This window comes from Pelecanus crispus, chromosome 13 (genome assembly GCF_030463565.1).
Source record: "Pelecanus crispus isolate bPelCri1 chromosome 13, bPelCri1.pri, whole genome shotgun sequence".
NCBI classification, from domain to species: domain Eukaryota; kingdom Metazoa; phylum Chordata; class Aves; order Pelecaniformes; family Pelecanidae; genus Pelecanus; species Pelecanus crispus.
This window is the reverse complement of record NC_134655.1, coordinates 9,079,524-9,201,419: the sequence shown is the minus strand read 5'-3', so window position 1 is coordinate 9,201,419 and position 121,896 is coordinate 9,079,524. Positions and strand designations below refer to the sequence as shown.

General features: G+C 46.5%; 2 protein-coding genes across 4 annotated transcripts; one reads left to right on the top strand and one right to left on the bottom strand.

Annotated features, from left to right (window-relative positions):
• The first annotated feature begins 249 nt into the window (after nt 1–249).
• Nucleotides 250–80,339, top strand: MTMR1 (myotubularin related protein 1). Of its 3 annotated transcripts, XM_075720532.1 has the most exons (15): nt 250–355; nt 3,062–3,085; nt 6,727–6,802; nt 7,714–7,808; nt 8,025–8,132; nt 8,547–8,648; nt 9,368–9,451; nt 10,038–10,187; nt 10,946–11,134; nt 11,620–11,805; nt 14,937–15,143; nt 15,948–16,040; nt 20,831–20,944; nt 22,355–22,531; nt 35,555–36,714. In XM_075720532.1, exons 3-15 carry the CDS (start codon nt 6,757–6,759, stop codon nt 35,717–35,719), a joined length of 1,716 nt encoding a protein of 571 aa, XP_075576647.1. In that variant the 5' UTR covers nt 250–355; nt 3,062–3,085; nt 6,727–6,756; the 3' UTR covers nt 35,720–36,714. The 3 variants fall into 3 exon arrangements, with proteins under 3 accessions (XP_075576647.1, XP_075576649.1, XP_075576648.1); XM_075720534.1 differs by lacking the exon at nt 3,062–3,085; XM_075720533.1 differs by lacking the exons at nt 250–355; nt 3,062–3,085; nt 35,555–36,714 and adding an exon at nt 80,280–80,339.
• Nucleotides 43,135–53,444, bottom strand: CD99L2 (CD99 molecule like 2). Its single transcript, XM_075720769.1, is given in 10 exon segments — nt 43,135–43,217; nt 43,671–43,736; nt 46,423–46,542; nt 46,999–47,003; nt 47,396–47,416; nt 47,781–47,850; nt 49,921–50,010; nt 50,964–51,044; nt 51,821–51,916; nt 53,363–53,444. Coding segments are annotated over 10 exon segments (714 nt in total).
• Nucleotides 80,340–121,896: the final 41,557 nt, after the last annotated feature.

Sequence of the window (121,896 nt, the reverse complement as noted above, 5' to 3'; positions counted from 1 at the left end):
TTCTAAGTTCCTTGGACCCTAACCTCGTTTTAACTTACTGACAGCTCTACCTCTCTGATAAGATCTAGTAAAATCCTTTTCCCTAATTTGATCAGTGAAACAGTTGCATTCTGCCCACAAAGCAAGCTAATCTTTGTTATGTTAGTCATCGTTTATGGTCTCGTTTTCTGGATGTGCTCAGTGGCTGTGCTGTTCTCAATATACATTTTGAATTACTGCTAAATAATTTGAAATACTTTGTTTTTGTAGCCCGACTGGATCCCATGTGGAATGGTGTAAACAGCTGATAGCTGCAACCATTTCTAGTCAGATTTCAGGCTCTGTCCCATCAGAAGGCGTGTCCAGAGACTACAGGGTAAGTGACTTGAGGAATGCGTTGGTTTGTTTAAGATAAAAGAGTGAATGATCAGGAAAGTCTTAATAATCAGTGCTACCTTGATTATCAGGTGGCAAGTGCTTAAGTGATCGCTGAATGTCTCAGAACTAGAAACATCTCATTATGCGTAGGAGTCTTTTGAATCTGCTTTGTGTTTTCCTCCGTATTTAGAATAGTGGCATTGAAGTCTATGGAATAAAAATTAAGAGAGAGGTGAAAGGAAAATTAAAAGTCAATGTTTTGAATAAAATGCCAGAAGTGAGTTGTCTTTTCTTTTGATTACTACATAAAAAAAAATTTGGTAAAGTAGATCAGTAGTTACAGGCTGATAGCATGTGTCATTCAGAGTACGGAACTGAGCTCTCCATATCTCACAAAAAAGAAATGCATATGTCTTTGTTACTGTGCAAAGAACATAAATGACTTACCATTTTTCATAGGGTTTTACCAGAGACAGAGAACTTAACATCAAACAAACAAACAAAAAAATCACCTTTTTCATTCCCTTCCAGTAACACTTTTCTCATTAAGGTAATGATTGCACAGTATGGTTTACCTGATAGGTTCCATTATGCTTTTTTACCCCTGTTCTTGCATGCTTATTTGCCATTTTCTATATGTAGCCAGCCAACTGAACTGTCAAGAGTGGAGCATGTGCAGTTTTCCTTCTCTTACAAATTGACAAAAGTCACCTGTGTTTTCAGGTACCTTTAAGAAACCCAGGCTGCTGCTGCTATCTAGATCCTTTTTTCTTTGAAACAGTTTCACGATCTTCATGCAAAATGGCCAGATGAAGATTTTATCTTTTCTTGGTTTTAACTGGATTTTAACGTATTTTCTAATATGCTCTGTGATGAAAAAGTTTGTTGTCCAGAAACAGTGTATTTTAGATTCTGTGACAGCAGGTCAGATTCAGCCCAAGCCTGAAGATGAATCCACAAAATGTTTTTGACCGTAGTCTACTTAAAAATTCACCTCACAGAGTTTCACACTATTGGCACAGTCAGCAGCTTATACTCATAAAAAAGTGTAGCTCTTCCAAACTATGGCAGCTGAATTGCAAATGCTTACTTCAGGTCAAGGCTAACATCTTTGATAAAACATTGTGGGAGACCTTGCATTACAGCTGTCGATGTTGTATTTGCCCTGTAGATCAAGGACTTCATTTTAGTAAAATCCAAGTGTGTAAGCTTTGTGTTCAGTTTATCTCTGAGTTAGAACACATTCCTCTGGAATGAAGAGCACTTTTTAATTCTAAATAACCTCCTTCTCTGTACCCAGCTCGTCTTGGATATTATTTAACAGCAGTAAGTGTTTTAAGGCATAATTAAAACTCTCCTTCCTTCTCTGTTTCTTAGAAATGAAAGAAAAAAATTTAAGCCTGGTGGTATTCAGGATTTTTGTGTATAAATTGTATTTGGCATCATTGCATTGCTATGATTTTTTTAAAATCCCGTATTTGTGTATAACGTCATGGAATTTTTTATCCTAGAATGTCTTTAGTTATGTTCAGGACCAGTATCTTGTGAAGAGGTGTCTATGCTTTAGGAGAGGGTTTCCTTTGCACTTAGCTTCTGCAGAAGTTCAGTGGTAAGGTTAGTTGCTTAGTCAGTACCGCTAACAGGCTGGGTTTATTCATTATTACTATGGAATTCACATGTAAAAAGATAACACCCATTTATAACTCAGTTTTCCTTTGAGACATCTTTCCCTTTTGATGCACGCTGATCAGTTTTCTGGGTCTTCGTTACCTTTGGTTACCTTGAATTGCTGCATTTAGAGACTATCTTACAACAACTCGGAACCTTCAGGGAGGGCCAGATGTGTGTGTGTGCTTCTGGAACTGGTCAGGCAGTTCTGTTGCCTTCTGCTGGATTTACCGGGAACTCACGGCTTTATTCTTTCTTCCATCCTTTTTTTAATATTTCAGTCATTATGTTTGCAAAAACAGGTAAATATATCGATTCTTGTGTCTAATGGTGTTACTCATGTTTCTCTGTGTAACTTACCAGAATGTAATTGGGGGCGGGGGTCAAACGGAAGCAAAGGGGCTGCAAGTGAATTATCAAAACTAGAGAGCGCTGAGCGAGCTCTTGCTTGCTAAACCCTACAGCAACATGATATCGCTCTGAGTTTGAACTCTGCTGCGTATGTCTTCTCTGACTTGCTCTCTGCCTGGAGAGTGTTCTTGAATGAGGGGTTCATATAAATGAAAATTGCCTAGATTATAGTAGCTGAATACAGACACCTTCAGAAATAAGTTGAGAAGAGTTGCCGCTATCCTTGTTTTGCCATTTGAATCCAAAAGATATGGTGGTTATACTTCATGGCTGTTATTGCAGGCTTATTGTCTTCCACCTAGAAGGATTACCAAGTTCGTTCTTCTCTTTTCACAATAGCACATTGTAGCTGGATAAAAGGGTGATTAGGAATTAATGTTTCAAAAGAGCTTGGCATTTGTTACATCACTAAAATGAAGTGGCTAGATTGGTTTTAGACCAAAACAATTCTGCAAATGAGAGCTACTAGATCTGCATAATTTTGTTAAGTTCTTTCAAAATCTGGCTATAATTAAAATGTTTGGAAGTAGAGTTCTTCTGAAAATCTGATGAAGTAAGATATAGTATCTTTAACAAATCAAATCTGTGTGTTTTGTTGGATAACATTTTATATTTTAACTAACAGGTGTACAGGAGGCCTGTTATACCGGTAAGATTACCTTTGGCTAGCAGTAAAACGGCCTCCTACCTGTTTGTCTTTTGTGCTGTGTGAGATCTTGGTGTGTCAAGCGTTCTTCTTTACCTCATTAATGGTTTTTATGAACCAGTCAGACCATTTTGCTATGCAGTGCAACAGCTTCTTTGCCATAGAAATGCTTTTTATATGTTACAATGTTTTCATGAGCAATAAAAGTCGATGTGTAAGAGAGCAGTATTTTTAAATTATGTTATGAATGTGCAATACTAACTTCAGTTTTATTACATTAATTTTGACAAAATGGATGCTTGCAACTGAGGCTTACATGCTTCAGACTACAGAGTACTATATTAGCAGCTCTAACGTGCTATCTATGCTGAAGAATATTAGTGGTAAAAGCGTTACGTCTTTGTCTATCCTGTTTAAATAAGATACCAATTCATGCTTGCCTTTGTACATGTTTTACCTTAATTGTTACCACCCTGTAGTAGCATTGAAGGTTAGGTCTGAAGTTAGGCACTAGTGCAATGACCTGCATCTTTTTAATGATAGTTTTGAGACTAGGTCTTGCCCATTGTTCATTGGAGATATAAAAAGGGCATGCCTTGTTTTCTGTCCCTCTCTCTCTGAGTAACATTTATGGAGTGAGAAATGATCTGGACAGTGTTCTGACATTGTTCATGAAATGTGTCTAACACTTTTATTCAAACAAAGACCTCTTGTTCCATCTCAAACCAAGAGATGAAGTCTGAATGATTTCTTTTTCTCATCTGTTGTTTACATATTTGAAAATGATGTGTTTAGTCCAAGCATACAAATCCACAAGTTGATCTTTTTTTTTTTTTTTTTAATAGATAGCTCTTGAAATAATTGGTCTGGGTTGAGTAACAAAAATTGTTTGTTTTCATTCAGTTTTTCATAGTTCTTTGTAAAGGCTTTGGTCTTTGACTGGTCTGCTGTGCTTCTCTCTCATTCATTTATTTAAAATCTTTTGGTGTATTTGCTGGTTGTCCTGGTTTTCTTCCAGAGATCACAATATCTGCTTTGCTTTAATTTCAGAAACAACATTTTTATGGTCTGAAATTTAAGTAATTTCTATTTAACATAATTCCACCAATACATAAACATTAGGAGTCCTTTATAATTTGAAAGGGTTTTTTAATTAATTATAACTTTTTAAACTCTTGTAGTGTTCAAATTATCTGAAGATATCTGAAGTCCTTCTTCTAAGTTTTTTTTTTTTTGAGGGTTCTTTAGAAATATTATAAAGAGAAAAATTGACTTTAGTGAACATTTGTAAATTTAGACTGAGGATGGTTTTACAGTCTATCAAGTGAGAAGTTCTTTGCACGTGAACTGGGAATAATAGACTGTCATGAGCACAACTTCTCTCCAGTTAATAAAGAAAGAAGATGGAAGAACAATTTAGGCTGAACGTATTAAAACAATGACTTCATATGACCCTATGACATTTGTGCTTCTCTCTGAAGTGCATAGGGACCTTATGTTTATTAAAGACATTTAATTAATGTTCAGGATTTGCTGCCAATATGATGCAAAAATAAATTAACATAAAAATGTGAATTGTTTGCATATTTTGCTGTAAGGAGTAATTTTAGGTTCTGTAAAGTTACTGACTAGGTTTCCAACACAGGAGTTGCTGGAAAAATATGTGAAGCCATAAAACTGAAAGTTCAATTAAAACATGTTTTACACAGTAAAGCATTTTCAAAAATTGTCTAGATACTTCTATTTGATGTCGACCTATTTTTTCCTTGAAAGACTGCATGAGTTTTCCCCTAATACTACCATTGCAAGCTGTACTCAATTTCTTCTATTGATAAGCATGTGGCATACTTTGAATTAATTTTCTTCACTATAAGGTTGTTTGTCTTAAAAAGACAGTACATACTTTTATGTTCTTATCTACCAGTGCTGACTCTTTTGTGAAAAAGGGATTACATTTTTCATTTTGTGTTGTGCCAAATAACATTAAAAGCATTGTGCTAATAGCTTGGATTCCTTTCTGTGGAAAGTAGTTTGTACCAGGAGTGGAAGATTTTGAATAGCTAAACTGGAGTTAAAGTATATGCTGTCTTTTTAAGGAAAGAAGAAAAAAAAAAAAGGGAAACAGAAAAGAAAAGATTCTGTCCTTTCACTTGTTGTCTGCATGTTTTTTTCCTGTTACTTCTCTCTTGCCCTACTGCTGCCTCATGCAATGCAGGAGATTCAGGATGGACACAATGGCTATCATTCTGAAGCAGAACCTGATCAGGTGGCAAGTTTTACTCATCTTTCATTCATTAACTGTGTAGCAAGGTACAAAATATTAGTACTTGTACACTACATACAAATCTTATATTTCTCATGCAAGAGAATCCGTAGAAAGCATTTAGTGTGCTAACCAGTTATGCGCTAGGTAGGGTTTTTGTGTAATGTCATGTAGTCTAAAATGTCATACTGCACGTAAGCCCCTATCTGACAGAGCATATCCATCCTTCTAAGCTTGTAAGTATTGGCTAATTCTCTACACATCATCTTTTGTGATTGGGTGCTGAATATAAAATTCTGTTAGTTTTCAAGAAAATCTAAAGCAAGAGATCAATTTAAATATCTCTAGAAATTATTTATTAATTAGGGCTTGGGGTAGTTTCTTTGGAGGCAAACAAATCCTACCAATTATTTGTATGTGGATCAGAGCTGTAATACAAGGGAAGGGTTATTTGTTTACTGTAATATAGCCCATTATATTTATTCTTACTTCAGGATGTAAAAAATTGAAACCTTAATATCTCATCATGTTGACATGAAAGAGATCACTTTCTTACATGGCCCTTAAAAGTCCCACAAACCCTTTTATTCTTAATTAAAATCTTTAGTACGTTGTAAATCTTAGCCGCCAACAAAGGACCCAAAGGATCAATCTTGTATCATTCAGGAATGAAGCCATTGACCTAAATGAAAATTTATGGAACTGGCCCTTATTTTAAAATTGCTAATTGTTCTTCTATATTTCATTATTACTTCATTCTTAATCTGATCTTCCGGATCCAAAATTCCTATAATGGACCTCTTCCATAACCTGTGGCACTCTCAGTAGGATATTGATTGAAATAGAGCATCCTGGGGTGCTTCTGACTTCTTGCTATCAAAAATACGAAATTAAAATGTTATATAAATAAGGCTTCTGCCGTATAATTCTCTCAGATGAAAATACTCAAACATTAAATAAACAACATTAAGAATAGCAAAAAAAATTAATATGAGCTTTAAAATGTTCTCAAGTAGATAACATACCCAAAACAGTACCTGCATTTAGCAAAAGACTAACAAATTATTAATTACAAATTTTGGCTGATCTTGTTGTTCATATTTTTGTATGCTATATGTAGCTAGCATGTGAAACTAATCGTTGCATAAATGCTTTATTACTGATATGTTACTAACATGTATGTCTGTGTAAATAATACCGAGTTTTGTGTGCGTGTTGTTTTTTTTTTAACTCTGGTACTGTTTAATACAGTTGTGCCTTGTAAAAAAAGATACACTTCTTGTGTTCCAGTAATCTGGTAGTAAAAGCACTTTGCATCAAAATGTATCGATGTAGTACAGATGGAAAGTGAGATTTACTCATGGTTTTGGATTTCTGCCAGGCGCTGCGGGATGGAAACAAACTAGCACAGATGGAAGAGGCTCCACTTTTTCCTGGAGAATCAATCAAAGTTATTGGTAAGCATACTGTTGAGTACTACACTGAATCCTATTAAATCACTAGTTTATTTATTTAAAAACAGAATATTATTTCCTTTTGACTTTTGTTGTTTTAATTTAATACCACTTTAAATTAGCTGATTTGATGTGTATTTCTTTTCTTTGTCTTTTAAATCCAAATGTAGGAAGGAGAAATCAGTTCCAGAGGTTGTCTTGCTCCATATAGATGAATCTTTTTTTTTTTTTTCAAGGGTTAGTTTATTCCGTATAGGTGTATAGGTTGTATTTCTGCTTGGGGATGCCAAGAATACTCCATAGATTCAAAAGCTTCAAAATTGCGATAGCAAAGAAGATGAAGTTACGGAAAACTTAGTTTCCAGTTCTTAATGAGATTTATTTCACTCTGGCCTGTGATGGCAAGCTCTGTATTAGCAGTCCAGTACTTGGCTAGAAAAGAATACTAGCTGTTTCAAATAAAAGTGAAAACAAAGATACGGGCATATAACTGAATTACTTGGAGGTCAGTTGCGTGCACATCAGTAATTGCCCACCTGGATGCTCTCTCTCTGAGGTGAGTGTGGGTGCTTCACACCTCAGGGCAGGGACCAGAGCCACCTGCAGCTAAGAATACCAGCAGGGTGCTTTATTACTTGCCTGCCCTCACTGCAGCCCATGCTAGCTGAGCCCAGCCTCAGTTGCTCAGTAGTTGCTGAGCAGCAGTGGGACTGAGGAATTTGATTGTTTTCATCGTTGAGATAAAGAGAGCTCTTTCAGTCCTGACAGCATCTGAAGAGTAGGCTTTCCTATAGAGGTCAAGGATCAAAATCTTCTGGAACTGCAAAAATCGTGCTATTTTTAAATGGAAATAGATTTTGATGGAACCAATGTCTGTAATAGTAAAACAAAGCTTTAATTGGTCTGTTTTCCAGCTAAAGATGTTATGTATATCTGTCCATTTATGGGAGCAGTCAGTGGTACACTAACAGTGACGGACTTCAGAATGTATATCAAAAGTGTTGAAAGGGTAAGACTTCACTATCTATCTGCATATTGTTTCAGATAGGAATGTTGCTGAAGAGGATTTCAGAAAGTGACAAATTTGGTGTAAGTGAAGTATGATGTTCCACAGCAGACTATTAAACAGGAATTACAGTTGTCTCTAATGAAACATACATGAATAATATTAGTTTGTGTTCCTCCTAATGTAACAAAATTCATTTGGTTTATATACAAATTTCAGGATCCACCTTTTGTTGTTGATGTTCCCCTTGGAGTCATAAGTAGAGTTGAAAAAATTGGAGTGCAGAGCCATGGAGACAACTCATGTGGTATAGAAATAGTTTGCAAGGTATGGCATGGTAGAGATTTATTCATATTCAAGTATTTTAATTTCATTTTTCTGTAAGAGAATCTGCATGCACATGTGGTGGTTTTCTGTCTGATCACTTCCCCATATTTGAACCCCGCTTCATTTACATAATGTATTTCAATTCCTCTTGTGTTACTTGCAGTCTTAAGCACTTCTGCCTTTTGTCTCAAGAGTGAATTCAAAGAAAAATGGCTATTTTTATGATACCTAGCAACTCTAATGACGATCCTAGTCATCTGATACGGACACTTACAGTGCTCTGTTCGAATGTGGGTTAGATGATGTCAGTGACTTAGTGCTACATATATGCCTGCCTTCAATCAAATTTCTTATAACTGCTTTTTTTTTTTTTAGTTTATCATAGAGTAAAATAGTGTAACTTATTTTTGACAGGATATGAGAAATTTGCGGCTGGCCTATAAACAGGAAGAGCAGAACAGATTGGAGATTTTTGAAAACCTTGTAACACGCGCATTTCCTGTTTCTAATGGGCTGGTAAGTCTTAAGGTGTACAGAAGGCTGTCACTGGCCCTCCTCTTTTTGTGAAGTGTAGGTGGGGAAATACAAGGGCTGTATAACAAACATTGAAATGTTGATTCATAAAATCTGTTACAGAGCAGACAAGCTACTCTGACCCTGTTTCCTTTTTGCATTAATTTGTAAAACATTATGCTATGTCCTGCTATCGGTGAAGTTAGTTAATTTGTACATAACCCTTGAGATCTAGGTTTGCCTAATGTTGCTGGTTAAAAATATGTATGTATTGACTCTTATTTTCTGCAGTAGATAATTCAGTCTAGAAGTTCTGTCTAAAAACAACAAATAGGTACAATTAGTCTTATTATTAGTTAACTGCAAAACGCTATTTCATTTGCTTGTATGGGTAAGGAACTGGTTGGGAGGTAGAAGACCAATTTCCTCATCCTGGCATTGCCATTGATGTGTTGTATGATCACAGGCAAGTAGCTTCAACTCTCTCTGACTGTTTCCTATCTTGATCTTGTTAATTATATAGCATGTTCTTGAAGGATGAAACTGTCTTTCATTTTCTTTCTAGCACAGTGTTGTCCAGTCTTGACTGAAGGTTTTATTGTCTGCTGTTAAAGAGTTGTAGAAGTGTTACATTTTAAATATTAGAAGGTTCACTGTTTTGGAGCTTATTGTGCATACAGTCCATCAGACAGTAATTTATGCCTTTGCTTTGTTGTCTTTAGCCTCTTTTTGCATTCAGTTATAAAGAAAAGTTTGCTGTTAATGGCTGGAAAGTGTATGATCCAATGGCAGAATATAAGAGGCAGGTGAGTTACATAAGTACTTTGTGTAGTCTCTGTGTGTTACTCAAAATTTTCAGCTCTAGGTGCACATACAGAGGCTGTCTAGATCACATGTTTAGATAATAAAATACAAGTGGCCTGACTTCGAGAGTGCTGAGTGCCCGCTAAAGTTGATGGAGATAACGGGTGCTGAGTACTTGAGCAAACTGGTCTATCTTAACATGCATTCTTAAATCCCCATTTTTCAAGTACTGTTTCTAGAAGATATAGGCTTTATAAAAATTTGCTTTTGAATAAGCAGCATTAAACAGAAGAGTAACTGTAGTTTGTCATTGTAAATCTACAGTTTCCTAGTTGCAAAACTATTTTTATTTCACTATATGATCACTTTTTACCTGAGTGTGCAGCCTATTCAAATGGTTATTTTGCATATCAGTTTTAAAGATAATAAATAAGAAAGACTTTCAGTGTTTTGGTTTATGTGAAGATCTAAAGTTTATAGCTTATTTAAAAGAAAAAAGTACGTAGCATATAAAAGTTTTCATCGCCCCAATCTCAGATATGTAAAGGTCTAACCTGAAAAATACAAAAATGTTTTGCTTTCATACAGGGCTTGCCCAATGAGAGTTGGAAAATATCCAAAGTTAACAGCACCTATGAGCTTTGTGATACGTATCCTGCTATTCTTGTTGTGCCAACCAGTGTAAAGGATGATGACCTCTCAAAGGTGGCAGCGTTTAGAGCAAAAGGCAGAGTTCCAGTAAGTGAAACTTTTACAAGGAGATAAAAGTGCTCTACAAATTTGTAGTTTATAAGAAATGGTCAGAGTTCTTTTAGGCTTTTTTTTAAATAACAGTGGGCCGGCTTCCTTCCTGGGAAGGGGAGGCAAAGAAAGAAGAATTAGGCTTGGTGGGTTTAGAACTGAAGAGAGCAACTCAAATGTCAGTCTGATTGCTTGGTTATTGTGCCATGTAATACATTTTTGCTTGGAGTTAACACTTCTAAGCCACAATGGTATCTGATGCTAATTCACATATTAGCTTGTGTTCTGATTTGGTCTGGAATGTCCTACAGCTGTAGTGGTTTTCTTGAGAATGGACAGGTTTTGCAGGTAGCATAATCCCCATATTTAATCCCTTTAAATATGTTGGATGGTGACGGTTTTCGTGCTGTAGATCTGCTTAGCAAGGAGGTGTACAGGTCCATAGACTTCCACATGGAAGTTTTTCTTCCTCCATTGATCTTTTTTTTTCTAATTAGGAAGATGCAGTAGCAGGCTTAGTTTTCATTAGAAATAAAAGCTAAGATGTTTAGAATCACTTTGTATTTCAAGCTCAGATTTGGGATGAGCAGTGCTAGTGTGCTGTCAATATTGTTTTGCACCAGCTTGTCCTTAAACTTGCATTTGTTGATTTGCCAGGAAATAATGCCTTGTAGGCAGTGTGATTGTCTAATTGCACTCTGGCCTGCTGCTTTTATAGTAGTGTAGTAAACTAAAATAATTTTCTTTTATTCCAGGTGTTATCCTGGATTCATCCTGAGAGCCAAGCAACAATAACACGATGCAGTCAGCCGTCGGTAGGCCCAAATGATAAGCGCTGCAAAGAAGATGAAAAATATTTGCAGACAATAATGGATGCCAATGCTCAGTCACATAAACTTATCATCTTTGATGCCAGACAGAATAGTGTTGCAGATACAAACAAGGTAGGTTGGTATCATAACTAGCACTAGTAGTTCTATATTACAAGGCTGAAGATTGAGTAGGAGATGAGGTGAGAAGAAGTTCATGTTGAAAAGAGATAAAGAAGGGTCTCTAAAGAGGGCATGGGAAGAAAGGTGGGTTGCTTGTAGCGTTTTGGAAAGGCTGGCAGGAATTGAAGGCAGCATGAAGACATAGCTGAGAAATGATGCAGTAAAGCCCACAGAAGACCAAAGGTTACGTTAGTAAAAAGGGGCAGGTATATGAATGTATTATCAAATGTAGCCTATTACAATTAGAATTTTTCACCTAAAAAAAATACCTTAGTGCTTCTTAGAAAAAAAAAAAGCCAAAAATATGTTTTTATTAGTGCTAAAATAATCCTTTCTCTCAGAAAATCCTGAAACGTGATCAAAATAACTCTCTTAACCTCATACTGAAGTCCTGTACATGTTCTTTTTTTCGTTTGTTTTTACTTTTTGAATGACAGGCAAAAGGTGGAGGATATGAAAGTGAAAGTGCCTACCCAAATGCAGAGTTGGTCTTCCTGGAAATTCATAATATACACGTAATGAGAGAATCCCTGCGTAAACTTAAAGAAATAGTTTATCCTACTATTGATGAGGCTCGGTGGCTATCAAATGTGGACTCCACACATTGGCTGGAATATATAAGGGTAAAATACTTTTGATGTTTCAAAAAATCAGTTGTTGTTTTAAACCATGTCTTTAACTTGCATCTCTGAAAATATTACTAAAATAATGTCTAGATTTAAGCATATTGCTTTGATCAGAATAATCTTGTAAAAAAGCTTGATTTTTAAATGGTCACTTAGAACATAGCATTTTAAGCATTCCATAATAATTTTGTATTTCCAGTTTTATGTATTGGTAGGTAATGGGTTAATTCCTGATAGCACAGTATCGTATTTGGTGATGGACAATGTTTTATTTTCTTGAGAGGGAATGTTTGTGAGCAGTCCAAGGTTATCCCTGCTTTTTGGAAGAATGCCCTGGGAACTTCAGATTATATTTGAATAACTGCCAAAAGGACTTGACACTAAATGCTGCAGTCTTTCTCATCCTTCCCTCCTTCAATGCAACATTAGTGTTTATGTGTTGGGCACCTACATTTTCATGGGCTGTTTATAGCCAGTGCTCTACGGGGTTATAATCTGCTCTATTATTTAACATAATATTAAAATAAATCACTACCATACTCAGTTTTACAGTCTGTTTCACTAACCTCTGAAATGCTTTTAGAATAGATTATTTCATTACACATTCACTCCCCTGTTTATGATGAATATGGATGGAGTGGAATTTGTTTTATTAGCAACTGGCTCAAATGTCACTCATGCAAAACCTGTTTGGGATTGTTCATTAGTTTTACTCTTCTATTAACTAGTGCTTGCTAACTGCTGCAGGAGAACCAGTAGAGGGAGCAAACACTTAAATTCAGAATGAAACAAATTTAATGATCTTTTGGGAACAGTTTAATTTTCTTGTTCTCTTGAAGTTGGACTATTTCAAACAGCTTTGGGAATCTGAGTATCTGGAAGCCTTTTCTTATCAGCCTGGCCTTAAATACAGTAGTCTAGTTTTAAAAGTGGAGTTGTTTGGGCCAGTGGTCACCTTTCATTGACGTTGACTTCAGTGGGGTTGCTGGGCTTAGAAGGTGTCAGAAGTGGACCTTGATACCACTGTTGCACAGATGACAATAGCATAGCAATATGAAATTTCATTTAAATTATTTTAAAAAGTTGACACACATGTAGCATTCTTCATGAATCTGTCCCTTAGGTGATACTTCATGTTATGGTATTGACAGCACAAACTGCAGCCTGATTTCTTAAAAGCTGCCATAACAGTGTTGCTAGTATCTCCCTGTGTCTTCATCCAGGAGTTGCTCACCTTCCTTGCCTATCCCATTTGGCTTGTAATAGCAGATAACAAATCCACAGCTTTACTCTAACACATCTTTTGTTTTCCGGGCCCAGACCAGCGCGATTGTGTCCCAGTTTAATGTGATGCATTACTGGAAATTCACCTTCCTAGCACTGGGCACCCACAGCACTTTGAAGATGGTCCAGGGGTGTCTGGGGAGGCACCAATAATGTTCTGTGCATGTGAAGACAGTAGTAACAACAGGAGTAGAGTCACTTCATGCTTTTTGCACACCCAGGGTGTTTCCTCATGTCCTCCAGGGTATTTTCTGACTTTCAGGGTAGAACTTGTGCTATTAATTATTTTTAAACCAATCCTCATTTTCTAAACCAATCCAAAGCCAGTTATTCATTAGGAGCCCTAACTGAAATACTGGGATGGTTGCTAAGTTTTGAAACATCTATAAAGAATAATAATAGTTTGTGGAGGAAGCTGTTTTCTAAAGGCTTTTGTCCAAAGTAGAAAAAAATGCTTCACCTACTCCATAGATATTTACTGCATTAATAGTAACTATGTTTTCTGTCTCCCATTCTCTGCTTATTGCCCGTATCTGTTCCATCCTTTTATTTTCAGCTGTACTCCTTCAGAGGCATCTGTGTTCTCTTTAGGACAATTTAGAGCAAGCTATTGCATACCTGTATGTTATATAGATTAGTTTTCTGCTTTTATTGAAGACCAAACTGTTTTAATATTTGCACTTTTTTAGTGCAATGGAGTTTTGTAACTGAAGTAATTGGCAATTAACTAGCTCTGACCACAAGCTCTATTATCCCATAGAAGCTTTTGTATTGTTTCCTGATATTTCCATCCTGGCATCCTTCAGTTTTACCATAAAAGATACAATCAATGCAAGATACAATCAATGAAAATTGTCTCTGAAGCATGGTTCTTGAAATAGCTTTGAAGACTGGTCTTGTGCACAGCTTCTCCAGTGGGCGCTGGCTTTCCTACTTCCCAGAAGATGTTTTTACATGCTTGGGAAGGGAAAAATGCAAGTATTTTGCAAGATTCCGTTTTCTGATGTTGGAATGCAGAATAGGAATTTCTCCTGTGGTCCTGTTCTAGTGGTTGGTTTTTTTCACATATTTTACAGTGCCATGATAGATCGTGTTACAGAGACAAGTCTTCACAGGAGAGAGATTATTCAAGTTTTTAAAAAACTACAGAGCAGCATAAGAGAACAAGAGAGGGTTTTTTGGGGGGGAGAAGAATAACAAGTTCACACGGGTGATCTCAGTCCTGTGCCATCTCTATCCTTTACTCTCCAGCATGCTTCTGAATCCACACTATTAATGGTCTGCTCATGGGTTGAATACAACATATACTTACTTCATGCACCAACAAATCAGCACAGGCTCCCAGCCAGCGATTTCTGGGTTGTTTTGGGTTGTGTTTTGATTTAGATTAGCTGGATAGTTTGTCCCTTTCTCTAAGCTTGGTAGTTGAGAATTGAAAGCTGAGGAAGTAAGTGATTGATTACTGTGAAAATGAACTTTGAAAACATTGCACCTTCAGCCTTTGGAATAGGTTACACAGTATTTGTGTCTTTTCATCATGATACAGAATTTCATATTTAATTTAGAGAAGGGATTCCCAGGTTCTTTTGCTATGTGCTACTAATAATGGACAGCTGGTAAGAACTCTCTCCTGGACAACAGAGTGCACACAGTTTTTGTACCTCTAGGATTATGTATGCCACCATTTGGAAATCTCTAATTTAGAGCAATGTCATCCAGATGATTATGTAATTAATCTGAAATTTTAAAATATATTAACCGTAAGAGTATAAAACGATAACTCTTTTTGGTAGAGTTTTGGTTAGTATTTAATACGCTTGTTTGTTTATTTTTGTTTATTTAAGATGCTTCTTGCTGGAGCAGTAAGAATTGCGGATAAAATTGAATCTGGTAAAACATCTGTAGTGGTACATTGCAGTGATGGCTGGGATCGAACTGCACAGCTTACTGCACTAGCTATGCTTATGCTGGACAGCTATTACAGAACTATCAAGGGGTTTGAAGTTCTTATAGAGAAAGAATGGATAAGTTTTGGACACCGATTTGCAATGGTAAGCTGAAAGATTTAGCATGCAGTTTGTCACCTTCAAGGCTTTTATTTTGAATAGCATGCTTTCTCGCAGTACTCTGCTGCATTTTAGTTATTATCTCTGGTGTCCTTTTAATGGTGTGAGTGTGTCAGAGAATTGTGACCTGTTCATTTTTAACAGTAAATCTGTGTGTGAGGTATATTATAAAGTAAATAAGAATGAAGTGGCTTGAATGTCATGGTTAAAAAAAAAATCACATGCTTTTTTTAAGAGGAAGAGGGGTTGTAACACATTGCTCCATCTTATGAATGGAGAAACAAGGAAAACAATTAAGGTGTCTAGAAGGTAAAATTGCTGGAACCATTACTCTGATTTAGGGTTGAAGTGTTTGTTTATTTAACACATGGGCTAGTGGGGAATTAGGACATAAATTATTATGACATTTTGTGGGCTCTGATTTAGGAGAAATGCCATGTAGTTATGGCAGGTGCATATGGAATAATTGTTGTTTCAGTACAGTCTTAGTAAATACCTACCAGTTTGACCCACTGGTAGAAATACATGGCTGTGCAGTGAAAGATGGGGAAACAGCTGGCACAGTTTTGTTGACAAAGTGTCTTTCCAGCTCTGCTCAATAGCAAAGGCATGTCCATAAGTGAATACTGGGATGCATTTTTAGGAGTTGAAAAATACAGGTTAGCATTATGGAAGATTTGCTTGTCTTGTTCACCATTGGAACATATTTAAGAGTTACTCAGCTTTAAAGTGTCGGGATGGTACTGTAAATACACTAGACTGAAATGAAAAGTTTGTTTTGACTTTCAGCGAGTAGGACATGGAGATGATGATCATGCTGATGCAGACAGATCTCCTATTTTCCTTCAGTTCATCGACTGTGTTTGGCAAATGACAAAGCAGGTAAGATGCTTAAGAGTGTATTTCTATGAGGTCTCAGGCTTTATCTTGGAAATGTAATTCATGTAGGAGAACACATCCCTTTGCAGAGCAGTAGCATGTTTTCCTGAAGTTGGTTGTGCTGTGGCTGCACCATGCATGCATAGTGAAACTTTTTGCTCAAAGTGAGGTACAGGGAGCTAGAATAGAAGTATTGATGTGAAACCAAAGTACCAGGAATCCTTTTTGTTTAAAATAGGCTTTCAAAGGATTCTCTGATTACATAAATGAGGGTTATTGATGAGATAAATTATTTGCATTGTATATTCACTGGTGGAATAAATGTTTGTATGGATTTATTTTGTCCTTAAGAAACAGAAGAATTCCAGGCTGATTGTGAACTGAGGGGAGGAGAGGGTTCTATGTATGTCTCAAGTGTGAAGTATAAATTAATGTTGGCATCATTATGCATACAGGACAGCATTTCTAACATACAAGTCTATTCTCAGATAAGTTTTCTTACTTCCAACACTGCTTTTACCTCTGGATCAGGGGAGATATTTGAAATTAGTGATATTTAAGATATCAAAAGATTAAAATTCTCAATTTTTCTTCTGAATATGTTAAATTACAGACTGGCTTTAGCCTTCATTTTCCTTATTTGTACCTCCATGAGCATAAACTTAAGATTTTTCCGAGCTTTTATATTGCTGTTCTTTAATGGGGTTACTGAAATAGTTTGTCTGCATGAAGGCTTTATTTCCAAGTAAATTAGAAGTGCTTGACTCCTTTTTTTCTTTTTTTTCCTCTTTCTTTTTTTTTTTTTTCCTACTTGAAGCCTAACATAGATCTGTGCTGTTATGGTAAAAGCTTATACTGAAGTCTCCATAGTATGTGATTTGCTCTGAAGAGAGGAGGGTAACAGTCTGGTTCCATATGATGCTAGCACTCCCAGATCTCTTCTCTTCTTGTTCTGAACATGGTTCTCAAAAAGTTGCATCATAGTTTCCAAAACTTGTAATCAAAACGGTCGTCTTCGTTGCTTTATGGAAGTTCCCTGCTGTAATACTGGGCCCTTTTCCAGCGTCCCTTGAAGACTTTCTGTGATCTATATTTCAGCATTAATGTGCTGTTTAGTATGGCTGGAGAAAATAAATGAAAAATTCTGCCCCTCTCTCAGGGGAAACCTAATAACAACAGCAAAGAGAAGCAGTTCTAAACACCTGGTAGGAACAAAAGTCCTCTGGGGAGATCCTTAATTGAGAGCAGCCTCTTCTATTTTTGTGATCTCCCTTGCTGCCTCCTATTTCTTGCTATAAACAGTTTAGTTCCCTCTAGTTTAAAAAAAAAGGGATGGGGGGTGGGGGGGAATCTGTGAAACATTTTGCCAATACCACATCTGTTCAAAACCTGGATCCAGAAACTGTTCTGAAATTCATGAACAGCAGTGGCATTGAAAAATCCTTAATGTTTCAGCAGGAAAAAAAATGAAAATGTCATTCTTGGAGAGTTCTTGCCCACTGATTTTTATTTTTTAATTGACTTCAACACCTAGAGAATAGATGGGTAGATTGTGATTACCTTGACATGGACCTATGGAAACCAGGATTCTATTTTATCCTTGTGTAGATCACTTGCTCGTAAAACAGTGCTAGTTTCATGCTTTAGAATCCATGGTAAACATATGTGAAATGTTCCAAAGCTCAAATAAGTGTTAATGATGGGATGGGGTGGGGGTGCAAGGGCTCGGGTTTGGGCACGGGCTCAAAGCAAGCCAATTTTCTCTTTCAGGTTCTGAGAATTACATTCTTAAAACAGTCAACTTAATACAGTGAGAGAATCTCTAACTTCCCACTAAGATACAAATTTCCTGATAGCTTCAGACAATGAAACTTAATCCTTGACAGCATTATATTTTCCCTTGTTTTTTATGGTCTTCATGACACTCAAATATGGTAATAGAGAACTTGAGAGAAGTGCATTGATATCAGATTTTAATAAAAAACATATGGTGAAGTGATTGCCCTCCTCTGTTAGTGAATTCTGGTGATTTTGAATAGCAGATGTCAAATTGGAAAGGCCACATGTGATCTGATGAAATACTGATGCCCTGTTAAAAATGAAATAAAACTGTAAAATTTGCATGTAGCATTACAGCTCAAGTAGTAGCTTTCTACCTTTCATCCATAGTACCCACATAGGAAGAAGGTACGTTTAAAGTTGGTAGAAAGTTGCATCCTGTTTGTAACTGGATGTCATCTGTTGCCAGAGATTCATTTTTCACTAGTTTCAGTAGTGTACTCTGTTATGATATCTAGTGTTCAGTCAACCTGATTCAGTCCAATTCCACAATCATAAGAACTGTTCCGCAAAGTGTTTCAACCTTAGATGTTACTGTAGTACAGAACAAGTTCATTGATTAAAAAGCAAGTTTATTCTGAATGTGTCTGAATCAGATGCCACTTGGCATCATTAGACTTTTGAACAAGAGAATTCTTCTTTTAAATACCTCTTTTACAAAAACCCCAACAACTCCAGCAGCATCAAGTGGGAGATTTTAATGACCCATGTCTTCTCTCACAATTAGTGGATTTGACAAGAAGTAAATTTTCATTTGGGGAATTTTCCACCTGAATCTTCAAACAGACGCTAATGGGCTTGGAACTACAGAGGAAAGCATTTTTAGGTCAGTGATTTTTCAGCAGCAGTAATAGGAGCTTTACAGTCTTGATACATCAGCTCCAACAGTACAAGTCTTGTATCCAAAGACATAGTTTCAATAAAGTGCTATCACTTATTAATAAATTAGTTGGAGTGCAACCACTGATGTATGGAATTTTGAATATGCTTCACTGGATTGGAACAGCGGCCATGTCGGCATCCATCTGATTAGTATGGACCCGTCACAACGCAGAACCCTAATGTGACAAGGCTCATTAAGTGCTTTCAGTTAAAGAGAGTCCCTGTAGGAAAGGCTTTGTCTTCAAAGTTATTTCCAAATATCATTTTGATCCTTTGCAGATTATTTTTGCTCTCTGTATCTGATTGCTGCTTTGGGCTGAGTGCAGGAGATTGAGGTCTGAGACCCACTGAATTTTCTCCTGACTTCGTTCGGCAAACCTGCTTATCAAGTTCTCTTCATACCTTAACATTATAGCTGTGTTGTTAACATCATTGTATTGTAATTGAGTTTCGGCATGATTTCCTAGAGAGAAGGAAGTGCTGCAAGTGATAACTTTCGAACATGACTGAGAAAGATAATTTGATAATCTTAAGTTCCTATATGTTTTATGAAAACAAATGGCTAGGTAATTGAAAACAAACCAGTGATTTGAGAGAGAAGCCCTAGTGTGAGCATGCCATGCTGTTGAACAGTACGTAATCCGTAGCAGTCAGAAGAAGGAAGGCTCCCGTTCATTTTGTGAGCCATGATATTGATAATTTTCTTACTCAAAATTTTCAGTTGAAAGTTGGTATATTTTAGCTTGAGAAGTCTTGGAAAGAGAATGTTTTTGCAATGTTTGACTTAAATCAATGTTCTTTTAAAATAGCATTGCTTAGAACTTAGATCTTTCTGGATTTACTACAAGCATACCCACTGTGTGTTATTCAACTCTTTACTTTCAACATGAATAAACATTTGCCCTTCATAAATCACAGATGACACTGAAGAGGAATTTCTGGATCAGCTAATTCATCTGCAGTCCCAACTGCTGCGTTATTCCTCCTAGTTATACTTGTCTTTTTTTTTTTTTTTTTTTTTTTTTTTTGTAAGTAGTTCTTGGGTCACTTATGCCATGGTGTTCAGTATTATTCAGTGGCACATAACAGAAACCAGTCTGCTGCTTTCTTCAGATCTGAAATATTGACTTGAGATTTCTCCATATAGCAGGAAATTCTTCCTTATGAATCTGTAACTTTGCATTTTAGACTTCTGTAAAGATTTACTCCTTTTGTGGGAATGAACAAAATTTGTTTCATTTGTCCTGAAAATTAGTCTCTTACAACATTTTCTTTCGTGGTAATTGAGAAATGCTACTTCTTAAATTTTCCTTAAGTCTTCTAAATTTTTTTTTCTCCTAAATGTTTATCATTCCATATCTGTGTTTGAGACCGTTGTCATACTGAATGCAAAGTTATTTTGACACATAAGCAGTTGCCATATGTAGTCCTATCATAAAATTCGATTGAAAAAGGACGTTTTCCATCTGATTAGGTAGCAGCCCATGCAGTTTGCATTAATTTCTTCCTTTATGATTTTAGAGCACTACAGATTAAGATGTATCTTAAACATTTTGAGTGTTTTCAAATTTCTAACTCTTTTTCCTAGAATGTATCAGTAACCTCTGCTTGTGAATAAAATACCTAGTGGTGCTCAATGGAATAAGAGTTCTTTAATTTCAGATGTACAGGATTTACTTTCCAATATAAAAGAAGAGGGATTAAAAGCTTGTGGTACATAGCTGATGGTAAACTCAAGGGGTGAAATGAAGAAAAGTAACTTACTTGGGTAGAAAGTGAAAGAAATGTTTTCAGTATATGTTAAACACATTGTTCACGCAGTAGTCTTTATTATCCAATTCATTGCATGTTAGAATAGGAAATAAAACTCTTAAATGTCATTATTGGTTTTTGGGTCGTCCACCCCCTGAATGATTTATTGTCCTGTAACAGGAGAAATAAAGCATACGTTGAATAGAGTTTGGGGTGGATTAGAACAGAATACTGTTTGCTTGTTTCTTATGTCTGAGTTTCTTCCTTTCTACACTGCTTAAAATAAAGTTTAAAGTAATTTTACAATTTTTTTTTTTCAGTTTCCTGCAGCCTTTGAATTCAATGAGTTATTTTTGATTACCATTCTGGATCACCTTTACAGTTGTCTCTTTGGGACTTTCTTATGCAACTGTGAAAAAGAGAGAGTAAAAGAGGTAAATAATTAGTGTGATACACATTCTTAATTTGTTGATTTTATATGAAAATGCGTAGAATACAAGACCTAAGAATATCTGGGCTGTGTTTTTGGATACATTTGTCACATAGTCTTAAAAGACAACGTGGACATGAAATTTCATGGTATGAGAAATATATACTGAATGCCCTGCTATTAAATGAGGTGGCACTTATTTTTCTTTGGTTATTATCTCTTCAGGGGTTTGAGGGTTTTAGAAAGTCCTCTTTCAGATATTTCTAGCCAACACAGACAATTTTAAATAATCATTATAAAATTATGTTAGCATTTCTTTCACTGTTTCCAAAGGAACTCGTATGGATGACTTTGCAGGTCACTTTAGGACATAATTAGATGGAACTTAGGGTTGAACACTACAGAAATTTAAAATATCTAATTCAATGAAGTTAGGACCCAATGAAATACTTCAAGTTTGGAAAAAAAATGTTAAAAGTTTGTTAATATTCCAAGTATGCTTTTGCTTACTTTTGGCTTTGTTGTTTTTAATACTTCATATTCTTTAAAGCAAGTAACAATTCCTTGCCATATTTAGCTTTGCTATTTTTTTTTTTTTGTTTGTCTCTGCTGCTTCTGTAGGGAAAAAGTTGCATGTAAATACCACAAGATGGAGCTGAATAACATGCTCTCAGCAAATGCAGGGTTTCTAGACAGCTTGCTTTCATAAATGAATAGTCAGATGCAATTCTCAATAAAGAAATGCAATTTAAGACACAGCGGTAGTAGAAACACATGCTTTACAACACTGAAAGCGTGTAAAATTGTGAAATGAATCTGATATAAGTTCAGATTTCCAATCTTTGATCTAACCATGATTATGCTGATTACCTTTAGAATAATACAACTTTCAGAAGTGCAAATAAAGATAAAATAGGTATTTTAAAGCATAATATCAATTGATAGGAGCAAATAGTGTGAGTGGGAGAATTGAATAATTATTTTTCACAGATGCTGTTTTGGATCTTCCAAACTACGTATCTCTTCACTGATTTTCTTTTCAAAGCTAATTTAATCTTTTCTTTTTAGTTGGTCAGTGTATAACCATATATATATATATATATGTAGTAGCTGTAAACGTTGCTGTAAATTACGAGCAGTAGAGCTTTCTTTTGCTCAACTAGACCTTAGTGTCTCTGAAAATAATGTGCCTGAATCTCCTTTCGCGGTTAGCCTTGGACCAGAATAAGTGTTCAAATGTTTTACTAAAGTTGTAAGGCTGTTTAATGATCAGCTACTGGAAGTGTTCTCAGAGTGCTTGCAATTTTCTAGTAGATAAGGTAAATTTCACAGAAAAAATTACTGATATGTAGATATTAACCTCATATTTTAAGGTTTTGCAATCCATATAATTAATTTTTTTTTTTTCAATCAGGAGGTAAGCACAAAGACTACATCGCTGTGGTCCTATATAAACAGCCAGTTAGATGAGTTCACAAATCCTTTCTACGTAAACTATGAAAACCATGTCCTGTATCCTGTTGCCAGTCTGAACCATTTGGAACTATGGGTGAACTACTATGTCAGATGGAACCCAAGGATGCGGCCTCAGGTATGAGCTTTCACGTGACTTTTGTGTTTTAGTGAAGAGCACAGAGATTAAAAAGAAGTTGTTATTTTTCATAGTGTCAAATGCAGCATTTAATTTCAAAAGTGCTCATGTGTTGCATGTATTTCAGCTGATAGGGAAAAGGTGATTTTCTCACAGAAGATGTGGGATGTGTTCAAACTTGGTAAAATGATGTTTTCATTAAAGTCACGCATAGAATAGGGAGTTACAGTATCACTTTATTGGCTTGTGAAAGGTAACAGATTAACAGTCTTTTTTGTCAGAAAATCACTGTTATAACACTTCTCTAATACTTCGTTACACTTCTTAATACTTGTATTGCTTAACCTTCTTGTAGAGTTTAGTGTATCTTTGTTTTAATCATGTTTTGCCCTTTACCAACAATGATATAAAATATAGCAGCAGTTTCTGAAAGAATTGGACTACGTACCGACTCATTTTGTAGGCTCTCTAAACTTAGCATCACATAGATGCTTGTTTTCAATTGACCTTTATGGTTTCAAGCTGGCATGCTAAAGATTAAAAACTCCCTATACATGCTCCTTGATTCATCCAGTATTTGTTCTTATTGTAATGTCTGCTATTCAGATAAATCTCTAAATCTTGTCAGACTAATACTCCATATGCTCTCATGCTTAGAACTCTGAAGAAAGAACATTCAGTTTGTGTCACAACCATAATATATCTGAGGGTGCTACACCATCTTTATTAAGGTAACATTCCAAGGTACCCCCAAGCATATTATGATAAATTATCTGTATTAAGTGACTGCTCGAAAGCTGCTTTCATCTTTTAGCAGTTAGAATGAGACATGAGTTTCAAATTTATTAGACACCCACAAGTCAGAGGCTGTTGTAAAAGATGGTGTTGCAAGGTAAGTTTCAAGGACAGTGCGCTGGTAGAAGTCCAGGCATCTGAGAAATACCTTTTAAGGTCCTGGAAAAGTCTGGATTGCTTGCTTTCTCACTGAGATGTTGCCTCTGAGCTGCCTTGTTTCCCTTACTTGTTCTATTTTGGTTGATGTAATCCTATGACTGTTAGGTACCTGTTAGGTGTTAGCATGTGTTAAAACTTGAAAGATGGTGTATTTTAATCTTTATGGTTTTAAAGTAAAATTGTCGACTGCTTTTTAGCAAAGTATCATGTTTCCCTTAGCCTATTTGCTGGAAAACATTTGCGTGGTTTATGCACGTTTTAGGATAATTGACCTGCAGCAGTGTCAGTTTATTACTTGTACTTAATTGAGATCTATAGGCCCTGAAGGCGAGCAGGCTTTGTACACGCACGTGAAAGCTGGTCCCGGTCCAAAAGAGATGAGGGTGGGGAAGAGATGACGTAATGAGAAAATACCAGAACTGTCATATACTTAGTGGCAAGCTCTGCTCACTGCCTCTCTGTTGGAGAGTGCTCTGCCCACTTCTGTTGGAGAGCACTCAGGCACTCTAGCACATGTGAATCATAGATCTTCGTTGGTCTTTGAGAACAGGTCCCTCAAATCAGCAGGCTGAAGGTAACAAAATTTGATGATCCTGGCAACTGCCTTAACTTTACTACCACCTTCTTTTCTTGAAGAACTAATACAACTGTTTTGACTTTTTCAATCTACCACATCAGCTTTGTCTTGTGAAGATACATCATGCCTTTCCTCTTGTCTCTGGCCTGAATTTATGTGATACTGCGTGATAAATATTCGGAAGTGTTTCACATCTACTTGGATAAATTTGCTGCAGAAATTACAGTTTTTTGTTGCAGAATTGTGTTCTCCAATCTAATTATGAAAGCAGAAACTCATGCAAACAAGTGAATTGTAATCACAACATACTGAGTTTGCTTTCTTCTGTATTTGCATTGCCTAGTTTCACACCCTGTTAGCTGATTCAGTAACATTCAGACCCATTCAGTAACAGCAAAAAAGACAATCACGATTGCGATGCCCAGCAGGTCTTCACTTACCTTCAGTGAAAAGATTTCTTAAACAATCAGTGGACTTATTAAAAGAATGGGCATCTCCGCCTACTGAGAAGAGGTGTTTTTGTTGAATAACTTTTAATGTGGTTCTTTTGTTTTTCCACTGGAATAAGAGAAAGGTAAACATTTAATGTTAATGAAGAGCTCTCTGATGAACAGCAATTCAAGGCAACCTCACCTACTGCTTTATCAGCTGCAAAAACTTCTTTAGGGAACTAGAAAATATTGTTTTCTAGGAGCTCACCAAAAAGGAGAAATGCCTAATTACATGAGTTTAAGGGAAGATGAAGTCCTTTAATGTAGTCAGAATGGATGTTTGATACCCATTATCAACCATCTTTATATTATGGGAGAGGAAACTCGCAAGAGCAAAAGGGCAGTTTTTTGTTTGAGGCAATATTTTAGGTTTTCTAATTTCAGCTTTATTAGTGAGAGAGGCTTGAATTTTTAAATGGACTGAGAGAAGTTAATCATTGCACTTCATTGACCTTTCTATTGGAAATGAGCATACATCACCTTTAATTTTCTTAATTTGAAAATTACTGAATACTAACTGGATATAAGCATTTATTTTTGCTTTGTTGTACTCTGTCTTCAAATATCTGTGTCTCATCAGATCTCTAAGTATAGCAAGGTCTGATCATAGTTGTCATTGCACTAGGACATACAGAGTTCAGAGTTATTCTTATGTTCTGTAAAGAAAAGATTGCTTATAATGATATATCTTCAGTTCTATCTAAGTTTTGTGAAAGACTGAATGGGTGGTTTTGATGGTGTTTATTTGCATCAAGAACCTCATTTTAGGATTACCTCTGTATTGCAATAGATGCTGTGCAATTAGGTGACACACAGTCTCCTTCCATAGGGTTCAAAGCTCAAGTGCCTGAGAAATTAACAACATGGAAAATTCTAGGTTAAGTGTGGACATCTCTTGTAGATTCCCTTTGTGCTAAACTGTGCTTCAACAAGGTCATTCTAATTCTTAAGTGAAATAAAATATTCCTTGGTTTCAGTTTGGAGGTGTTACATCATTATTGACTTCTTGTCCCAAGAAAATTAGATAGGTTTTAGTCCTATCTTATTTGAGTTCATTGATTGAGAAGAGGGTTTTTTTCCAGATTTGCCCTTTCCTTGGCTTGGAGAAATGTGTATTTGTATGTGACGTGTGGAAGATGAGCTCTTTCATACAGAAGTGTGTGCTCTGTGGATACCTGCTACTGGACTCACTAGTAGTAAGTCCAGTATCTGTCTGCAGTAGATAAGATTGTATGATGCTTTTGAATATTTTCAGTTGATATCATCTATTTCTCTTTCCTTCCCTATGTAGTCATTCAGACCTCTGCTTTACACTGGTTTGAGGAGTTCTGGGTGCCAGATGTCAGTTAGTTATCTGCTTGGGCAACTCTAGAAGGTGGGGAGAGCACAACAAATTATTTTCCTGAATATGACTTCTGCAGGGGCAGTATTTCTGAACTAATATACTCTTTATCATTCATACATGCAGAGCATGAGTAAAAGTTCTGGTCCTTTCAATCCAGGCTGTGCCTTCGTGTGTGAGAGGCAAGGAAAAGAATGTATTTTAGTCACAAAATTTACATAGTCCATTAGGATATGTTTAGTTGTTTTTATGCCTTCTGAGAAATGACATTTTAACCCTTGGAGTGCAGGGCTTAAACTTCTTTTGTTTAATTGTTTGTTTGTTTGTTTGTTTGTTTAAATTTTTCTATGCCTGCTAATTTTTCTTCAAGCTCTGTTCTGGCAGTTTGGCCACTGTGCTAGAGATAATATCATAGGAACCCCTATAAGTTTTTCCAATTCATTCTTTTCTTTGTGTGTGTGGACTTTCATCCAGAATATAAGGCTAGCACCATCTATAACCTAGAAGTTCCATTCAGCTACTGGAATGGGATCATCTGCTGAAGGCAGTCTTCAGAGCTTCCATGAAGAGGCAAGGAAAGTCTGTTCATAGTCTATACAGAAATGATCTGAAAAGCATATAAATAGGTTACCACGATTGCTGCTTCTTTTTTTATGCTGTGTATAGAACTGTAGAAGGATTTGATGTGTTGAACAGTTGAGCGATTAAATGTCAGGTAAGCTTCAGTGTCAATAAACACAAAATACTGCATATTTAAAAGAACAAATAAGATGCTAAGCGTTACTGGAAAAATTGTTGAGAATAAACTGGAAAACATAATTATTGAGATGCTTTATCCTGTACATAACAGGATAGGACTTACTGTCTGGCACATGGGGTGTTCATATTATTTATACCTGCCTTCAGTCAAGTTGCCCAACATTTTCCTCTCTGAGCATGTTGACATTGGTTGTAATATTTTCAAAGTTCATACGTATGATTTAACACCATTTTGTGGCAGGACAAAGCCGTTGTATGGCTCTGGAAATGTTTGGCATTGCTGGTCCGCGATCCATGGTCTTGAGTCCATCTTTTTGCATGAAAGAATGAGGCAGAAGATGTCAGGAGAAGGAACCGCCTTGTGGGTTAGTGTTGTGGTTTAACCCCAGCGAGTAACCAAGCACCACGCAGCCACTCACTCACTCCCCCTGCCCCGGTGGGATGGGGAGAGAATCGGAGAAGTAAGAGTGAGAAAACTCCTGGGTTGAGAGAAGAACAGTTGAATAATTGAAATAAAGTAAAATAGTAATGATAATAATAATAATATAATAATAATAGTAATAGTAATATACAAAACAAGTGATGCACAATGCAATTGCTCACCACCTGCTGACCGATACCCAGCCCGTTCCTGAGCAGCGATCGCTGCCCCCTGGCCAACTCCCCCCAGTTTCTATACGGAGCATGACGCCATATGGTATGGAATAGCCCTTTGGGCAGTTTGGATCAACTATTCTGGCTGTGCCCCCTCCCAGCTTCTCGTGCACCTGGCAGAGCATGGGAAGCTGCAAAGTCCTTGACTAGCATGAGCACTACTTAGCAACATGTAAAACATCAGTGTGTTATCAGCGTTATTCTCATCCTAAATCCAAAACACAGCACTATGCCTGCTACTAGGAAGAAAATTAACTCTATCCCAGCCGGAACCAGGACAGTTAGGTAGCGGAGTGTTGCCCTAGCTAAGGAGATTTCATCCCTGCATTTACTGCAGAGTTTCTTGTGAGACAAGGCAAGTTTCTTACAGTACCTGATAGTTTCTCTCCATCTGGGTGTCTAAGTCTAGATTTCCAGAGTCTGATTTACTGCAAGTAACTTACATCTGCAGATAAAACTCCCAGCACTGAGTTGATATGGAATAAAATAAAGGCTAGCTGCTTATCCTGTGTGCTGAAAGAGTCTGTAGTTATTTAAGAAAAAGAAAAATTGGTATCCTGCAATGAGCACAGCATCAGAACATGCACGGAAAGGGAGAAGTTAGTACTGTACAAATAATCTTCATTTTTGTGAGTTTCTAACGTATTTTGAAGAGCAAGCACTCAATCTAATCTATCAGATGTCTAAATCTAAATGGGTTGTAGGTTTTAACAAGCGATGTCATCAGCTTGTAGTGTGTAGAGTTTCCTGAGTCTGGAGATCTAGGCAGTTGTTTGCAAAGCTCTGTTCCAGTTCCCACATGGTAGGTTTCATAATTTCTGTTTGCTAGTCATTGCTTTTCCAGAAGGCCAGGGGGTTTTGCTTGGCTTCCCAGGAGCATAGCTCTACAAGTGTGGAAATATTGATTATTATTGAAAACCGCTGTTTTCATCATTTGAGATCGCCTTTTTCTGTGAGTGTACTGTTAACTAGGTTTTAAAAGCAAGTCTGTCAGAGTTCCAGCTCTTCATGAAGAGGAACAAAAAGCTCAAGTGCAAGATATTGTTGTCTTTCCAATGCACAGAGTAGGTTTTTGAAAAACCGACAGTCTTAAGTCAAGCAATGAATTTAAAATAACCATTTTCCTCTGCAGCCTTTCTTCCCTGTTGCTAAAATAGATAAAGTATACTCGCTGAACAAGACAAAATGCATTCACTGTTGAACAATTTTCATGTGAATGACTGTCCTTGAGCTAGTACAGTAATACACAGTAGATATCCATCCAATTAAGCCTTGGCGGTACTATAAGTGAGTAGCTATTATAATTTCTTTTAAACCTATCCTTGTGTTGACAAATTTTGCTATCCAAAAGCACTCCAGAATCCTGAAGGATTACTTGGGAATGAAAACCTGAAAATCAATACTGAAAGTGAACTGTAGTAATTCTGTGAAGAGGAAGGTTTGAATTTTTTAGGAAATGAAGCTGTCTTACGTCTAGATGTTTTTAATGTGTTATAGTATGTATATTGTATAGCATAATTGTAGTGGGGGTATAATTAAAAAACCCAGCTTTATCTTTCCTCAAGTCCTTACCCAGCAGGAATAATTTATTATAACTGTGGAGTGTTCTGAGAGTTACAGTACACCAGGTTCTGCTTTCAATGTGCATGTGGATAATTCAGTTTAAAAAATGGTTTCATGTCAATGATATTTTGAGCAATAAAGAATGTTTCTTTAGCAGTGTTCTAAGTACTTTTCAGCTCATTATAGGCAGTAGGTACCTTATCTTTAAAGTGTAGGAAAAGTATCTGCTTTTGAATTAAATTAGCAGCAAAGCTGGCTAATCAGGAGAATAAAACCCTACCCATTTTAACTGGTTAATTTGCAGGAACCTACAAGCAGTTCTCTCTGAGTGAAGAATGCTACATGACTCACTCAATTTTGCACCGTTTTGCTGGTTTTTACTGGTTGGGTGCAGGGTTTCAAGTATCGCAAGTATCACTAGCAGTGGGAGAATCCTATCAAGTCTTATAGCGGAAAGAGACTGCTCACACCAGAGAGAAGAAACTGTCTGGAGAGATGGGGCAACCGGCAATATCATAGATAAGGAAGGGAAGGGAGAAGCAGCAAGTAGCAGGAAAGAAGTGCAAAAGTAGAAGGTAGATATAGGTGAATAGATTGTATGAGGAGGGGGATCAGGTCCTAAGTTTAATCATGGCTTGATGCAGAAAAGTTGGACTGGAAACTTAAAAGAATGTTGAAATGTGCAAAAATGTGAATTGTTAAAAGGCTAGAGAAACCTAAAAACTTTGCTAAATAAAATTGCCTGATGAGTTGATTTTTTTTTAATTTATTTACAAAAAAATTAGTTCCTTAAGATAATTTGGTGAGAGAGGGGTAATGGAATAAAAATAGGGATTTGAATGGGAAAGGACTGCAAAACTTGGTGAGAGCTTAAAATCAAACAAAAAGATGCTAGAATCATGGACAACTGGGATAAGTCTTTAAAGCTTATATTTAGTGCTAAGGGTGTTGCTCAGGATGGGTAAAAGGACTGGGGACACAGGGTTTGGGTAAGTGGCTGGAAAAAGTTGCTTATGAGTTAGGGAGGGGAACAACATGCAGTCTCAGTCATATTCTTCTTAGTTTCTGAGTCAATATTACCATAGCAATTAAAAGGGGAAGAAAAAAAAAACCCACTGAAAAATCTTCTCTAGATGTTGCAGGTAAATTCTTCGCCAGCTTTTTGGTTAATGCCTGGAGCAAGGTCAGACTTCCCAAGGATCCAGGCCCTTATCCCCACTACTTTGTCCTGCTGGCCAACTCCTTACTCTTGTCCCTGCTTGGATTGTATTGCTAGCTATATAAGATGTAAATGCCAATTTTGTTTTGGATTGAATTACTTCTAATCTGATTTTAGTAAATTCTATGTGGTTAGAGAAATTTAATTTTATTTCTTATAAATAGTCAAATGACAGAATCTTTCGATGAGGTTAACCCACCAAAATCTGTTGAAATGTGGTATATTCACCTTTATGTTTCTACTTTATTTTTTACTGGAATATTTTATTAAATAACGGAAAAAAAATTTACTGGTTTTCAGCACATTGAGGTAATAGTTTAAATAACACGTGAAAAACATCCTGAAGACCTAATGAGCAATGGCCCAGCCAGTTTTCCAGCCCAGCAAAACCGCAGGTGCGCTGCTGGGTGAGGTTTCATCTGTGTAGGCTCCTCTTGTGCAGCAAAAGTAGGTCTTTGCTTTTCCCTGGAGTATGGGCAGAAATGATGGGGACCTGGCTGTAGTGGCTGGGTGTTGCCTAGCAGCGTTACTGCGGCAACACACTGGGAAGGTGGTGTTACAAGAGAAAGGATGCACGCTCTTCTGAAAATCTGGTATTGATACAGTGGAGTAGAGCAGCAAAAAATAACTCAAATGCGACTGGGTGGTGGGGCCAGAGTCATCTTTTGAGCTTCCACTCCTAATTTGAGAGGTGGGATGAGAGAGTAGAAAACACTACATGTGCTGTCAGACTCCCAACAAATTCATCTCAGTCAAATCAATTATATGATTTCTTAACAAGACTGTAATAAAAGCTTGCCGTGGAGACGCTACTTGTGCTGTGCAAGTATACACTTCTAGGGTTAAGGTGGTAACAAGATCTTTTAATAAACGATCTTCTCCAAACTTCTTGTTCCTTACAGAATCTGTCACTCTTCCACCTCCTTTTATTCTAAACAGTGGCAAAGTAAAGGAGAACCTCGTTCACAGTAAGCCATTACAGGTGTCATTGTGCAGGTTGTTGGACCCATTCTTTTCTGAAGAAGGCTTTGTTTGAGAGAGGAGTTGCATGCTGAAATATAATGGTGTGTGAAGTGACAAAAATGGAGATAGTTATCTGTAAGAATTTGCACAGGATTGTGTGAGGAAGCACTGGCAGCAACAGGTCTTTAGGAAATGTGGAAATGAAATAAACTTCTTGCATTATTTTCATGGGTTTTGTGAAGGAATTAATTTGAAGATGTTTCGTCCTCTTACTCTTTCTCCTCTCCTCCTTCCAAGATAGTAGGAAGCTGCATGATTCCAGTTCAGTTTGGTTCTCTTAACAGTCTCATAAAAAAAAAAAAAAAAAAATACACTTGACTTGAGATTAAGGCTTTGTTTTGGGCATTTTCCCCCTTTTTCCCTCTAGCACCATTGTCTGTCTTTTCATTTTTTCCACATTTAAATTTGCTGCTTTTCTCAAAAAAGGCAAGTTACAGTAGAAGAATTTAAGACATCTGGGAAAATACAGCTCCTTATGCCTTGCTGCTTTCTTTGTATAAGAACTTCTATAATATTCTTTCAGCTGCCTATACCACCTTTTTCTTAGCCCATGAGTATGTAATTCTAACATGCACCTTTATCATTAATAAATCAGTTATTGTCAGCTGCTTGAAAATACTCTGAAAGTGCTAAAAATTTCTCTAGACTGAGTTTGACATGTTATTTCATGAAATTAAAGTATGTATTGGAAGTTTAGTATGTGAAATCTATTTTTGGAATTTTATTGTTTTACATCAATGCGCATCTACGCGAAGCTGTGTTAAATGGCACGCAACAAGTATCTTTTCCTGGGAAAGACTTGACATTAGAAAAGCATTCATGTTTACACTACCATATGAAATGGCATGATGATATTTATGTAGAATTGTCTTGCAGTGTTTACATCTAACATGCACTTATTAAAAGATGGCTACATTTTAAAGGTGACCCTTTTTTTTTTCCCCCCCCATTATAAGACCTTACTCTGCCTTGCTTACAGCTTTTCCGGATGCTAATGAATTGTATTGAGTCACCAAGTATGTGTGTCTGACTGAATTGTTTTGTAAAACTTCGTCCAAGAAGGCTCAGTTGCTTATGAGAATGTGACTAAGAAAAATGATGAAAATATTGATATTGTAGACTTCTTTTGTTGGGGTGAGGGGCTGTTTTTCTGTAAATGTTCCATCTCTAGAGCAAACGTGAGGTTTTAGTAAGAGCGATTATGTTTCAGAGATGTGCCTGCTCATATCCTGGAAGAAATTCATCCAATTTGGAGGTCTCAGGCTGGAACAGTCTCAGTGAATTCTCAAGGACTGAGAATAAGTGAGAGTGAAAGGACTGCGAGGTGGATTTGATACAGAGTCTATGAGAGAGTTGTGACGAAGTGGGAATAGGAACGAGGAGTGAATAATGCTCCAAGTGTTGGAGGTCTTTGCTTTCCGTTCAACCCATGGATTATAATCTGGAAAAGCAGGCTGGAGGGGGCATGCATGCAGACAGAGAAAAAGTTGTCCCCACAGGATTCCTCTGTTGTAAGGGAGATACCTGGAGCAGAATGGTCACCACGTGTGTGCTCCTTATTTACTGCTTATCCTGCTTGATACCCTCAAGGCCAAACTGCAGAATTCCTAAGTTCTCTGTTAAACCAGTTTGAGATCCAAGGTATGCAAACTTAGGAGGTGCTTGGTTCAGATCCTTGTCTGTAAAAGTGGAGTGTTAGTACTCCCATACCTCACTAGGGTGCTGGCAGAAATAAATTTGTTTCTTGACATGAAAGGAAAGTAAAGGAAACCTAAACATTTTAAGTTCAGAAGAATAAATAATGGATGAGGTCAGATGCTGCAAAGAAGACTAAATATTGAATAACTGCTCACTAATTGAGTAGCATCAAACCGTGCACTGAACAAATGAGCAGTACAGGGGGGAGCTAGTATTTTAATGTTTAGTTAACCAGCAATTCTATACAGATGTACAGGAAGGCTGAATTGAGTTTGGAGAAGTAATCTTCATTCTGACACCTCCTAACTTTTTGAGGGCGTAATTTTGCAACCTTAATGCTGAAGAGTTGTTTGTGTGACTTGAATATACACAGACTTTTAAAATGTCATTATTGTTATTTAGCTAATTTATTTAAAGACAGTCCTGTTCTTTGAGATGAACACATGGGGAGAACAGCACTTGTGTCCAAGTTTGAGCATGTGTCTTGTTGAATTAGGTTCTGGGGGAATGCAGAAGAAGGATTGAGAAGTGCAGCCACGCTTTTCCTCCTTGAAGCATTTTACACAGCGTGCCAAGTTCTGCAGCAGCTTTTGTGTAGTGTATTCTGAAAGGATTTGTAGTGGGTTCCCCAAAAACCAGTTCCATGGAACTGCTTTTTATGAGTGTTTGAGCGTTGTGCAGTGGAACACACCAGCTAATGCCCGTGTGAAAGGTGTCTAAGAGAAATCAGCCTGTTATGCTGAATCATGATTAAGCTATGCAGAAATCAGGTGTACAAATCTCCCGTGACCCAGGGCTTGCATGACTAATGATACCAATGGTAGATCACTCTGTTACAGACCTAAGTGTTTCAGGAAGATGTCTTCATAAAGAAGAAATCTGAAGTGGGAGTGTATGAGGAAGGGATCTTTTACTTGAGGAAAGGAGGAAAAAAAAAAAAAGAGAAGGGGAGTGCTAATTCCAGAAAATCTTGGTCTTCAGTGAAATTTGAATTTTCCGTAGTGGGTAGTACAGCATCTTGGAGAAACTTCATCACCAGACTCAGGTTTGCTATGTTTTTAGGTGTACACATTTTCTGTAGACTACCTCAGAAAAATGAGATTGGCTTTCTGGAGGGTGTTTTGTGTTTGATTAGTGAGGAGGCTGCTGTCTGTAGACTTGTGCCCTCTCTGGCTAAAGAATTTGTGTGGTGGATGCATGAGAAGACTGTAAGACAAGAACGAATTCATTGCATAGCAAAGGCAGAACTCTGAGGTCGTTGGGAGCTTGGTGGTGTGCAGCGATTGTTCTGCTGAAGACTCAAAAAGTGGTGCTTTAAAATTGCTGTAGGTGGCATGCTGGATGAATTGATGACTCCCAGGGTACTGGAAGCAGCGCTTTGTGAATACACTGACATTTCGGTTCATGGGCTAATCCACGAACAAGAAGAAAGCATATGGCCAAAAAGATGTTGACCTAAACCAGACTGTTTGATGCTGTTTTATTTTTTTAAGTTAGAAATGCAATGGTATTTTCCTGTTTCAGAAACATGAGTGTTAGATTTTGAAAATGTCAAAATCAAATGCATGGATTTTTGATGAACTTTCTTTAAAAAGCCTGAATTCACAAAAACATAAATTGTGTCTGAGTTGTGTGTTGATGGCAAGAAAAGAAACCCTTTCTGGGTTTTGATATCTTCTTCACATAGCACCGTCAGAGAATTTCATGCTCAGGTGTGCATCCCAGCCCTGTAATCACTTTGAAGCAGTAGGAAGCGATCGTGGGTGAATGCAGTTCCCTGGAGCCTGGCATTCCAGAATCCCAGGGTATAAATTACTTACAATGTCTAGCAATCCACAGGTTTCCCATTGCTGCCGTTCCCCATGATTGTCTCGCCAGCCCAATTAAATTATTTTCTCATCTTTCTCTTTCCAAAAGCTGTAAACCATTACAGTTTATACAGGATAAAAGAAATGAAAAGCAATTTACAGTCAAACTTTTTTGGCCTTTCTGTGGCATTTGGAAGAAGGGGAGGTCTCTTTGTGCTTGCCTGAGATAACACACCCAGCTGCAAAAAACAGTGTGGCTTGCATCTTCCTTTGCATATGATATAGTTGAATGTTCCAGATGAGCGTGAAAAATGCCTAGAAGTCTGATGCAGAGTGGTGCATCTCTGGTGTTTTCTGGGCACTGTCAGAAGTAGAGGCAGAAACCTGATCCATTTCTACGAAAGGTTTATCAGAGTGTGACTCCGGGAGGTCCACCACAAGCACAATTCACTTGGCTGCTGCACTTTTCTCACTGACAAGCTGGAAGGGGTCAGACTCTTGGAAAGATGCCTGGTTAGAAGAGTAACAAGATGCTCCATATGGAGGCAGCTTTGTGAACTCTGCTCTCTCTACAAAATGAGTTCTGTCCCAACAGGCAGGGGAAATAGTTACTGGAAAAGGCATTTTAAGTTCAACCGCAAGTGGTATTGGTAAGGTATAGGGATACGTTTATTGGAGTATGTTTGGTATCCCATCAAGACCATTTGCAAACAGTCTTTTGAATAGGTTTCCTGCCACCTGTGGTGTTAGAAAGGGACAGTTTGCTGAAATGTTTCATTTCGAATGACTAAAGAAACACTGTCCCTAAATATCGATATGCTGAAATGCATAGGTGTTGGATTCATTGTGTTACTGAAGGAAACAGTGGAAGCGTTGCTTGAGAAGATAACTCACTATGAGAGTCAAAGTAAGCCTTTTCTTTCTTCACCTGGCAGGTTCCAATCCATCAAAATCTTAAAGAGCTCCTCGCCATCCGGACAGAGCTTCAGAAGAAGGTTGAAGATTTGCAGCGGGAAGCTGCTACACGCTCCATTTCTTCCTCCTCTGACAGAGGTTCATCTCCTTCCCATTCAGCCACACCGGTGCACACCTCTGTGTGATGTGTAACAAAAGCCATGTGAAAAAAATTGTGTCAGGTAATACAGAGAGGAGGGTGAAATGCTTTTCCCATCACAGAGGGATTGTGAGTGACTTGTAATTGCTGTGATCTACATGCCTTACTCTGTGTCTGATATTATCATGATGAGGCCAAAAAGAGCTTCAATAGATGGGATGTATTTCCTTGTTGGCAGTTCCCCCATGTGTTTTGACATCTCTAGCTAAATCACCAATTGTGAAATTAAACTTTGTTTTGAGCAGCTAACAATTTACCCATCCTAAAAAGGAATCCATCTGCCAAGCAGACAGAAAAATGCCTCTCACACTGCCTAGGGTACCATGCCTGGCTGAGAGAATCAGATTAAATGCCACATGATGCTTACACAGAACACAGATCATTTTTCTGAATGAGAGCTCCTTATTTCACTCCGTAATAAATATATTTTTCTTTTGGCTAGAGCAATTTATATTTTTTAGGTAATTAATGTACTTGGAAATTGATTTTAAAAGAAATGTTTTCCAGTGTAGTCAGTTTTACATTTCGAGTAAATATGCCATTAAAAGTGGATGAAGTTAAGCTGGATTTATCAAGTATACCACACTGACTTGTATGATGTAATATATTTGGTAAAGCATTTAGGTTTTTTAATGCCTTTTGTACAAGTTGAAATAAAGTCTTTTGACTGTTTAGCTTATTGTTCAGTTTCAGCCTCCTGAGCCAGGGGTGTAAACTTATTCATGTCAAAGTCTTGTACAAAGTAAAAGTTTGTTTTCTAGCAAATGGTAGTGTTTGGGGTTGGAATGACACCCAGCTGTGTAAATTGTATAGTCTGTATAGCTCCACATTTTGTTAAGCGTGTTTTGTTTTGAAGTGTACACACAAAATGCAAAGCTGTGTCCATTTATACACATGTGTACGTGATGTTAAACATATGCAGAATCCCATGGTTTTAAGCTACAAGTTCAGAAAATGGATAAACTGCCTGTCCAAACTCTTTTGAAGACCTTAACTTGTAACGACTTTGTTTGACAAAGTTTTTAAATAATATGATCTTAATTGGTTTTCTTGAAATAAAGCCTCTTGGCTTTTTGTTTTTTAAATTGCTGCTAGCATTTTTTTCTGTAAAGTGAATAATTTAATGGTGTGTTCATATAAAATATACTTTCCCAACTTTCTTTCATCTCCCCCCTGCAAATAGTCCTATCAGAGAGATTTGATTACTGTATCATCCAACCTTTCAAAAAATTACTCGGTGGCCTTCTTGGAAGGCCCAGAAATGGTGCATGCTGAAAATTTTCCCTGGATTGTTTTCCTTGCTGTGTTTCATGAGAATCTGGTTCTTCTCATTAGGGTACTTAAATACTGCAGCTCTGCTTTTTGACTTGTGCTTGTACTGCTCCAAGTTCTGCTGGTGGGAATTAAGCCCCATTCTTACGAGCCAATTGATTCTATATGCTGATTGTGGTTTTTACTGTCTGTGAGTATTCGTTTATTACTGCGCATTTGTTCTTAATATGCGACGGCGCTTTCCTGTTTCTGTGCATTCGTATATGTAGCATATAGTTAATGAGTAAGGTGAGCTGCTGAGCACTTTTGCAACTTCAACTGGAAAGGCTAATGTGCTGTATCCAGTCTTACAAGTTTACTGTGCAGTGCAGGGTATTTCAACATGTCGTTTTTATTATAGTGAATGCTTTTTATAATAGATACTCACCTACAAGAACAAAGTTGAGGAAGCCTTGCAGTGTTGCATCTCTTAATCAACCTCAGGCTTTTTATAAATAGATGAAAGATGTTTTCCTGTAATAATGGTTCTGCTGAACAGTTACACCAGCAGTGAATTTTACATTGCCAAAATATGTTGAGCTGGTATTGAATTAAACTCTTCCATACTTCGGATTTCCTTGACATTTTAACTGTATATTAAAGTAAAGCACATTATCTCTAAAATGCAGTGCTAAAGAAAATCTTTTGAAGTTTTCCTCTTTATTGCTGCTAATAATCACAACATTTTCTCTATAATTATTGTAAAAGTGATGACTGGATTAGCTTGGGCATTCTGAGATTTTTAAAGCTTAGATTCCTAGAGCTAAAATCTGAGAATTTGGTTTTGCATAGAAGAATACCAGTTATTTCAACTGACTGGCTGTTTATCCACAAGTTTGAGCATAGCTCAGTGAGTCTTCTCTGATCTGAAGGGAGAGCACTGGGGGAGGAGTCCTGCTGTAATACGTGTAGGCACAATGGAGGGTTTTGTATGTACTTAGCATGGAAATTTTCAAAGGTATTACATAGCTTGTATATGCTAGTTAAAACATAGTTTTATATTGAAGAGGTGACTGTCTTTGTACTCAGCCTGATTCCTGATAATCAGACTTTTTCCTATTAACAACTAATTCTGTCATTTTTTATTTTTTAATAAGGCAGTATTGAACTGGTTGAGGAAAGAGCAGAACCCTGTTCCCTGTCTGCACCTTGGACAGAACTATTAACTTCTGATTCAAAAGCTGGACCTTCTTTTGCTTTGGTTTTGACTCTGCTGAGTATAAAGAGAATGTGCAAAGACAGCAAGCAGTTAAATTTGACCTGTAGGATTTTCCTATTGTCCCAGAATGGGCTGAAGCCTTGGTAACCAACTGAAACATTTTTTGATTATAAAGTAAGTTAAGTGAATCATCAGCATCAGACACTTTGCCATTTTAGTCCTGTTTCAGAGCTGAATTACACTGTTTCCTCCTTTGGAAATGAAAGTAATTTTTTTTGTTGTTTCATTAAAATGGAAGGCGGCTTTTAAAGCTGGTAAACACTCTTATCTGCCTGGTTTTGTTCCCTGCCTAGGCAGCCTTCCTCTCAAGAAGTTAAAGCTTTAAACAAGAAGTGTTTGATTTTTCTCTTAGTTTCCGAGAAAAGCTGTACTAATTCATATGCTGTATGTAGTAACACCAAGAATGGCTGGTTCTCTAACAGCTGGAAATAAGGGATCAACAACTCCCATTCATTGAGCCCCACAGCAGAGGACAAAGTAAAATGGGCAATTTATGAGTATTCCCCATGCGAAGCATTTGTGTTAAAAAGCAAAAAGGAATGTCCGTTTGCTGAGAGATCACATCTGCTGAACTAAGTGGGTATCACATTAGAGATCTTTTTACTGCCAGATCTTGTGCAGTTGGGAAGAAAGAATTTTATTTCTACAAGCAGTATGAGTCAGAACTAGCTAGTTTGAAACATAAACCACCTTTTTTGACTGTGAGACCAAGCCCTGCATCATTATACGAAGGTCAAAAGCTTAGTTCGCACTGCGTGGGAGATTCCTCTACAGGATGTGAAAATCCAAAGAAAACTGCAGGCAACGCAGGGCAGCGCAAAGGACCAAAAAGCAGTCGTGCCGAGTCCAGCCAGGGACACAGGGCACTACCTAGTTTAGTGGCTGGGTGACCTGAGGGGAGCATGCGTGTGTGTGTGCAAATACTTCATTTTTACCATTGAAGTTTTCATAATGATACTTGTTTTCTCACAAAGTCCGGTTTGTTTTGTTTTTTTAAATAAAGTCGTTAGTGTAGCTGTGGAAGGGGTGATGTCCAATAAGGATATAGCCCACCATTTGCAGTTTACTTCCAGCATGAAAAAACCCACAAAAAATCAAGTTAAAACGTCTGGTTAGTCAACTTGCTTTATTTGGTGTTTTCCAATGGTAGTCAAATTCTGATTTTTACCCCCACAATCCTTACATGCACATTAGCAAAGTGGATCTTATTTTCTTACAGCGTAACATTCAACCTTCATTTGGTATAGATCGCTTCTGCATTAGCAAACAATATGCCTTGCTTTTAAGTAAGGACTTCACTCAAAAGAAAGGATTCTTTAATTTCACGATACCGCTGTTTCTGAACTTCATTTGTTCCTGAACCTCCTTTCTTGCAGAAGCAGATTTTTAAAGCCTTAGCCTGTCGGCTCCTCTTACTTTTTCAGAATTTGAAATGGTATTACGGACTAATTCCACTTTTATCACAACAAATTATTAGTTCAGAATGACAATATAGCACTTGTAAGGGTTCATTAGTGGGGTTGCATGAAAATTACTGTTTATAGTGCCAAAATATCTGAAATTCATGTCAGAGTATTCTCAACTGAAGAATCTAAAACAAAGAAACTACTACAGTATTGCCAAATCTCAAATGAAGAAACTACTACAGTACTGCCAAAGGAAAATGCAAGTAATTGATAGAATAAACACCAGGAAAAGAGCTAGTTAAAGTCTTTCAATTCTCTGCTTTCTCTGTAATTGAGAAACCTTTTCTGAATAATTTTTAATAAAAATAGCTTTAGTTAAGCTGAAGAAGTGAGGTGTGGTAAGAACTCACAGCACAGGTAGTATGTAAACTCTCAGGGCAGCTGTATATATAGTTTTTGGACTCATGGGAAAAAAAAAAATCCTAGTTTTCCAGTGTTTTATGGCCTTTTTTAATAAAGGATGAGAAAGTTCATACCATGTATACAGAACCTAAAGTGCAGGATTTTTTAAAAATTCCATATCCAGATTTAAAGAGAATAGATACTAATTAAAGGAAAGAAGTTAGGTCAGTGCTGGGTGAGTTGCTTCAGAACTTGGATCACTACTAAGACAATACAGAGGAATCCTCTCAGTTGCTAGAATGCCTAAAATAATGACAGATGATGTATAAACTCCCTATTTCTCAGAGACTGGTCAGGCAGTTCAGATGGAGAAGGAGACAGACTGCAATAAAAAGCAATTCAAGCCTTTACTGACACTTAGTACATTAAGACTTTGCCTTTTGTCCAGTTTTGAAGAGAAGACCAAGTTTAATTTCTTTACTGCGGTATTTGTCAATATTTTCCTATTTGAAATCCTAGAGAAAGAGATCTTGAATTCTGATACTGTAAATTTTTGAAAAAGTGCTCCATTTCACTGTACTTTTATGGTTTTCCACATACCTAGAAATTACACTAAGGAGTAAGTATTCACTAAAGTCATAGAAAAGGCCTTGGGAAAAGGAGCAACTTCTGAGTTCTCAAAAATGGGTGGGTTTTTTTCACTGAAACAGCTTTTTTTTTTTTTTAAACTGCAGTATTTGTGAATTAGACACGTTTCTCCTATCTTCTAGTGTCAGAGTTTCCCAAAGGAAGGGTAGGTGTTTAAGCAATGCTGGACACTCCATTGCCCTGTCCGCTAGACAAGCAGGGAGGGCACGGTACAGAAATGCAATAAAACCGATGATCCGCATCTACAGAAAACACGGTTATCGGTGAGAGGAGAAATGCAATTACGATCACTTGATATAAGCTAGGAAGATGGCTCGTAGTTATCACCAGTGCCGACTTGTAACTCTTCATCTACAATAACTTTCTAAAAACACTTTTCATGCTACAGCTTTCAAATGTGTTTGGCTAAGAAAGAAAAACAGCGATGGTGTTTGGGAATGGAGATACACAAACTCCGCTGCGTGGCTTCGTCGGCATCTGAGGTGCTGCACGTGATCCGAATCCTGCAGACCACGCTTCGTCCATGAAAAGCCGCCTCTGGGAGTAAGTTAACACAGAGTGCATCCCACCTCTACTTCCTCTGCTTCCACTCTCTGAGCAGCCAATAATTAAATATTTTTGTTTTCTAATCCAAACACATTCATAAACCAAAGCAGCAGTAGTTAGTAGCAGTATTGTAGCCTAAGTGTTCTCGCGTGAGGCACCATATATCCCTAGAACTCGTCTCCCTTATAAAACATTGTAGCTGTTCTGCTAGAGCTAGTGTAAGGCTTTAAAAACGCAAGTGTTAAAAAGATCATAAAGAATTGTGCAGCTATTGCAAAATACTTAACCACGTTACTAGGCAATTTCCTTTCCAATGGAGCTGTTAGGCAGCAACGCTCCTAGGCTCATTCACCTCCTGGCAAGGCCTTCTGGAAGTCGTGTCTACCTGAAAGCTGTGAATTCGTACATCAAACTGAAAAGGCTTTTTTTAAATAAGCATTCACAAAATACGGGATTTGCAAAACAGTACAAAATGCACACATTTCGGGATTATATGTAAATAGTGAGTACCTCTTCCGTCACATAAAGGGAATTTTCCTTCACTTGAGAGCATGCTTTTTCAGCAATCATTGACTTGGTAAGTGTATCAGAAAGTGGTGGTATCCACGTTTTAGCAGCGATAAAAAAGGGTTGGGGAGGGATTAGAAATATAAACACAAATTCTTGCAACATAGTGAAGGTCAGGTCTTGACACCAGAGCCACAACACTGAAGAGGGTTGCGTGAGCACCCGCGTGGGATCGGGGTGCTGCCGTGGTGGTGCTTCCCAGGACGCTGCAGGAACCCCATGCAGGACGGTGATGGAGGACCCGTCCTCTCAGGAGATTCTGCCTTTTTTAAAGGTTAGTTGGTGACACAAAGGACAAAGCTTTACATCCTCTTTCTGCCTCGGGTGCCAGGGAGCGCTCTCAGTAGTTGCGTTAATGACTGGAGGAGAAGGTGGGGGGACTGCGTCTCGCTAAGCTTGCCTTCCCTTGTGGCAGTGCGTGTTACAGGTCTTAACGGACACCTACTTTATTTTCTTCTGGGTTAAATCTGTAATTTGTTCTAGTGTGACTGAGATCTGAACTTGCCCTTGAAGCATCCAAACACAGAGTTGTCATTTCAGTGACAATGTCGGTATCTCATGTCACGCAGACAAACTGTGTCGCTTGGCAGCTTCAGCTCCGTTCTGATCCCTAGCACAGCCAAGCATTCAAATGGTATTTGCTAAAAGCGAACACTGCACCCACTGCTATTACCTGTATTTATGAGTTGGTGTGAAAATCGGGTCCCTTTATGCGGTTAGAAGCCCAGCGCTACGTGGTGGTGAAGCATCAACTCCTGGCTTCGGAGCAGGGAGCCACCTGCCTCAGCCCAAGGGCCCACCTGAGGACCTACCCATAGGCACTTTATTTTTAGGTGTAGCTACGCTAAGGACCGCAATCTACCCTCAGGAAATGTGCAGTTTTCATCACCACCGGTGGAAGTGACATGCCCATAGCTGATGGTAGAAGCTGGCTGGAGGTGCTTGAGAGGGGCTTTCCATGCTTTGCTTTGGATTGCTGTTTACAGGCACTTCACTGTCCTCGTACCTGTAAGCTCTTCTGCTCTTGAAAAAGACCTTGTCCCTTAATTGAAAATTGACCACTACTGAAGCACCTTCTGTTGGTTTGCGTACAACTGGACATCAAACCTACAACATTACTTTGATGTAAACATATACCTCTTTACAAAAAATAAACACATACTACCACTCTAACCCTAAAGCCTGGAGCAATAAGAAGCCAGTTCAAGCCAAAGTACACATTAAATAGCTTTGGAGTCAAATTAAATAAAAAGCTAAATTACAAGCACATAAGATCGCCGTTTGCTGCTGACTGATTCTTTTCTAGCCCTGGGTCACGCTTTACATCTTCGCACTGTCTTGTTTTGGTGGTTCTGCTGACTGTGTTTCCAGTACTGAGTATTTAACTATGGAGAAAGGAAAAAAAAAAAAAAAAAAAACCATGAGTACAATAGCACACGATGGAACCAGAGCGCAAGCAGTGGGTGCCCAGTACTGGCTGGTTGTATGTGACATTGGAAAAGCCTTTGCAGCAGCCTTGATTATCTGTCACTGAAAGAAGGATCGTGCTTTTCTTGTATAAGACACTTTCAATGGCTGAAAACATGAAAGCTAAATATTAACTGCCACCATTTGCAACACAAGCTCCTTGGTCTCTTACCATGGCTTTCCTTTGTGTGCAATAAAGGGGGAAAAACACTGTGGCGGGTGTTTGACAAAAAGCTGCAGCATCACCTACGCGGTGTCTTCATCAAAGAGACACGGCAGCTCGGTACAGCACGAGGGACTTTAAGAAATTCCCTCAGTAAAGCCGCTTTTGTGGCCAGACGCAGACAGGGTAAGGAATGCAAGGTTCTCACCTTGGGGTTCCTCGCTTACGACAGCTTCCATGTTTTCTCCTTTCACATATTCCGCGTTAAGTCCCTCTGAGAAGTAACAATAAAGACAGTGAGATGGGAGGGTAGAAAGTAAAAATGCATTGCTTTGACATCTTAAAAACTCCGGCAATGGGCCTATCTGCTGTAAAAGCTAAACTGCCTTTTTGCAACCTCCTCTGCATTAAGGGCAGTATAGAATCATCGGTAAACCATAAACAGCGCTGAGAAAGCGTTGCTGGATTTTAAAGTGACCGCAGAGGCGTGCCTAGAAGGCACAGCTTCTAGCAGCAGCGCTTTTTTCCGAGTCTCTTGCTTCATCTTTATCAGGCGAGGCAGCAAGGCTAATTACTGTGCTAAGGCGCTCAGGAGCAGTGCATGGAGTAGGTACGTCTTCCGGACGGGACTGCTGTGCAGCGGGGCTGCGTCTAAGCGTAGCTAGATGGTATCGTTCTCATTAAAAGCTAAGTTATGCAGAGCTGCAAGAAGCAGTTTAGAGCAGGGCCGTGACGATGAAGCAGGATCCCAGTGGGGTGTCAAATCCCAAATAAGCTCCTTATTTAAATGCAAAGGAGTTTCCAGCGTTCGCAACAAGTGCAGCCCAGGCCAAGGGGCAAGGCTGGGCGCTGCCGGGCGGGCGGGTGGCTGCGAGGTGCGGCAAGAGAGGGGGCAGCGGGTGGCACCGCTCGCTGTGGTCCAGCTCCGAGCTGCAGAAGATGAAGACTGTCTGGGGCGTGCCACGGACCTCAGTCATCCTCTACAGCTCCGCTAAAGGACCTCTTCGGAGAGAGGCAGAGACGGGAGAGCTGTGCTGACCGCCACGGCCCGTCACGGAGGGACCAGGGAAGGGGAGGGGGCCGTGCCGGTTTGCAAAGGAAGGCTGAGGCAAATCCACGCTGCGGCCATGCAACACACAATTTTTAGGCCTCTAAACTTTGTATGCATCTAAATGCGGTGCGAAGTGTGGCGGGGACCTGCTCTGCCTCACCACCAGATTTTATTGGGGCTCATTCATACCTCACGGGGAAGGAGGAAGGCAGGGAACGGTGCCGGAGCCGCGGCAAAGCAGCACGATGGGGGCCCTCCCGCAGCGATGGGGCAGCCGCAGCCTCCAAGATATGTGAGAGAAGAAAAGTTCCTGCAACTGGCTAAAAAAGCCCCATAAAACCCCAAGCCAGCACAGACTCTGCAGACGGGGTGCAGCGAGCGGCTCGGGGCGGAGGGACGCGGAGAGGCTGAGCCACAGCCCAGGGCACGGCCAGCGAGCGGGAGCCGCGGTGTAAGAAAACAAAGTGGGCTAAAGAATATTAGGCAGCGCTGCACACGTCCTCGAGAGGAATCAGCCGATGCTCGTCAGAAGAGGCTCAAACGCGAGAAATGGAGCCGCAGCCTCGCCACCGCAGAAGGTCGGCTGGGCAAGGAAAAAAGCGGAGCCTGCTCCTCCGTGCTTCAAGCAAGTGGCCATTACACACCACCACTGCCTCCCCCAAGACATGTGTTTTGCTGGGATAACACCAAATGCAATTTATGTTTTTCAATAAAAAGCCACTTTTGCAGTGGCTGACGGCTCTTAGATTTCTGTCATGCATTGCAATGCATCTAAGGCCTGACATTAGCCCAGCATGCCATGTCTGATGGTTTAAATTAATCCTCCTTTATAATTAACTTTAATTTCCTGCCGCCTTTCTGGGGCTTTGTGTCTCTCAGCTTCCCCCTCATCAAAGCCTTTACTCTTTTTTTTTTAATTATTTATTCTTGCCAAAATATCATTTAAGTGGGGGGAATATACAAGGGTGTTTCATTCCATCACATTCATTTGACTTTTCCTGCTGATCTAATTTACCAAAATGCTCCTGTTTGTTTCAGGCACAACTGGGAAAATAGCACAATTCCAGCAGAAATTTCCAACCCCGAACACCTTTCCCCCAGAGCAAAGGAAACTCGCAGGAGATTTCATTTGATTAATTTAAAAAGAGCTATTTCCAGCTGTTTGCAACCGCCCCGTAACAGGCCACGGGAGCCCGCCGTGGCCAGGCTGGTGCCGTGGGGCGAGGCTGTCGGGACGCCGCCTGCAATGTCGGGACGCCTCCTGCAATGTCGGGACGCCTCCTGCAATGCTTACACCGAGCAACTTTATGGGGCAGCTCGTGCAAAAGGCGCGCTTTCTGGGCATAGGAAGCTTTGCTGCTTAACTTGCACTTAACTGCAGTGATTGCTGCACACCTGCGGGAGGGCAGGCTGGGCTGGGCTGGGCTGGGCTGGGCTGGATCCCCCATGGCTGTGGCTGCTCATGGCCCCGCAGCCACGGTTGCAGATGCCTGCTGTGCTTCCCTCGCTGCTGCCTGGTGAGTTTTTACCTCTTGCTGAGATTTTTTTGGTTGGTTTCTTTTGCGGCGTGGTGGTTTTTTTCTGCATTTACCCTGCTCGGTGCCTGCGTTTTGGTCTTTGGCTGTGACTGCCAGCGGGTGCGTGCGAGGGGCTGCGTGCTCCAGGACGGCAGCGGGTCCTGGGGCTGTCGCTGCTGGGGGGTTCCCGCCTGCGCAACGCTGGACGGGGCGGGGGGCTCAGTAACCCGTGGTTGGGGCTGGCGGGGAGGGAAGGGCTTTGCTCTGCCAGCTCTGGGTCACCGGGTGCCTGACACCCGCTCCTGTCTCTGGGCTGGAAAATCGCAGCCGGGTTCAGGGAGCGAAGAGGGGAGCGCGTCCTCTGCGCCCCTGAGGCGGTCGGGGGGACTTACGCTGGATGCTGAAGCAGAACTTCTTCTGCTGGTAGGAGATGTAGCTGGAGACGGCCCCGATGAGCGCCATGGCCAGGGCGCTGGCGACGCCGGCGATCGTCCCCGTCTCCGCCAGTTTGCCTGTGGGCGCAGAGAGCGCGGGGTGCTGTGCGGCTGGGGCACACGCACCACCCATCCCACCCCACCCCATCCCATCCCGCTATCCCGCTGCCGGCCCCGCAGCCCCAGCGCCTGTAGCCAGTCAGTGCTGCCTCGGGCCCTGCAAGAGACGCGAGCCCGCCGGTGGCCCCGCGCCCCTCTGCTCCCCCGCTGCCATGCTGGGCAGCCCGGGAGGGAGCGGGGGTGCAGGGAGGGGCGGCAGCGCAGCCCCGGGGATGCCCCTGGGCCGGGGGGCGAGCGTATGCCCCGCGGGGTGCAGCGTCTCCGCCGCCCCACGCCTCCGCCCGGCTGCCCGGGGCGGCTCCTCGTTGCTTCTCGGAGGGGTCTGAAGCTGCTCCCCTCTGCCACCATGCGTGCTTGGGGGGGGGCGTTGGGGAGAGCCTCCGCGGGGACACCTCCACCTGCACAACAGTCAACCTCGCCTCCGCCCCACGCCGCGCTCGCTGTAACGAGCGGGTAAATGAAACGTCGTCAGAGAGTCACGCAGCGTACTTGTGCCGTCACGGGGAGGTGACTGGCTAAGCTCCCCAATGTCAGGGAATCTTCGTGTGGCTTGAAGTCTATTTTAGCATCACCTTCCCTGGAGAAACTGGGCTGGGAGGAGAAGCCGCTCCTGCTGGAAGCCGCAGTCCTTCCCGAGTCACTTGCCTCCTGAATTTATGGAAGCAGGTCAGCATTGTATTAATGCCTCTGATGTGGTTCGTCCTTGGCGCAGGGATTCGTTAAATGTTGATTGGGCTTGTGGTGTTCATCTCTTTACTCGACTGCTTTTAATATTTAATGCTGCGGATCCTCGCAGATGTGCAGGCTGAACCGATTGTTGCTGGTTTTCCTCCTCGTTTCCACCATCGGTGGCCACGTGGCGGAGGGCGAACAAAGGCTTGTGCCCCCTCCCGGCGCAGGGGCGGGCGCCTGCTCTCCAAGTGGCAGGGGAGATGCGGGTCCCACCTGCCCTGGTGGCAGCGAGAGCTGCGGAGCCCCCGCGGGACCAGAAATCAGCAGCTCCAACCGGTGGCACAAGGCCTGACGGCGGAGGCCAAGAACCGTGCGTTCCCCCGAGACACCCCCTCCCCCTGCACGCGCACCCCCATCGAGAAGGCGAGCGGCGCTCCGCACGAGGCAGTTCCTCGGAGGTCGGCTGATGCGGTGGCTATTGCCCCGGACGCGGCTGCTAAAGCAAACGAACGTGCGTAGGTCACCGCTTACCTTTGTTCTCGTCTGGGCTGTAGCCGCCATCCACGATGCTGGCCAGGTCGTCGTCTGAAAATGCTTTAAAGATAACGAGAACAAACGGTGGTTGGCACCCGAAGGGAGATGCGGCCCCGCCGGGAGGTAGCGGCCACGGGCTTCCCTGGGGGAGAGCTGGCACGGGCTGCACGCGTGCTCCGTGGCAGCAGGGGAGCTCGCCCTCTCAACCTGCAAAAGCCAAATTCACCCAGCAGAACACCAAAGCCGCCTTCTTGGGAGGCAGAATGCAGCCAGAGCTGCCTAGAAAACAACATAACAGGAAGGAGAAAGAGCGTGTGGCTTGCTTGGGATGAGAGGGATGCCCCAAACCGAGTGCCTTTGGATGGGCAGGGCGTGGGAACAGGACTTTTGGGGGATTCTGGGCGGGGGTCACCTGCGAACATCACGCACCCAGGGTGGGACTGGCCTCCTGCAAACCCCTGCTCCTGTTTCTCTGCCGGGCAGGCAGAGGCTGCTCTATTCATTTGAGTATTTTCTCTGAAACTCTCTGTTTTGAAGAGCCGTGCGGGGCTTTCTGTGCAGCAGGACCCAGAGCAGGGGTTTGCACGCCCACCTAAACCAGTGGCTCCCAGTCAGCCGGCTACTCCATTCCCAGTGAGAATGGGGACCTGTTAATAAGCAGTTCTGCTTCTCTTGCAATTACCAAACATTAACAAAACATTTAACCCCAAATTATTTTAAGCTCATAAAAGAGGTAATAATTGACTTTAAGTCTAGCTTGAAAGAAATACCCCTGAATCAAGGCTTAAATACTACTTTTTTTTTTTTCTTTTTAAACAAAATGACTGACATATTTACAAGTTCATGACACATTTTGGCTGCTCAGCAGCAGCTGGCAGAGGAGGAGGGAGGAAGAAGCAGTTTGTGCGTGCAGTGGCCACGCTGCTTCCGGCGAGCCCCGGCAGCGCCAGCCTGGCCCAGGGTCCTGCAGGCAGGGAGCCGACTCGCCTCCTTCCCGAGGGACAGAGCAGCCCCAGCGGACGGACTGAGCACGGGCACGGCTCGGTACAGGTGAAAAAGTTCTCTCGGACACGGTTGGAGTGGGAATGTTTAATCTGAGCAGGACAGATGCAGAGAAACGCTGTCTGGGAATCAGCAGCTGAATGGGTGGAGCTGTGGAAGCCCTCGGCTCCGGTCGCAGAGGGAGCCTCGGGGCGCAGCAAGGCGCGTGATGGGAGAAGAGACCCAACGCCGAGCCAGCACGAGGCTTCTCCTCTGATGCTGCACCTTGGGAAGGGTTACCTTTGCCTTAACAGCCTGGAAGAGACTGCCTTATTCACCAGCTTACCACAAAAAAAACAGATTTATGGGCTTACTAATGAGTGTAAAAAGAAAAAAAAAAACCCCAAACCCTGACTATGCCAGAACCTGGAGAGGTCCCAGGCAGGCCAGGGTGCAGCAATGCCAGGGGAACGCGTGTGCTGGTTTGTGACCGGTGCCGCGTTCCAGCGGTTCAACGCCTCAACCTTTCCTGCAGGAGTCTGAAACCTCAACAAGCCCGGAATATCAAAGTGCAGACAAGTCACCTAGTTAATACAATCTAATAAAATATCTGACTATTAATTACACGTGCGAGCAGGGTATACGGCCATCTCGACATCAATAAACTAGCCGTGCAAAGTCTGTTTTCTAGCTCAAGTGCTCAAGGGAACAATCCTCGTAGACAAATGATTCATTCACCGAAGTATTTTAGAGATGGGAAAAAAAAACTCTCCCAGCCCATAGCGTATGTTACGCCAGGACTTAAGCCTGCTTTAGATTTACGTCTTGGCAAGGCCTGCGAACCCCAACAGCACATGCCCTCGGTTAAATAGCTGTCAGGTACAGGGATGAGGGGGAACTTAACACAATCACCGCCATTTAATGGGTCAGGAGAGACCCTGGGAAAGAAACCTGCAGACAGGCAACAGGTCGTTAGGCAGAGCCCCTCTCTGCCGAGGACCGCCGAGGCGGGGGCTCCTTCCTGGCCTGGAGGGGACGGCGTCCGGCAGCCGGAGCCTGTTCCCGGGGGCGGCCGGGGAGCATCGCCCACAGATCCTGGGGGACGGCGCGGCTGGTGGCAAGCAGGACGGAGAGGGGAAGGCAACGTACCTTCGCCTGGCTTTACGTCTGGCCTCTTGGCATCCTTCCCATCGTTCTCATCGAGGGCATCAGACAAGTCCAAATCCATAGGATTCTTTGCTAGAAAACAACACGGGGGTGAGCAGCGCTGGCCGCAGGCTGGGGAACTCTGCAATTAATTAATTCATGAAGGAAACGCTCAGCTTTGCCAGGGAAGAGTGCCCGTGAAAGGGACGAAGCCCCTGACACAAGCACCTCCCGGTTTCGCCAGGCAGCGTTGTGGCAGATCTTCCAAGCCCATCCCGTTCCGTGCCCCCGCACCGCTGCGGTGAGAGATGTCACGTTCTTCCTGCAGAAACAGCCGGCGCCAGGCAATCGGATAAATCAAGCCAGGTAGAAAAGGTCAGATCCAAACGGGCGCTCCCAAGGGCCCAGCCAGCGGAGGGGAGGGAGGCGGCTGCGCCGTGCCGGTGCGCGGGCTGGAGCGGCCGTAACTTGATTTCTCGGCGTTATTTAACTGCGTGAACCGCCCAGCACCCTGGGCATCCTGGCTCTGACAGGGCAGCTATTGCCTTCGCTGAGCGGCGGCTAAAACCATGGCACGGAGCCAACCTGAGCTCCTCAGCCGGCCTGCCAGCTCACACCTTAGTTTGTTCCGTTCCAAATTTGATTTTTTTTTTTTTTTTTTTTTTTTTTCAAAAGCCTGGGAGTGCCTTTTGCCAAAACTCTATCTGAGCAGGCAGCAAAGCGGTGGGACGGGTGTGCCGGTGGAGCCCGGCACAGCTGGGCTGTGCCAGGCAGCACAGCAAGCCCACAGCCTTAAAACAAGGCAGAGGAATGCAAAATGGTCCAGGAGCCACCGAGACACCCCAGGGAAGTGCAGGGTAACGCCAAGATACCCTGGCTGCTGCGTGTTATTTTTTTTCTAGGTGCCTCATGTGAACAAACAGGCTAGAGGCTGGAAATAGCGGGGCGACGGGCAGCGCCGTCATCACGGCACATCCCGAAGCCTCCGCCTGCGCCGGCAGCAGAGCCGGGGTGAAGCCACGGGGGCCAGGGGAGCGCACGCTCACCTGGGTTATGCTTGGGGGGGGCCCTCGTAGGTTTTGGCTGCTTGGTCGTGGTGGTGCGGATGACATCCCAAAAGCTGTTGTCTGAAGGGAGAGGGGGAAAAAAGAGACCAAAATGACATTACCCTCTCAAAGGTGCGTTTGGGCAAGCGCTGGGAGGGGAGACCGGGGCTGCGCTGGGGCAGCTCAGTGCTGTGGTCCCTCCACAGCTTCAGCTGCCCCTGACACCAGGGGCACCCCCCGCCCATCGCTGCCCCGGGGATGCCCGAGCCCTCGGCGTGGGTGGTGGGCACCTTCGTGGGGATCCCCTGCGCCAGGGCACGTGTCAGCGCGGCTTGAATTCCAGAAAGGGACAAGCAGGGCTGCCAGGAAAATCCCCCCAAACACGCTGCCGGCGAGATGCGCGCTACCGCCCGCTCACGGGAGCTCTGCCCCTGGGAGGGCAGCCCCGCGCCGCCCCCGTCGGCTGCCCGCGGCACGCAGGAGCGGACCAGGCACCGCCGAAGGACACTTAAGGATGTGCTACTTCGTCAGTGAAATCTCCCACCTAACAACAGCTAACAGCTCCGTCCTGGTTAAAAACTTTTATAAATGCTGCTCGGTGAAGCCCCCGATATGGCTCGAGCAGGGGTGCATGGGCAGCGAGGGGGGATGGCGAAATGCTCCGCTCTGACAGCAGAGGAGGAGGAGGTGGTCGCCTTTTAACGTCACCTGTTGGTGGTCACCAAAACTTGCCGGCGCTCATCTGTCAGCACCCAACCTCAGCCTCCCGGCGACCTCGGGGAGCGTTTTCCCCCGTCCGGAGCCCCGGAGGCGAGCACGCGTACACCCTCCCCGGGGCACGGGGAGCTCCGCAGTACCTGGCTTCCCTGGCCTGGGGAAGGGCTTTGGAGTCGGCTTGGCTGGTTTGGTGGTAGTCTCCAGAGGGGTGTCAAAGTAATCAGACAAATCAAAGCCTGTTGCAGAAGAGAAGGGCTTGTTAAAACCCCCACCGTCTGCGGGGACGGTGCGAGGCTTTCGGCACGCGCGCCCTGCGCGGCAGCTCTGCGGGTGCTGCGCGAGCAACGTCGCACCGTTGCCGGAGGCCACCAGTGCCCGCATCAGCGTGAAGCTGAAAAGGGCGTCCAGCCGCTCCGCTGCTCCATCGCAACCGTATTGCAGAGCCTTCAGATCAGCCTGGCCCTTGTTTAACTCTCCCCATCCCAGCTGTGGCTGCTGCCCACCCCCAACCCGACCAACCCCAAAATCAAGCGTTTCGGGGGCGGACCCGCCGGTGTCCTGTGGCATCGCCCAAGACGCGTGCCGATGAGAAGGTGCTGCAGGGACGGAGCCTGTGGCTGGGACCCGCTCTGCTCCCTGCACGGCCACCCGTGAGTGACCCTGGGCTGCAGCGCGTGCACGGGAGAGGGGCCAGGGCACAGGAACCCACTGCGGGAGCCCCTCGGTGCCATCATGCATCCAAAAAGCACTCCCCAAGGAAGAATCAACTTGCTAAGACGAAGCCTCGGCAAGCATCCATTTCCCGGGGAGAGTTTATTGGATCAAACGGCCTCTTGTTCGGGCTGCGATCCAAGCGCTGAAGCCCTGCGCGTGCTTCTGGCACTTCGCTTTTCTTGTCCCTAGCAAAGACCACGGTGGCCAAGGAGCTGGACGGTCGGCTTTCCGTAAATTTGTGCCAAGATCCTCATGCAGGGGCGAGCGGCTTCGCTTCCGAGCGCTCCCCCGCTGCAGTTTATTTCAGGCTCTTCTTGTGGGGTTGAGCAACCCTCGGCTCTTGTGACCACGCTATATTTAAGTAGGTATGTTTGGCCAGAACTGAGCCAGAGGAGCTGCTGGCAATGAAACTTGGGTGAATTTAAGGGAGCTTCCTCATTTGAGGCAGATGCTGTGGAGCCAACCAGCCAGCAGATCTGACGGGCACAACGAGTTGGAGTCATCTTTCCCTGAGGGGGAAATGTCACCAGGCTGGGTCTTGCTGTGGAGGTTGGGGGTATCTTGGAGTAAAAAAAATGAAGGAAAATACCCTCTGGGCTCCCTCCTGGAAGGAAAGCTAGCAGGTGCCACAGAGCCAGAAACAAAAGCCCTCGTGTAGCTGAGCGGTGATTTGTGTCTTTTCCATTAGGATACTGCAAAGTGTGCAAAATTCAGCCTTGGCCGTAAATGCTCCACTGCCGCTCGCCTTCAGCACAGCCAGAAGTATCAATATTGCATTTACTTCAGCCATATGGGAGGAGTGCACGTATGCACGCGGGGACCAGCTTTCTTACGGGCAAGTGAAGGCGTCCCAAAGCCTCTGCTAAGGCAGCAGCACCCAGCCGCACACGCGCGGCCCGCGGTTCAAACTCCTACGGGAAGCAAACCCCACGCCGTGCTTAAACGATACGCGCGCTAGAAGGTCTCACCTGTCCCACCTGCCGGCTTTCTGGGGCCCTTGGGAGTGGCTGTGACAAAACAGATGGGGAGGAAAATGTTAGTCACGGGCATCACCGAAAGCGTATCACTTCTGCTTTGAGAATAAATGGCAAAGATTTCACCACGAGCTTTCCAGCTGACTATCGCTGGTCTGCATTTGTGAACCCGCAGCCCCGAGCCACGAAGCCCCCACGCGCACGGCGCGTGGCCGCAGGCAGCGGGACCTGCGCGCGAGGGCGAGCGGCTGCGGCCCCGTGCAGGATTGAGCCCAGAGCTCTGCGGGCACGGCTGCGTCGGGGGCTGAGCGCTGCCTCCGCGCCGGCCAGCGTCCCGCCGAGCGGAAAGCAGAGAGCTGTAATAAACTGCTCCAAATTAAGACTCCGGGAGACAGCAGCAAACAGAGCAAGGACAGATACTGTACAGAACAGCGTGGAAAATGAGTAAGCTGCCAATGTTTTGTTGTCCCCTGCCTGGTTGGTTAGTTAAATGACAGATCATTTCCAGTGCTGCGTTATGTACGGGAGGTTCTCTGTCAGCTGGAGGAATTTTGGTGACACCCCGACGCTCAGATCCCAGCTCTCCTGGCTGCTCCTGAGCTAAAACAAGCTACAGTCAGCCTTTGGGGGGTTGATTATTTATTTTTTTCACCCCCTGTAAACCACTATGTATTAATAGTGGCTAGCATTACCAAGCACATGAATAAATTATAAGCAAGAGTTGTGGCTGCTCTATTCCCATTAATTTCCATTTATGCCTCTGAATACCAGAGCGCTTCTGCTGGACTTCATTTCCAGTGTGCCGGTACGGTTTGACGTGACCCTACTTCAGACCCTTCCTTTGCTTTTATTCCGGGGCTGATGTGATGAAGTCCGGAGTGGGATGCAGCAGCTGGGGAGGCTGCAGGGACAGCGCTGCCTCTTCCCCCTGCTCACAGCTGGGACCCCAGCCTGGGGAAACGCTGCTTTCCCTCTGCACGAGGTGGCCCTTAGGCGTTTCTAACCGGGTCTCCCCACATACTGTATTAAAGGGCTTGCAAAATCCTAGATGAGATCCCTCTGATATCCCATGGTCTATCCTATCCCGCTCCTGCTGAAGCCAGCACACTGCAGGAGAGATGCACAGAGCATCCTGACTCTTTATTCTATGTAATCTCCAACGTAACACAGTACAAGTGTTTATGTATTGTTAGACAATAAAGTAAGAGGTCTCAAAGCCTGTTATAGCTTTCACTTAAATACTGGCAGGTATATTTTGTGTGATCGCAGGGGCAAGAATCACTCGCAGAGCGCTCCCCGCTACCGCCCAGCTGGGTGCTGGGTCTGGGGACGGTCACCATGAACCCCATGGGGAGGGTTGGGCAGCGAGGGGTCCTGGGCACTGGCGCTCGCAATTCTGCTGTGGCACCTCTGGGGCCGGGCAGCGGAGGGGAGCTGGTGACGTGTCCAGGTCCAGACCTGGCTTGGGCTCAGCCCTCGGCGCTGGGGTGAGGCGTGCGACGTGCTCCCGGGAGGGAGACGAGCCTCCTCCCATCAGCTGCTGCACTGGCAGTTAGGCTGTCTCTTTTGGGGGTAAAATGAGAGCAGCTCCGCTGAATTTCCTCGCACCAGGGTTGTGCAAACCCCCCGCTGGCCTCCTGACCTTGTGTCCTGGTTTTGGCTGGGATAGAGTTAATTTTCTTCCTAGTAGCTGGCACAGCGCTGTGTTTTGGATTTAGGATGAGAAGAATGTTGATAACACACTCATGGTTTAGTTGTTGCTCAGTACTGCTTATGCTAGGCAAGGACTTTGCAGCTTCCCATGCTCTGCCAGGTGCACGAGAAGCTGGGAGGGGGCACAGCCAGGACAGTTGATCCAAACTGCCCAAAGGGCTATTCCATACCATATGGCGTCATGCTCAGTATAGAAACTGGGGGGGGTTGGCCGGGGAGCAGCGATCGCTGCTCGGGAACTGGCTGGGCATCGGTCGGCGGGTGGTGAGCAATTGCATTGTGCATCACTTGCTTTGTATATTATTATTACTGCTATTATTATATTGTTATTGTTACTAGTACTATTTTACTTTATTTCAATTATTCAACTGTTCTTATCTCATCCCAGGAGTGTTTCTCACTCTTACTCCTCCGATTCTCTCCCCCATCCCGCCGGGGCAGGGGGAGTGAGCGAGCGGCTGCCTGGTGCTCAGCTGCCGGCTGGGGTTAAACCACGACACCTCGTCGCCGGCCCCCTGACCTCGCCGCTGTTTCTGCCAGGCCCAAGGCTGAGCTCTGCCAGGCACTGCTGTTCCCTCAGTGACACAACCCAGCCCCGACTTACATAAAAATTGTGTGTCGTGGTTTAGCCCCAGCCGGCTGAGATAAGAACAGTTTAATAATTGAAATAAAGTAAAATAGTAATGCTAATAGTAACAGTATAATAATGATAATAATAATAATGATACACGAAGCAAGTGATGCACAATGCAATTGCTCACCACCCGCCGACCGATACCCAGACAGTTCCCGAGCAGCAATCGCTGTTCCCCGGCCAACCCCCCCCAGTTTATATACTGAGCATGACGTCATATGGTATGGAATAGCCCTTTGGTCAGTTTGGATCAACTATTCTGGCTGTGCCCCCTCCCAGTTTCTTGTGCGCCTGGCAGAGCATGGGAAGCTGAAAAAGTCCTTGACTAGCATAAGCAGTACTCAGCAACAACTACAAACATCAGTGTGTTATCAACATTCTTCTCCTACTAAATCCAAAACACAGCACTATGCCTGCTGTTAGGAAGAAAATTAACTCTATCCCAGCCGAAACCAGGACAGTATCCACCCCTTATTCTATACCATCTACGTCATGCACAGGCCCTCCCCTTTCCAATGTGTTCCAATTAATCACCACCCCTTTCCCTATCTTGATATACACACAGATATCATTCCCTTCGTCTATGGCCCATCCCTCTAAAATGTCCATTGAGTTCATTTAGCCCATGACTTTGGGTTCCATCTGTCATCACAGTCTTTCAGAGCAGGAGAGGTGGTGTGCAGTGTTGGACTGTTGCATGCTGAAGTCAGTTCTCATTCCAACATGGTTTCATCAAAGTTCATTTTCCTTAGGCTGGGCAATTCTTACTGCAATACCATTGATGCGGCATATAGCAATCATAATATATAGTATTATATACTTAATATTAACCTACTATATTATTATATTAACATGCAGTTAAGAGATAACATATAGTTAAGAGATAACATACAGTATTATAAAGCAATTAATATTATACAATTCAGTTCATTGGCTATTTTCACCCAAAATCAAATTCCCTTGAGGTACACATTGGGCTTCCCCATCCTTTCGCATCACCCACCAAGTGCACCCAGGTCCTTGAGCAAAAGCAATCCCACGAATGGGTTTGCCTTTGCCAGAGGGGGAAGTAACCCAGACTGTCTTCCCCAGCATATTTTTCATGTGCACTACAGGAACTTTATCTCCTTCTACAGTACGTAAAAGTTTTGATTGGGCAGGGCCAGCTCGATTGGCAGATCCCCTGGTGTTGACTAACCAGGTGGCTTTTGCTAAATGCGTATCCCAATGTTTAAACGTCCCACCACCCATTGCTCTCAGGGTAGTCTTTAACAATCCATTGTATCGCTCAATTTTCCCGGAGGCTGGTGCATGGTAAGGGATGTGATATACCCACTCAATGCCGTGCTCTTTGGCCCAGGTGTCTATGAGGTTGTTTCGGAAATGAGTCCCGTTGTCTGACTCAATTCTTTCTGGGGTGCCATGTCGCCACAGGACTTGCTTTTCAAGGCCCAGGATGGTGTTCCGGGCGGTGGCATGGGGCACGGGATATGTTTCCAGCCATCCAGTGGTTGCTTCCACCATGGTGAGCACATAGCGCTTGCCCTGGCGGGTCTGTGGGAGCGTGATGTAATCAATCTGCCAGGCCTCCCCATATTTATATTTTAGCCATCGTTCACTATACCCAAGGGGCTTGAACTGCTTGGCTTGCTTGATTGCAGCGCATGTTTCACACTCATGAATAACCTGTGCAATACTGTCCATAGTTAAGTCCACCCCTCGATCACGAGCCCATTTATACGTTGCATCCCTTCCTTGATGGCCTGAGGCATCATGGGCCCACCGAGCTATAAATAATTCACCCTTATGTTGCCAGTCCAAATCCACCTGAGCCACTTCAATCTTAGCAGCCTGATCTACTTGCTGGTTGTTTTGATGTTCTTCAGTGGCCCGACTCTTAGGTACATGAGCATCTACGTGACGAACTTTTACAACCAGGTTCTCTATCCGGGCAGCAATATCTTGCCACAATGCGGCAGCCCAGATTGGTTTGCCTCTGCGCTGCCAGTTGCTCTGCTTCCATTGCTGCAGCCACCCCCACAGGGCATTTGCCACCATCCATGAGTCAGTATAGAGATAAAGGACTGGCCACTTTTCTCTTTCAGCAATATCTAAAGCCAGCTGGATGGCTTTCACCTCTGCAAACTGACTCGACTCCCCTTCTCCTTCAGCAGTTTCTGCGACTTGTCGTATAGGACTCCATACAGCAGCTTTCCACCTCCGATGCTTTCCCACGAGACGACAGGACCCATCAGTGAACAGGGCATATTGCTTTTCATTTTCTGGCAATTTATTATACAGTGGGGCCTCTTCAGCACGTGTCACCTCCTCCTCTGGTGATATTCTAATGTTTTTTCCTTCTGGCCAGTCCATGATCACTTCCAGGATTCCTGGGCGACTGGGGTTTCCTATTCGAGCCCGTTGTGTGATCAATGCAACCCACTTACTCCATGTAGCATCAGTTGCATGATGTGTAGAGGGGACCCTCCCTTTGAACATCCAGCCCAACACCGGCAGTCGGGGTGCCAGCAGGAGCTGTGCTTCAGTACCAACCACTTCTGAAGCAGCTCGAACCCCTTCATATGCTGCCAGTATCTCTTTCTCAGTTGGAGTGTAGCGGGCTTCGGATCCTCTGTATCCCCGACTCCAAAACCCTAGGGGTCGACCTCGAGTCTCCCCTGGTGCTTTCTGCCAGAGGCTCCAGGTAGGGCCATTCTCCCCGGCTGCGGTGTAGAGCACATTTTTAATATCCTGCCCTGCCCGGACTGGCCCAAGGGCTACTGCATGAACTATCTCACGTTTAATTTGTTCAAAGGCTTGTTGTTGCTCAGGGCCCCATTTGAATTCGTTCTTCTTCCGGGTCACTTGATAGAGAGGGCTTACGATCTGGCTGTAATTTGGAATATGCATTCTCCAAAACCCCACAACGCCTAAGAAAGCTTGTGTTTCCTTTTTGCTAGTTGGTGGGGACATAGCTGTTATTTTGTTGATCACATCCATTGGGATCTGACGACGTCCATCTTGCCATTTTATTCCTAAAAACTGGATCTCCTGTGCAGGCCCCTTGACCTTACTCTGTTTTATGGCAAAACCAGCCTTCAGAAGGATTTGAACTATTTTCTTTCCCTTCTCAAAAACTTCTTCTGCTGTATTGCCCCACACAATGATGTCATCAATGTACTGCAGATGTTCTGGAGCTTCACCCTGTTCCAGTGCTATCTGGATCAGTCCATGGCAAATGGTGGGGCTGTGCTTCCACCCCTGGGGCAGTCGGTTCCAGGTGTACTGAACACCCCTCCAGGTAAAAGCAAACTGGGGTCTGCACTCTGCTGCCAAAGGGATGGAGAAAAATGCATTAGCAATATCAATTGTGGCATACCACTTAGCTGCCTTTGACTCCAGTTCATATTGAAGTTCTAGCATGTCTGGCACGGCAGCACTCAGCGGCGGTGTAACTTCGTTCAGGCCACGATAGTCCACTGTTAGTCTCCACTCCCCATTAGACTTTCGCACTGGCCATATGGGACTGTTAAAGGGTGAGCGAGTCTTGCTGATCACTCCCTGGCTCTCCAGTCGACGAATCAGGTTATGGATGGGAATCAGGGAGTCTCGGTTGGTGCGATATTGCCGCCTGTGCACAGTTGTGGTAGCAATCGGCACCTGTTGTTCCTCAACCTTCAGCAACCCTACAATCGAAGGGTCCTCTGAGAGACCGGGCAAGGTGGACAACTGTTTAATTTCCTCTGTCTCCAAAGCAGCTATACCAAAAGCCCACCGGTACCCTTTTGGGTCCTTGAAATACCCTCTCCTGAGGTAGTCTATGCCAAGGATGCACGGAGCGTCTGGGCCAGTCACAATGGGGTGCTTTTGCCACTCATTCCCAGTTAGGCTCACTTCAGCTTCCAGTACAGTGAGCTGTTGGGATCCCCCTGTCACTCCAGAAATACAAATGGGTTCTGCCCCTCTATAGTTTGATGGCATTAGCGTGCACTGTGCACCAGTGTCCACTAGAGCCTTATACTCCTGTGGGTCTGACGTTCCAGGCCATCGAATCCACACAGTCCAGTAAACCCGGTTGTCCCTTTCCTCCACCTGGCTGGAGGCAGGGCCCCTCTAACACTGGTCACAGTATTCGTTGTTCACTTCCTGTAAATGTGAATCAAAAGTTCCCTGATCAAGGTCGGAAGTAAAATTAGCCCTCTTACTCTGTCTCGGGAACTGCTCACTGGAAACTGGAGCTGCAATTTTCCTGGGAGAACCGCCTTTTCTAATAGTTTTTCCTTGCAATTCACGCACCCGTGCCTCTAAGGTTGAGGTGGGTTTTCCATCCCACTTTCTCATGTCCTCTCCATAATCACGCAGGTAAAACCACAGGGTGCCCCGTGGTGTGTATCCTCTATATCCTCTCTCTTGAGCATAGGGACGTTGACTCCTAATGGCTGAGACACTGGTCCGTGCAGGTGGGGAGTAGGACAGATCCTCTCTGAGTTGTTGGAACTCTTGGCATATTTTTTCAGATAGTTTTTCCACAGCCGAGACACAGGCCCGTAGGGAGGAAGAGAGCTTTTCTTCGTAGTCCCGGAGTTGTCTAGCCACTTCATCCACCGTTGGTGCCTCGTCGTCTTTCCAGGCTAGTATTGCCAACGAGTTGGAATACGATGCTGGTGCGCTCCGTACCACCTTCCGCCACATGGATTGTGTGCACCTGACTTCATCTGGGTCTTTGGTTAACCGCTCATCATTCAGGTCACTGTAAATCACCTCCAGCACGCCTAATTCCCTCAGGTACTGGATACCTTTCTCTACGGTGGTCCATTTGCTTGGGCGGTATAAAACATCCTCCTTGAAGGGATACCTTTCCTTCACGCTTGACAGAAGTCGCCTCCAGAGGCTGAGCGGTTTTGCCCCTTTTCCAATTGCTTTGTCAATGCCCCCTTCCCTGGAAAGGGATCCCAGCTGCTTGGCTTCCCTACCCTCTAAATCCAGGCTACTGGCCCCGTTATCCCAGCATCGGAGCAGCCAGGTGATGATGTGCTCGCCTGGATGACGACCAAAATCTTTTCGCATATCTCGCAGCTCACTCAGGGATAGGGATCGGGTGGTCACCATCTCATTTATGGGTTCTTCCTCCTCTGGTTCTCGTGATGGCCCTGGTTCATCTTCATCCCTTACTAAACGAACTGATTTCCTCGTGTATTTTTTCTTCTGTATAGGGGCAACTGATACCGGCGCAGGTTGGTTCTCTGGTTTAGCCGCAGTGTCTGTCACTGGGGTTTGAGTAGCCGCAGTGCTCATGGCTGTGGCTGGAGTAGCCACAGTGCCTGGGGCAGGGGTTTGAGTAGCTGCAAGGCCTGTAGTGGGGGTTGGAGTAGCCGCAGGGCCTGTAGTGGGGGTTTGAGTAGCCACAGTGCTTGTTGTTTTGTCATCAGATCCAGAGACCTTCTCTTTCTTTTGAGGGTACTGATTAGCGTTGACCACGGCTCGATAGGCATGGGCCAGTCCCCAGCATGTTGCAATGATTTGTGTCTCTCTGGAGCTACCAGGGTGACAACATACTTCTTCCAAATACTTTACTAATTCTTCAGGATTCTGCACTTGTTCAGGGGTGAAGTTCCAAAACACTGGAGGTCCCCACTGCCCTAGGTACTTGCGCATACGATCCCACACACCCTGCCACTCATAACTATCCAGCCTTGGGGTAGATCTCTGGATGGTATTTTTAAACTGCTTACTGACCTTTATCAAAATGGAAACAACATTCCCAAGAATTATCAATAGAAGTATCTTAACTGCCCAGGGGTGTTCAAGATACAGGAAAGTTGTTGTAATGAAGGAGGAAACATCATAGAAGAAAGCAGCAAAGGTGCCATTCTGTATTTCCTCCACAACAAGCCTCTCAGAGTAAGAAGTATAATTGCTAACTCTCTCTATGAGGTAGTACCCGAAGTACAGTAGTGACTTCTGTATGAAACCCAAATACCAAAGAATGCTCAAGGTCAGGGTTTTGATAAGGAGCCTCCCAAGCAAAAGATCATGAATCACTGCAGAGCATAGCACACTACACAAACTGACAGCAAGCTTTAACGCGTGCTGCAAAAAAAAGAACATGGTGCAGATCAGAAGAACTAATATCGTGACCGGCAACTGTTAACAGACTCCTTAATACACTCTGATTAATCTGTTGTTATCTCAAGCCCCACGTTGGGCGCCAAAAAGGACTGTCGTGGTTTAGCCCCAGCCAGCAACTAAGCACCACGCAGCCGCTCGCTCACTCCCCCTACCCCGATGGGATGGGGGAGAGAGAATTGGAGGAGTAAGAGTGAGAAACACTCCTGGGTTGAGATAAGAACAGTTTAATAATTGAAATAAAGTAAAATAGTAATGCTAATAGTAACAGTATAATAATGATAATAATAATAATGATACACGAAGCAAGTGATGCACAATGCAATTGCTCACCACCCGCCGACCGATACCCAGACAGTTCCCGAGCAGCGATCGCTGTTCCCCGGCCAACCCCCCCCAGTTTATATACTGAGCATGACGTCATATGGTATGGAATAGCCCTTTGGTCAGTTTGGATCAACTATTCTGGCTGTGCCCCCTCCCAGTTTCTTGTGCGCCTGGCAGAGCATGGGAAGCTGAAAAAGTCCTTGACTAGCATAAGCAGTACTCAGCAACAACTACAAACATCAGTGTGTTATCAACATTCTTCTCCTACTAAATCCAAAACACAGCACTATGCCTGCTGTTAGGAAGAAAATTAACTCTATCCCAGCCGAAACCAGGACAATTTCAAAGCCAAACATTAAATATCAGCATGCCAGCAGCAAGGCACCCCCTTCAGAAATGAGCTTCCTTTAACTGATGGGTTACACTTCAAATTAAGCGAAGCAAAACAACAACCCAATGCGCGGTCTGCCTTCCCGAGCACCGCGTTGCAGCGGGACCAGGGAAGGACCAGCGCGGCTCCTGCCCGGCCGGGCTCAGCAGGTTGCCCTCCCCGGCTGGAGAAGGCCAGCGGTTAATACGTTGCTTTCCAGGCAAACAGGGGTGCGTTTGATGGTAGGTGTTACTAAAGCAGGCAAAGAAGCCGAAAAGATGCGGTTAGTGCTGTTGCTACATCAAAGCACTGGTGTGCCTCTGCGGTTTGCTCTGAGGAATCAGAAGCGAGGGGCACACGCTCAGAACCGGCTTCTCCAGGAACATCCCCCATCCCGCCTCTTGGCAAGCCCGGACTCTGCATCTCCCTGTGCAGACGATGAGGTAGCCCGTGTCCTCCACCACCCTCCCGCCAGCATCAGATCCCAAAGAACAAATTGCATCTATTAACATCTATTTGTTTTCTCCTCTTTAAAAGAAGGAACAACTGTGACTTACGTTGCTTGGTGCTGAGGTCATACAGGGCATCTTCTAGGCTGAAGTCACCTGGGACGTCCCCATGACCTGGAGACAAAGAATCAGCACTGGTTGTACTTGCTCCGCACAAAGTAAACCACCTTTAAATATGGCACGGCTAGGCTCATCTGCTCAAATTGCTTTAGTTTTTAGAGGGCTTTCTGCTTTTTTCTGAACCTGACCTATCATCAGTGATGAGGAAGACATCAGCCTTCTCCGAATGCTGTGACTGTTAAATTGCAGAGCAGTCATTTCTGGATTTTCCATTTGTCTGCCCTAATGGATGCGGTATAAAAACACATGCTATGCTTAAATTTGTCAAGGAGAGCCTACCAATTCATCTCGTGAGCTGCCACTCATCTGTGGCTGTGCTCACGATTGTACGTTTGCTAAACACCATGAAAACATTGGGACAGCGCAGACAAATTCAGGGAAAACCAAAAAAAGCCCTATGCGCCTCTTCTTCGCAAGTGCCTTCCAATATCAAAGGCTTCGTATGAAAATGCTGGTGCTGGCTGCTAAGCACAACTTAGCATTTCAGAGACTGCCTGCATCATTCTGCCTTGGTAACGCAAACCAGGACCAAACCCCCATCCCAGGGACACACCTGACAGGCAGATTTTTTTGTTAGAGATGCCTCACCACAACTCCAGGCACTTTATAATATCCTGGGGATAACTCGGCACTACTCTGTGCTCTCCTGCGATAGGGCCAGCTAATCCTTCCTTTCTCCGTCTTTTTTTTTGCATCGCGTTAATTACTGTTGACTTACCCTAGTTCTGAATGTATTTGTCTTGATAAATTCATGCTTTTACATCTCAGAGCATGCTGAGTAATTAATATCCTTTGGGTTTGCTAAGTACTGCAGCACTGCAAGAGAACATTAAAATGGCTTTCCTCTTATTCCTACTGCTAAATGGATTTAGCTATTGCCACCTGAGCTCCAGTGTGCTTCATGAATAAATTTAAAGCTTTACTGACAAGGACAATAACAACAGGAAGGCACCAGTCCGTCAGAAAGCAGGTATCAGCATTTCAGTGAAAAACTTCTACCCAGAGTGTTTACTAAGTACTGCAACACCTCCAGCCCAGGTTTCACTTACTCACACATCACATCTCGTTTCATTTGCCGTCTATTTAAATGTACACTCAGCAAACCTGAGGGTGATTTAAAGGCAGGGTCTACGGCTGGGAAGTTGCTACGGGCTTCCCTCCCCCGGCAAAGCGCTCGGCGTTAAGCTACGGCTGGGGACGTGTGTGTGTCATACATGTCCCAGCCCATGGCTGCGTTTCGCATCGAGATGAAGGATGCCAACGCTTCCCCTGCGAGCCCGGAGGAGCGGCCGGCAGCCGGCGATGCCCCATTGCAGGTGGAGCCCAGTTACCACCGCGTGAAGCCCGCAGAGCCAGGCATGCAGACGACCCCCTTGCTCAGCACAGCAGGGCTGCGCTTGGCACCCTCGCCTCCCCGCACGCCCCTCCGCTCTCTTGCCAAAATATTTGCCTCTTGGGCCTTATGGCTGGCAAAACATTGGCACCGTGAGACAGGCAATGCTCTCCCGCTCCGACAGCCCAGACGAAGCCGCAGGGTTATCAAGTGGTCTGTTTGTGCAAAGGAGCAAAAGAAGAATGAGGAGCACGCAGGACTCTCCACGGCACCGAAAAACCACCTGCCCAGCTCCAGCGCTTGCACGGGGTGCTGCCGAACCACGAGCACGTCCCTGCTGAGACCCCACAGGCTCATTACTGCTGTGGCCGACTGTCCCGGGCTTGCTACTCTGGCAATTTCATGCAGGCTCCATTTCCCAGCATGACTTTTTCCCCAGCCTTTACTGGATTTTCAGGAACCGGTGGCGCTCCGTCATTCTTGTCTTTCTATTTTAAACTGCGTCTAAAAAAGGGTGGAAGGGGAAAACCACAGCGTGCGTCTGGCAGGATGAGAAGCGCCACAAACCTGACGGGGGGAAACGCGCCGTCGCCACGTTTCATTTCAGTTCCCCCGCCTCCACGGTGGGCAGGGCGAGCTGGCAGGAGGGCTATGGCGGTGGCACCAAGACTGGCATCGGTATGCCAGGAGCCATCCCTTCCCTCTCCCCCGCTCCCTCTGCTCTCCGTGGTTAAGTAAATGTTAAGGGCACTGATGTGCTGCACGCCGAGCCGGCCCTTAGCGCATCCTCCCCGTGCTTCACCTTTGCTGTAGGAGCCCAAATACAAAGTGAGGGGGAGCGGGCGGCCGTGGGGGTGCACGCAGCTCGCCCGCTCTCCTGCTGAAGGGCTACGGGGTTGCTGGGGCTGCATGGAGATGCCCCCCGCCGGCGGGGCCATGGGCCCTGCAGAGAATGCAAGTGCCCCGAAAAATGGGGTCCCCCCTGCCTGGCTTTGGGGGGGCTCACCAGACCCGCCAGCTAAGCAGCAGCTACACTGCACTTACACCTCCCCGCGTTTGGTGACAGGTCCCCTTGGCATGTCTTGCCACAGGATGAGGAGGGTGCCTGTCCTGGTTTCGGCTGGGATAGAGTTAATTTTCTTCCTAGTAGCAGGCATAGTGCTGTGTTTTGGATTTAGTAGGAGAAGAATGTTGATAACACACTCATGGTTTAGTTGTTGCTCAGTACTGCTCATGCTAGTCAAGGACTTTTCAGCTTCCCATGCTCTGCCAGGTGCACAAGAAACTGGGAGGGGGCACAGCCAGGACAGTTGATCCAAACTGCCCAAAGGGCTATTCCATACCATATGGCGTCATGCTCAGTATAGAAACTGGGGGGGGTTGGCCGGGGAGCAGCGATCGCTGCTCGGGAACTGTCTGGGCATCGGTCGGCGGGTGGTGAGCAATTGCATTGTGCATCACTTGCTTTCTATATTAGTAGTATTTTATTGTTATTATTATCATTACTGTTTTACTTTATTTCAATTATTAAACTGTTCTTATCTCACCCCAGGAGTGTTTCTCACTCTTACTCCTCCGATTCTCTCCCCCATCCCATCGGGGCAGGGGGAGTGAGCGAGCGGCTGCGTGGTGCTTAGTTGCTGGGTGGGGCTAAACCACGACAGTACCGCTTCCAAAATCACCCTCCAGAGAGCCAGGTGGCACACCAGCGGGGCCGAGGGGGGGAAAGGTGCTCCAGGCCCTCCACCCTCGTGGGGCCGATGTAAACCAGCAACCGCTAATGTGTCCTGGGCTGCAGCTGCATCCTGGGGGAATCCCCCCCACCGGGGAGAGGCGTGCCCGCAGCCCGCGCGAAGGTTAGGACAAGTATCGATGCACTGAATCACTGGGTAAAGCCTTCCCTAGGAGCTTCGGCGCTTGGCACAGCCCATTTCCCAGGGCTTTCCCAGTGCTGCCCACAGCAAACCGAGATCCTTTTCCAGGGCAATTTAAACCCAGGAATCCCCTAGGCATTGGCAAGGATTACTAATAGATTGCCAGTTAATTGAAGCTGACAACATCTTTATTTCATGCAAAGGGTGTTATAGAGACGTATTACACCTTTTATGGATCAATAACCGAGCGCTGCCGTCAAGGCACGCAAACTTGCCCGCTCACTCCGACAGAGAAGAGCTGAATGCTCTCCTCCTTATTCTTTTATTCCGTTATTAAGTGGTAACAAACCCAGCACTTCACAGCCAGACGCTTAAAACCCAACCAGCACTTGGTACGCACGTTTAGCTTGCAAACGCAGGTTTTTGGGAGGCAGCGCTGCTGCTCCCTGCGCCGTCTCCATGCAAATCCCTTTGCTCCTGGGGCCCCGGTCCCGCTCTGCGATCGCTGGAGGAGTGGGTCTCCCGGGCTCCCAAAGCCCATCCTCTGATGGGAACCCAAGCACAGCACAGAGTATCTTTATATTAAGGGTTTAGACTCTCCGGGAGAAGCTGGGGCACGGTCCTACATACCACAGCTCACAAGCAGCCCGCTGCTGAGTTGCAGAGGTGTTTTTCCGCAATGCACGCTCAGCGGTCGAGGTCCGGCACACCCTGAGGTTTCAGCTCCCCCGCAGGACGTCCCCACGCTGCCTGCAGCCTGTTGCAGGACTGTACAACCGCTGACACACCGTCATCCTCCGCTGGTTGCCCGGTGTCAGGGAGCAGTACGGGACCTTTGCCGGGGTTGATGACTAGACTGGTTTGGGGGGGTTTTCCCCACCCGGTACTGGGTCCTCGGCAGGACTCTTGCCTCTGGCTGCCAGGAGCAAACGCACGTCCCCCGGGGCAGCCGGGAGGCGAAGCGAGCCCCGCGCGCCGGCTGGCCAAGGAGCGGTTGCACACCGGCGCTTCACGGCACCGGAGCATCCGCGGGACCGCAGGTCTATGGCGGAGGGGAAAACAAACAAGCCATGTTTTCCATATTTTTCTTTAATATGGCAATAAAAAGCAACTGAGCTGGGACATCTCGTGGTACCTAACACAAATCCCCCAACGTCAGAGCGGGGAGGTGGGGGGACCCCAAGGATGCAGCTGCGCCGGGCGGAGGCTGTAAACCAGAGGTGAGAGCTACGGCCGAGCCAGCACCGCAGGCTCCCCCGCCTCTCGCCGAGGACCCTCGCCTTGGCGGGGGTATTTTTAATCAGAGCTCACTACTCTTTGAAGGTAGAAGGGTTTTGTACCTTAATGTATTCGCTCCTCATTATTTTCTGTAGCAGGCAGCTCAGACGCGCAATTGTACTCGTCAGCTTTTTAGTTTTTACAATTATATATATATTCTAATTAAGCCCCACTGTTTGACAAAGCTTGAATTACAGTATCATAATTCACACTCAGTATATTGCTAGGCCGTCTGCAGCTCTCAGTGAGGTGTATTCCATTTTTAGCGCCAGCCCACGGATCTCTTTGTGCAATATATATGTGTTTAGCTTCCCTGGGAATTGAGAGCCCGCGACGGTACGAGATTGACAGCCCGGGAGATTACGGGAGAATGCAAAGCAGGTACAAGGGCAGCGGAAAGTAATTCAAACGGCCTGACTTTTATGCATCTACCTTAGGAGCGACGCGGCAGACAGCGGCTGGGAGAACAGGAGGAAAGCACGTGCCAAGGTAACCGAAAGCACCAGGGTCTCCCCAGCGACCAACCTCATCTTTTTGGCTCTGAGTTACGGTGTTGGCACATGGAGGTGGCTCCCTGTGCAGGGCACCCCACGGCTGCGCCGGCACCTCTGGGCTGGGCGCTGGGGATGGAGGGGTTTTGGGTGCTGGGCAATGTCACGCTGCTGGCGCTGGACTGCATCCTCACAGCGGCGGTTCCCGCTGTCTCAGCAAAGATACAGCCCCAAAGGTCTGCGGGGAGCAAATGGCTGCTCCTCCACGGGTGCGGGTCTGCTCTGCAGCAGCTGGGGTGCCTCCAGCAGCCCTGGGGCTCTCCAGGGACCTCTCCTGGAGCAGGCGACGGCCACGGCCGCCGGCCAGAGCAGTGATCCTGGTCAGCACAGACCAGAGCTTCAGACTCGCCCACGCTCTCCACCACCACTGCCTGGGCACCGGACTCAGCCGCCCACCAAACACGTGGGAAATTTACTTGGACGTGCCAAGTTGCTTGCAAATCTGAAATTCTTGCTGACTACTAAGACCAAAGCACAGCTCTACGGGTGTAGGGAGAGCAGAGCTCCTCGGAGCTGGGGCATTGCAGATGGTCTCTGGGAGCAGCACGGGCGGGCCAGGTGGGCAAGGACAGCTTCATTGCAGCTGCGCTTCTCTCCAGAGACACGGCCAGGCTGTCTCCTGAACACAGACCTCCTCCTGAAGTTAGTTCCGCCTTGAAAAGCAGACTCTGAGCTTCCTCCAGCTCCTCGGTCGCTGCCAGGGAAGACAGACTGCCCAGGGACATGCCCCTGCACAAACATCCCCGTCGGCAGCCCACCGGGGCGAGGGGAGGCAGGGCTCTGCTGGGAAGCAAAGTGGGGGAGAAACTCAGCCCCCCGCACCCACCACGGCAGCGGGACCGACGGCTGATGCCAGGCGTCCATCGCCCCGGTCTGGGGCACGGCCGGCTGAGAGCGGTGGGACACGGCCCCCCCGGCTGGGATGGCCCTGCTCCTCGCGGGGGACGAGGTAACGCTGCCGTCCTCATTCTCCATTCCCAGTGAAACATTTTGATTTCCAGAAGTACTAATCAAAATCACTCTTGATTATGGCAAAAACAACCTCTGCTGAATTTTTTTTTTAATGCAATTAACAAGGGTATATGGTAATTCCAAGCAATCTTGCTCTTGAGATTAAAGGAAAGCCTGCCAGGAAGCACATGAATAAAGCTTTAAGATGAGAATTTGCATAATGAAGACTTTCTCTTTGTGGAGGCACTAATGGTGGTTATGTTTGAAACCTATTAACGGAAATGCCTAAAAGCCTCCGCTAAAGCCAGCGCGCTGCCGCCGTGACCCGCGCAGGCTCCGCCGCCCCCGCTGCCCTCCGCGCTGCCGGGTCCCGCCGGGAACCTCAGCTCCACACCCTCCAGCTCTTCCCTCTCCCGAGCAGCGGGATGAGCCGGGACGGGCACGCTGGATGGGGCAGGACGGGCAGCGCGGCCCCCAGCACGAGTGCTGCTGCCTGCGGCTCAAGGCAACCCACCTCGTCTGGGTTTTTAAGCCACAGGATAATTCTGTGTTTCTGTGCGCTGGGGCAGCCGAAGGAGAAGCAGAAGTCTGTTGCAGTTTGATTTCAAGGCTTACTAGGAATAATGTAAATTATTCGGCGGCAGCACCCAATATGTTCGGCACCCAGCAAAAGAGTGATGAAGGCGGCGAGGAAAACGCGACCAGCAAAACCAGCCTGCATCTGGTGGGCTCCAGGCTCCTTCTCAGCAGACACAGCACCGCGATGTGGGGCCGGGCCAGGAAGGCCACCGTCCCGGTGAGCGGAGAAGGCAAGCCCTCGCCGGGAGCTGCCGCGCCAGGTGCTGAACGCTCGAGGGACGGCTGCGCCCATCCGCCCTGTGCCGTGAGACGTGCCCGGCTTCGGCTTTGCCACTTTGGCTGCCCGAAGGTCCGAACGCATCTTCTCCCCACCTCGGGTGGAAGGACAGACCTCCAGGTTGCTCCCAAAGCACCCCAAGGAGCAGCGCTGCCCCGCACACCCCGCGGTGTCCCACAGCCCTGGGAAGCAGCCAGCGGCTCAGCCTCTGCCACCACACCGGGAGCTGCCGGCAGGTCACTCTGCAGAGATTAGACAAAAAACACATAGGGGAGGAGTTTCTCATCTGCTGCCATCTCGTGCAGCCTTTCTCACTCCTCCGCAGCAAGATTTAAAGCCCTGGGGGGAAGCGCCCTCGTCTCCTCTTTCCCAACAGCCGCACCTGGTAACCGGCTCGCAGAGAGCCCGCGGTATTTACCAGCTGCATGGCGGCTGCAAGGAAACCTCAAAAGCTGAGGGCGGAGGACAGGTGCTGGCCTCTTCTTCCTGAATTTTGGCATGCGAGAAGAGCCCCTGCTCCAGACTTGTCTGCAGGAGGATGAGCTTTGCCACCAGGCTGCTCTTCCCCCAGTGCTGCCCTTCTTGGAGCAATGGCAGCTCCCACCACCAAACCCACCCAGCCTCTATCGCCAAACCCACCCAGCCTCCATCGCCAAACCCACCCAGCCTCCATCGCCAAACCCACCCAGCCTCCATCGCCAAACCCACCCAGCCTCCATCACCAAACTCACCAGCCTCCATCACCAAACCCACCCAGCCTCCATTACCAAACCCACCCAGCCTCCATCACCAAACCCACCCAGCCTCCATCACCAAACTCACCAGCCTCCATCGCCAAACCCACCCAGCCTCTATCGCCAAACCCACCCAGCCTCCATCACCAAACCCACCCAGCCTCCATCACCAAACTCACCAGCCTCCATCACCAAACCCACCCAGCCTCCACCGCCACCCAGCCTCCACCACCAAACCCACCCAGCCTCCATTGCCAAACCCACCCAGCCTCCACAACCACCCAGCTGGCTCCCGAAGGGACAGAAAGAACTGTCAAATCCAGGGGCATTTCTTCATGCTAAACTCTCATCCCAACATTCTCCTTCTTCCCAACGTTTCTCTTTCACCTGCTCCCAGTCTCACCAACACAAACCGGTGACGATTACTGTACTTCTGCATTTTATTATGTGGCAAAGGAGTCTTTCTCCACATGCTTGGGGACCGAGATGCAAAGGGGCAAATTTGCTGTCGGAGGGAAACAAAGCGTTCCCACACGTTTCACTGCTCCGCCGGCGTCGGTGTCGGCGCGTCGCTGTGTTAAAGCTGCGAGCGGGAGCGGGCTGCAAGCGCCAGCTGGCCCTGAGACGCCGCGGCTCTGCTAGAGACGGGCTAATCCTGGGGGTGACGTACCGAGTGCCTGTGGGCAGCCACACAACTTCTGTTTTGGGCGGGGGCCAGCCCAGGGCCACGCGCAAGGTTGGCGGCGGGGAGCAAGGGGCCCACACCGTGCGTCGCGTCGCATCGGCCGCTGCCACGCAACGTGACAGAAGTCGGTGTAACAGCAGCGAGGCCGTGCAGGAGCCCTGGTGCCTGGGGGACCGTCCTGGCCCTGCATGAAAATCAAAAGAAATGAAAAGTGTCTGGCCCCCAGGAGGCTGCACGGCCTCAGGCTGGGCTGGAGCCCTCAGCTCTGCGGGAGCCCAGCAGCTCCCCGACCCACTCATGCACCCCAGGCTCCCCAAAAGCACCGGCCAGAGCAGTACCCCCCACCACGGACAGGCGAACACCTCCGGGTGCCAGCAGCAACCCTCGACGGCTCAGAGTGAAAAGCAAAGCCCCGTCAAGGGCAGTGCTACCGGAGCTAGGAAAGGCTTCGCATCGGGGTTTCCCACGGGGTGCCCCAGACCCACAGCCGCTGACCGGGTCTGCCCCATCTCTCAGCATCGTCCTCTTCCTGACCCCACATGAAACAAACATTTCACCAGGTCTTCACCCGGAGTAATGGATTTAAACTAAAGAAGAATAGATTTAGACTGGATATAAGGAAGAAACTTTTTACAGTGAGGGTGGTGAAGCAGTGGCACGGGTTGCCCAGAGAGGTGGTAGATGCCCCATCCCTGGAAACATCCCAGGTCAGGTTGGACGGGGCTCGGAGCACCCTGATCTGGTTCAAGCTGTCCCTGCTTATTGCCAGCGGGGGGAGGACACGGGGGGAAGGGGGGGGGGTGCGGATTGGACTAGATGACCTCTAAAGGTCCCTTCCAACCCAAAGCGTTCTATGATTCTTCCACCCCAGCACGGTCAGAAAGCAGGTAGCCCTGTTCTGGCAATGCAAGATGCCAATCAAAACACTTTTCTTCAGTGTCAGCACTCCAAGCTTTCAAGATTTCCAAGGCTCCCTGACATCTCTGCACATAGAGCGGTGATGTTTTTCTAAGCAACTTTAATAAGATAATCGTTCTTTGAGGTTTGTGTCAAAGAGGTCTCTGCTGCATTGCCAAAACCTGCTTTCAATTAGTCCCAGATCAATTGCATCAGGAGCAAAAGGCTGGAAGGTTTTGAGCACCAGTATTTAAGGCTCCTCCCTTTCTGGGGAGTGCCTGAGCCCAGCTGTACCTGTGATGAGGATGGGAAGATGCTCAGCTGTCTGTGCCTGGGTTGGGTACAGGGACGTTGCGGCCAAGGGCTAATGATGGCAGGGGGAGCTGAGCCTGTCCCAGCCCTCCCAGGAGCTCTGCTGCTGAGCCTGGAAAGCAAATCTCTGACCCTCCCTGGGACTCTGGGAAAACACCCCAGGTAACTCTCAGTAATTCAAAGGTGCATCTGATGGGAAAGGGAGCTGTTTCTTCTTTTCACTCTCTTGCTGTTTGTTTTTGTTTGGCTGGGTTTTTTTAAGGAAGAACAATTTGTTATACCTAAAGGGGGAAAGGATGTGGATGGCATATTTTTTTATTCCCAGACCCCAAACACTTTGCATGTGGCAGAGGGGAAATTAGCACTGGCCCCACTGCACAGGTTAGGGAATGGTTCGAGGTGATTTTCTCAGGTCATGGAAGAACCAACAGTGTCATCCAGGACTCGGGTTTGTCCCCCTCCAGATGCTGTGTGCAGGGGTCTGCTGGGGAACTGGGTTACTGCTCCTGCAGCAAGGGCAGGGGAGACGTGGGTGCTGCAGCCCTGCTCCCAAGCAGGCACCAGCCTGGCTCCCCCGCAGCGGAGGGCGGATGGCCATGGCCCGGTGTGGTGAGGTCAGGGAAAGGCAGGCTGGCAGCAGGAGGCAGGGTCTGAGCTAAAACCACTTTGGGCGCAGCCGTGGCACCAGGCGTGTGTCCAGGCGCGCTGCCCCTGGCCTTCGCCCAGCCTCACCAGGCGTAGGGTGGGAAACACGGACCCCAACTCACTCGGGTCATGATCCCTAGCGATGGTCAGAAAACACAGCAAGTTCCTCTTCCTCCTATGACTGTGGGTGCAGGGCTGAAAACTGGAGTGCTTTAATGTTTTCCTGCATGCTGTCCACCCAGAAATGTTATGAGGTACGTTTGCATTAGCCACTTGATTTCTGCCTACACGTTAAGCAATGACTACGATTTGCCTAGGGCCAAAGATGCCTGTTTATCAATCAGACAACAAATTGTGGCATGAAAGCATTTTGTTCCTAACCCAGCGCAGAATAACTGATGACAAAGCCAGTGATGCAGGAGCCCAAAGAAAACCGAAGCAGGAGATTAAATGCTTATCACCTGATTCCTGATGGAAAGAGATTGCTCTCATCAGATAAAGATCAAGAGAAGATGCTGTAGTTAAAAGTAGGTAAATAGGGAATTACATGGTAAAAATGCTGGTTCATCACTTGGGATGTGCTGCTCCTGTCGTACTGTGCTATTTAAAATCGGAAGCAGAGCGGCAGTGGAAATGAAGACTTGGGCGATGCTGACAGATGGAGCGAGGCCCTGGCAGAGCGTGGGGAGTTACAGCCCTCTCGTCTGGCTGAAGGCATTTATTTGTCTGACCCTGTCACCACAGCCTGCAATGCAGGGCTCCTGCCTGGCCGCTGCTGCGACGCAGCGCCTGCAACAGCCTGCTTGCCTTTCCACGGCACCTCACCGTGCAAATATTGGGTATTCGGATTGGGGTGGGGAGTTGTTTAGGATCCAGCCTCTGCTGCTCGCTGTCTGCACCCTCCTCGCATCGGGCGAGCCGGAACGCGCAGGGCTCGCCCGGCCGTGCTCCCGCTCCCCGCTGCTTTGGGCGAGGCGGCTCTGCCGCTCCCGGAGCATCGCAGGCCCAGGCGGTGCTGCCAAGGGACCGCTCCGTCCTGCTGCAGAAAGGGTCTTCCGGCATGGAGAGACAAGAGGTTGGGGGGCTGCACCCCCCCAAGCAGGAAGCAGCAGCAGAGATCTGCTGGAGGTCATTTTGAGCCAGTGGTGCAGGAACAGGCAGTGATTTTTTTTTTTTAACCACCGGCTGTAGCCAGCTGGGCCAGGCCACCCCCACCCAGCCTGGCAGCTGCAAGACCACCCCTCTTGGCTCGCCCATGGCAAGGGAAGCCGCTGGTCGAGCCTGCGGTGGGAAGCCATGCCACATCCCTCAGCCTTTTGCCCCGCTCATTTTCCATAAGGTGGGTTTGGCTCCTTGCTTTCACAGAGGAGTTTGGAGAAGTCCCCTGGGAAGCGGAGTTCGGGGTGTGCGTCCACTCCCTGCTGCTTCCCGTGCCCAGCACAGGCTGCGTCTGCGACTGGGGAGGCAAAGCCAGCTGTACCCAGAGCCTGCCTCCCGCAACTGGCTGCGAGCACCCACTGTGCTCCCGTCACCTCCCAAATGCGCTACTAGGATGCAAAAGCAGGGTCCTGTTATGCAGGTGGGAAAGGTCTGCTGAAAGACTTCTGCCAGGGGAAAAGAATGTTCCTATTAAGTCAATGACAACTTATCAGGACATACTCTGGAAGTTCTTGTCACAGAATTTCATGTTTGGTTTTTTTAAAAATTATTTCATGACTGTGTAATTTAAAATGTCATTTTTTTAAGTCATGAAATACAGCTGTTTAATCCTGAGATAAAACACTTCTCTAGATGAAGGAGGTGTACAGCTGCCTGGTTTTGCCTCCCATCACCAGGGGAACAGGTGCCTTATAACCAGAGCACTGCTTGCTACTGATGTGGCATGAAATAATTTAAGCATTAAAATAGGAGCTCACCGAGTTCAAAGAGAAATCCACCGACAGGTCTCTTGCTCTCTCTGACCCTACTTGTGGAGGAAATAGCACCAACATTTACAAAACCAACGGTTTGTAAACTGTCATTCTGATTCAAATGTTACGGCTCTGAGATTTCCTCTGCAAAAGTCTCTAAATCATTCACTCAGTTAAGACCATCATTATGAAAGAGAAAGAAGGAATATACCTTTTATCCAAACATATGCTATAACCTCACTGAAAAATGCTCTATTTTCTGCATGAGGCCAAAGACACGGACTGGGATCTGCGTGCATCTTTAAAAACACACAGAGGCTCAAAGCTCAGCGCCGTCCTATGGATTTTTGGAAATAACGAATTCTGCTTTCCTGACAAATAATTACACACAAACTGCATGGCATCCGCTCAGTGTCTCTGACAGTGCGTGAGACAGTCTGTCACCAGCAGCAGTAGCTGATGCTGGGCGAGCAAGGCTGGGCTGAGCACCCGCCCCAGCTGAAGCCCTGGGTTAGAAACCAGCCTGGCTCTGGGTCAGAAAGCAGGGCTTTGCCCGGCGGGGCAGGGGATGCTCATGGCAGGCTTGCACCAGCTGGAAGCATCGCCCTGGGTGGTTTGGCTTTGGGGGGCTGCAACCTCTTCAGCCCAGCGCTGCGTTGGCATCGGGTTGTGTGGGGATTTCTCTGGCCAAAAGAACTTTCAGGGTGGGAAAATGTGCTGGGCAAGGGGGACGTTTCACCAGTCCTTGGTCTTTCTACCTTTTCACGGCGCGAGAGTGTACCTCGGGGTACGCTCAGGCTCTGTAGTAAAAGTTATGCAAATCTCCGAGAGGAATGCAATGTACCAGATGGCAGGATGGGATCTGGGAAGTTTTTACTCCAAATGAGGTAGACAGGGTCTGGCATTAGCTTCACTCAGATCATATTGTCTGGAAAGATGACCCAAGTCCTGCAGTAGCAGGGGCACCTGAATGGAGGTGGCTGGCCATCGCAGAGCCGCGTGCTCCACCAAGCTGCTTGCTTTCATCCCATATAGGTCATATAGAGATCTGCTACAGAGATAGAGACTTTTCCCTAAGCTTCTACCCCTAAAAACACATGTTTGTCAGCAGACAACGCTTTATGGTCACAGATTAATGTGCTGTTCAAAATCTTATCACATACCTAAAGTCCCTTCTGCAGCACATGCAACTCCTTTGTCACCCACAGCTGGGGCTGGAATCCTCTCCTGCTTGTTCAGCTTTTGCCTCCTACCCTCCTGGAGCCTGCACTGCGGCTACCCCTAAGCACCCAACGAGGAGCGCAACCTTCTGAAGCAGGATTTCACTAAGATTCCTCCAACTTTGACAATTCCTTTCTACCCAGATTTCTTTGTGCATGGGCAAAGAGAGCGTTTCAGAGAGCAAGCAAAATGCCGAGCAATTCTCTTTTTCCCAGCACCTTCTTTGCTGGAGAAAACCCGTGCCAGCCTGCGGAGTCTTCCAACAGCAGAGTGATGCTGTCTGCAGCGTTCCTCCTCCCTGTCTGAACCACCACCTCCAAAATCTTGCCAATGCCTCTGGTTTTGCTTTCTTTGGCTTTTCTACACGTATATGCTGTGCCAGCACTGAATCCCTACAGCAGACCTGGCCCACTGCTTCCCTGAAGATGCTGCTCATGCGGTTGGGTGTCTCAGGGAAGAGGAGCTTGCACTCAGCATCAGCTTTCTGCCTGTGGCCCCGGTAGTCCTACCGCGATAATCTTCTGTGCTTCCTAGACAAGGTTGGAAAGCAATGAAAAAGGATTTTGGAGTGACAAGATGCCAGTTTCATAAATATGTATTAGCATTAACTTTATCCATATCGCACCAGTAGACTGAGCTTCAGAAAATCAAAACCAAACCTGACCCTGCGCGGCTCCACTGAAATTCCTGCAAGCGTACAGAAAGCATTCGCCTCTTGCTTTGCGACAGCTAACGGGCTTGCATTGGGGGTCTCTGTTTTCTCCTCAAAAGCGTCGTTCGCTCAGCAAACACGTTCTTGTGCTCGCATTCCAAATCACAGCTAGTGATCCAGCATCTGGATCCCCAACTTTGAAGTTTCCTTTTCAAAAGAAGTCCTTTCATGTTCTGCATTTTGATATGCCACATTCGTCGTCTTCCGTTTTCTTCTATTCAAGTTCTTCCACCAGTTGTGAATTATGTAAGTCAATCAGATTACAAAGGAATTATTGCAAAGATTCTCTCTTTGCCATCGGTGTTATGCAGTTTATTAAACATATGTTTTGTTATTAGAGTGGCTTCAGAAGCACTGTCTAATAAAACCCCAGTTTTTCCTTTAGTTAATTGTAAAGTCAATGCCTTAAACCTCCAGGAGATATTTTTCCAAGGAGAAACAAATTTGTTTTTAAACCGAGCAGTCCTGAAAGTTTATTCTAGTCAACACTGGAGATCAATAGACTCTTCTGTTTTATGTGCTTTAAGGGATGAAATGGTTGCAACAGATGTAAGGAAAAAATTACATTTTTGCAGAGGGAAAAAAACCCCAAGAGTTAAAAGGCTGTTTCCAAGAACAGATATCACTAGGCTGGTAGAAGAAAAAGTTCCAAAATATAAGCAGAAGTATGGAAATTAATTATTTCCAAAGCTATGTACATAAATATCTGTGCACGGCATGTTTAATTAACGCGTATTTGTTCAAAGATTAGAGATAATTTGTAAGAAAACCAATTTAGCTTCTCCTTCTTTGTCATATGTGCTAAAGACACTATCAAAGTAAAAATTATTCTTTAAATGTATTACTTTGACTTGCTGCTGATACCTTGTAAATTTAATAACATAATAATGTATTCTAAACAAGTTTTTTAGCACAGGTAAATGCTTTACACAATGCTGCTATCTACTTCAGTTTCCACAGCAGTGCCAAACCAAGGCTTTTGCTTCTACTCCAGATAATTCCCCCCCGCAACTCTCCCGGCACAACCGTGATGAGCGACCCTGGCAAGCGACGGGCGCAGAGCCGGCAGGTCACCCGGCACCGGCACCCTCTCTTCTGCCAGCTGCGTCCACCGCTGCCTGCCGCAAAGTGGAGCCCGGACACCTGGAAAAACATCTGGAAAAGAGCTGGCTCCTTTCTGCTTTCTCTGCGCTCTCGGTTGGGCACCGTTGTGCAGAGACTGTGCAGAGGAGCCGCCTGCAGTGACTGCAGCCATCTGTGCAACAGTTATAAATAGCTAATTATACTGTCTAATATTACTTTCACATTTAAGTAATTATTGTAATTGCTGGTGGGATATTGTAGTCACACTTGAGAGGAGAGGTGATCTGTGAGACGCTGCCTATTAAGACACGGGATGACAACATGAAGAGTCGCCCGTCGCTGCTGATATTGCAACTTTGGAGGGCATGCCCAACTATTCTTATAGCCTGTTTGTAATCACGAAGTTTTTCTTCAAGCTTTTCTTACACAACGTAAAGCAGAAAATCTGGACGTGCCCCTTCTGCCTGGCCTACAAGAGGTAACCTTGCGCTCCCTGCAAGAACACTGACCTCATACGTCAAATTTGCCGTCTGTCCATGAAAACTCATCAGTGCATTTCTGTACTGGATAACCACAAAAGCGAGGACAGAAGAGGGGAAAAAAATGACTGTGGAAAGTTCCTTGTTTGACTGTTTTCCTTATTTTGCACAAACATCTGGCTAACCCTGGATGACTCAAACATAACTACTTTCTGGAAAAGCCACAGATCTGTGCATTTAAAACATCATGCAACGCGCTAGCATAGGGAACGCTCGCCTCTGCCTGCTGCTCCAGCTGCAGCAAAAAGGTTTTACCGGGCGTTTGGTTTTCTCCACCACCTCAAAATACGGTAATGCTTCTGCCCCCCGCACTGCACCGTGGGAATACCCTGGAGTTTAGCAGCACTGGAAAACGGCTCAGTGCCCTACGAGCAATTCCTATTTCCAGTATGGCACCTGCGGCCAGACGGGCGGTGAGGGCGGAGGGAGCACGGCAGCTCGGATGCGCAGACGGACGCGGCACGGCTGTGTCCGATAGCCCACCGGGCACTGCAGCGCACAGTCACATGTGACGGGAAACGCAGTGGGATCTGACCAAAGAGAAACCCAAAACCTATCATATTTTTTCAGTTAAAAAGCGGGGGTTTGATCCTGCTTTACTAGACAGCCACAGCCAAGATGCACATTATTCTTGTGTCAGTGGTGGATCCGGACATCAGCTGCAGGAATCACACCAAGTACCAATTTTGTTGTCTAGTTTGCTATCCTTGATTCTTGGTAATTTGTAAACCTCCGAGCTTGCAAGAGACTGGGCTGTCTGCGACCCGCTGCCGGCAACGCTGGAAAGACTGTTTCGGAACAAGAAGCCAAAAAAAAGCTGGTGAATAGCGGCAATGAAGGCATTTGATTTCTCTTGCTGCTGTACTGAGGAGCTGGGGTAGAAAGCCCTGCCTCGGAAACCCGCTTCCTTCCCACCACCTGGTATTTTCCTGTGGACATGGGATGACAGCGGGGAGGCTGCCCTGGTACCCGAAAAGCCAGTTCAGCACTCAGGTGGGGAAGGGCTCCCTGAGCCTTCTTCCAGGTGCTGCAAAGCTGCTCCAAAACGTTTGGGAGAGAGCCAGAGGGAGGAGCAGGCACGCACCCGTGGGTCCGGAGAGCCACCAGCGAAATACCGAAGCACCACAGGAGGAACCGGAGGCCACGCGGAAAGGCTGAAGCCGCGCACCAGCACCTCGTCTCTCTGCGCCCGGTGTCGGCAGGGCTCTGCACAGAAGAGGTTGCAAGTGCAGAGCCCGCTTACCTTTATATAGTTATTTCCGCAGAGAAGCAATTTAAAGCAGCCCAGACAGGAGCTGAACATAATGTTGTTCAGTTACCTGTGAAGCCTCACGCTGGCAGGAATGATTTATGACCGTTTCAGTGAAATTCACTTTGATACAAACACAGCCAAGGATATTGAAGAGCTGGACCCAGTGCTCCGAAATGAAACAGAACAGCATTTTTCTTTGCCCACATTGCAAACAATACAGAATGCAAATAGCTTTACTGCTGACTATTCAGATTTTTTTTTTTTTTAATCTAAAATCAGGACTTTGTGCACAGTCTCAGCTCAGCCTGTCAAACCGATATCCACCAATTGAAAATATAGCCACTAAACTGGTGAGCATAAGCAACTCTGTACCATGCTGTTACCCTTCCAGGTGCACGAGCAGGTAAGTACCTAATGCAAACAGAGACTAATTCCAGGCTGACTCATGGTAAACCTAATCTCTTCCAACAGCAAAAGCTGCTGGCGCCCCGTTCACTCTTCATTTTGATGCTAATAACCTCCAACCAATCTGCGTTTGATGGGTGCCTCCTAGCTAATAGCAGATTTTTTTTAGAAAAACTTTCCCAAGGCCTTTTACATAATTGCTGTCCTTTTTCCCTGTACCTCTAAGAGGACTTTTTTTCTATTCAAAGAAACAAACAGCTTTTTAAGAGTGTTGTGTTTTTGTTTTTTTTTTTAAAGGAAACAAAGAGTGAGTTGTAGAAAGCTTTGCATTAATTTTAATGCCCCCCCCCCCCAGCATGATTTTTTCCCTTATCTTCCTAGTCACTGTCCAGCTGGGATTGATTTCTGGGTTAGACTAGTCTGATCTGCAGAAACAGCAGCGGGACTAAAAAAAGAGCGAGAACACAACCAGCAGCCCGAGAAATTTGGGTCACACAGAGAATCCGCTCATCCAACAGCTCCGTCAGCAGGGAGACAAAACCAAACTCCTTTCACGACGACTCCCCGAGTCCCTCTGTTTTGGATTATCTGAGACGCAGGCTGCTACGGGGCTTTATACCTGCAGCACGGCGGGCTCTGCTTGCACATCGCTGTGACAGCTCCTCACCGAGAGGCAGGCGCTGCGTTCCGAGATGCTTTAATCACCGGTACCGTCATCTCATGACAGCTGTAGAGCCGTCCTATCCGTCAGATACCTGTGCGGGAGCATCCCCCGCCGCCGGGCGGGGGGAGAAGGGACGGGCGCTGGCGGGGGACGGTAAGAGCCCAGCCGCGGGGGGCTCGGGGGGACGAGGGGGTGGCCGGGGCATGGCTTGGGCTAGCCGGGCCCCGGTGGCCGGGCTGGCGTCCCGCCAGCCGCTGCGGTGCCGGTGTGCGCTGCGCAGGGCGGGGCCCCGGGGGTGCAGCCGCCCCCAGGGGCGATCCCCTGGGGCCCTGCATCCTCCTGGGGCCCCGGCTAGGGACCCTCCTCGGGGTGCACCTCGGCCCCGTGAGCCCCCCACACACCCCCCCCCCGGGGAAAGCCGCACGCTGCCGGGGGCCGCACCCCCCTCCCCCGGGGAGCCCCCCAAAGGAGGGGCGGGGGCCGCACTCCCCCCGGGAGCCCCCCCAAAGGAGGGGCGGGGGCCGCACCCCCCCCGGGAGCCCCCCCAAAGGAGGGGCGGGGGCCGCACCCCCCACCCCGGGGAGCCCCCCCAAAGGAGGGGCGGGGGCCGCACCCCCCCCCGGGAGCCCCCCAAAGGAGGGGAGGGGGCCGCACCCCCCCCGGGGAGCCCCCCAAAGGAGGGGCGGGGGCTGCACCCCCCACCCCGGGGAGCCCCCCCAAAGGAGGGGCGGGGGCCGCACCCCCCACCCCGGGGAGCCCCCCAAAGGAGGGGAGGGGGCCGCACCCCCCGCGCCGTTTCCCCCGGGGGCGCATCCTGCGGGGTGGCCCCGGCCGGACGGGGAGGGGGCTTCCGCCGTGCCTGGGCCGGGCCCGGCGCCGCGATCATGCGCAAACGGCGCCGCGCCCCCCGCCGCGCCCCGCGGGACCCCCCCCCGCTTCCCCGGGCCGCCCCTTCCTCTGCCGCCCCGCGGTGCCGGCGGCCGGGCCGCCCTTACCTGCGCCCAGCAGCGCGGCGAAGGCGAGGAGGAGCCCCGGGAGGCGGCGGCCGGCCATGTCGCGGCGGGGCTGCGCGTCTGTGGCGGGCGCGGCCGCCTGCCTCCGCCGGGGCGGGGCGGGGCGGGGCGGGCACACGGAGCCACCGCCCCCGCACCGGGCCCGGCCCCGGCCCCGGGCCGCCCCCGCCAAGCGGCGGAGCGCCGGCGGGGCTTGCTGGGCCCCGGCACCGGCGGCTGCCGCGCCGGGCGGCTCCGTGCCCTGCCCGCCTCTTCGCTTGGCGGCCAAAACGCGCCCCTGCCCGCCCGGCCCCGGCGCGCATCCTCCCGCCGGGCGTGCGGCCCGGCTGCCGCTGCGCGCAGCCCCGTGTTTGCTCACCGAAGTGGGGAGAATCCGCGCTGCAAACAGCGATGAGGAGATGTGCAGGAAACCTGTGCGGGGCTTTGGGACGCTGCTGCCGGGGTGTGATGCGCTGTAGCGGCGGGCGGGGCGGGGAGGGCCCGGCGGGCAGGGCCCCGGGGCTGTGGGAGCAGCGAGTGCCCGTGGGCAGGACCCCGGGGCTGTGGGAGCCGTGTGTGCCCGTGGGCAGGACCCCCGGGGCTGTGGGAGCCGTGTGTGCCCGTGGGCAGGACCCCCGGGGCTGTGGGAGCCATGTGTGCCGGCGGGCAGGACCCCCGGGGCTGTGGGAGCAGCGAGTGCCCGTGGGCAGGACCCCGGGGCTGTGGGAGCAGCGAGTGCCGGCTGTGGGGCAGGACCCCCATGGGCTGTGGGAGCCGTGTGTGCCGGCAGGCAGGGCCCCCGGGGCTGTGGGGCAGGACCCCCGGGGCTGTGGGAGCCGTGTGTGCCGGTGGGCAGGACCCCCGGGGCTGTGGGAGCAGCGAGTGCCGGCTGTGCGGCAGGACCCCCGGGGCTGTGGGAGCCGTGTGTGCCCGTGGGCAGGACCCCCGGGGGCTGTGGGAGCCGTGTGTGCCCGTGGGCAGGACCCCCGGGGCTGTGGGAGCCGTGTGTGCCGGCGGGCAGGACCCCCGGGGCTGTGGGGCAGGACCCCCGGGGCTGTGGGAGCAGCGAGTGCCCGTGGGCAGGACCCCGGGGCTGTGGGAGCAGCGAGTGCCAGCTGTGGGGCAGGACCCCCATGGGCTGTGGGAGCTGTGTGTGCCGGCAGGCAGGACCCCCGGGGCTGTGGGAGCAGCGAGTGCCCGTGGGCAGGACCCCCGGGGCTGTGGGAGCAGCGAGTGCCCGTGGGCAGGACCCCCAGAGCTGTGGGAGCAGCGAGTGCCGGCTGTGGGGCAGGACCCCCGGGGCTGTGGGAGCAGCGAGTGCCGGCTGTGGGGCAGGGCCCCCGGAGCTGTGGGAGCAGCGAGTGTCCGTGGGCAGGACCCCCGGGGCTGTGGGAGCAGCGAGTGCCGGCTGTGGGGCAGGACCCCCGGAGCTGTGGGAGCAGCGAGTGCCGGCTGTGGGGCAGGGCCCCCGGGGCTGTGGGAGCCTTGTGTGCCCGTGGGCAGGACCCCCGGGGCTGTGGGAGCCGTGTGTGCCGGTGGGCATGACCCCCATGGGCTGTGGGAGCCGTGTGTGCCCGTGGGCAGGACCCCCATGGGCTGTGGGAGCCGTGTGTGCCCGTGGGCAGCACTCCCGGAGCTGTGGGAGCAGCGAGTGCCGGCTGTGGGGCAGGACCCCCGGGGCTGTGGAGCAGCAGCGGTGCAGGCGTGGGTGCTCAGCCCCGCTCCTGGGAAGGGGCTCGGCAGAAGTGCAAGGGAGGGAGCTGCTGCAATGTCACCCTTTAATGCCAAGTTTTTAACGTGGAGGTTACGGAGCCACAGAAATATTGGCTGGAAGCGACCTCTGGAGGTCTCCAGCCCGAAGGCCCCCTCGGAGCGGACCCACGGGCAGCCGGTCACACCGGCCGCGGCTTTGGCTGGCGGGGGGTGGAAAACCTCCCGGGTGGAGGCTCCTCCACCTCCCTGGGTGACCTACGGCAGAGCTGCCCCGCTGCCCGCCGAAGGAGATTCTCCTGGGTCCAGCCTGACCCTCCCACTGACCCTGACCGCTGCTTTGGCCGTCACCCCCTGTTGCGTTGCTTGCCACTGCCAAGAAGAGTTTGGCTCCGTCATCTTAATAACTGCCCTTAAGTAGCTGTAAGCTATGATTAGGTCTGCCCTCGGCCGCCTCCTTGCCAAAGCAGACAAGCTGCCCCTTGGAGTTCATGTGCGCCAGGTGCCGGACCCTCTTCTCTACATCTCTTTTAAATGGGGAGAGGGACTTGTTAATAATACAGTAAATATTTTCTGTGTTGATATTTATAGGTTGTTTCACTACAGAAAAGGGGGTGAGGATGCAGCCTACATTTAGGAGGACTTCCTAAAGCCTTAGTGGGGACTGAAAGCCTGACGAAGTGTCTGGGTTGTCCTAGTCCCACCCCACCTTACAGCAGTTGGGAGATGCTGCTGTCCCCCGCTGCTCCAGCCGAATGTCGGGACTGCCTCGGGTCCAGACGGTGCTTTTTGTCCTTGATGGGAACATCACTTGAAAAGATAGTGAGCAAACGGACCGTGGAGGAGTTACAGTCTTCTTTCCAAGTGCTGGGGTTGAAGGATGTGGTGGGATAGCAGGGACAGGGATGCTCTATTGCTGATTTTCATCTATGGCCACACAGAAGATTGCAGGCTCCACAGTTCCCAGTGCCTTGCCTTCCACAAACCTTCCAGGGGGAAGGTCTTTAAAACCCGCACCAGGGTGGGTTTTCAGTAAGTTAGTGTAGTTCAGCACGCTCGCACCATGCCATCGGAGTTGCGGACGCTTCTGTACTGTGCAATTCTCTCCGCTGCTGCAGCAGCTAACGGGAGTAACAGGGGTCCCAGATTACAGAGAAGCTAAACTGGGGAAGATGGGGTTCAGCTGCTATACCAGGCTGTCCGTGCATTCACAATATTGCCTCTCTTCCTATTTATACAAAGAGAAATTCAGGATTACGGTCCCGTTTGAGTCAAACTAAAGGAAGCTAGCAGGACAACATTTGTACCTTCCCAGTCTGGTTCCCCAATAACATCTCCATCAGCTATTTGCATTTCAATGGCTTTCCAAGCCTCTGGTAATTGTTGGGGGAGGAGGCGGGTAAAAAGGCTATTATATTAGAGTTAGATCAGCTTTAGCAAGCCTGAAGGCATGAGAGAGCATGGCAGCAGCTGATGCAACCCGTGACAGTATATTGTTTGCCGTTCTGTGTGAGCCTGGGGTGCGCACCAATGCTTGTGAGTTGATTCATAATTACAAAGAAATGTATGAATGTAGCATTTAATTGGCAGGCAGGCAGCAGCAGTGCCATGCGCTGAAGCTGGAGGGAAACGGGGCGGTACGAACTGGGAATTCACGGTGGAACCACTCATCTGGCTGAAGCCCCCGACATCCGAGGGTGCTGTCCGTGGCTGGTTGTGCCCAGCCAGAGCCGGGCTGCATGCGGCGGGCACCGGTTGTGTCTTTAAGGGAGGCTGAGCCCAGGGCAGCTGGAGAGCCTGGGGACTGGCCAGCAAGTGACTCAGCATCGCCTGACCTGTGCCCAGGAGTCCAGGCTATTCTGGGTTCGGGTTGTGTTTAAGGCAGGCAGCCCAGGCTTAAACGCTTCCAGTTGCTCCGCAGAGGATGCGCCCGTGCCGAGGCCGGAGCCTTGCGCGCGTTATGGTGTCCAGGAGTGCAGTGCCGTCTTCCCGCTGGATTGCTTTCCTGCAAGCCCGAGGGGGCTAAGACTGTTTCATTTTCTTCTCTTGAGCTAGATTAAAGCGGTAATCTTTAAATAGCGGAATAAACAGCCACCGGAGAAACTTTTAGTGGGAAAATGTACTTGCTTCCCATTATGTTTTAACAGGTATCATGTTTAAGTCTTCTTGCTGCCTTTGAAAATCTGCTCCCTGGGCTTAGCATGCTTTTGTCTCTCTGAGCAAAAATATGTTTCAAGGGAAGGGGAAATGCTGATCAGGAAAGGTAATGCTGGGTCAGACAAAAATCTGATTTAGAATCTTTTTCTTCCTAAATCTATTCAAATAATTTAGCAGGCTCAGAACATGTAATCCGTTAGATCTCGGAGCCCCTCGCAGGCACTAATCAATTACCCTTGATAAGTGATGGACACATAAAAAGCATCAATTTAGCTGCCTGCTGAAGTGCTGCTGTTTTAAAAGCAGAATGAGCTGTCATGTAGCAATGCATAGCTTTGCCACACAGTTATCTGTGATGGAAAATGAAAATACTGTACACAATTTAAAATGAGCAATTTCAGAGGCTGAATTACATTTCCACCTGTGTCCATCTCCTGGCTGAGGTATTGTTATTTTATGGCCCTGTTTCCAAATACACCGATTCTTTTTTTTAAGTAAAAAATTTGCTAATTTGGGGGTCTTTTAAATTCCCTTATGAAGCTGGAATGCATCTGGTCAAATTTTCTAAATGCCTTGTTTTCTAAAGTCTTGATTAAAGTTATGATCCAAGTGGTTCCTTTAAAAAAAAAAAAAAAAAAGCAAAAGCAAGCAGTAGTATGAGATGGCAAGGCTACAAACAGCCCTTAGCCTGCACCACCCCAGCAGCCTTGCGGTTAAGGGACTCGGGGATATTCCCAGTCTCTTCCGTCACAGCTGCATCACCGTGGAGAAGGAAGGAGTAGGTTTCCCTGGGCAATGGGCTGGCGGGTCGCCGTGCTGCCGGCTCTGGTCCTGTGCCAGAGCTGAGATCCAACAGACTTCCCTCCTTCAGCGCCAGCAGCTGAGCTGAGGGAAGCGGCTGGGGGTCTTCAGGGCTCGGATCCCCCCCCAGCCTGCGGTGTGCTGTGGCTGGCTGCAGTGGCTTGGCTGGTGGAAGTCACGGCTGAGTAGAGCTCCCTGTAAACAGGCTTACTCCGCTTCTCACCGCCTGCCAAGCGCTGAGTGCTACTCGCCGTAACCATCTTCCCAGAGAGCCTCCAGTCTGGTTCCTTGCAGAACCGATGCATTGGGGGATATTTGTACAAGCTAATTTTAAGTATGTCATTTCTCTGCCTAAATTAGATGTCTAGACTCCTGCTATAATCAAAGGTGAGAGGCAGGTTCCTAATTACAGTGCTCTGAATCACACCCTAAAAGATCCCTTGTCTGTATGGGGAGCATGGGTGCCTTACGTAGGAGCTTAAAATGGGTCTGAACATTCCCTGTTGTGTGCTGGGTCTGCCACTGCTACTGCAAACAAATACAGAACCTCCTCGCCTTGCGTAAATCAAATGCTTTAGCTGCACTCTTAAAGGAGAGATGTTAGTAGTACTCGATGGAAATTAACTGGAGAGTGCATTTATTTTTGGCCAGTCTCCTGGGAGCACCTGCCAAGCATTACCTCTCATTTCAAGCCTGGCTGTTCCTGCTGAGAAAGTCTGATGGAGCTTCGAGTCTGGGTCAAGGTGAGTGCCTGGCTCTTCATCAGCTGTCTGTGCCATTTAAAAGGGAAAGAGGAAAGAAAGCTGAGCAGCAGATTGGGTGTGAGGAATGGTGTGCTCGTGCGAGAGAGCGCAGGAATGAGAAGAAACAGGACTGCTTGGGTATGGTTTATGTACTGATTAAATGCACCTGCTGGTCCCCAAGCATCAGTATACAGTTTAGAGTAAAAATGTTGAATCGTAAATTAAATAGAGAAAATTAATTCTGGCCTCGTCTACTCCAGGACGATAGCCAATTGCTTAAAACAAGGCTTACATGCACCTGTTTGAAACTGGAGTAACTGACACAAGCCACGGTGCCCATGTAAAAGCTTTCCGGGAGTCATTAAAGCTGTCATGTGGACACGCTCAAGGGTTGGCGATGGGGACTTCGGCACCGGGTGGACCAGGCTCTCCCCTTCCATGGGAGCGCAACCGGAGTGTGCACAGGGGTGTGCCTTGCAGCGTGCCTGGAGGTCCCCGGTGCCAAACGAGAGCCGGCGCGGCCAGGCTGCCTCCTGTCCCGCTTCCCAGCGTCGTGCCGCCGGGAGCGCACCGGTCCGGCACTGGGTGCTGCGCTGCTCTTCTGACGGCAGGACTCACGGGCAGAGACGTCCGGGACTTTATTTTCTCAGAATAACTGTGATCTCGAATGGAAGGACACTGGGGCATTGGGGTCAGTTCACATTTTCACAAATGCATTAGAAACTCATGTTTGTTCTCTAGATTCCTGAAAAGCAGAAAAACCTGGTGTTTTCATTTTTTTTTTTTAATTTTCCACCAGGGACAGAAATCGCTGGCTGAGAATCTGAGGCCCGAACCCAAAGAAAACATGTCTCAAGAAGCAGCATAACTGCTCTGGCCAAGGTTTTTATTTTTTTCTCAGCCTACTCCAGAAGTCTGCAGAATCCAAAAGGGGCTACAGAGTGTAAGGTGACGTTCAGTGGATCAATGAACAGCTGTAAAAGAGCTTTCCTGCCTTTCCCAGCAGTTAATAACTTCATTGCGCAGAACTTAGTTTTTCAGAAAGACCTCATGTGTTTTTTGGCTGACTGAGGACTGGCGAGGAATGTTCATAGTTACGAATGGGGAGAATTTATTATTTTTTAAGGGCAAAAAACCCCAAACCCTCAAACAAACAAACTTGCTTTCACCAAAATCTTTGTTCCTGTTGCTGAGAGTGTGCAGTATTACCTGCCGTAATAAAATGGTGCATAAAGCAACCTTATTCAGACTGAGAAGTGTGGAAATTTGAGTGCAGAACAGGTAGTGTCAGGCAATCAAGGTGTCTGCGTGGGTTTTTTTCCCCTCGCCCTGGACAGGCATGATCTGTGTGGCTGGGTTAGTATAATGGTGGGGTGGGCGCTGGCAAAGAGCAGGTATGACTCAGGGCTGATACTGCTTGGGAGGAAAGCATTTTTTTTTCCCCAAATCCTGGATGCTGGCCCTTGGAGAAGAGAGATGACTGTATCTTCTTGGCTCCTGAACCTAAAGGAGACTTTTAGCACAGCTAAATTGTACATGTCCCTGGGGAAGGGTTTTGAGGCCAAAACCACTAAAAAACCCAGACGCTTTCATCTAAATACAGTCCTAGGAAATTACTGTGGTCTCAATCTAATATGCACTCTGTCTTGTACAATGTTAGCCCTCTTCTGCAAATAAGGTTTTGCTTGTTTACTCATCATTCTACCTGTAATGGAAAAGTTCCATCAAGTGTAACAGAAGTTATGTACAAAAAAGGAAACTAATGCTTATAAACTCCAAAAAGTTTGTGATTGTTCTTAAGTTATTGTGTGTGGGTTATTTTTTTTTTAACCATGCCATAAAATTTTGTAATTGGGCAGTGATTTTATGTTAATTTTGTTACAGGTTCAAACCCCTATCGCAAAGTGCTCATGTGTCTGGTACTTTCTCTGTGACTCTCCTGTAAAGGTGCGAGAGAGTTAGAAACCCCAAGTGTTGGAGATGGACAAGTTCTTCTCAGCCCAGCGCACAGTCGTTCCCTTGTTGGGACTGTTCAGGCTCGCTACAGGCTGGTAAACTTTACCACATTAGCTGGGTAGATATGAATTTGATGGTTTTAACTTAGTATTATGGCAGCAATTTCCTTTTTATCAAACCCTGGAGACGTATATTAAGTGCTATTATGTGTGACTTAAAAATAGGAAAATCTATAAAATTCAGGCCCTTTTTCCATGGTTTTTGTTGTGCTCTGGTCCTGGCTCTTGGGCTGGTCTCCACGGAATGGAGTATGTGACCTGACCCCTACTGGTGGACCTCATGATAACAGGAGTCAGCGTGGAAGGCTTCACTCAACGTGCTTTTAAATGAGGTTATTTGCCTACAAACCCAGTTGTTTCTACCTCTGATGCCATAGAGTGGATCTCCAGGTGTAGCAAAACTCCAGGGCTAGCAAAAAGCGGAGCTGGTGGGTGTTTAACTACTGACTTAATGAACAGAAAAAGATCTGACACTATTTTGACATATGCCTGAAGTGATGCCGTTTTACGCTCGTACGGCTTTGAATTTTTTTCCTGTCTTAATTTTAACTCTTTTCCTTTCCCTTTTACTGTTGCTGTGATCATAGCACTTTCCTTCCCCTCTTCCCTCCCCCTCACCTCCTGTATTCTTTAACATCTTCCTGAGTTTGGGGGTATTTAACAGCCTTGTTTCGTCCAGTCCTGATCTGCGTTCGAGTGGGATGCGTGCGGCAATAACAAGCCCACTCAGATACAAAGAGCAAACGCTACCCAGCAGAGCAGCCTGACACGGCAGGCAGACCTCCAGCTGCCAGCAGGTGATTGCAAAGTATAAACCCTGCCCGTAGCGAAGACAGAATAGACTCTCCGCTAGCACAGGCTTTGGCAGAAAGCGTGTGTGTGCATGGATGTATTCAGGTCTAATGCAATTCGACCGAAGTTTCGTCCTCTGCTTGTCAGTCCAGGTGCTCTGGGCAGGCATAGAGAGGAACCATCTTTGTGTTAAAGATCTTACCATCAAAATAGACTTTTATTGCTAGACCGTAATGTAACAACTAACTTCCATGCCCAGACAGAATTCCCACTGATGTCAAAGGTTTTATTTCCACTGAGAAATTAGTAAGCGCTGCAGATTTTGGAATATTATCAACATTAAAACAACAGTCTGGACTGTGTTTTCCCTGCTGTTGTCATGTGAAACACTTAGGGGTGACTATAAGTGTAAGTCTCTGTTACTCTTTCATTTTGTTCATTTGATGGCAGAAGTGCTGTCTGCTCAGTTAATTAATTTCTCCTGCTGTGCTCTGGTCTTTCACACAACACTGGGAAACAAAAAAGCCTTCGAGAGTGAGACAATGTAGCACGAACCCACAAAAGTTGTTAGAGGGACCTGGGGGAGGTGAGAGGTTCTGAAAGTTGGTTTTATTGTTTAAAAATGGTTTTCCTGTAGAATACAAGTGTGTGTGCCATTGCAGAGTCAGCGGTCAGAGCAGCTGAACAGGAAGGAGTTTGGTTGACCTGCTTGGAAACCCGTTACGAAATTCTGTGATAATTCACTGTAAGCAAGTTCGTAAGTGATGGGGAAGCTGTTTCTTTCCCATTCAAAGCTGTCAGACCATTTTACCGCTGGGGTGAGGTTTGTGCTGTCTCCTGCAGCTCTGCTCTGGGAGCTCGGACTGCTCTTTGGACTCCGTTGCCGTTCCTGCCCCAGTCAGGCCATGAGCTGTTCCTCAGCAAATGGCACTGATGATAAGTTTTCATTCCCCCATCTTGAGCCAACTGCAGAAGTGTAAATATTGTTACTGCTGTTTCACAGGTGAAGGGAAGACGGGTGGGGAGAAATGTGATCTGCCCGGACTGCTCAGCCCCATGGCCGTGCTGTGAACTGAGCAGCTTGCACTGATGGGGCAGCCTGGGAGAGGCTGGAGAAAGAGATGCCATGTGTTATCGCTGCTCCGGGAGAGGCCAGAGGACCCCAAAATGCCAGCTGCCTGGCTCTGTGCGGAACAACGCCAGCTTTGACTCAGGTGTCTTTAGGCTGTTGCACTGCTGGTGGCACAAGCGGCTGTGGTCTGCCTTGAGCCGAGGCGCAGAGGCTGCGTGTGTCCGGAGCCCAGGCTGGCAGGGCTCTCGCGCTGCTGTTGCCGGGTGTTAGGGCCAACACCCACCATGGTTCTTCCCTTCTTAGCGTCTCTCCGCGGCCTGGGACAGTGCTTGGCCCCTTGCTGCTGGTTGCATAAAGACTATAAAATGATACATGTCATCTGGCGTGCTTCTGCGTGTTGTGACTCCTTGGGAAAGCTCAGTGCTGTGAGCCTACTGTCTTCCAGATGCAACGTCTACCATCCCTACTCCTCCCGGCGGAGCCAGTGCTGTCCCTGGTGGGAGTGTTTGCTACATCAAAGCCCTGGTTTGTGCTGTGAGCGGATGATTTCTCTGGTATATTTACACTTGTAAGGGAAGATTTTTTTTTCCCCCTTGTAAATATCACGGCACTTCTGTTGCTTCTGTGCTGGCCCATCTGTGCACCATTTTCACTTGTACTGACTCATGTTCACAGAGTAGTAAGAACTGTCTCTAAGTGTTTTAATTTCTGCGTTAGAGTGGGCCCATTTTACTTTTCCATTTAGCTCCCAGGCAGTTGAGTGCTGGGTTTTCTTTTTTCTTAATGACATCTCTGGACTCTGTTGGGTTGGTATAGATTTCAATGAAGTAGTTTGCATTTTTTTGTTCAGATTTTTCAAGACTTCCCTTCCCGTGTTTCTGGGGTTTGTTCTCTGTAATGAGATGTGCTTTCTGCCTGTTTTCTGCATGACCGGAAGTCACTGGGTGTGTACCTCTTCTGAAAGTGGGTACAACATCTTTAGTCTGTCATAAGGTTTCAAGTTCAGATATTCCAGAAGAAGGAAACGTTCGGTTAAGGTTGTTCATGCAGATTGTGTTCAGGCCTGTTGAGTTGTGCTGTCCTCTTTTTAATGAGTGGTCATTTTCTCCACCTCCATCTCTTTGGATAACCAGAGTACACAGCGGCTGTTTACTGACCAATTCTTGAGTATTTTGCCTTGTCTTCGCTGCTCCAAGTGCACCCAGGGTCATCTTCATTGTCTACAGGTCAGACCTTGCTCTGGCGGTAGGCTGATCATGGGCTTTTTTTAGTAGCTACTTCCCTGGTGTTCACCGAGATGTAGTGTCCGTATCCTCGCTCAGCTTGAACTGTACCTCAGCTCTCTTCTAGCCTGGTACCACAGAGGCCTTGCAACCAAAGGGCACATTTGCAATGAAAGCCCTACCAAACCCTACAGCTGCAGGAGCATCCTTGGTCACGGTCGGATGCTGTGTGTGTTGCCTCACTGGTGTGTCTGGCACAGTGGAGCACCGAGCTTGCTCAGCACTGAGGATAGTCAAAGTAGCTGCTGGATCTCTGCTGCACGTGTGTAAACACCAAATATATCTATAGATATAGATATATAAAAAGTCTGAGGCTGAAAACAGCCAAATTATGATCCTTTTTTCCCCCTGAGAATATGAAAAGGCATGTATTTCACAGCAGTTGAGTCTGCCAGTATTTCAAGGTACTGCTTTTAGAAGCATGGAGATGTGAGAGCATTTCAGTAAATGACAAAAAGATCCTTTTAACAGGGGCAAAAGAGAGTCTTTTTCCTTAAACATATTATTGGGAAAGACTTGAGCCACTTCAGCTGAAAAAGTTTAGCCTGAGGCCAAATCCAGGTGGAGAAATTTTCAGCCCAAACAATTAATTATACATGAAGTTATGAGCAACCAAAACTGGAGTTATACAATAGTCAACTGTAATTACAGTGGTGCTTTCAACTCTGCCTGTGACGTTGGCACATGTGTCAGTGTAAGTTCTTGGGCCACTCTCATAGGAAGAGCTTTCTTGCAGAGCTGTATATGAACCCCAGCTTGCTGATTTGAGGGGATGGGAGAAGCATTTTGCATCAGAAATAATCTGCTTCTGAAAGATGAATTAATGGGTGACTTTCAGAGCAGTATCTTGTCTGTGTTCAGTATTTACCCAGGGTCAGGTTTAGCTGGGCTATTATGTTTCTGTTGGACGTGGGAGGAAGGGCGTAATGAAGAAGGAGCCTCCTATGACAGAGAACAGCTCAGGCATAAGGAAGCTGGGATGGCAGAAATTAATGGGGCTGCATCCCGTCTGCAATATCTCCATCTGAGCGAGGCTTTCCTGGGAAAGTGGAATGTAACCTCCCAGCGATGGAGGTTGTTGTAAAAAGCTGTTCCTCCCTTAGCAGGGAGAACCCACCAAAACTGCAAGTGTGTCCTGAATGAACAGTTCCTCATGGAGATGTTCATGCCACACACAATCATGGGCAAGCATTTTAGAAGCTTACACATGGGGGAATATTGTCACCTCCATCAGCTGCTAAATTGGGCTGCTTGTGAACTCTCTCAGCAGTAGAGGCAGTGCTGACTAACAGTCATCTCTGGTGGTGAAAGGAGTGCAGGTGAGAGGAGATTTTGTGGGAGGAGATCCTGCTCTGAATTTCTTGTGGAAACTGTAATTATGTGATTCAGTGTAGAGAGGTATGAGGGTTTCCAGCGTAAGCTATAAAAAACGCTTAGGGAAGCAGCCTACGGATGAGGCTGCTCATTCAGACCTTATCTACTCATATGGGAGCATGGAAATCTTAGTACTCCACCTTATCTCTTCTCCCCCGGGAGATCAGTGTTGAGAGAGTATGACCTCTCACTTACCGTTTCAAATCAAGCCTAGTGTAATATTGGCTTTGGCCATGCAGTACCTCGATCACTTAATGAAATAATCTTGTTCCCTGCCCTTGTGGGTAGAAATATGTCTTGCCAAAGTACCACTTAAGTGATACCTGGAGGACAGTTGTAACAGAGCACAGCTATGACAGAAACATCCGTGCTTCCTCCAAGGCTTTCCCTGCGGGTGCAGAGCTTAGGATGTTCGAAGTAGTGGAAGTTTGTCCCTCTGCTTTGGGGCAGCTCCTATTTTGCATATGAAGAGGATCCCTGTTTCTGTGCTTGCTCCTGGGCTTTTGCAGTTCTCTGCAGATTTAAATGAACTTTAAATCAACGTTCATTCAAAGCATTCAGCTCAAGGAGATCCCAGATCTGGAATGCATGTTCTCCAAAAGCAAGGGCACCTCGATGCCAGCACAGGAGTATCCATACAAAGAGCTCTCAGCCAGAGTGGGCCCAGAATCTGTTTTGCTTTCTCACACTTGGAGCTGGTATATTTTAAAGGATATCAAGCAGCAAATGTGGCAAAGGGGAAAAATTGTTACAGACTGTGTTTGGCAGAAAACCAGCAAAGATAAAATACCATACGTTCTGTGCAATGAGCTCCTACATAAATGATTCATTCACTAGAACACAGCTGGGGTCAACACCTTCTATTTGAATCGCCCAAAGTTATGCAAATATTTTTATGTGGATTTTCTCAAAAAAAAAAAAAAAAAAAAAAAGGCAATATATTCTGTTCCAATAAAAAAGCTCTTTATCTATGTAACTTTTAAGAATCAAAATCCCACAAGAACAGTGTCACTGTGTTATACACATACATACAGCAGCTGAATAGCTAGAAAATGACAAGATATGCCCTAGAGATGCAAACTCTGAAAAGATTGCTTGTTTTCCTCTGTATTGTCAGCCAAGTCTGTTCTACAAATTGTGTGTGGTGGAGATCACACTATTTCAAAATATCAAATTGCTAATTAAAGAAACTACTCAAGGAAACTTTCCAGTAGAACAATATATGCAGTGGGATAATAGTAGTCACTATTTCTTTAATGAGTTTCTTTCCTAACCAGAATTTCTTACAATACATTCAGTGCAACCATTCAGTTAGATTATTATGAATCACATGTGTATTATTTCTGATTTGGTATTAACATAAAAACTTCTGATGAACCATAGTATTACAAAAACAGGTCTAGTGTATAGAATGGCAATATCATTCCTGCAGATAAAAGCCTGGAAATGAAGGTCCTTATGCAGCAATACAATTTAATGTGTTAGTTTCGAGGCTTAATTTGCAAAGGTGCTGAGAAACTACAGGTCCAACTGAAGCCAAGAAGAGTAGGGTGTCTCTGGGCGGTCAGATATGTTGATCCACAGCATGAGCATTGCTCTGCAGTACAGCATTGCATTCTGTAGGATCTGAATCAGCAAAAGGTAATGGGAGGGAAAAATTTTTCTTGGTGGGTGTTCTCATAACATGGTTGGTTGCATTGGAGATTTTCTTAAATACCTATATTTTGCTATAGTGAAGTAATCTAGCAATGTCATCCAAGGGACAGTGTGTACAAGCCCTCACAAAATGATGCGGGTAGATCAAGTCAAGCAAAAAGTAATTTAGTTGTGTAGCAGAGAAGAGCGGAGAACGTAAGAGATCTCTTAAATCCCTTCTTCCCCATTCTGTGAGAGGATGGTGGTGAAAATATTCCCTTCAGGTTCTGAATAGAAGTTGACATAATGAGGTGGATTTCCAAAAATATTCCAAGAAGGTGGACAGCTTTTTCAGTGGCTTGGTGGTGGTAACTAGGTGCCTCATTTGGTATTCTTGAAAATCCTTCATTCCTGCTTAAGAGGTTCTCTAGTGGCTACTTAATTTTCTCTGGTGAACAAGAATGACTTCTTGATCTTGGGTTTTGCATTCCCAAATAGCCATTCTTCATAAATGTAAAGTAAAGAGAGCAAACAACCATTTAAAGCAAAGAATGCAAGAGCTTCCTAAATATAAAGGTAAGGCTTTTCTTCCTTGTATGTTTGGAGTGGTTACCAGGCATTAGATAAGTAGTCCTTGGTGAGTCTTTGGGTTGAATCATATTATCTCACCACACAGTTAGCTAGAGACCTGGGGAATGACTGTTCTTCAGCTGTGTTAAAAATCTCTCTTGTAGCTTCTGGTGCTCTGAATGACTTAGCCTCTTCTTTATCATCGGACTCAATGATAACAGTAGGGTTGGGATAATGGCTTTGGATGGTGCTTCCATAGCTGGTCCTCACCCTGGTGCTTGTTACCATGACTCTTCTGCATTTCCTTGCACTGATTGACTCCCATTCCTTTCCAAATAAGAACTGAAACAAACCCCATGGAAATGAATCACTTGGAGGAAGACAGCAGCTTGGTTTGGCTATTATTTGAAGACAGTAGAGCCAAAGCCTTCAGGTGGGGGATCAGCACTTTACTGTGCTATCTTCTACACTAACTCGTAATAGAAAGATTAGAGAACATAAATACATAAGTTAATATGCTTCTTCGTCCCTTTTGGCCAGCAGAACTGGGCCAGGGTGCTGCTTCCTCTGTGTTGGCTGCAGATGAGCCAGTCTGTTGGGAAATTTGTTGCTAAACATCAGTAGGACAATAATGTGGTCAGGCTACCTGTGCCATTGTTTTCTTGGCATCTAAGCTTCACTTGGATGTTTGCCATGAGAGTTAGTGACCTGGTGAGCTATTTCCAAATACGACCTGTGGCATATAACTGAGGTCAGGGAATATGGATCAGCTTAATTCCCATGTGTCCAAAGCACCCTGTCAAATACTGAGAAAAATATTGGAGGGTCTAACAGGTCAGACTTCACTCATCAGGTCCAGACTTGACTCTTGTCTCTAATGTCTAACAGGCAAGCCAAAATCTCAGTCCAGTCACCACTGTCCTCAGCACCTCCAAAATGTGGGTTGGATATGGATTCTGTCTACTGAGCAAACTGTTAATCAATGTTTTAAGAAGCAAATAAACATTGATGGTGGGACTCCTTCAACCCAGGAAGAAGTCAGGAAAGAAAGATGAGAAGGATCAAAGACCAGTACGCTTCTCTGCCCTCATCAGAGCCATCTTCAGGTGGCTTCTCTCCTCTCAGTCTGGAAGGCATCGTGTCAGATCTGAGAGTTACTGGTCTGGGAAGCTGTTGACACCTGAAAGGTGGAAACCGTAGAGAGAAGAAGTTGGTGAAGGGCAGCAAGCCACCACCGAGTCCCTCGCCATTGACCTCAGACCCCTTTTTTTTTCTTTCTTTGGTGATGTGCATTCCCACACTGCCTCAGATGCTCTTCCCTTTCCTGCCTTGCATAGCATTGCTCTTTGGATCTCAGTGGATTTATTCTCCTCCTTATCTAATTTTAATTAAAACTTCTTTCTCCCCTCCCCTCCCCCCCCAAACATAATCAAATGAAGAAAAATGAGCTGGTAAGTCATTGTTTTTACCACTTTGGCAGCAAACGAATGTTATGTCTGGCACGCTCGGCACCAAGTCAGAAAATGAATCAGCAGCTGTTGTGACAGAAGCTTTTTCCTGAATGGCGAAACAGAGACAAAAAGAAAACAGGCCAAGGAGAGGTTTGTGTGGTGGGCATTGCCAGCTCCCCACCACCATGAGGACCATCTTTGCCCTTTGCTGGGGAAGGCAGCCCGGCTGCCGGCGGGGCCTTCCCTCTCGCCCCCCGGCACGGCGGCGGGGCAGGAGGCGCCATGTTGTGACTGGTGTTGGCCGGGGGCTGCTGCCCGGGAGGGGAGCGGTGGGACAAGGTGCCCCGGCACCTTGGCAGGGAGCTGGTGGTTTAGGGAAAGCAAAAGTGACCCAAATCCCTGCAGGTCTTCCTGAAAGCCCTGTCTCAGCCAGGCGGGCGGTGGGGCGTTTATGCAGGCGCTTCAATCAAGAAACACTTATTTGTCTCGGGATTGCACTATGGTGTGGTTTGCTTTGTGCCCATCCATGGAAAAATGATGAATTATTTCTTTGTGTCTTGATGGACTTGGACCCATATTTGGTTGTTTTAACTGGTAACCTTGCATGTGTTATACACAGCATGCTGTGAGCTGCAAGGTCCTGGAGGAAAGAGTGGTTTTTCGGTACCCCCAGATCATCTTCATCCTTTTTCTTTATCTAATGGTTCACTTCTCGTAAGGACTCATTTTGCTTTGTGACCTTTGGCATCTGCTGCTTCTTTTACGCCAAACATTTGAGGGCACATCAGAAATGCTTTTGACTAATATTATGGCCTTGTTAATATATTGCAAACCATTTCTACAGGAGCAGCATCAAAATTTTATCTGCTAAATAAATATTGCTGAGCTAAGTTAATACGCAGAGTAGATCTGGAGGCATTACCACACTGGAGCAGATGCAAGGTCCAGCTGGAGAACAGCACTGTACAACTGGGTGATGAGCAAAACTGGAGCTTCAGCAGGTTTGTCTGAGACAGAGAACCAGCTTCCGTGTCTCCTTAGAAAGGGCTGCTTTTGCTAGGGTATTTTTAATGGGAATAACAGACTATTGAGCCAGCTGAGCTGGTGACTTGCAACCCGAATAGCTTCAGTAAAGTCCAAAGGGACAGTGTGTGGTTGCAAGTCAGGGCAGAGGTTGTCCTGGGTTCCTGGAGACAATTATCACAATATTTATAGCTCCTTTCATGCCAAATGGACAGGCAACGTGTTTGTACTTTCCATGTCCCTATAAATTCCCTCCTCAACTCTGCAAAACAGTGTGCGCTTTAATGCCTGCCCTGTCACACGCTACCAGTGACACAGGTCGGAGCAGGGGTTTCTTCTGTGGCACAGCTGGAGGGACTTTCTCTACCCCTGGTTTTCTCTTGCTGAGCATACAGTAGTAGTCACAGTCCAGCCCACGGCTTCACCATGTCAGAAATCCCTCCTGGTTTTGGTTGGGTTTTGTGTGGGGTGGGATGGGTTGTTTTATGTTAGTAGGACAGAGTACAATAATTACGGGAAGAATAGGGGTCAGGTCTGTTTGATGTTTTGTGTAGCGACTGACAAGGTTTTCGGTAAAGTTGTGTGCTCTGTATTTCCCTTTCAGCTCCCTTCACTCCAGTGCCAGCTCCCTCATTCCGATCCAATAAAACGCTGGTTCATCTGCGCTGTAAAAAGCTGCAGTCCCGTGGAAATGCCAGGCACAAAGCGCCTGCAACTCCACGTGGTTACCCAGCCAGAGGAGGAGAATGTGGTACTGACAGCCCGGCCCACCACAGTCATGGAAAGGTGTTTTGATAGAGAGCTGTTGTTCTTCACTGACCAAAGCACTGACGTGACAGTCACAGCCTCAGACATACCAGTCCTCTGAGTCCCCAATTAACCGGTTTATACAGGAAAAAATAAAACTTGAGGAAGAGCAAGATTGCTCTAATAGGTGTGTGGTTAGGGTTTTTTTAACTTTGGTTTTGGTTTATGGCTTGTGTGACTGGTGGATTTACAATCCATCAAGAGGAACCCGTTAGACATCACTTTCTAGGAACACTGCTTTTTATTATCTTATTATATCATTTATTTTCTTATCTTGATCTTGATCCTGCAAAGCCTTTCCATGATGTGTAGATGCAGTGGTGCTCTTGTTGCTTGTGTGGGGGCAACTCAAGGGGTCCCAGTCCTGCTGGAGTAGGGACAGGACCCAGCGACAGCCTGGCGTTGCCCCAGAGGCTTCTTTAGCTCCTGAGTAGCTTCATCCTGAGCTGCTAAAGTCAATGGGAGATGAGCCAATCCTTCAAAGTAACTTCACATGAATCATTCCTGAGAGGAGTTTAAGTTAATTGATTCTATTTGCAAATCTGAAAAGGAGGAAACGGTGTGCTATGGGTGAGCATGTGCCATGCCCGTTGAGGTGGTGTGGAGGGACCTTTCCAACCAGCCTCACCTATGTAAAAAGTACCGGGCCTGATTCTTAAGGTGTGCATGCAGCTTGCTTTGTGGGATTTACTGAAGTCGCTCCTGACTTGCTCCAGGCTGTGATTATGTGAGAGGAAAATGAAGTTCATCGATTGTTTGAAGAACCAAAATCAAAGCTGGAGGAGGGAAAGGTGCAGTGAAATTTCAGGACTGGGCAGCCATCTGTGCAAGCATCAGCTGTCTCCTAACCAACAGGCAGAGTCCATCTCCTTCAAACACTTACTGCCGAGCTTGTCGGCTGTGCTGACAGTACCGGGTTCTCTCGCAGCAACACCCGCAGGCACAGCTCTGCCGTTTTAAAGGCTTTCAGGATTAGGCCAGGGCTCCTGCACAGCTGTGGTGCCTTGCCCCTATTTTACATCCACTGAAAAGATTTTTGAATGGACTTCAGAAGCCATTAGGAACCCAAATGTCGACTTGCACTTGCAAAATGTCTCTGGTTAATGTTTTCCTACTGACGCTCTGCTTTGCTCCCCGCCTGCCAGAGTTTCCTGTGACCTATTTGAAATATCACTCTCCTAAGTGAAAATGTGCCTCTCTTTTTCAAACTTGCAAAACTCACAAAAATAAATAGCCTAATTTGGCCAGTTAATAGCCCTCTCCTGGGGCTCCTCTCAGCAACTAAGAGGCCTTTTAAATACAACATTTGTGACTGCGTCATTAAAGCTCTGCATGATCCAAGCAGACTAAACCAAAAAGAAAGAAATGCCTTATTTGATCTAAGTTTTCTTTTCTTTTAAATAGTGACACCAGAGACCCATTTATTTTTAATTACACAATTGCTTTATTAAAAGCCTAAATCCTGCAGTCCCTAGTCATTGCTCAGGCAAAACTGCTATCATTGAAGGAAGGACCTGTAGGAGTCAATCCTAAAAATAGGGCAGCTGACAAAGTCTGCCTTTCAAAACAGGTTTGCTTTATTTTTGAAGGATTTCCCAAGTCGAAGAGAACTTGCCTCTGCTTTGCTTTTCGGCTCTGCAGCAATGGGAAAGCTGAATGTAGGAAAGCAGTCACTCCAGAAAGCAAAACCAACCTCGGTTTTCCTTTCAGATTGGCTGTGCTGCCCTTTCCACCCTTAGACACCATCCTCTACATAACTGTGTTAGTATTTACTGGCACAATGAGGAATGCACGGGAGTTAGCTCCGGCTCTGTCCAAACATACCTCTGAGCCTGAGCCAGCTTTACCCTGCTGGGCCCTGAGCAGAGGTCTCCCTCGCACCCACCCATGGGATGACTTGCAGTGTGCCCAAATTTGCTGTGTGAAGCCCCCAAGCTATCAGCCAGGTTGCCGGCCCCTAAACACCTGCCCTGTGCTCCTACCAAACACAGAACCTCCTGCAAACCCTCCCTGGGATGGGGGTTGTTCTGCTGTGCGGAGTTATGGGTACGGCTGAAGCAGCAGGCAAGCCCACCTCGAGTCCTGCAGCACCTCTCTGCAGCCCTGCCTCACACACGGGGACCAAAACCAGCTGCTGGGAGACTGACAGAGGGCAGGACTGACCCTGTGCCTCCGATCCTGTGCTAGTACACAGGCTGTGCTACCAAAACACATTTCTGTCTTTGGACTCCATGTGAAGGGCAGGTCTCCTTGCTAGGTTAAGACGGTGCTGCTAGCAGTACGAGAGGGAGCAGACTAGCCAGCCACATATACTGGATTATATTCCTGGGCTAAACTCCAGAGCCTTCAATTTTATTATCTAATTACCCAACCAAACTCATTCATCTTTATTTTTCAGTCTTACCCACAGACCCCAGTTTAAATGCAGCTCTGCTCCATGAAGTGCTGCCCAGGCACTCTCCACTTGGAAAAATTCATGATTTCTCAGCTTTATTCGCTCAGACTGTGTTTTCTTAGTGTAAAGGATGCATGGCAGAAATCCCAGCCCCAGTCAGTGGCAGAGGTCTACATTAGGCCGTGCTGAGACAGAGATGGCTGCATTATCACAGGCAACTGTACCAAGGGGAGCGAGAGAAAGAAAATAAACCTCTAATTTTATATGAAGGTTGTGTAGCTTGACGTAGCCTTCATCACCAGTGTGACGCGTCATTAGGTCGCATACGGGGCTTTGTGGTGTGGCTCTGCGATATGTGGCTTTATTACCAGGTATAAACACTGGGAGTTCGTAAATAAAAACAACAGGAGGAAAAAACTCCCCCTGGAAGTTAATGAGACACTCGGAGTATACCCCTGGAAGCTGGAGCCCAAGGGGACACCAGTGGTGTCCCATCCTTTTCCTCTTCAGGTCAAAGAGGGAGCTTGGCCTTGCCCCTCTGCTCCTGCGTGCCCATGGCTGAGGCGCGGCACGAAGGCCTCCAGCCATGTGTGCCGGGGAGGGCAGCGGCGTGCTGAACGCCAGCCCTCCTCTCCGTATGTTACTGTCGCGCATGTGTAAGCCATGCACCGTGCGAGGACAGAGGCTCCCTGATTAGCATGACCCTGCCCCTGGGAGGGGCTCAGCTTATAAATATGCTGCTTTTTCTGGGCTCCTTGCCTTTATTTCCTAAGGGAATGCAGATACTGGCAGGTTCAGTGGGCAACCAGAGCACGTAAATGGCTAAAAAGGGCTAAAGTAGGAAACTTTCCTCCAGATCTAGCAGTATTCGTGTTTGCTCTCGTTTGCAGGGGCTGGGAGGGGCGGGGGGAGGAAGGGAGAGGTGGCAGATGCTGCAGAGCGCGAGGCTGCTGTCTCGCCAGCTTGCTTTCGTCTTAGAGAGAGAAGCGACATGGGGGAGAAGCCCTCATGCCGTCTTTCTCCCTCAGAGGCCTCTTGCAGAAGGAGCCCTTCTGGCGCCGCTTTCCCGGCCCCAGCGTGCGGCCTGCTGGAGTTGAGGGGCTCTGGCTCGTCGGAGGCTGGGGCAGAAACGCAGCTGCTTTGTGGAGCTCAGGCTGCCCTCCGGGCAATCGACTGCTCCCACGTCTCGGCAGACGGCGCGGCCGGAGCAGCCGGGGAGATGCCGCGCGAGGAGCCGGGAAGCAAGAGCTGCGGAGCAAGGCAGTGAGGCCGTGTTGCAGCACAGGTGGGTGCGCGACGGGGAGGGTGCTCGGGCCTGGCCTGCTCTGGAGGAACTGGGGTTGTTTAGCCTGGAGAAGAGGAGGCTGAGGGGAGACCTTATCGCTCTCTACAGCTACCTGAAAGGAGGGTGTAGTGAGGCGGGTGTTGGGCTCTTCTCCCAAGTAGTTAGCGATAGGACGAGAGGAAATGGGCTCAAGCTGCGCCAGGGGAGGTTTAGGTTGGATAGTAGGAAAAATTTCTTCATGGGAAGGGTGGTCAAGCATTGGAACAGGCTGCCCAGAGAGGTGGTGGAGTCCCCATCCCTGGAAGCGTTCAAAAAACGGTAGATGTGGCACTCTGGGACATGGTTTAGTCTAGTCTACCCTTGATTGGTTTAGTGTGGACTTGGTAATGTTAGGTTAATGGTTGGGCTGGATGATCTTAAAGGTCTGTTCCAACCTAAATGATTCTATGAACCGCTCTGCAGAGAGGTGGTGGCACCTTCCGCAGGACAGGCCTCAGTTCAGGCTGAATAGCACTTGGGAAGGAGCCTCGCGGAGGCACGGCTCATGGAAACCCCAGGACGCGGAGCAGAAGGGGAAACGGAGACAGGTCTGGTCAGGAGCAAGGGGATGAGCAGGAAAAGCTGCTACATGTGGTGGTGGAGGTGCTGAACTCTGAGCGTGCCTGGCAAAAACTTGTCAGGCTCCCAGAAGCGCGTTGTGTTCTCGGAGGCTTCGATCAGGGATGCTCTCACACAGGGCCACGATTCGGTTCACTCCGCTCCTCTGGCAGCGGTGTTCCTTCTCCTCGCCTAGTTTCTCTACTTGCTGTTGTCTAGGCTTCCTCCAAGCAGCCACCAGCTGACTTCATCTTCCCAGATGTTTCTCGTGATCTCTCCCATTCTAGCTTTTATCCCTGACCACGAGCAGCACTTGGAACAATTAACACCTTGTGCTCCTAACATCTTACGGTTTACAAGGCAGCTGGTTACTAGGGCAACAACTGCACTTTTTTCTTTCAGTGTATTGACTGAAAATCAACATTTTATATTAAAGGAAAAGAAAAATAATATTCTCTCTAGCCACAGTGAGTTACAACACCATCTCCCCTGTAATCAAGATATTGCTGAATTATGGTGCTATAAACAAACACTTCTGATATAACCACAAACACTGTGGGACATGTAACACATTGGCAGTATATTTCAAGTGACAAACTCATTTATTGTGGGGAGTGGAGGGAGAAAAACACCTTTCCAGAAGCCACTGCAAGGAATTACAGCAAAGAATGGCCAGAGCTTAAGGATACAGAAGCAAAGTAATTCCACCACCCTGACCGGAATAAAGCACTTCAAAGTATGAAGAAGATCAGAGCAGCACCAGTAGCTCAGAAGGTGAGGACGCAGGATTTGATTATTCTTTCCCTCACAGTGGCGTAAATCAAGATTAATTCTGTAGCACTTAATAGAATCACCATGCTGTAAGAGTGGTGTAACGAAGTAGCTCCCAGGAGGCTGGGGATGTGAGCCCACAGCTATCCCGTTACGTTAGCAGGCTGGTGTGGAGGCTTCCTTGCTTGCAGGTGGGACTTGAGTAACAATCATGAATCATTAAGGTCCATAACCATCTGAGAGAGCAAAGTGATCAAGAGCTCTAGATGTGAAACTAGCTCGTGCCAGATGCCGTGGAGGCAGAGAACAGGCTGGGAGCTGCTTGCCAAAGAGGTTTCATCTCTTGCTGTGTTCCAGGTGGCTGCTGGGTCACTTTGGTCAGCAGGATTGGAGGAGAGCCATCATCTGCTTCCTCGATGGTCTGCCAGCCCTTGTGTTTGGTGAGTTTCAGGTCATGAGACTTCCTTGCCCAAACAGGGTGATTTTGTATGGTGTTTTTTTATGCCATGATGTGCTAGCCTGTTTTGGTAGTGATCCGCTGCCTAAGTTGTTAAATACATGCGAGCTGTTAGTAGTGACTCTCTTGGCTGTAAACAGGACCATGGATGGAGCAGGGGAAACAAGATGGGCTGGGCAGCTGCTCAGTAACTCCCCAGCCACGTACAAAAGGACACCCACGCCGTGCAGTGGTAATGGGAGGAGGGACAGAGGGATACTGCCTCCCTACATCCCCTTAGTAAACCTGCCCCTGGAAAAGATAATGCATATAACCATCTACGTGCATACGTGAATTCGATAATGATTGAGCACTTGTGATCAGGAAGTACCTGTGCTTAAAGTTCATTGACTGTGTCTTACAACTTATGTATTTACACCAGCATGTAGAGTATGAATAGGTTATCCAAAGCTTGCATGGAGTTTGCAGTGCTGACTTTGAAGTGAAAAAACCCAAGTATGTGACATGTAAGGTGACCTAGCTGACACTGTGGGTGAGGATGATTAGGGTGCCATTGCTTCTGGAAGGCTGGGTTTCCAAACGTGCCATTACAAGAACACTGGGGTTCTCTACCTTTGGTTTTAAGTGAGTTTGGGGCCGAGGGGAATAAAGCTCCAAGCAATCCCACCACAGAGTTTGCAAATGAGCACAAAAATGCATTGAAAGGGAGCTGTTCAGCTTACAGACTTCTGATGGTTTTGACAGCAGAGCTCAAAAGTTCCTTGAATAATAGGTCTGTGATTTCTGGCAGCCTGTAAGCGCTGAACTTCTTTGGATTTCAAAGCAAATAGATACGTCTTAACAAAGACCACCTTGTGTCAGCTATCCTTAAAATTATAGCACATAGATTAAAATAAAACGTGTGTACTTGTCCCTCCTGGGACACCAGGGAAGGGAAAACCATTATCAGAATTCTTTAAACTCATCTTAACAGTATTGAACCAATTATTTTCTTAAATCTGGGTTTGTTTTCTGCCTCTCAATGAGAACATTTGAAGTCTATCATCTCCACCATTTACCAGTTACCAGTATGCAAGTGTAAAATTTCCAATTGGAACATATGGTATCAGAGGGAACGAGGGGGAAATATCTGATTGCTCGTGCTCCCCAAACTCCAAATCTACTGCATTTAGTATTTTGCTCACAGTTCCTGCAGGGGGAAATAAAAGAAATCATCTCTGAGCTGAGACCAAGCACTGAACATTTCACCCTGAACAGGAATCTGTTTGAGAAACTTATAAGCAGCTGAAAAGGGAATAGAATAGAAACTACATTTCAGTTTCTTCACTGGGGTTGCAGCTATGGGCAGAACTTACCACCAGTAACAAAACCCCTCTGAACCTTCTTCTCTAAGTTCTGACACCTGGTTTGGGGATGTGCCTGAAGCCCATGAAAGACCAATTTTCTCTATGAAAGGAGGGACTCTCAGTGACCGTGCTGAGAGGAACTGACTGCTTCACCTGTGTTAACTCAAGTGGTTCGTGACCAGCTGCACCATTTGTTCAGCGGCTTGCCATGGACATGGAGCAGCCTTGGTCACTCGTGTGTGCTGTGCCTGGTGAATGAGAACATGCTGGCAACTGATACCCAGCCCGTGGGGATGGCTGAGCCGAGGTGTCGAAGGAGCTGTTGCTGGCGTGATGGTGGATTTATAGCGTGGACTTGCAGTCGTCCCTCTGCCTAGAAGCAGAGGGTCACTAGGTGAAGTGTGACCAGAGACCCCTCACAGCTCTAGTTGCTGTCTCTGCTGAGTGACACCAAATGCTTTGGAGAAAGACAGAAGGACCCAAGGACTGGGATGTCATTTTCTACCCTGAGGTTTTGCACAGAACTAGATTTTGGGCTTCTGTCTCTCCAAGCATGGAGACAAAGTAACGCTGCTGAGGCACATTGCTCCTGCGCAATGGCCTTGCCCCCAGCCGGTGCATGGAGACAGAGCAAGGAGGAGGCCAGGGCCAGTTGTTCTTCCCTCCATGATCGCTCCCCTGCCTCCCCATGGCATTGGTGAGGCTGGGCAGTTCAGGGGCTGCTAGCAGAGCTGGGCGTGCAACTAGCCCGGCTGCTGTGGCCTGCTGCAGAGACCTGGAAACACACTCTGCCTCTGAGCCCTGGGACGCTTGCAGACTGGGCAGGACATCTCACTGGGCATACTGTCTGGGTTAACCCCTATGTCTGTATTCAGCACTGGCTTGAGTCTCACCATGCAACGGCACAAACCCTTTGAGACCATTGGGCAACACTAGATATAAGGTGCTGGATAGCCACATTGCTCTGGTAAATGGTGAGTCCCTTGCTGGCACTGTGGAACGCGTGGCCTCCCTGTACCACCACTGAGTGCAGTCACTCTTGCAGGGGCATCCATTCACCCCATTACAGAAAACAGTCGTGCAGACCTTCCTTCTGTGCGGGGTAGTAAGTATCCCTCTCTTTTGCTTCCCTGCATAGCAGAAGCTGTTAGCCCTGAGCAACTGGGCTGTAGGATGCAAGAAACGGGCTTCTCGCTCTTCATCCTGGCAGAATAAGGAGGGACTGAGCCTGTAGCCCTGGGAATTGATGTGACCAAATCACAGAAGAAGAGCCTTTCACTTGGCAGCACGGATGGTTGTGTAGTGCCACGTGTACAACCAAATCTGTCCTTCCTGCCATTCAGACAGAAAGCAGCATGTTTTGGAGTAACTTCCCTGGGAGGGGGAGGAACAGATGTTTGAACCAGAAGCGTATGTGACAGTTGGGAGAGACAGCGTGGAAACGCACAGTTGAAAGGAGAAGTCTGATGGGAGTGTGATGACAGCAGCAGGACTCCAGTGACAAGGAGTGGGAAGGAGAACAAGCAGGGAGGAGTGTTACTTCGAAAGCTGAGCAAAGTGCACAAGAAGATGTGTCAGGAAAGCGTCAGGGAAAGGAAGAGAGGAAATGTGAGAGTAGAGACAGGCTTTGGGATCTGTCTGCAAGCATGTGTGACCTGTTGCCTGACAAACGGAGAAAGGAAGGCCTTTTATTCCTCTGCCTTCTTCCACTGAGTTAACTTTCCTTGCAGCCAAGCTAGCTGGGCAGCTCTGGAGCTCTTCAAGCATCCAGTTGGCACTTGTGAAAGGTAAAGCTGCCTATGCTGCTCCAAAGCACTGAGGTCCAGGGGTACCATGTGGCAGGGACTGTAGTGGGGATGCCTGGGCCTTTCTTCTGCCCCGTGCCTTTGCAGAGTAGCACAGTAGCCAAATGCCTTGGGATTTCTGGACACTGCAAAAGGAGGAGGAGCGGTGACAATCTCATAACAGGCTTCCCCTCTGCAGCTGTGCAGTGATCGCAAGGGCAGGATGTGTGAGGAGAGAAAGAGAAGTGAGTGCGTATTCCTCCTGCAGCAGGGAGGGACCTCTTCAGCAGCGCCTTACCCTGGCAATATAAATCACAGCTCTGCAGTGTCCGGTTTTACCTTAGTTCAGCAGATGTGCAAGGCACACTGGGAGCGTGCCACTGGAGTGTAAAGCCCCTGACGCTAGAGATCCAGTAAGCAGGGGGAGGAGGGACTATAACTTCTCCCACTGAGGGATTTACAAATGCAGTTTTGCAGACCCCTTCCTGCACTCAGATTCACCACTGACCCCCCGGTATGCCTTGAGAGATGCAAACTGGCCGGTTCTGCTTTGTGCTGTCTTGTAGGGAGGGGAGAATTTCTCTAAGTATGGGGTGAGTCTTGAAATGCATTAACAAAGTAATGCAGGTAGACACCAGCCATGGCTGGCTACACCAGGAGCTGGGATCTGTCACTGGATGTTGCATGGCTGGTGACTCTCTCCCCCTTCATAGAAACATTGGCATTCATTTCTTGCTGTGAAATCCCAACAAATTAGGGGACAGGCAATATTCCCTACGTGGGTGTGCAAGGGAAAAGGCTGCACCAGGGTTAGGGAGGCAGGTCAGAGTGTGCTGCGTCTGACAGCTCTGGGGGAGAGGGGCCTTGCCAGGGAGCAGCAGGGACCTGTCAGTAGTATGGGCTGTGTAGGGTGGAGGCTCAGCCAGCAATGCATTTGTTTGTTTATTTTAAGGAGGAAATGGATGGGGAGAAACATGGGGGGGAAACAGGGGAGACTCTTTCCTCCTTGTTAGGGTGCATACTCGGCTGGAATGATTCATCCCACACCAATGCAATGGTATCTGGTTGTGTGTACTCATTACGCCAGCCATCATGGGAGGGCTGCAGCAGAGCCTGGGGGGTGCTCCAGTAAGCCCGCTGCTCTGGAGAGAGTGGTCCCCGGGTGGATGATGGCTCTTAGTCCTCTTGGTTGCCCCATCTCAGATATGGTGAAGGGAGGCATGAAAGGCCAGCACCTCCCCTGACCTGCCATGGCCAGGAGCAGATTCAGACAAAAATAAGAGGTTTGGGACCTACTGCAGTTGCTGAACTAGTGGAAAAACTGAGCTTGCTGGGGCCAGACATGCTGGTTCTCTCTCCCAGACAGTACTTATGGACCCCTCAACTCACCTCTGGCTGCTTGTTGCTGAGCCAGTCCTTGTTGGCCCACGTGCCACTCTGCGACAGCACAGGATGTCTTGGGGGAGAGAATCATCATCCCTGATGACAACGAGCAAGTTCCCCTTGGCTGATCCCACCATCTGCTGACCTGCTCCTGAGCTGCCATGTGGGCCAGGGGCTCTGCTGCATGGGTCTTAGTGGCCAGGTTCCATGTAAGGGAAGTTTCTGAGAAGCCCCATCCAGCAGCTCCGGCTGGTCTGGGTGGTGGAGCCCATTGGGAAGTGCCCTTGGTCAAGACACTGTGGCAGTGCAGGGGTGTTGAGTGCTGTTGGAGAAACAGCTTGATGAAGGTGTGAAAAACTGAAGGATCTGCCCACCCTTCCTCACCAGGAGCAGAGATGGCAGGTTCACAGCAAGGAAGGAAGGTCTGGCCAGCATAAAGGTAATGCAGGCAATGTAAAGGTGATGTACAGAGTGTAAAGGTGATGTAGACTTCTCTGGTGCCCATGTTGATTGCCTCAGTTGCAGGACCCTTCTTGGAGCTGGTCTGTGGGAAGCAGCCGTGGGCGGTTCTCACTGATCAGTACTTCCAAAGCCTTCCACATATGCAACAAATTGGGGACAGTGTGGCTTGTACTGGCTGTTCTTCCCCGAGGCTGTGGTGTGGGGTCTTGTGGTGAGGGGGCCTGTAGGTTGCCAGGGTGGCTTCAGCTAGGAGGAGCATGGAGGAGCAGGCACCTTGGTGTTTTCACTCAGGAGCAATGAATGTCGCAGCAGGGTAGGGCTGAGCATCCCCCAGATGCTTGGCTTTGTGTAGCAGAATCCCACCTTTCTTCCCATGAAGTTGCACAGGACCTTGGCCTTTGACTTCAGGAAGAGTCAGGTTCAGACCCAAGGTGTATTTTCTAAAGTTACTCGTGCAGCTACTGAAATTAAAATCTCACGAGTGAAGACCTGTCTTCCCTGCAGTCTAAATTCAGAACAACAGAGCAGCCTTTAGTCTCTGGAGATAGTTTAAAAACCTTCACAAGGTCTGTGCTCCTTGTGGAAAAAAATAACTCAGACGATACTCGCCACATCTGACAGAGTTACCAGCCTTTGTTCACTATAGTAAGGGCACTGTGTATCAAATTAATCAGGGATTCAGCTCCACGCTGCCTTGTACCTGGGAAACAGTGCATCACCAAACCCTGAAAAGATGCTGGAGTGTACTGGGAAAGCAAGCTGCAGGAAAGTGTGCATGATTTCTGCCTCAGCCCTTCCAGCCTGGATTTGCAGAGAAGGTTTCCTTAGGACCAGCAGCCTGAGTTCCTCTGGCTTTTGCTGCAGCCGTGCTCCTCGTGGAGCAGAGCCGTATATCACCCGGCATTTTATGCGTGCCTAGGAAAGGGAGCCTGAATCCCCTTCCTGCACAGAGAGCCGACAGACTGGGGGCCAACACACAGCCCTCAGCATTTTTTATTTACTGTAAACCTCTTAAATGAAGGCTGGGGGATTTTTTCATTTACCATGTTACTGTATGGAACCAATCACTATAAATTTAAATGGAGAGCTGGTAGGAGCACACTTACCTTTTATATAATAATTGTGTGAGTGCTGCTGCCGAACTGCTATTAGGATTATTCAGACCTTCTCAGATTTCATTGTAAAACATTAGGCTGCGAGAGGTACTGTAAGGGTGTGATTATCCAAAGAGGGTAAGTAGTACTGAGCGTTGTCGGCCAGAATTACTACAACAGCGGAGAAATGCAGAGTAGCTGGCACTAGAGGAAGCTGAGGAGTGTAATCTGCCATTCAGAAATAGTGGAGAAATCCCACCTGATTTCTATCTGGATCTGCACGGGCTTGGCAAGTTTATCCTTAAATTGTCATCGGGCGCAATCCAAATCCTTGGCTGAGCGTAGGCGTTAGCCCCACGCTCCTCTCTGAAAACTGTAACACGGCGTACAAGTCACGCTGGCACTCAAGCCACGCTGCGAAATACCGCCAGTGTGGCCACGCTGGCTCGGGGCATAGGAAAGTTGCGCTCTTCCTTTGATGGGAACTGGTAAGACCCGTCGTGGGTCTGGCTGTGCTGGCAGAGGAGGCCTGGAAGGGGCCGTTGGCTGCTGGCCTGCTGGAAGGGGCAACCTCTCCCGGTTGTTGCCCCTGCTGCAGACGCAGCCCCAGCTCCTTCCCAGCGGTGACAAACAGTTTGTCAGGTGGGCGATAGCTGCTCTGGAGTTGCAGACCCCACAGGAGCAGGGACGCAGGCTGGTGGAGTACAGGCAGGTCTTGGTGCAGTGAAGCTCCCCGGTGACTGGAGAGTCGCTGCTCTAAGCAGAGCCCAAAGCTACACCGTGCTGAGCACGGATGTGGTGCTGGGAGGGTGCTTAGCTACCCTGCTTTAGGCGTTGGCCATCTTACAGTATCACCTCAATAAGGAGATGGCGTTTGCAACTTTTTCTAGGAGGCAGGGAGAAAAGAGCAATGCTGTATATACCCTCCTCTGCTGCCTTGATTTTTCACCTGTGATTGAGATTTTAATTTTGCATCCCATATGATTTTCCTGTTGTAACACACGCCTCTTGGCTGTCACTGTAACAATGCCTTTTTTTGGCAGGGAAAGCAAATCTGAAAGGAAGCTCTTGAGCACTCTACTGTGTGAGTTCCTCAAATGATGGCTGTGTTTCTCCCCCTCATTCCACCCGTTTTCAAATAATTTTCATGCTGGGAATAAATCTGAGCGCGTAACAATCATGTTCAGCATATGATAACCAGAGACAATTGTATATATACAAGCAGCCACATGGAAAACAAATGAGCTGATGGAAAGACAGAAAGAGCACAAGACAACCCAGAGACCACAGTTAACCATGTTCACAGTAAGACCAAGTAACTTTGCCATTTCCATATAATTACACCCTTTTCCCCAGGAAAACAGGATTCTTAAAAACATTTTTAGTTACTAAATTTTTATCTCGTCAGTTTATGCAGTGGTGGGAAAAAAACATCTCCCACCAACCAATATACTATGGGCCAATTATACTTAAGCAACACAAACTTGAATTCTGTCCTGAATTTCATCTATGAAATTCCAGTTAATTCAGTGGGGTTTTGTTGCTGGAGGTCAGGATTTGGACACTAGTTTATAAATTAAAGAACAGCAAGGGCTGTGCAGGGTCTAAGCTATTCAGATATTTTTAAATGCCAGATACACTGGGCTGCTGCTGACATGCTGAAAATGTGCTGTCCCTGATGATACATGGAAGGAAGTTTGGCAGGTTTTTTATTTTTATTTTGTTTTAATCTTTTCAGTATGTTTGTCTGTCTTTTGTGATTGAAGCCATTTTTCTTTGAAAGGCGTCTACTTTTAGTTGGGGAAAAGCGCAAAGCTTGAGACATTTTGGGAGAATTTTATCAAACACCATTGTCTTGATATGAGAAGTTGTAATTAAAAAAAAAAAAATCTTAATTGGCTTCAGTGGAATCTTTGATGGTAGGTATACAATACACACCCCGATCTCAATAGACAATGTCTTTTAAACCTGAAGTGGGTTAACAAACCTAAAAGAAAATTGCAATAGTTGCAAGTTTTGGGGGGAAGTTCACCTTCCTTTAACTGTAAAGCGATTCTTAATGTGTGTATGTATACATATGTGCGTCTCCATAAAGAATACATGCACACATAAATTACACGATTTTAAAAACAATTTCACCGTAAATGTATTTACTATTCACTCATTGTAATGTCCCTATGCTCCTATGCAAAACAGGGATTAAATATGTTAATAAAGCAGATGTTCAACAAACGTAAAGCAAGAAGACAAATTCAGGAGCACTTGGCAGAAATCTACACCCTTTATTATTAAATTTATGCCCAAATAAATTTTTCCTTCCACAGCATCAAGGATAGATGTAAGCACCTGGTGGTAGCAACCTGAGTTGGATACCTTGTCACAGTCTACGACTCTGCTATGCTTTTCAGTGATGTAAAGATATTTGCCTAAGTCCCAACCATGCGTTGCAACATTCCCCTTCCTCTCCTTCATTGCTTCATTGTCCCATTGACTTCTTTATCTCCCTGCTGTCCCGCTGAGTGCAATACCTCTATGATCTAGCAGCAGGATTGAGCCTCATCTGCTTCAGTTCATGCTCTGGTGTCTTAGCTCAGATCCGTCCTCACTGCTGGGCATTGCTTGGGAGTGACCTGGACTTTTGGTCTTTCACAAAATCTCACTCCCAGGCTCTGGTAGCTCAGGCACCACTGGCAGCGTGGCCCATGCCAGCACAGAGGTGTACGCAGGGGAGCTGCCTGGGATGGACCCAGCTGCCCCAGTGAGGTTTGTGGTCCATGCCTGTCTCCAGAATTTGAGGTAGTTACTTTAAAAGTAGCTTGGTGTGTCTACAGGAGCTGCTGTCATACATTGATTACAGTGTAGCTGCATACAAAGTGCAGTGACTGAAAATGTTCCTGCCTTCTTGATAGTTTAATTGGTGGCATTTAGTTAATTGTGTGTATTCTCTTCTGGTGGATTTAAATCTAGAATTATGCAACTGATCGTTTTTCCAAAAGCAGAGTCACTCAAGCCTGCTGCTGCAGGAGAGCCTACCTGAGTCAGCCAACAACTTCCAGTTGTTGGAGCTGCTGTTTGCCGTCTGTTGCTATGGTGAAGTGACAGCACCAAACCGATACCAAAAAGGAAACGGTATTCTCTGAACAGATTTATGAGAAGAAAAAACATATAGGGGAAAGAGAGGTCATGGGGGAGAGTGGGTGGGGGAAGCTGAAGGGACTTTAAGGGTTTTCCTGAGCCAGAGTTTCTCGTTCCCCTTTTAACTGAAGGTCCACCTAACCCCTTGAAGACAATTCCAGAATCATCTTGTGCAGTGTCACCCTGATGGGTTTTTTTTTACAACCAATTAAATGTTTTCCTAAACTATAAATACTTATAACTTCAATTTGCATTTTTTACCTTGCTTTTTGCAAGTCTACACACATATGAGCAATGTATTCATTTCCTAGCTTTGCAGTCAGTTTTGGAGATCTTATGTCCCAGCAGTGTAGTGCAGGTCACAGATCAAGAAAACCTGCTTTGGTCTCTGCTTTTGCAGGACCTATATCTTTCATGTCTTTTCTGACAATTAGATTTTTACCCCTCTTAAAGCCCTGTTGTGCTAGCAGCATGTTTCCCCACCAGGCTGGAATCACCCAACGCTCTCCTTGTTTTCTTACACCCAGACCTTCAGCCTACTTAAGATGCCAGCCGGAACAGCTGGTCTGCGCAATGCACTCCCGCAGCTGATTGCCCCAGCAGCCTGACCAGGCAGGGAAGAGACTGAGCTCTTGGTTCACAGTTCCTGCAGAGAAAACTTGTTCCTCCTTCTCTCTAGCCAAGGACTTTGTACGTCACTCCCTCTCTCAGCAGTGACACAGGCAGCCCGTCTTTAAAAGTTACAAACCACGGCCAGACCCAAAACTTCATTCAGGAAGGTCTTGTGAGATAGTGTAGCACCAAGATTATGCTTCTTGCAGAACGTTCTCCTCCCTCATTCATTTGAACGTGAGTGGTTTTAATGTATCATCTTGTCTGCATGCCGTGTGCTGCCCTAGTCCTGTTCTGAAGTGTGGACAGTGGCAGGATGGCCAAAGAGAAAAGGATACACACTTGTGTTCAGATATTGCTGAGTGCAGGGGGGTATTCGTGGTTTTGGAAACAGTTATTTGATGATCTGAAAGCAACTCTGACTATGGCAAAGGACTGTGAAATAAGTATCCAGTGGGAGCTTTCTTGTCCCGGCGCTAGCCCTTCTGATTGCTTCCGTTAGTGTCACTTCAGTGGTGTCTGAACTACACCTTAGCCGTATCGTCACCAGCTTCTTTCTAATGTGGGGTCATGCCTCCCTTTATATCCAGTCCTTTGCTGGACTGCTGTTGGGTTGTAATTGCATTGGATTCCTAATAGAGTTTCTTGGTCTGCTGTCACAGCGTGATTGTAAGAACTTGTGTTGCATTGAATGTGGTCTTGATTACTTGCCAATTAAAGTGCAAGGAAAACACTTACAATCTTCTCCTTTAAAATTACATCTAGATTCCATCTCCTCTGAAGGCTACGGGAAACTTGCAGAGATTGTTTCCAGTTGTCCTGTCTTCCTACTGTATTTGGCTTGGTGGGGTAGGTAGATAAATGTTTGTTTGGTTGGTTTTTTCCCAGTGCCTTTAATTTTTTTGAGTGTGGTTCTTTGCGTGCAAAACAGAAGCAGAAATGCCCTTCTAAAGTTGAATTTTGCTTGTTGCTCATCCACCAGGTCGCTTGGGTTTACAAGGTTTGGGATAGCGCTTCTATAAAAAGAAGATACGTGGAAGCAGATGGTCCTGTGGTAGCTGAGCATGGAAGGAGACACCTGAAGAAAGTGTGTTGTGGCAGGAAGGATGTGTTAGATGAAGGAGCAGAGAAGAGCCGGGAATGTACGGAGGCAGTATGCAGGGGGCATGCGATTTCCAGGAGCCTGGTAGCGTAGGAGGTGCTATACTGCGGTGGCAAATCTCTTGGAGCAGGTGTGCAGGGGCAAACCGCCTGCCTGCCACCCCCTGGGCAGCCTGGCAGGGTGTGCTGGGAAAGAGCCAGGGCCGAGGTGTGAAGGGAAGCAAAAACAGGAGGGGGAGAAGGGAGAGAAAGGAAGACAAAAGCCAAGAGGAGTGGGGACAGCATGACAAGAAGTGGGGGGAGCCCACCTGTGAAGGTAACCGTGAGTTTCTGTTTATCTTGCCTGTGGTTATACTGCAAGGAGGTTTTGAACTGCTGCCTAATATGACTGTCAATTATTTTAACTTGCATTTCTCACCTCAGTCCCCATGAAGTGCATTTGACAATAATTAATTTGGTGTGTGCAACTGGGAGTGTATCCTACTCCTGCAGAGGTGTCAGCTTAATGGGATATGGCTAGAGGGGATAACAGGCTGTGCCACCCCGTTAGGGGATCGGGGGGGGGGGGGGGGGGCAGGTCACCTGTTCATCTGGACTAATATTTTAATTGTTGGAACATTAGGTTTCCCGTAGTTGAATTGGGATCAGATTAACCTCTGTCTCTCTGAACTTGCGTGCTGGCAAGCTCCTTAAACACGATTGCTAATTTTATTTTCTACTTTCAGCACGTATTTAAGATAACTCCTTTTGTTTCGTAGGTTAAAGAGGAAATATTCTCACTGGCTGAGATCCCAGTGAGCAATTACAAATATTTTACTATAGTTACAGGGCTTGGAATTCAGCCTCAGGCCGTGGCCATCAGAAAATCCATGTGTGGAAATCCCATGTGTTGTAAGACTGGGAGGGTTTCATCTGGAGGGATTCCTCCTCATGTTTACTGAAGTCAAACTCTTGATTTAAAAAAAAAAAAAAATAGCTCTTGTACTTGTCAATCAACCCCCTGCAAACAGCTTTCACTATACCAGTTAGAGAAGGGTTAATTGAGCCTCTTCGTCTCTATTGCATGTTAACACAGAAGGTCAGTGATGGGAGAAGCTAGGTCCAAACTGAAGGCTTTTGAAACAGCCCCCTAACTAGCCTAATGAATATGCCGTTGAGATGAACAGGTCATTTAACACTTTTCATGTAGCTATTGTCCATCCAACCTTAAATGTCAACTCTGTCACTTTGATAGGCTGGTTCTGCTTAAAAAGGTTTCCTGGCTTTGTTAGATTCCTAGGAGGGATTTCCCCCCGCCCTTATTCCTAATTGCTGGCAGAACCCTACGGATGTATTTATATCAGCCTTTTCATTCGGGTCAAGTCTTCACTAGAGAATTTTGCCAGTGGGTAAGGGTTGTGAAGAGATGCGATCCAGACAGAAGTGGAAGCGCCAAATGCAGTTGTAATTATACTGCTTAAACTGCAGCTTACTGACCACAATGGAATAACTGGCTTTGCTAAGGGCAGGATGGTTTGATACGCCGCTGCGAGGAACGTATGACGGTGTGCCGGGACTGCTGCATCTACGCTAGGACCATTTCACGGAGCTGGTGCGCTGGAGTTCAGCCTCCTGCGGACCGCCTGGGCCCAGTGCGGTCCCAGCCTCAGGGAAGGGCTGCGAATGGGGCTGGTGGAAAGGACCCTTCTGCTGGTACCTGCCTTGTAGCTAACCCCTCGCGACAGAGGTGGGAAGCCCCCTCTCTGGTGTTTCTACCAGGGCCTTGAGCACATCTTTAGCGTGCTGACATTGGATGTTCAGGTTGCTTGAAATAAACATTTCATGGGAACCGAGTTGCATGCCTGACAGAACTGAGTATTTATCAGAAATGTTTTCCAGAACTTCCTCACCCTGTTCACAGCAAGCGTGTTTCTTCTTGGGAGACTTCTATTTTTCATGTGACCCATGGTGTTCTGTGGCCTAGAAGTCCTCAGAAAATTACTTCTTAGCTCAGGAGGACAGCAGGCAGATGGTCCCAGGCTTTCCAACGGGATTTCTTCATGCCTCCTGCACTCCTTGCCTCAAATAGACTCCACAGTGCAGTGGTCAGGAGCACAACAACATGGGTGCTCCTAATTTAACCACACAGTCATGGGCACAACATATGCCAAAGCTGGGTAAAGGGCAAAAGGACTGATGCTGTACTGGTATCCAATACCTCATTGTAGTTATTTTCCCCCCTGCAGACTTTCTTGGCTTTCCAATACCTGCATCAGCTAGCAGACAGAAAGGTGGAAACTCAGGTGTCAGCACTGGAAAATAAAGGCTGATGGGGTGGAATAGCACATCTCCAAGTGTGTGCGCTGCAGACCAGAAGAACTTCTGTGGCTACTCCTGGTGATGCTACCAAATCTGAGCCCAAGAACCTCCTCAGTAAGGAAACTGCTTTGGCAATGCACTGTGTATTTGAGCTGCTCCTCCAAGATGGGAACCAGGTAACTGTTTTATTCCTCCTGGAAATGAACACGTATGTTTGGGAAGCTTTTCAGACATTGTAGCTCATTTTGAGGATACCATTGCATTGAGGGCCCTAGTCATTTTTCTGTGACTGGTGTGTTTCTAACTCACTGAGATGCTTTGGAATTTCAGTGTGTGAATTCATACCAGCCTCTTCCTAGCTATCAGTAGGTGATACTACCCATGATCAAGATAGACAACACAACAAGCACCATGCGCTCTAACCGATACTGGACAAACCCAGTAAGGACACAACATCAAATCAACTGTTTGGCTGAAATCATCCCAAGTGCTGAGCAAATGCCTAGTGAAACTAGCAAGAAATCAAGTAGAAGTTAATGTCAGGCTAACTTTCTACATCAAGACAGTCTGGATTCAGACTGGGAAGCTTGTTAAATGTCTTGAGGACTCATCTTTTACACACAGTTGTGCTCCAGGATCCCTCCGAGGCATTCATGGTCTCACCGATGGGAATGAGATGGTCAAGATACATTGTGAGAACGGCTGGATGAGCTGCAGAGCTGATCAGTGGTGCTGAGGATGCAGTTTCCTTGCTACACCCATTGTACGGTGTTCCACAAAGGTCAGTTCTCACTCTGGTCCTTTTCAGCACTTCTGATTCCTGAACAGCTTAAATACATGGTGGGCCTTATTTTGCTAGCCATCTGACACAACTGGACCAGGACAGAGCTGCGATAAGGCCGACCCCACCAAGCTGTTGCTAGTGTTCAGATGAGATCTGGCTGTTGTCTGAAGAATAGGTGAACCTACTCTATGGAGCAGAAGGTGGCATTTCATTTGTAACCGTGGATGACTTTCCTGAATTTAAAGTGTACTTATGTATTCCATTGATTTGTTGGAGGACTCCTTGGTGACTTCAGATTTTTTTACAGCAGCCTCCTTGTTCTATCATCTTTAGCTGAAAAGGAGATGTCATTCCATCTTGGCAGGTAATGATGTGGCCTCAGCTGTTTGCATCTCTGCTGTTTCCTGGACAGCACCAACATGATGTACGTGGGCCAGAAGCCTTCAGTGTTTGGCGACTCCAGCTGGGACAGGACTTTGTGGTCAGTCTTCTCAGCAACAAGCTACTGCAAGTATTGGAAGGTGTCTGCTTGCTATGGGACCTTGAACCAAATTTTATGCCTCAGTCCTTATATTCAGGATATTACCTGGCCTGGGTCCCTGCTGTGGGATTCAGGGTATGGCTGACAGTTGCTTAAAAACATAGCATGTGTTTGCAAAATAAATCCCGCCTGTGGTGGGATGGTGGGAATCAGGTCAGAACTTTCTGAAGGGAAGGTACAAGACTATGCATTGAGCTCACCTAGCATTGTTGCAAACCTTGCTGCCTTCCATGCCAAGAGCCAGGCATCCTGAAATTTCTTTTAGTTTTGGTTTTCTTCTCATGCTTCCTATAGCATAAATACATGGTAGTCTGTAATATTAAAACAAACAAACAAAACCACTAAAATTTGCCAAACCTACGCTTCTTAGGAGTGTGTCCCTGCTCCTGGCTGTACCCTTCTGCACCCTTCTTTTGCCTCAGCTCTGGTACTCGCCTGACTCCTTGGTACGCTGGTTCAGTCCACTAATCCAACAGAAAACTAACACAGCAAAAAAGGAGGTTGAATTTTGGGCTTTGTTTGTTCATTTTTTGTTAGGTTAGTGAGCTGCCTGGGCTCCCAGAGGGGTCAGGTGAAGGCCAGAGCTGGGGTGTGGGAGGAAGTGGGATTGCCTGGCCTGGAAGAAGTTGCAGCAAAAGGTTAGATTTACTCAGCCAACTTTCTAGGCTGTTTTCTTGGCGCACTGCAGGAAAGCGCCCAGATGCGGGGGCCAGGTGCAATGTTCGGGGCAGAGAGCACTGCAGGAGAATTTCTTTTGGCGGTGGCAGTTCTGGGGGAGAGTAGAAGCTTCCCCTATGGGGGTTATGTTCACCCATTTACTACTCAGCCCTCTGCTGCTTTCAAAACCATGCTGCGAGTGCCTGGACAAAACCTTCAACCCAGCTGTCTCTCAGCTACTAAAATATCTCCTTTGCCCCTGGACCAGCTGTCAAAACTTTCCTGGCTTTCCTAGAACAAGCGTCTTAGGGGATGTTTCCCTTGGGCTATGAGAAATGGGAGGGATGCTCTGGAGATGACTAGCAGGACTGCGCATTCGATGCCAGGTGCCTGTCCTAAGCAGGCTCCTAAGCGAGCCCGTCCGTCGGGGCTGCCACCCCTCGCCTTTGTAACGCTCCCAGCTTGGTGTGCTCCGTAGGATGAGATTGTGGTTTGAGGAAGAAAGTGCTTCAGATCAAAAAATTGTGCAACTCCAGAGCCAAGAAAAAAAGCCTTAATTATTCAACTAGTTTGAAACACTTTAAAGTATCCCTAAAAATAGGTGAGAGGGATGTTTGTCAGCTACAAAGAGATTATCCTGCAGTAGTATTGCTTGTCTTATTTTATGATGATGCTACAGAATACAGTCCCTCAGGTAGCCTCATTAATGTTTATGAATGAACCCCTTATTTTGTGCTTTTGGTTTTAGAAGGTAGAAATAGGGCGAGAGGCTCATAAGACTGGTTTTACCATATATGCCTTGGAAAGCCCGAGGACATGGGTGTAAGGTCTCTATAAGCCTCAGCAGTTCTGTGTATGGATGACAACTGGATTTGAGCGCTTGCTAGACCAGCTGAGAAGGTGTACGGTAAGGGAGAAATCCAGGCAGGACTTTGGCTAAAATCCGGAGTGAAATTCTGCGGGCTCCCCGGTGGATCTGTCAGCAGGAGGTTGGCACTCCTCTACGTCTCGTCAGTCATTTTGCTTTGATCTCTTCCGGCAAAGGCAACCTGTGACCATATGTTGTTATAGCCATAAGCGCTTCCACGGGGCGGTATCTGGTAAACCCCGCTGCCTGCCAGCATCTCAGCCCAGGGTGGAGGCTTCTTTTACACTATCTATTCCTTAAAGAGGGCAACTGTTTCTTCTGGCTATCATAAAAGAAGGGTGGCAGTTACGCCCAGCCCATAACAGTACGCGGTGGTTTCTGAGTCTTACCGCTCCAGCCTTAAAATAACAGCTCTTTTTTCCGAGCCAACCAACAATTGTGGTCAGCCACTAATACCAGTTTAACCATTTGGCAGCTGCCCTATAGGAAATAGCTCTTTCAAGAGAGCCAAAGGAGCCCTTGTCCCCCCGGCCCCGGAGTCACGCTGGGTTGGTTTCAGTCGGAGCGGCGCATTTACAGATTTCCTTGTGTACCACCAGCCTCTATAATAACAACCAAATCCTAGAAAGTTAATAGCAAACAAATTGTGGAAGTGGAAGTAGTTTGTTTTGGTGTTTTATTTGGTGAAGGAGCGGGTAAAACTCCCTGATCCCCCCCAACAAACCACGCAGTTTCTTGCTCTGTAGTTCCTTTTCCATCCGTCGTGTGCTGGGGCTGTCAGCGGAGTTTATTTTGGGCTCGGTTCCCTCCCTGTTATGCACAGCGGTAACCG

Excerpts from the sequence above, each read along its gene's own strand:
- MTMR1 (XM_075720534.1), top strand. The coding sequence starts at position 6,757 with ATGGAAGAGGCTCCACTTTTTCCTGGAGAATCAATCAAAGTTATTG. Across the intron at positions 9,452-10,037 it reads TGGCAGAATATAAGAGGCAG|GGCTTGCCCAATGAGAGTTG; the intron begins GTGAGTTACATA and ends GCTTTCATACAG. Across the intron at positions 11,806-14,936 it reads ATTGGCTGGAATATATAAGG|ATGCTTCTTGCTGGAGCAGT; the intron begins GTAAAATACTTT and ends TGTTTATTTAAG.